Source organism: Pangasianodon hypophthalmus, chromosome 25 (genome assembly GCF_027358585.1).
Source record: "Pangasianodon hypophthalmus isolate fPanHyp1 chromosome 25, fPanHyp1.pri, whole genome shotgun sequence".
NCBI lineage: Eukaryota > Metazoa > Chordata > Actinopteri > Siluriformes > Pangasiidae > Pangasianodon > Pangasianodon hypophthalmus.
In genome coordinates, this window is record NC_069734.1 from 5,798,568 (window position 1) to 5,942,746 (window position 144,179).

At 39.9% G+C, this 144,179-nt stretch overlaps 5 protein-coding genes and 1 long non-coding RNA gene across 13 annotated transcripts in view; 1 reads left to right on the forward strand and 5 right to left on the reverse strand.

The window, feature by feature from the left end:
* Nucleotides 1-1,660: 1,660 nt before the first annotated feature.
* esrp2 (epithelial splicing regulatory protein 2) lies at nucleotides 1,661-25,488 on the reverse strand. 6 transcript variants are annotated; one of them, XM_034299590.2, is made up of 17 exons: nucleotides 25,343-25,488; nucleotides 25,002-25,154; nucleotides 24,388-24,516; nucleotides 14,836-14,949; nucleotides 14,183-14,297; nucleotides 14,009-14,104; nucleotides 12,892-12,946; nucleotides 12,548-12,658; nucleotides 12,276-12,408; nucleotides 10,993-11,035; nucleotides 9,816-10,117; nucleotides 9,493-9,726; nucleotides 8,423-8,621; nucleotides 6,716-6,920; nucleotides 6,268-6,436; nucleotides 3,567-3,668; nucleotides 2,679-2,816 (listed from the first exon to the last, which is right to left on the reverse strand). In XM_034299590.2, the coding sequence occupies exons 2-16, from the start codon at nucleotides 25,131-25,133 to the stop codon at nucleotides 3,582-3,584; spliced, it is 2,124 nt and encodes a 707-aa protein (XP_034155481.2). In that variant the 5' UTR covers nucleotides 25,134-25,154; nucleotides 25,343-25,488; the 3' UTR covers nucleotides 2,679-2,816; nucleotides 3,567-3,581. The 6 variants fall into 6 exon arrangements, 5 of the variants coding, with proteins under 5 accessions (XP_034155480.2, XP_053085573.1, XP_053085572.1 ...); XR_004577235.2 differs by having other exon boundaries at nucleotides 2,770-2,816; nucleotides 3,567-4,964; XM_034299591.2 differs by lacking the exon at nucleotides 2,679-2,816 and adding an exon at nucleotides 4,943-4,964.
* A 2,694-nt stretch (nucleotides 25,489-28,182) lies between these two features.
* si:dkey-148a17.6 (uncharacterized protein LOC108190685 homolog) lies at nucleotides 28,183-31,809 on the reverse strand. The gene has a single exon (XM_053229255.1). The coding sequence runs from the start codon at nucleotides 31,696-31,698 to the stop codon at nucleotides 30,610-30,612; it is 1,089 nt and encodes a 362-aa protein (XP_053085230.1). The 5' UTR covers nucleotides 31,699-31,809; the 3' UTR covers nucleotides 28,183-30,609.
* Nucleotides 31,810-32,215: 406 nt separating this feature from the next.
* On the reverse strand, nucleotides 32,216-34,271 carry si:dkey-148a17.5 (uncharacterized protein LOC100535037 homolog). Its single transcript, XM_026937486.3, has one exon. It carries the CDS (start codon nucleotides 34,093-34,095, stop codon nucleotides 33,070-33,072), a length of 1,026 nt encoding a protein of 341 aa, XP_026793287.1. The 5' UTR covers nucleotides 34,096-34,271; the 3' UTR covers nucleotides 32,216-33,069.
* Nucleotides 34,272-37,020: 2,749 nt separating this feature from the next.
* On the forward strand, nucleotides 37,021-49,177 carry LOC113540863 (BTB/POZ domain-containing protein KCTD19). 2 transcript variants are annotated; one of them, XM_026937484.3, is made up of 16 exons: nucleotides 37,021-37,654; nucleotides 37,826-37,904; nucleotides 39,316-39,438; nucleotides 39,597-39,795; nucleotides 40,614-40,756; nucleotides 40,944-41,062; nucleotides 41,286-41,428; nucleotides 41,679-41,762; nucleotides 41,910-41,997; nucleotides 43,982-44,660; nucleotides 44,744-44,902; nucleotides 45,946-45,987; nucleotides 46,439-46,581; nucleotides 46,742-46,849; nucleotides 47,441-47,573; nucleotides 48,586-49,177. In XM_026937484.3, exons 1-16 carry the CDS (start codon nucleotides 37,382-37,384, stop codon nucleotides 48,633-48,635), a joined length of 2,565 nt encoding a protein of 854 aa, XP_026793285.3. In that variant the 5' UTR covers nucleotides 37,021-37,381; the 3' UTR covers nucleotides 48,636-49,177. The 2 variants fall into 2 exon arrangements, with proteins under 2 accessions (XP_026793285.3, XP_053085369.1); XM_053229394.1 differs by having other exon boundaries at nucleotides 40,947-41,062.
* Nucleotides 48,255-116,193, reverse strand: plekhg4 (pleckstrin homology domain containing, family G (with RhoGef domain) member 4). Of its 2 annotated transcripts, none has more exons than XM_026937476.3 (24): nucleotides 115,370-116,193; nucleotides 99,629-99,826; nucleotides 94,150-96,406; nucleotides 90,079-90,282; nucleotides 88,714-88,837; nucleotides 87,995-88,088; nucleotides 83,368-83,454; nucleotides 82,305-82,421; nucleotides 82,051-82,149; nucleotides 79,899-80,047; nucleotides 75,135-75,273; nucleotides 73,715-73,837; nucleotides 73,224-73,415; nucleotides 58,313-59,175; nucleotides 56,783-57,032; nucleotides 55,969-56,058; nucleotides 54,749-54,973; nucleotides 54,401-54,571; nucleotides 53,839-54,019; nucleotides 53,284-53,400; nucleotides 52,874-53,122; nucleotides 51,038-51,219; nucleotides 49,490-49,555; nucleotides 48,255-49,342 (listed from the first exon to the last, which is right to left on the reverse strand). In XM_026937476.3, the coding sequence occupies exons 1-23, from the start codon at nucleotides 115,370-115,372 to the stop codon at nucleotides 49,517-49,519; spliced, it is 6,153 nt and encodes a 2,050-aa protein (XP_026793277.3). In that variant the 5' UTR covers nucleotides 115,373-116,193; the 3' UTR covers nucleotides 48,255-49,342; nucleotides 49,490-49,516. The 2 variants fall into 2 exon arrangements, with proteins under 2 accessions (XP_026793277.3, XP_026793278.3); XM_026937477.3 differs by having other exon boundaries at nucleotides 95,512-96,406; nucleotides 115,370-116,184.
* A 25,283-nt stretch (nucleotides 116,194-141,476) lies between these two features.
* Nucleotides 141,477-144,179, reverse strand: part of LOC113540865 (uncharacterized) — a 6,174-nt gene continuing 3,471 nt past the window's right edge. The window contains exon 3 of the long non-coding RNA XR_003404126.2: nucleotides 141,477-142,574. This is a non-coding gene — a long non-coding RNA (uncharacterized LOC113540865). The remainder of the gene's footprint in view (nucleotides 142,575-144,179) is intronic.

Consider the following 144,179-nt stretch of genomic DNA (forward strand, 5'->3'; position numbering starts at 1 on the left):
CTATTACTGGGATAAATTCATGTAGTTTAAATGAGTTACATGCTTTTTAGCTGATTTGTTAATATTGCCACAGCATCTTATTATTGACTTTTCTTAATTTCCCTGTTTTCCAGTTTTTCTTTTATATTTCAGCCTACTCATACACAACATGTACACAGCTGTAAATATACTTAACTTTATCTTACGAGCCTTTAGCTGATTTTTTTTCTTCACATTTTGCTTTTCGCAGGTGTTGTAATGACGCGGCTCGGCCACAAGATGGCATTAGAGCGCCATTTTCTTTTTTACTATATTTATATTGTAGTAAAAAGTAAATATTGCATAAAAGATTCTTTTCAGCCAAACAGTTTGTGCAGAAAATGTGTTTAATGCCTTCTGCACGTTACCTGCATAACAGCAAAAAAATAAATACATTTGAAATAGAAAGTGGATTTACTGTAATAATAATAATAATAATAATAATAATAATAATAATAATAATAAACTCTAGAGCCGCGCTACAGTTCATCAATCAGGTTTAACGTTTTTACTTTTTAAAGTTAGCGTTGTTTTGTTTTGTAACTTATTTTAGGAAGTTTTGTAGCCTCCACTAGGGGGCGCTGCAGTCTGGCTTAAGTGCTCCTTCACATTACACACTTGTACCTTTGTCCCAAACCAGGTGGATTAACTTCCACTATTTCACCCCCCTTTTCAGTCTTTCCAAGAAAAAAAAAAAATAGACAATTATATGCTTTCATATCACCATTGTACCTAACTGATACTGACTTCTCATTACATCAAAAGAATTTGGAAAATGGTTCAATGAAAGAATCAGTTGCCAGGTTCTAAGATTATTCACCCATGAGGGGTTTTTTTGAAACACGCTACAAAATTCAGAGTCTGATCTTCACCTCGTATCACTGTAACTACAATTGAAAATAGGCATTGTGGTCAGATGAGAACAGATTCCTGGCCAAGAACATCAGCATGTTTGAGGAAAAAATATATACTTATCAGCTGACACGCAGTAAAATACGGCGGCGGATGATTTGGAGACATTTATAAAAGCTGGTGGTTCAGGGGCTCTTTGAAAATTAAAAATCATTAAATTATGCAACGTACCTGTATATTTCAGCTCGAACCAGTTTGCTTCTGCAAGGAGCTTAAGACTTGGTCATAGAGTTTAAGATCATCTTAACACTGCTTATCCTACACAGGGTCACAGGGGAACCTGGAGCCTATCCCAGGGGACTTGTGGCACAAGGCAGGGGACACACAAACACACACACACTAACACACACACACACATGGACTACCTACAGCCTACAGTGCATGTCTTTGGACTGAGGGAGGAAACCGGAGTACCCAGAGGAAACCCCCGAAGCACAGGGAGAACATGCAAGCTCCACACACACAGAGCGGAGGTGGGATTCGCATCCCCAACCCCGGACGTGCGAGGCAGCATTGTTCTGCTGTGGTCAACTTAGTCTGTGTTTGAACCCTGTTGAGAACCTGTGTAGGATGTTACAAGATGTCTGTGCAGTGTCCATAAAAAAAATAGATGTACTTATAAACATTCCCTTGATTCTAACCTAAAAATGTCACATAATGCACATGCTACCTTCCTAAAGGGTGCCAATAATTATGGAACTCATTGTATAATAAGTAATCAGGTCTGAGATATTTCAGAATAATATTTTATTGTTTATATATAACTGTTACATAAATGTCATCTTCAGTTTCATACAAGTTTCAAACTTGGTTTAAAAAAAAAAAAATCCTAAATGCCCACTCAGGTGCCAGAGAAGCTTGCTGAGCTTTTTCACAGCTGGCATTGAACTCTGGCTCATGTAGTAATGGCACAAAAAGGAAGAGTAAAGGCACTATGATGACCGAAGGCCTCTCCAGTCACATTGGATAGATTAGGAAAGAAAATCATCTCTCGGTAATAAAGGCTGCAAAAGAAAGCATGCAGATCAGACAAAAGCACAACGGCTTGTTTCTCACATTAAATAAAACGGCTCTGTTCTGGATTCGATTAAACTAAGAATACACTCGAGTAGATAAAGGGACACGCCCAGTCGCGTTTGTTACACAATAATTAATATGATCTACAATGACAAAAAATCTTGCATGCAGCAGGTTGTCTACAGTCACTAGATTGAGGCATAGATTGGTGTTTTAGAAACTTGCTGTACATTCAGTAGTGGCATTAAACAGGCCTCAGTAGTCATTTTCATTCCTTTCTTGCATCACACTTGCAGGCTGTATGGCTTAGCCTTTGTATATTGCACTGCCTTTGAGTAAAAACACAGTGAATCCTCATTGTGGGATTTCTCCCACAGGAAGAGCTAAAGGGATTTTGGCCTTAACATTTAGGCTAGTGTGCATAAAGAACACAACTAAGAATATATATCATCAATTCTCCATATCCACACTGATTTATACACAAGGCATTTTAACGATAGGTGTATTTCATGTATAAATACATATATACATAGAGTTCATGTATTTCCACCATGCTAGCACCTCCACCAGCAGTAGCACGTTAGAAACTGAGGAAAGCCTCCCTGTGTGCCTGGTTAAGATCAGCGTTGGGAGGACAGAGAGGTTATCCAGGTCAAGTGCAGACCTTGCTCGTTCCTGGAGTCGGCTTCAAGTGGTGAGTGTTTAGCTCATTCGCAGCACATCAGACGGACAGGGTGGCCAGAAAGGGGAAGGTTGGAGCGCTCGGCCACAGCACGCCTTGCTGCCTCCTCGCTGGGGAAGGTGACGAGCGCCTCCCCACTTCGCTGGCCACTCAGATTATACAAGACGAGCACAGAATCCGCCTGAAGCTGGGAAAGAATTAAACGCACAAACACATCAGGTCACACTGGTCCTGTATTGTGTAGAATTAAGATTTAAACCACAAAAGCTTGATTTCTGTTCACAAACTGCAATCCTGTTCATAGAAAGAAGACGGGAAAAAAGAGCATAAAGGGACCCATAGGAAGAAATCAAGTTAGATTTGCTGTTGGCACATTCTCAATCAAAGCTGCCTGATTTATGATTATCCTATGGAGAATAAAACTCAGTTCGGGTTAGTGAGGACTGCAAAGATGTTAACAATCCCAGAACAGAAAAGAAATTTTGCAATGACAGAAGAAGGCTGACGTCACTGCTTCTAAAAGCATCCAAAGCCAATAGCAGAGCTGTCAATCAAATGTCAGAGTGCACAGAGGAATTAGTCTTACTCGGGGTTAGACATCATCACGAGAAAGACAGAAACGAAAGGAAAAGTATGAAGAGAGTTTAGACTGCTGGGAAACCTGTAAAATCCAGACCACAGAGGGAGTGAGACAGAAACAAACACTACGGTTTAGTCCAGGGGTTCTGAACTCCAGTCATCACTAGCTGCAGTGCACAGTGCGAAGCCTTCTCTGTTGTTCACACACTTCATCCCAATGATCAGCAAATTTTAAGCCCTTAATGAGTGTGTTGGGAGTAAGAAAATCTTCTAACTGTGCAGGGCAGGGGGTTCTGATGACTGGACTTCAGAAGCCCTGCTTTAGTCCATGCACATCTGGAGCTGTGGGAGGCCTTACCTGGAGGAGCGCCCCCTACAGGCAGAGCCACTCTTTGGGCTGGACCAGAGCACGGGCCTGATCGCTCATTCCCACCACACTGCTGTAATCCTCAGGAGCGTACTACAGCACAACAGCCCATAGTCAGTGGCACAGCCTCATCACACACACAAACACACACACTTATCACACACACACACACACTTATCACACACCACTGAATCATGGCCAATCAGTTAATACAATCGTGCGGGACTCTTAATCCTGCATCTGCCCACTCCTGCAGTTATTTCTGGTTGCATCCATCTACAGTATTTACTAATGAACTTAGTTTGACCAGCTCCCCAAAATATAAAATGAAACTTAAACACTGTTTAAAAAAGAGAGAGAGAGAAAAAAATCCCATTCACAAAAAGATTAATTGCAACATTTAGACTATGCATTTGTCTAGAAGAAACTTCAGATCCAATGCACATAAAATTTGCCTGGGGAAAACACAATTAATTTGAATAGGAACAGCGAGAGCTGATACAAGAGAGGCCGTTATTTTTCTCTATGGGAATTTTTTTTTTTTAAATAAGATGCTTATTATTATGGCTCTGCACATTCTTCCTGTTCCAGAAAAAATGCTTTGCACCCTCTACTTTTTTGTGCTGACCCTAGTCCCAAGGCACACCTATCATTCAAGATACCCAAAATCGTTTTAATACGTAAAGATTGTTTTAATACGTGTTCAAGTAGTTACAATGCCAGAATTGGTGGCCGCCTTGCAGACCAAAAAAAGCAGAAAAAAGTCACACTTCTTGAAATAAATCCTGAAAAAAAAAAGATGATCTCTAGTCAGAGATTTTCCACAGAAGCACAGCAAAACAACTAAATCTAGAAACACATGCACACCCAAACACAAAAACTCAACTTCCACTTCCAACTGCATCACACACACAAAGTATGGAGAGAAAAGTAAAAGTACAAAAATCCCACCCAGAGGAAACATTCTTCCCAAAGACACACACACCCACACAATCACAAAGTGTGAGCTCCATCCGAGCAGCTAAAAGCACACACTTGGAGGGTGAGTGGGCAGCGTTTCATTTCAGTGGTTCAGCCAGTTGTGAAAGCTGAATTCAATCGTGATCTCTGGCTCTCGGATAGCTGAGACCCAAGCAGAGAGCAGTTTGTTCCACAGTGTGCGCTAGCTCTAAACACACCCTCACCTTTTAGCTAAGGTCTGGGGAATGAAACTAATGTGGCACATCAGTTCCATTTATTTCACCCTGCTACATTACCAGGATGAAAATGCACACAAAACACCACAACCCCAATATAAAGCACCAGCCAGTTATTTCCCCCTCAATCAACCCCCTGTTCACCCCGCTCCTTAGGGCTGAAGTTCATACCATCAGTTGAAGACTCCGCCTACTTGGATGTCAGCCAATAAGAAGAAGGAAAGAAGCAAAAATGGACACGCCATATTATGCATACAAATTATGCTCACCTTGCTCGGTGCATCACATATCTGGCTAAAAATAAAGCTTAATTAATGTTATAAAGGTGAATATAGAAAATAATTAAGCTCCCTGGACAAAAATTACTTGCATCCTCCAACAGGTTAGTATAAAAGCAGAGCAGTTTGTTGGCCAGAGATAGAGATCGCCTTTTGTACTTCATGTCTGCGTAGAACAACAATTACGCCACTGTTCCACTGTAGGATTCATACCACAAGCCTCATGGAACACTTGTGCAATTTGACTGACCTGTAAAATCATCAAACCTCAATCCCATAGAAACCGTGGGATTATTTTCAACAGCAGGTGAAACACAGCCACAGGCCATAAACTCTAGCTGAGCGGAAGAGTTGACTAGAGTAGACTTGTATCTAAGAACTGCTTGTATCTTGTTGTAGCAGAGTAATGATTTATAATCTCACTATCCGGTGTCACCCACGAAGAGCAAAAAGGGTTCCCTTTTGAGGCTGGTTCCTCTCAAGGTTTCTTCCTAATGATGTCTCAGAAAATTTGTTCCTTTTCCTCTGGCTTGTTCATCAGGGATCTAAATTTACATCCAGATTTTTATAAAGCTGCTTTGTGGCAATGTCTATTGTTAAAACCGCTACACAAATAAATTTTAAATTCTAAAATTAACACAAACTCCCAGGACACTGGTGAAATTCTCACTTATGAGGATTAAGGCAAGGAGAAATGTGATCAAGTATTAGAGAAGAAATAACAAATGCAGCTAATCTTTTGTCCAGTGAGCTTAATCGTGAAGAGAAACATGGCCTAATATATACACTGCACTATACGCTGATGTTCCAGTTTACTACATACACCTACTTTGTAGTTTACTGCTATGCACAGTCTATCAGACCCCCTCTATTCTGTCCATAAGTGGAAAGGGACACCACAGGACCACCAATGACCCTACTGAGGAGTGTAGAAATCTGACACACGTGCACCAGACACACACACACATCCTGAGAATGGTCAGCAGTGGTTCTATGGTGTTACAAGGTAGGTGTACATAATAACCTGGAAACTCTAGAATTAATGCTTTCACTTAATAACTGAAGTATATTTACATATACATATGTGTGTACGACAACGATACCAGTCACAGAGGACAAACAGAAACAAGAACATAAGTATGAAAATTCTATGTGAGCGTGAACTTTAAAATCAGCAACTGCCCGCTTTGTACTCATGCTAAGCTAAAAGCCTCTTACCTGGTAACCCTGGAAGAAGCTGAGGATGTCTTTAACCCCGGCGTTATAAGGCAGTCCCTGCATGCGCACCAGAGCGCCGTGCTGAGGCAGAATAGCAGGAGTAGGCTGAGCTGCTATCGAGCCTGGAGGAGCTGCAAAATAACTCACTGTGGATGGCGACACTGGAGGACTAAGAGCGAAAGAACAAGGGTGTAAGAATATAAATATTTCTGAAAACAGATATATATAAATATATAAATAGTTTTAACTGAAATATCAGTATAGTAAAAGATTTATACATATGCAGGCTTATAAAGTACAATGTTAAACAAATCTGTTCCTAAATTAGTTGAATAATTTTGATAAATTATAGTGATCTCAACATTTAGCCACATAACTAATCTTTTTAGCCTGTATCGTGCAGCTATGTGCATTAAGAATAGGAAGAGATAGAGGTATGAGCTGATACCTGGGGTAATAGGCGGTGTAGTTCATGTTCATGTTCATATACAGCTGTGGTTGAGGGGAATAGTAAGCGAGGGCTGGGGCAGGGCTGTGTGTGGGTGGCTGTGGAGTTCTTGGAGTGGCCAGCAGGGGGGGCTGATACAGGGCTGCCTCAGTGGAAAGCATAGCAGCTGGAGCTGGAAATGCAGCGTAGGTTGGTGGTGAGAGGCCTGAGGCGACAGGGGGAGAAAACAGAGCCTTTGAGAATGATAGTAAAACTACCACAGAGCTCATTACTGCAATGCAGAGTGTAGCAAGTAAATGAAGCATGACACCAAAACCCAACCCACAAGGGAAAAACAAGCAGGTTGGTAAGTACGGCACCTGTGCTTCAGTTTAGAGCAAAGTGTGTCCTTCAGTAGGTCAAAAAATATTCAACACACATATTTATATGCAAACAGCCAACAGTGGCATGCAGGGAGGGCCTGTTCACCACCTATGGGGTGTGTACACACGCACACAGTGCATGTACGTGTAAGTGAAGGTCACACACAGTACACGTCCTTCTTCCAACCCAGGAATCAGCACCAGTCTCTCCTGTCATGCAGCTTGTGCACATAGAGACCCATTCTGTCTGTCTGACCTTGGTTGGGGATCAGGTCTCTGTGCAAAGCAGGGTGCTTTTAGTCTTGCTTGAAGCCCAGATTTTATAAATCATGCACCTTTCAGCAGGGCCATAGATGCTCACATTGCCCCCTACAAGATAAACTGAAATCTAATCTTTAAAGTCTGTGCTGATAGGTATTAGGGACAATCTACACTGAGACCTGCTGAACAGGCTGCGTGCGTTGCTCAGACAAAGCTCACATTGGGAGAGAGTGCTGCTATCAACTGCTCTAAACTTACTCTAAAAGTCATACAGGACATTCCATTCTTACACACCACAGCTTTCTACTGAGGCTTTGCAACACGACAGAATACGTGACAACCAATAATTGACAAACTGAAGCAAAGCACAATGTCAAATGCAACCTATTTTTTTCTTTAATCCCACCCAGCACCACCAGTATGTATATATATTTTTAGTAGTGAGTACATTTTCAGTACACATTGTCAGTAGCGGAAATTTAACTGAGTAATGGAAAGTACGAGTGGTGTGGATAAACACTACACTGTTTCACTGTTGCATGATTGGTTTGAAGTAAGTATTAATTATTTATTTGGACATTTTAATGGTTTTGAATTGCCATTAGATATTCTTTTATGATAATTTGGTATCAGTAACCAAACTTGTGCTGAATAAGCCGGTTACCAAGCTAAAAATCTAGACGATCAGATTTCCCAGAATCCTACAAACAGCTTTAAACCAATATGTCATATCAAGCATGCCATGTACATTTTAAGAATCTGAAACTGCCCATATTCAGATAATGATCAGGTTGTTATTGTACATGTAAACATGTTTATTTTCCCATTTTCTATCCACCACACAATCTGGAGGAAGGAGGGAATTACTACCATGTTTTCTCAAACCAAATATTACAGGACAAAGCTGGAACTAAAACCTGACCCGAGCACTTGGTTACTTCCCTAACAGCTTCACTAACTCGTGTTAATAATCATTCCAAAACCCAACAAATCTGCCTTAATCTGTGGTTTGAAAAAGAAAAAACGACAATTTAGGGTTAATTAATTGCATGTAAATCAGAAGTAACATGAACAGTGTACATACAGGGCAGCTTGCATGGCGGAGGAGACAAGCCACTACGGTTCAGAGTCCCTCCCATCAGCACAAAGCTCATCTCTTCAGTGGAGCACTGGAACACCTCCACATAACGATCCTTCATCATCTTCTTATGGCACTTCTGTGCTACCATAAAGGCACGATCGGCTGATTTCATCTGAATGAAAGCATCACCGGATGGACGACCCTTAGAGATGAACAGAAAGATGACAGGTCAGGCCAGTGTCATCTGCTACCAGACGAGTAAAATTAAATGATATGTTCCTGACTGGCCTTTGAGACTGAAGTTGGCACAATGATTAAGCTGTTTTATTTTGTTTGTTTGTTTGTTTTTTTAAATAATAAAATAAAAAAAATTAAAAAAAAGATTTCCTTCACCATCAGGAGTTAGAAGTAATGAATAAATCCACCAGGCTCAAATCAGCTTTAAAACCATCCAACGCACAGACTAGGTACCATATCTCCAAGGGACTATTTCTGTTTATATATTTGAAAAAGGGGTGGGGGGGGAGCTTTTACAGAAAGTTTACCGCTACATGTCAACTTCTACAAAAAACAAACAGACAGACAGAAAAAGAATTCCAAGAGATTAAAAAATGAACCATATGTGTATTGAGACAACAATCTAAAACCAAAAATTTTAAAGTTTGAAAAGAATCAAAAGTCAGGGGTTTTTTCAACGACTCATGAATCTGATGAGTCATGAATTTGATTTGAATGTGGCAGTGTACTACATCTATCAACAGCTACATCAGAAAGAATGTGGTTTTGATATGGTTAAGCTATACAAGTTATAAGAAAATATTCGGAAAGGGAAATAAACTTTTGAAACCATCTCTATCGTTATAAATGAAATTTCTTCTGCTTCATGATTTTGTCCTCGGTGTGTGCAAACTTGCACGTATCTGTATATAGAGCATAGTGCTGTAAAAAGCACCAGTTCAATTGAGATCAAGAGTGTTCATTAATATCATAATAAAATATGGAAATGTTTTTTTTTTTACCAGTGCTATATCTGATGCAAAATAATTTCAAGCCAATAACTTAATTCCTCTCACCTGCTGATTGAGCACCATATGAACGCCGTGGGGTTTAATGTCTATGGTGTGCTCTCCCATAAACTCCAGGATGTCCTCGATGGCAGCAGTGTATGGCAAACCACGCAGCCGCACACAGTCTCTGGTGCTGCCTGCGGTGATGAAGGGAGGAGCAGCCAGCACAGGAACAGGAACCATGGGAGGAGGAGGAGGAAGTGTGGATATCAGTGGAGTGGACATGTAGCGGTTCAGCACCTGAGAAACACCAAACATATGAAAACCTGCTTGCTTCTCAACAATCTGCTTTAAAAACAGAGCTCTAGTTAGACTCTTGCTGCACTGACCTGCTGGACCTCAGCTGCTGTACTGCGGAACAGCTCGATGTATCTCTTCCCCAGAATCTGTTTATGCTTTTTCAGAGCGTTCTGGGCGTATTCCTCACAGGCAAACAGCACAAAGGCATCCCCCGTGGGCCTTCCATCAGGATATTTAACAAAGAGCAGCCCCTCTGTGCCATCCGTCACAGGGCTCTCGGGGCCCAGGAAGCCCAGCACATCCTGATGTGTGGCAGTGAAGGGCAGGCCTCGCATGCGGATGATCACCTGATTCTCCTTAGACAGGAACTGTGCCACCTCGTTAGATGTGCCTGAGCAGGGAGAAAAAGAAGAAAACCAAGAACGAGTCACTGCTTGAAGATGCATTATACTGACAAACAAATCTGGGTGTATTGCAACAAGACAACAATCCAAAAACAGAAATCATGAAATTAAGAGGATAATAGTCAAAAAGATTTTTTATTTTTTTTAAATGGCATTTTGTCACGTCCCTCTTGGTCTCCAGCCCTGATTTGAAGAAGGCTGTGCATCACTTTTATCATTTGTTTACAACACAAACAGTATGATGTCAGGAATAATGTGGAAAAAAATTTACCAATCTATCTGAACAATATTACAAATCATATTACCTGGACAAAACACGTATAGATCCATTAGTAGTCTGCACAAAGTCTACTTTAAAAAAATAAAAAAAAAATTTAAAAATAGTAAAAAGTGTGCATGTGCATTTGCTAGGGACCTACGTTCACCCCTCTCTCACCACACACACACACACACACACACACACACACACACACACACACACACACACACACACACACACACACACACACACAGAGAGAGCAATATCTCGGCCTGCCGCTGGCTCTTTACACCCTGCGTGTGAGAGGGCAGAGTCTGTCTTTTCAGCGGCCGCTGCTCGTGCTCCGTCTCAGGGGAAGCCGCGCTCTCTAAGGCACAGGTGGGGGCGGTGGGGACACGAGAGTAGAGTTTCCTCCAAAAACAGCTCGACATGAGTCAGCACGGGCACATGGCTCACAAAAGAGTCTTTCATTCAACCCAAACAGGAGAGAGACTGCATCAGAGGGAAGTGCACTCTACAAATGTTAGTGTGTTTAGTGGTTTGGTGTGTGTGTGAGTCTCATCCGTAATTGAAGACTTCCAAAACACATTACCAGCCACTCACCTCCAGCAATCTTTAGGAACTCCTCTCCAGTTGCTTTATACACCTGAAACAGAAAAGGAAAAAAATCAACCTGGGGGCAAGCGTGTGTATAGAGTTGTTTGGGGGTGTGAATAACATAACCCTAACTACATCATTCTACCTGTTAGCCCATTAAAGGCTGTCTTGAATAAAGTGGTAAATTTTTTAAATTATTGTGAAATGTAATAAAAACATGATAAAAAAAATCAATCGAGACTTATTTTGATCATGTCCAAGTTGATGTGACTTGATGTGGTAAAGGTCACGTGCTGTTATCTCAGTATTAACTAGTCATTTTTCTTTTTTTTTTTTTTTCTTTTTTTTCTTTTTTTTTCTTAAGCTGTGTCTTTGGGGCGAAACACCTTGTAGGACATCATGCACTTTGCAACCATAAAAACTACCAAATAAATATTTACCAGTAAAGTGACTAGAGAAAGAGACATTACTAGAAGCCTGTGAGTTCAAAAATCAGCATGATGTATTTAAAATAGCAACTGTCTCCATGAAGGAAATGAAAAGAAAAGCATGCAACTCTAAGGCTTGGTCAATAAAATCTTTTAACTACTCAAGCTACTTGAAGAAAGAAAAAAAGAAAAAAAAAAAAAAAAAAAAAGGTAATAACACCACTTCCATCTCACTTGAAATTACTATTAAACAGCTTTGGTAATTGGCACAATGCTACCAACTACTGACTGAATAATGTACTTAAAGCAAGCACTGTAATATTAAAAAGGTTTGAATTTACTACAACTTCAAGTACAAGTACTACGATCTGAAGACTTTCACATTAACCTATAATGATGGTGAATTCCAACTCATAAAATGTGTTCAGGTCTCTTTTAAACTCGGTTGCTACTTTGAAACTCAACGATACATAATGGTATAACCAAACACTACCAAAAATCACCAGATTCCACAGTGGTAGCATTTAGGAGTACAACAATGGCGTTAAAACAAGATATAGCCTCTATAGAGCTCCATGATTATTAATAATGCTTATAGTCATGACCTCATAATAAACAGCATAGTGAAGTTTAGTTTTAAGATTACAGCATTTTGTTCCAAACAAACCAGTGAAAACTGAATTGAAGAACATCTTTTAGTAGCAGTCAGTACTGTAACTAACACAAAGTGTCACCATTGCTATTTGGCAGGTGAAATGTACACCACATACACGCGTGTTGAGTATCTTAGCATGGATGTGATTAATCTTGTTTTAGCGGGGGAGCTGATGAAGTGTGAGACTGGAGAGGGAAGCAGCTCACCTCAATGTATCTGCTGCCCATGTGGTGTTTGTGTCGTTCCAGTGCCATGTCTCTGTGTTCGGAGTTTACAAAGCGCACCAGAGCCTCTCCATTCCTGCGACCCTGAGCATTCAAACACAGTGCCACACCACCTCTGACACACACACACACACACACACGATTAGTCACAAGGGAACTGTATGCACTCCGAAACTGAAAGTGCTTGCTAATCAACATCCCACATGGCCTAACTGGGATTTGGGTAAACGCTACATTTTAAAACATGCTCTTACTTGGCAATGTTGAGGCCCTTGAAGAAGCGAGCGATGTCCTGGTCTGAAGATTGCCATGGCAACCCCCTGGCTCTGATCACCGTCTCACTGTCCACAGCTTCTGTCTTACTGCTGCAGGACCGACAAAGAGAAGACAGTTTTCAATCTGGCTTCAGACTGTTCCAGAAACATCACTGTTACGATGCTTTAACCCAGTCCTAGCACTGGAGTGTGTTTTCTCTTCTCTAGCAGGTCTCATCCCTACTCAACACCTCTAACTCTACTCATCGCTTCATAAACAAGCCCATAGTGAGTTAATCCTCCAGGGCCAGGATGGGGAAATGCTACTTTAGCAACATACTCACCAAGCTCCAGATTCAAACTTGTACTTCACTGTCTCGAACGAGGAAAATTTGTGACCTGGAAAAAATTCGAAGAATTGTTTAAGGAACAATGTGAGGTCACAACTGAGCTACATAGAAGTTTTAATGCTTAATAAATTCACAATCAAAACTCCATGTAACTGACACTCATCTTAAATAAAGACCATGGGCCACATTGCAAAAACCACAGCCATGTGTGTGTGAGACAGAAAACTATAACAGCCCTGCTTGATGACAATATCCTTTTACAGTAGAAACAAGAGGAGCCTAAAGAACAATGCTTCCCTTAAAGGTTATGGAAAATGTGACATAATGCAATACGTGTAAATTTTTTTGTAATTATGCATTTATTCTGCTGTGTATGCACAAAGGATAAGCATAGGCTAGGTTATTGCTAGCATCAGTAGCCAAAAAAAAAAAAAAAAGGCAAAATGTTCTTATTCAAAAACTAGGACTAAGGTCTGCTATCAATGCAGTTTATGCCGTTGACATGGTTTTGCTGTTTTTTTCTTGTTTTTTTAAATGCATTCATTGCTGCACTAAATGGTCCATGTCCTATGGTACTTTTAGGTTCAAATTTGTTAATTTTTTTGTAAGCAGAACAATTCTGTGAAACCTTTACTCCACATATACAGCTGACATAATTCCCGATACAATCTGCTCACGAGTTAGTTTTTTACTAGTTAGCAAAACCATAAAAAACGCACTAAAACTGTATGAAATCACTTGGCTTGCAATGTTCCTGTTGCCATGGACAAGAGCATTTCAAAAAGCAAAACTGGTTTCACCCTACATCCTCTTCTTATAATGCACATTTTAGCTGAGAGCAGATGTTGAGCAAAAGTGTGTTAATAACAATATTGAAACTGGGTTAGATATAATTAGCCCCCTCCCTGTGGTGTCTTCTATTATAGTGCACTTCCTTAAAGCCAAAGAAATATGATCTGAAACTGAATATTGACGTAATAAAAAGTATGCTAAAATGTTTGCCATGACTGCTGTCAACATCTAGCACCGACAACACTTTAGTAGATCCTGTAACAGTTCAGGGCATTGATTAAGTGTATAAGATTAGATTAATAGGAAAAAGTGGACTGACTGTATGGCTCAGCCAGGATGTGTTGGATGATCATCACCATGCTCTTCACCTCCCTCACTCCAGCTCTCTTCTCGCTTACTGCTGGGAGACACACATCTGAGGGCACGGGTTAAGGGACAAACACTATGTATCACACAGCAGAGATAATAATAAGCAAATTTCCAGTAAGGATACATTCGAGCATTGAGGGAAGGGTGAGGTCTTTCACTGGACCGGCGTTGGGACAGCATTTGTGAAACTCTCTTTTTAAATCCACAAATGAGTAAAAACACTCTGGCAGGACCAAATTCTAACAGAAAAACACAAAGACTCCCACGTTAGTCTCTCTGTGGCAGAACAGGATTAAATAACAATAAAACTTGTCTTCAATTTTCAAAAATGTATCAGTTTGCCATGCTACTGTTGAGAATGTTATATAACATAATTAGCAGGTTCGTTACATTAAGTCCAGATACGGCTTGACTTTACGGCTTTAAAAATTTAAAAAATAAGGACATTAAGCAAGCACACATGTTGTGCTAAGAATTTTCCATCTATACAGTTGAGTGCAAAAGTTTGCATACCCAGAGGATTAAGATATGATCACATACTGCCTGTTGTCTGAAGGTCAGGCCTTCTAAAACTATTTTTCTGTTGATTTGGTTCATGTATTGGGTTGTTGCCTTGTAAGATACATTTCAGAATACTTTACTTGTAGATAAACTGTAAAATAAAGCTACATTTTCCCTTTCGATGCAAACTTTTGCTCCTCTCTGTATATGGGCATATTTATTCTGTTAGCTTCCATTGCCCATTATGAATGAATGTCCTGAATATCTGTCACTAACCTTTTTGGAAGCCTCGGGGTGAAGGGCCTGTCTGATGAGGAGGGGTCCGTCCACACACAGCGTGTAGGAGCTTCTGCCCAGAGCTTTGAGTTCTGCTGATACAGCCTGCTGGAACTGCACACCAGTAAAGCAAAACAGCAGCAGAGAGGAAACAAAGCATTTATTTAAGGTTTATTCAATTATCTTATGACTATATGCAATATAGTTAGCACTCAAAGGTAAGTACAAGGTGATAATAAAGCTGGTAAAAAACATAAGATGCAAAAGCAAGTATGAAACAGTAGGCAAGGTACCTGACTCTAAACATATCACTGCATACAGAACAAAAAGAATCTAGCAAGTCTCAGTCAGATATTTTTTTACCTTTTATTTAAAAATAAACAAACAAACAAAAAAAAACACCATGCACGTTGGTTTTGATAGTCATATGGTCAGTAATATCATACGCTCACACCCTGGTGGCCTGTCCCATGCTATCATTTTCACTCAGAACTAATTTCCAGGTGCAGGGTGAAACACAGGCATAGATTTGGCTAGGGAATTTTTATGAGAGCTGAAATATCAATACCAACATTTGGGCTTTTTTCCTCATTTTTCTCATTTTCACTTTATATCTGCTATTCCAGTTAAAGGAACATGCACATGCACGCACACACACACACGCGATATGTCCCTCAACCTGATGGGCCGTGACCCATAGACACTTCTGCCTGGGAAAAAAGGTAAAAGAATAGCTGAACATTCTACCACCAAACACAACTGAGCACATGAAGTCATAATTCAGGGTTCAGTAGGGAGAGGTTGGGTGAAGCTTACTGACACATACTGAAGAAATAAAGCATTTTAATGATTATTGCTTCTGTCATTAATGACACCTCCATAGACATCCAATATGGTTATTAAAAATAATTATGGATAATGAATGGAACGAGAGTTAGTTCTACCTAACTATTGTTTGAGGAACAGAATTAACAAAAAACTCCTGCTACAGGAGGAACTGAAGATGATGGATTAGTGTGGGTAAACAAACACCTTTCATGTTTCAGATCCAAGTTATGATAACATGATGGAGCCTCCTCAAGATCCTTCGCTTTAAAAAAACAAAAAAAAAAAAAAGTAGTGACATTTCATATAATGCATAACTAGTGCTAATGTTTACTATGCCCATAGCAGTATAAAATACAAACACGTTTGTGTTTAGATGGGCCTCCTGTCAGTCATTTTGTAGACACTCTAAATCCTGGGGACGGAGCTTCGTGAACATGGGCAGTAACTGGTGGGCTCAAATAGTGTTAAAAAAAATGTAAAAAATTAATAAATAATTCTAATGTAGAGACCTATTCTTGGGAAAAAACATAACTTGACTAATCTTAGCTAATGCACCTAAGTGTATTCAAATACTAAAGATTTTAAGCAAGCAAAACGCAGGCATTTCTAATCTAGCCAGATTAGAAATGCCTTAATTTCCACAAAAAGTCATTATTTCTGTGAAGCATTGGTTTTGTTTTTTCAGAAACACTACCATGGTTACTACATGGTTACACATTATGATTCGCCCTACAAATGTTATGTGGTCACCTCTGAAAATAGTTCTCTCCTAGGGTGTTCTCTCATATGCAGTGTTTAGTCCATTTGAATCGAACCCTAATTTGTTTCCACCCTTGGTGTGGTTCGTTTAGGCAGAGAACACAGCAATGGGCAGGGACCAAAACTACCAGTCTGAGAGCATCTGCGTGAGGTAGTCTCAGTCTGATTCCATGGGAACTCTTGAGAAGTTCAACTGCTGTAATTTGGGGTGCGAGCAGCATTTTATTTTGTGGATGTGAGCTACTAAACCTGAGCCGTGGGGTGCAAATTGAGCCAAAGGACAGAGCTGTACCACTGCAGAAATGCAAGCTTGGACTGCTAAACTAAAAATGCTGAATGCGATGCACAAAATGATAAATAAATAAACTAATGTTAAACTAGCTACTTATATATAATTCTCATCATCACCACACTTCATGATTTTTTAAATTATTTCTAAACCCACTTGGTGTGGACAGTGTGTGTTTACCTTTTTCCAATCACCAATGTTCTGACCAATGAAAGAATATTATGAGTGTGTTTCCAGCCATACATGTGACTCAGCCAACGTATTTTTGTTTGGTTTTGTTTAATTGCATACAGTGTGAAACAAAAGCAAAGAGCAACAAATCAAAAGTATTAATTTTGCACTGATCTGCAGCCTGCAAACAGAGTAATAGGTGTGAAAGTCCCTCAAGACATGTTTGACCCTATATATACCTGTACTTATGAACGTATCACAAAATATGGATGTTAATACCAAGTCTTTTAACCATCAGCATTTGACACTATGGGTCGAACAGCAAAACAAGATGCTTTGGCTTCTTAGGCCCCACATAACACCTTGTACCCTCAATCATGGTACATGTTTTTCAGTAAGCATTAATGTTACAAGGCACCAAAAAAGGTTAAGAACAACTGCTTCAAGACACACAATCACACACACAATCCAGTTGCCTACATGACTAAGTGGATTGCGTGTACATCTGACAGAAAGCCAAAACAAAACAGGCCAAACCAGCTTAGCAGTGCTGACACAACTTCGTCTTCGTCTACAGGTTCCTTCATCATGTCGTCTCCACCTGTGTTTAGTAGAAAACATGACTTTAACTGTTTAGTGAACACACAGACCTCAGCTTACAACTGTCAATGATGTATGCTTGCAGTGAACCATGCATCTCCACGCACATCTACATGGACTATAAGACTTACATCACCAGTTCCATGTGTGTGTAAGAGCTATCTAATGATGCATCCCTATTTTTCTTAACCCTGGTAGTAAATCAACAGTTTATAACTGCAGCATACGTTACACGGCCAATAGCTACATTTAAGAGAAAATTAAAAGGATCTGTGTGAAAAACTGTACGAACACACATGTTGAAGCATGTCACAGGGACACAGACACACACATGATTAACTGCCAGAGGGCTGTAACTAACCAAATAAAACACAGGCATGTCCATAATTCATCAACGGATCAAACAAATCATTATTGAAAAGCAAACCATCATGTTAATTGAAGATTAAAAAAAATCATCTCGATTAAATATAATGACTGTAGGTCCTCTGGTCTTCTGGTCAAAATTAAGCTGCATAAACTTTGTGGCGTGTTTTTTTAATTATTATTTATTTATTTGACATCATTTTTAGCATGAAAAAATGTTTCAAAAAAAAAAAAAGAAAAAAAAAAGTTTTATCTCCAAAGTTATAGATCATCATGTTTTTCTAAGGTTCTATCTGCCAGCCAATCATCATCCAGGATAAGCCGAGTATTGATCGCAATACAGACGGCCCTGGCTAATCAATATCCACAATCTCTTGACACTCTGACAGAAAAGAACAGACCTGACACCTCAGTGTGGCATGCTGAAGGAAAAAGCAACTTTTAGCTGTAAAATGTTCTACATATGGTCCATGTGAGTAACATATAAACGTTTTTGGCACATCAGAAAGTCTTCAGTGCATCAGGAAGCCAACATTGTTGCCAAAACCAGATAACGTTAGCATTAAATATTACTGACATTAACTAGCCACGAGCAATGTTTTTAATAAAATCAACTTTCCACTGTAACAGGGACTGAAGGTCAGCAGACTTGTAAGACATGTTTTTGTGAGTGCAGAAACACGTATTGTATGTTCTCATTTATTTTAATACGAGCAAAAGCTTCACAATGAAATGTCAAGGTAAAATTTCTTGCTCAAGAATAACTTTGGGTTTTACAAAAGTAAAATATATAGTATTGTAGAGAACACTCAAGACTTATTGAATAGCATATTTGATTATAATGTGGTTCTTAACAGGCTCAAAATGTCTTTAAACCTTTTACTAGCTATCTAATCCGATTAAGAGATTACTTAATAACAAACAGATAGAAATAACCTTATAAAATCAAACAGTATTTGATGTTACAGAATAAAAAGGTCCTATCAGTATTTGGCTAGCATTCAGAAATTTACTTTCTAATCATCTCAGAATGTTGATCATATAAATCTGAAGTGACTTTAAAGTGTAGTCAGGCATGAACTGTAAATGCAGTTTGCAGACATCAGGGTTTTGCTAGATGAAATGTCAAAATTTTGATGTCTCATATCTCAAAACGGTCCTTCATCCAGACAGAACTTTATAATACTAAGGTCACAACTTGGGAAGCATTTTTTGTAATTCACTCCATAATGACATGCTAGCAACAGTGGCTTCACCTAATAGCTCCCCATTGATGCCCAGTGTTCTGCATAGGCGTTCCCGCCCCAATAACAAGCGCCATGTTTGAGGTCTGAACCACCCAATGGAACTATGAAGCCTTACTGGATTTCTGCTTTAATATACTTACAGCCACATTCAATATCTTACCTAAAAGCATTCTTACCAAATACCTGACCTGAACCTTTATTCAGCCCATTCTGACAAAACAGTAAAGAGTGCTGAGACGACAGTGCTGGACATGAGTCACACTCTAACACATTTAAGCTGATAACATCTGTTAAAAACATTACGATGAGTAATAAGTGTGCTCGCCCATAAGCACTTAAGCACCGACTCGTCATTCCGGAGCAGTTTAAAACCACGATTGAATTTAGTAACCTTGCATGTGCTGTTCCTGTTCCAGGTAATCGACATTTTACAGATTACATGGTGTGTCTAGGAGCTTGAAGACACGACGACATAGACAGGGTGGAGAGTTCCTTCAGGGGTGGAGCGCTAATCTGACAAACAGCGGCATTTCGCAACATGTCCATGCCTAAGGGTGTGCTCAGGCAGGAGGGTGAAACAATCAAATCTGATTTCTACGATTTTTAAAAGTATGATCGAATTGGCAAGTTCAGACAAGATACTGTACAAGCCGGTTTGGTTAATAAAACACATTAACATGATCCAAAACTGACATCTGGGTTCATGTTCCAAAGATATTCAATCTAAATCTTAGAAAATGATCAGAAAACAAAAACGTCTGTTTAACCACAGCCTGAGAGCATATCCATCCACTTAAAACTAGTTCTATTCTTCCGGATGACTGACAGCACTGCAATAGGAGACTACTCAGATGTCAGAGAGCTCTTAAGTAAAGGTCTTCCAGTACAGAACTTCCATCATAATGACAGAAAACAGCAGCTCGAGCCGACACTGCGTCTGTGTTTGCTTACAGCCACGGTCGCAGCTATCAGGCCCCACCTTGCACAAATCGGCACCCGGATTAACTCCTGCCCCGCAAAAAGGTATGAGAGAAATAAGTGCCACACCCTGGTCTTACCTCAGAGCCAAAACAACAAGCAAGAGACAGACAAAAACACAGCTGAAGCTGAGCAACAGAGGGCCAAACACGCATACAATCTATCTATTCCATTCAATTCTACACACATCAAAGTGTGGCACTCATTTCTGATAGGCCAACATTTTATCCCCCTTTTTATGGTGGTGAAAAGAATCTGGCCAACTAATGGACCTAGGATGGATAAGATGGTATTTTCACAATATCTGAAGCAGCCATGTCATCAGTGAGACTGAGGGACTTGAATTGATCTTTAGCCCTTCCCCTAAGGCCTTATTTAACATTTAGTGTGTGCACAGGAAAGATAAAGCAGTGGGAGGGTCTAATACAGATGAAGAGTTTAAAGCAATGGTAACACACACACACACACACACACACACACACACACAAATGCACCTTATCGCTATATTAAATTCTAATTCATCAAATATATTAAAGCCTACTTAACCTCTAAACTACTTAAGTGTTTATCAGTGACTCCTCCTTTCCCTGTAGAAAAGCCTACTAATCTAAAAGTAAATTAAGAAGAAGATATAATCCAACAGTCTAAATTAATTGGATTTGTTAGCAAAATCTATTTTGAAGCCAACTCACTTTTTAGAAACTTTAGAACTTTTTCTTTCATAAGAAAAAAAGGACAAAAATGTGATTTGGTGTTATATGTTCCAGAAGACATGATAATAAATTAGGGTGGCACTAATGAAGCCGTTCTCCTCCCAGCGACTCCCTGGGAGTGGTGCCCTGCCCTATTACAGGAGCAGACATGCTACTACCAGCCCAGACCAAAGCCCAACAGCTCACCTCTTCCTCACCCTCTATGTTCTCCTCGCTCCCTGAAAAACCTGTCTCTCTTTTTTTTTGCACTTGCACCAACACGTGCACGCACACAGCATCGGCTCAAACCAACAGAGGCAGTGTCAAAAGGCAGGTGCAGAGTCAGTCAGGCACAAAAGCACCCACGGGCATAACACACCATCTCCATATTGAATCCAAACCTGGAGCTGAATGAGAGCAGCGTACAGAAAAAAAAAACGTTCAGTCTGACCTACAGCAGCAGGTTACTAACACACACCTGGGTATTTAAGATGTTTGTAAAGTGAGCTGAGGGCAGCTGAAGGACATATGACTGGCTGAGGCTACGCTGTTTAATTACCGAAACATTATAGAAATGATTAAGCTGTTTTAGTGGAAAAAGACAGCTGTCTACTATGAACCAGCCCTTTTAAAAACATTTGAATCATAATCACCATTATCTTGATCAGTGTCTTTGTTATCATAGTGTTGTTATTGTCATTAAATAATTTTATAAATAATTTAACACTTATTTATTTTATTTAAACTGCTGCACCTCACATCACTCTCTGTCTTTAAACAAAGATTTTTTTCAGATTTTTTTTATTCTCCCAAAGTTTTTTGAATTTTTAGAAGTTTTAGAATTTAGGTAAGAATTTTAGGGGGGAAACCATATGACTGAAAAAAAAAAAAAAAACATTCTCAATAGATGACTACACTCAGAAGTCACTCACTCCTGAAATAAAGGTCCTATACAAATGAGGTGTGTAAAGCAGACAAGAGTGGTATACTGTTACTAAAAAGCTCTCAGATCAATAGAGTAAAGAGTAAGAGTAAAGCCTAAAGCCTGAAGACACCATGCGAAGGTTGATTATAAATCGTGAGACAGGACTAGAAGTCAATTTGGAGAGACATAACTGTAGCAGTGCATTAGTACGAGAAAGTATTTCCCTTCAGTGAGGTATGCAAGGAGAAATTGATTTTACTGGTTAATCTTTACAGGGCCTTCTGGTGACAAAACTGCATTTGAAGTCAGATATTAAAAGTCTGGCAGAACGAAAACTAATGCGTGTCACAAAATGCACAGAAAAGAGCATTTTAAAAATGCAATGCTAAGTCTGGTTATAAACATGGTTTTGAGTAAGTCAAGGGACGTGCTAAACACTTTGGAGATTGTGTGATTTTGTGTGTGTGTGTGTGTGTGTGTGTGTGTGTGTGTGTGTGTGTGTGTGTGTGTGTGTCTTATTCATATCTAAGACACCCTGCTGTTTCGTAACAGACGTGTGAAGCTAGACAAGATACTTGAGAAAATCAGCATCTGCAAAAGTGACAATGTTCAATAAACATGTTCTAAAACTTAAAGCAAACAAAACATGAAATTTTGTACTTAATTTGTTAAAGAGGCTCAAACAGGTGAATAGAGAAAACAGTTCAGTACGAGTAAAACTGGGAGATTTATCTTAATCATTGTATTGTATACCAACAGTCTTCCACTTCGCTTAGGAAAAACACCTATAATCCAGTCCAGATAGCTCTATATCTCTGTTTGCAGGACTAGTAATGACTGGTTTCAGTTATGAAATAGTAGGGGGTGGGAACAGATCAACTGACTGCAAACAAATTCTTCTGGCAGCCAGGTTGAGAAACACGTTTGGCAACATATGGCTTTTGTCAAAACATACCTGCGCACGCCACAACAAACTAGAAACTGTCCACAACCTGGTTTTTAAAACACGTACGCCCTGGACACAGCTAGGGACAACAATAACTCTACGTCTCACCCTTTCTCTGACCCGTTCATCCATCCCCCAATCTCCCCCCAATCTCCCCCCAAGCCAATGACATTTACAGCAGCCAGGGAGGAGCGTTCCCAAGTAAACATTCCGTCTTACAGGTGTCAGCGGAGCTCACTGGGATAAAACATGACCAGGCCTGCAGCTTTCCACTGCAGCCAAGAGCTTCCCTGCCCTGCTCCCAAAGTTTACCCACATACAAACGATTCAGATAAAACTGCAGACTATGTGAAGGCATCGACTTCACAACACAATACAGCCCATTTTGGACTGGAGACCCTGTGTGTACACAGCAAGTTCCTGTTACGCATCACGAAACCTGCCACGTGTTTGCGAGACACATTAATCTGTCCTAATCGGAAACAATTTCCAACCAAATAATCAAACTGGTGGCCAGATAGTTCACTTACAAAATACCAGAAGTTCCATCATGACTTCAAATGTAATGTAACTGTAACACATCTGTCTTCTATCTCATACTTCCAAATTAAATAAGATGTACTTAGTTTAACCATCAATGTCAGTATTGGTTAATGTATATGCAGAACAGGTTTAGAGCCAGGCAAGTCTCTGCATTTTGTTAAGTGATTATAGTGATAAATATGTGATAGTAATAAACACTGACAACATATTGTGCTGCACCTACACTACATTACGCATTGTGATATATTAAAACACAGTGATCATCTTAATGGTTAATACATGACATTGGTTTGGACTACCTTGACCAATTTTATTTACATAAGGCCCATTTAAATATTGCAACCCTATGCCATAGGCCAATATTAAAATAACAATTAATGGTCCTAGATATTAACTGACAAGTGTAACAAAGGTTATGTTATGGATTTTGTTATGGCCAGTTATGGAGTTTAGGTTTCTTTAAGAAAAACAGGGTCAAATAAAATTATACTAGGCTCTTCATCACACTGCATCATCCACAATGCAGAGGACAAATCCCAGAACTTCACACAGCAGACCCTTCTCTTTGGACAGCAACAGTGTTTCAGTGTCTTGCCATTTTTACAGCCTCAGATTTGTTTCTCAAGTGTACCTCTTAAAATGTCATCTGAAATCCCCTTCCTGGAATTAAGCAGACATTTTGGCCTGGTCCTGAAGCTGGTATTCTGATGATTTGTCTTACCTTATCAAACTGTCCTACTGTATTTATAGGTCTTTGGAAAGCAATACTGCAAGCATTTTGTGCTAGGTCGTCTACTTTGACCTTACCAGAAAATGCTACCAGCATAAAATGAAAACAGATAGCATTCTGTAACTTGTTTTGTCAGAAAAGTCCTCAAGCACGATAGTATATGAAGAAGCATGAATTTATAGGCGTGAAAAAGACAAGTGCGCATGCGCATACACTGCTACAACATCTTACTCGGTTGAAAAACATACAGTAGACGAGTCAGAAGACCAGATTTGTTTCGTAGGACTGCCTTTTAAAATGTCCTCTGAAATCCACTTTCTGGAATTAAGCAGATATTTTAGCGTTTGAAAAACGACTGGTCCCTGTTTTTACGGTGAGTGAGTGAAGGAGTGAGATTAATATCCCAACTGGAAATGATGTGCAATGCGCATGCGCGAAAAACACTACAGGTAATGAATTAGGGGGAAATGCAGTTCACCTGTTGGAGAACCGTGTCCAGAGGCTCTGCTTTACAAAGTTCTTCCACACTCAATCCTGTCTCCTGTTTACACTGATCTGTTAAATCCAAAGTGTCTGGTTTAACCAGGCGCTGCTGAAGTTTCCCCACCTGTTCAAAATAAGAAGAATAATAGGAATAAGAAACTAGATGTTAGTCTACCCCAGAGAGCATTAATGCGGCCATAAAGCTGGCCTACACCCTCCACACTGGCTGTATAAGGAGAAAGTAAGGAACAAGGCTTCAGTTAGAGACCAGTACGTGTGTATTAGAGCTGCAAAGCAGTCAGAGCCGCAGGGTGACTGACCTCATGGCGCTGACATGCTACCACACAGACACGCTTTCTCCCGCTTAGCTTTACCTGTTCATTCCTCTCTACAGCTCATACAGGCTCATTACAGCTAGAGGAACTCCATGTGCACATGTGAATAGATTCACGCCGATATACAGGAGATATAAAAGTAGAAAGCGTACCTCACTGATAAACGTCAGCTGTCAAGGTGGAATAGCTTTAAACTACAACAGTAAGCATGTACAGTACAGCCTGGTGGGTAGAGATAGGAAAAAGAAGCATACAACGAGTGAAAGCTCCATACCTTTTTCTCATGTAGATCCACAATTTGCCACACCAACAGAATTATTTCCCTCTCATCCGACCCCAGTTTACCCCCATTTGCACCAGCTGTTGCCCCAAAGAACACCACCAGAGTATCACTGTGCGAAGCCATCAGGGACCACAAGGGTAAAAACTACAATTAAGAGCAAAGATCCAATAAAAACAAAACAAAACAAAACCAAAAAGTAACACGAGAGTTCACCTTTCTCCGAGTGATAAAGAGAAGCAAACAAAAGAGCTGGAAATTCAATAATGGTACAGACGAAGTGGGGAAAGAAGATTAAGACTATGCTGAAGAGAAAGTGCGGCAGAAGACTCTACCTGCTCGACTGTGCTCTATCCAGAGTTACTGGTTTGACTGGTAAAGAAGGGTGGACAAAATTGTACTTTCTCTCACGCTAACCCCATAACAAGCCCTCCAGCCTTTTCTCACTATACCTTTTTTTTTTTTTTTTTTTTTTTTTTTTTAGTTACCTGCCTTTGGCTCGGCCTCCTAACTCGGAGTCAATCTCCCAGAAGAGATCGCTGATTGGCTGGTTCCGAAAGGTGAGGGCGGAGCCAAAAGGCATAACACCTTATGTAACCCAATATGATTGGTCTGTTATGAACAGAGGAAGTGGTCGCAGATAAGAAGCATTTTCCGGCGTCAGCTCACCTTTATAGTGGCCGAGTCCTGCATGTCTTTGTAGTCACTATGTCAGTGCGCTATGTGTGGGTGAATTATTGACTCCCTGCACACTATCTAGTGCACTACTTGTCAAACAGGGAGGATAATTGGGATTCAAGCAGTAAATGTTCCCTCTTCTCTCTCTCTCTCTCTCTCTCTCTCTTTCTCTCTCTTTATCTCTCTCTCCCTCGAGTGAAAAAATAAATATCGAAATGTATTTATCCTAATTTAGCTCAAAGAAATTTATATTCACGTTTATATAATAATGTAATTACGGTGGTTCCCTCTATATGAACAATATTTAACTCCCTTTGTGGCATGTTCACACACACACACACACACACACACACACACACACACACACATATATATATATATATATATATATATATATATATATATATATATATATATATATATATATATATATATATACACATACATACATACTAAACATGATTTAACACATTTATATACACTACATATATACTATAAATATATATATATATATACAGTATTGTATATACAGTGTGTGTGTGTGTGTCTTCTTCCTAAAGAAGGAAGAAATCTTGGGAGGACTTAGCAGGGCAAGCTCATCCTCCTTTAACCCTTAAATCATAAACATGTGTTTTTTTCCCCCAGTGTTCGAGAAATTCTAGTGTATAAGGAACATACCTTAATATGTGACATTACCTCTAAGCTAGTGACAAGCATATACAGTTGAGTGCAAAAGTTAGCATCCCCTTGGTTTCTGAGTAAAAACATGACAAATGTACCTTTACTTTAGAGTTTACCTACAAAAGAGAATTCCATATTCATTTAATTTTGGTTTGCTTGAGAAAACCTGTAACCACATGATCTAAATATTACAGCATTTGAGTCTTGACTAACAAGCTGAAAAGTTTGCATCCTCCAGTTCATTTATTTAAATGTATTAAATCATGTTTAAGTTTATTTAGATAGCGCGTTTCATATACAAAGACAATTCAAAGTGCTTTACATAACTAAACACAAAATGAAAGGACATAAGGAGGAAATAAAAGACATTAGATATGTAAATAATTTAAAAGAAGTGCAATGTAGGCAGAACATGCTTGAGTGCCAATGGTACAGGAAAAGTTACAGGAGAAGTGTTTCAAGATTGGATTTGAAAATGGCTAAAGATGTCTATGCTTTAAGGCAGATTCAAAATTCAAAGTTTAAATAGGCTTGATTATTTGTCAAAAAAAAAAAGGCAGGAGATTTGAAAAATTATGGTGAAATAAAAGCCCACATCTGTAACCTTTCTTTTTCTCTTCTGTAAATTTCATACTTATGTTGGGAAATAGTATAACTTTAACTGAATGTATAACTCCTAGGTGAAGGAAAAGGGCTGGTTCATAGTCAGCAATGGATGTTATTGAGCATCAGGATGGCAGGAGTCGGATGAGTACAGGAGCTGGAAGTCCTCAGGAAGTGAGCAGGAGGGGCCTCCAAATAGGCACTTCATAATGATTAGCATGAAAAGTAAGAAAAGAAAAGATAAAAGCATTTTGTATAGTGGAGTGACATATGCAAGACTGCAGCAGCCTGCGAATACACATACTATAGTCATGAGGGATATGTGAGTTCGATTATGATTATGTAGATTATTACTAAGACAAATAAATAGTAATCATGAAGACACATGCTGTTGCAATTTACACCTTGTACATCTCCTAAATGAAGATAATAGACAGTAGCATATTTAAAAAAAAAAAAAAAAAAAAAAGTAATACAATATTTTTTTGCCTAAAGAGTGTTTGTGGTGAATGAGGCCAGGAAATACCTGCTGTAACCCACCGCCCTGCACATATTATTGTTGTCACTGCTCTAACACAACTATGTCAAATCAGGAAGAGATGCTATGAGAACCTGTACCATAATCCTATGTTCACTTATTCATTCTCGCACGATAGAAGACAAATGCTACTGAGCAAATACTACATGCAAACAATAATTCAGTTTGTGTTTCATTTTTTTGCTCATTAGATGTAACTTGATAATTAGTGGTAGGTAATATAAGTGTAATTCTACTCATATTTCAGTATGAAATGTGACAATCTCCTTTTAAATCAAAGTGGCAGTTTTAACTACAACTTTCCTGCAGCCATCATGTATGAGCATGCTAATAATTTTATTAATCGTCCTTCTGACAATATTTAGGATCTATAATTAGTTTAAGATCTCTCTCTCTCTCTCTCTCTCTCTCTCTATATATATATATATATATATATATATATATATATATATATATATATATGTGTGTGTGTGTGTGTGTGTGTGTGTGTGTGTGTGTACATACTAGTTACACTTTAGTAATACAATCAGTTTTGTCTCTTTTAAGAAAAAGAAAAGTTGCAAGGATGAACATGCACTATAGTCATTAGATTATAATTTTTTTCCACAGAGAAAAGATAGAGGTCGAGAGAGCGAGTACATGGAGTACACGAGGGAGAGTGGGACAGGGAATAACAGACCCAGATGTAAACATCTCTTAGTCAACACCACTACTTCACCACTATTAGAATCTCTTCCATAATGTATCTACAGTTTCTTTTTGTGATTGTTTCAAACTCTACACTTTTTTCAAAATCAGTTGCCTTTACTTGTATATGTAAAGGCTCCTTCAGACTTTCACACGGATTGTTGATTCATTTCTGTAGTGCATTCTGCTGGATTTTCAGCAGTTTGCCTAATAAGCACTCTTGTTGCCTGGGAATAAAAAGTGTGTCATGACCCAGGAACGACCCTGCTTCTCAGCAATCAGATCACTGACTTGTTTAGGTTTTTATTTTTTATTTCTTTTTTAAAAATGAGTACAGTTATGACACAATGATGTTTAAATCAGTGAGGGAAATTTTCAAATTCAGCATCTGAGACAACAAATACAAAAAAAAAAGGGAACCATAAAAATGACAACATTAAAAAATATGATGACTATTACTTTTTTTCATGCTTTCTAAACAAATAAATGAGCATATAAAGCACAATACAATAGCTGTACATGAGCAGTAATAGTCAATCTTTCTGTTCTGAATGTTCACCCAACAACATGTTCTTATTCAGTGGCTTTTAAAGTGGGGTCTGTGAAGCAGCCAGGGACTCAGTGATTTTTTTTAATTTAGTTATAGTTGTGGAAATTGCAGCACACCATTATCAAAGTTATTATTTTTATTATACAGCTCTTGTAGCTATTAGCCTAAACTTGTATTGAGTGGATACAAATGAATTTATTTTACAGTTAAAGCGGTCCCTGGCTACAAAGGTTTTGAGAAGGGGACCATTATAATCTTCTTACTGGCTTTTAATATTGTAATGCTTTTAAATGAGAAATTCTTAAGCAATTAAAATGTATGAAAAAAAAAAACAAACTTTAAACTATATTTGACTAACCAGTTTTGTCTCACCAACACTGCTGTAAAGTAAGTCAAAATATTCACTATGTAACATCAACAAACATGAAGCGTTAAAATTCATCATCCTGAAAATGAAAAAAAAAAAAATCTGTGTATCTGTTGGCAAACTAAGAGTACATTAGAGGGGACTAGTGTGTAGCCTGACTGTGCTTTACCTCTTATTGCTTCTTTTCCTAATTATTGTGGCTTAGCGAGAAAGCAGGATGGTTAAACACATAATACAACTCACTATAAAGTCAGATTTGTCTTGACGCACTAAAATAACAGGTTTGTCTTGACGCAAAAAAAACCCTGTTTCCTCAGCAGCAGCAATACAAATGTGTAACAAATCAGTTTGCGTTTCCTCTTTTCTCATACAAGCACATATGTTGCAATACAAAAGAGAAGTTTTGCCATGTAGACATGGTACACAAGCTGTCTGACTTATAACTTGCTGGTGAAGCACTTCTTGATCATCTACTTTAACAGAAAATTATGCATCATAAATACAAAAAAAAAAAAAAAAAACTATTTTAAAACTTTATTAAATAATATTGCTTTTTTGGTCACAAAAAGCCATGAATCAATAGTCATTAAATTAAAAAAATTTTGATTTTTTTTAAACCTTCTGATTTGGACTTTGAATGAAATAATAGTCAGGATATCTTTCAGAAGAATTCAGTAACATCAATCCAGATTACAGAATAATATATTTTTTAAAAAGATTATATTTAACTAATATAAAATAGGCTATAACAAACCTGAACTGTACGCGCTAAAAATCATGACAAGTAAGAAAGATTCTTTTTTTAAATTCATACATAGGTACGTACATACAGAAATGTGAAGAAGCAATTATTTTAAACAAATGTTAATAATCTGAGGACACGTGATGTAAATATACAGTGGAGGCCAAAAGTCTGAGTGAAAAATTAGTGATTCTATTTTGCATACTTTTCTAATCGAAAACAAAATTATCAGCAACAACTTGAATGAAAATCCTAGAAATATTTACATGTACTTCAGCTTTGCTTACTGTTCAGTACATCCCCCTTTTGCTTTAATGACAGCATTCACTCAAGTCGGCATGGACTCCCCAAGTTTGTGTAAAGACCCAAGGAAAATCTTACCTTTGTGTACAAAGAGGTTAACATGATCAGTATCACAAATTTGCTTAAATTTAAATAGTGACATAAAAAATCTTGAATATTTGAATATTCAAGATATTAAACATTTCCTTTCTTTGTTCAAATTTTTCAAAAATTCTAAAACTTTCTGTTTATTTTGAAATTGTCTCAGGCATTGGACCCCACTGTATGTAAATAATGCTTATGGTACACAATTTTCCCAGCACTAAGTAAGTCCTGGACAAAATTTTCTTTTTTTTTCTCTCTTTTTAAAATCATCTTTACTTTATACTCCATAGTTTTTCCATAGTATCATTTTATATACATACGCAGAAATTGTCGTCTAATTTATCATCTAACATATCAAACTCTGTACCTTCACACATTCTCATCAGTGGCAGCATTGTTGCATATATCCACAAGTAGGTCTATTTGTGCTTTGGACTCCATGCAGCACTGAGAAGTGTTGGTCTGAGAGCTTTGCCTTTTGGACACAAATGACAGTTCTCTATTTCCTTCGCCCGTCGCTGTGCTGGACAGGTGGCGGAACAGCTTGTGGATACCTGTTTCCCTCAGTGAGGTGCGAAAGCTCCGTGCTGCGAAAACATACAGCACTGGATTCATGGTGCTGCTCACAAAGACCAGTGAGCTAGAGATCAAGTGCATGGCATTCACAACATCTTCAATTATTTTTCCCTCTTCGGAGTCCTCGAGGACAAGGTACACCAAGGACAGAAGGTTGGTGATGTGGTGTGGGATCCAGCAGAGAGCAAACACTACGACGACACTGGCAATCAGCACTGTAGATTTGCGCTTGGACCTGAAGCTCATCTGTGTGATTCGACTGTAGAGGCAGCCGTAACAGAGTACCAGGATGCAGAAGGGGATCACAAATCCCACAAGAGACTCCAAGAGCAGAAGCACAGCCTCCTGTGTATTGGATTTATACTCCCGGTACAGGCACTGCTTTTGTCCATTATTTTCACCCAAGACCTGAGTGATTATTACTGGGATGCTGAGAAGAAAGGACACCAACCATACGACCAGCAAGATCTTATTTAACATCTGCTTCTTTCTCCAGGTGGCCGAGGTGAAGGGGTACCTGACGGCCAGGAAGCGCTCCACACTCATGATGGTGATCAGGAAGATGCTAGCATACATGCAGGCGTAGATGACATACACCATGGCCTTGCACACAACCTCACTGAACACCCAGGACCAAGCCAGAGAGTAGATCCACAAAGGCAGGGTGAAGACTACCAGCAAGTCAGCAACAGCCAGGTGCATGATGAGCAACACGGTGTGAGAGCGCTGCTTCACGTGCTTCATGATGGTCCACACGACCAGCAGGTTCCCCGGAGTCCCCACTACAAAGCACACAGCCATGATCACACAGGCTCCCACAATACCTGGGTCCACCTCCATCTTCTCTTCCTGTTCGAGAACCTTTACACCAGTAACATTCATGTTTCCTGCGAACACTCCACTGTGCACGAAACACTCACACTTTTGAGCAGAGAGCACTGAGGACAGACTGCTTAAACTTCACACCACTTCCCCTTAAGAGAGCAAACCTTTTTTTTTTCGGGAAATGCAGAGAGAGAGAGAGAGAGAGAGAGAGAGAGAGAGAGAGAGAGAGAACACAAGTGGAAACACGCAGCTACATTTTAAACTCTAATACATACAAATGAAAAATGTTTGTATGTCAGTAAAGAAAGCAACATATTATATAAAATACCATTTTCAGACAAATGCAATGATTTTTAATCTTTTTTAGGGGTACCAAGAAATCTGTCCACACACACACACACACACACACCTTACAACTACTGCTGGCCCTTTATTGCCATTTCCAAAGGTTTAAGTGAAACGTACCTAAAAGATAAGAAAAGAAATATATTTTATATATTTTTGTATATGTAGGTACAACTAACTGCTTAATATAAACTATAAAAACATGACCTAATCGATTAAAGCAAATCATTCAAAATCTACTCGGTTTGTTTACATTTGCTAATAATGTTAATGTTAATAATTATTAATATTACATTTGGTAATATTGTTTACATTTACTAAGATTTTGCAATTTTGTCCTGAAAGACTTAATTCACTCATGTTATAAAAAAAAAAAAACATTACAACAAATTGAAACAAAATACTATGTCCTCTTTCACATTAATCTTTTGAGACTCCACTGTCCACATATGAAGACATCAGAATTTTCCCACGACAACTCATATGAGGACAGTTTGGTATTTCTCTACTTGCCCTTCTTCCTCTGTGAAGCAATTTATCAATTTGCATAGTTACCAGGTTCTAATAAACAGAAATAATGAGGAGAAATTACAAGACACACAACATTATAGTTCAGGGTCTCAAGAGGATGAAAAATATGTGATCTTTTTGAATGGGAAAATTACACAGAGTTGAATTGGGCTTAATATTTTTATTTATGTATTTCTTAGGAAGGGCTGAGAAGGTCCAGGTCGACCTACTGTAAAATCTCCCTAACCACAGTTTGAGTCTAGTCTGAACACATGATGTTTACTACTTCTCGTTCTCAAGAAGATTGAGAACTTCCTTTTGTCTTGGCTTAGGGTGCTGAGTCAGTGAAATGAAGAAGGATGACCATTTTCTATTCATTTGAAGTGTGAAAAAAAAAGTTAGTTTCATAAGGCAATTAAAAAGTACAACCTATTTAAAACTGTGAATTAATAAGAATTAACTAACATCGTTTCATGTATTGACTCCAATTATTAGAACAGCACTGCCATGACAGTTGTCAATATGTGGTGCAGTAAAAAAGCACAGTTCAAGTCAGAAGTCATCCAGCACACCTTAGACATCTGCTGCAGACTCTTTTTTGAGTGTGTCCTGGTCCAAACAGTCAGAGGTTTGGAGCTCTGCCCCTCTTAACTGGACAGTATATGAAGCAATTTCCTGGAACAGCTTGGCCATCGCTGACTTCCTCAGACTACCCTGGAAGTTTCTGGCAGCAAAAGCATAAAGCATTGGGTTCACTGAGCTGCTAATGAATGTCAGCGCTCCAGAGATGAACACTGCTGCTTCTGAGACTTCTGCCAGTTTTTCTGAGTGTGCTCCGAGCAGCTGTGCTACATTAATGACATTCATAACATGATGGGGCAGCCAGCACAGAGCGAAGGCCACCACCACGCCACTGACGAGGAAGGCGGATTTCTGTTTATTCTTTTTGTGCATCTGGCGAAGTTGAGCTGCCACCTGGACATAGCACACAGCCAGGGTGAGAAATGGGATAACAAAGCCAATCAGTGTCTCCAAACATGCACAAAAGACCTCCAGGGCCACTGAACCAAACTCTGAGAAGAAGCAGTGCTGAACACCATCCATGCTCTCATTAAGAGACTGGGTCAAAAATGCTGGCAGTCCTAGCAGGAGTGCCAGGGTCCACCCCCCAGCCAGAATTAGATTCATAGCATTGCTGTTTTTCCAGTGCAGCATCTTGAAAGGGTACCTCACAGACAAATAGCGCTCCACACTCATAATAGTGATCAGAAAAACACTGGCATACATGCAGGCATAGATGACATACACCATGGCCTTGCACGCAGCCTCACCAAAAACCCAGGACCAAGCCAGCGAGTAGATCCACAGAGGCAGGGTCACAACTACCAGCATGTCAGCAACAGCCAGGTGCATGATGAGCAGCAGAGTATGAGAGCGCTGCTTCACGTGCCTCATGATGGTCCACATGACCAGCAGGTTCCCTGGAGTCCCCACCACAAAGCACACAGACAGGATCACGCACGCCACAGCTCCCCCCGCAGTGGCCCATTCATCCCCCGAGACTGTGCTGTTATAGCTGGAGTAAGACGAGCTGTTCATGTTTGCGTCTGGCTCCCAGATAAATGTCAGTAACTCTAACCTACTACAGCTGAAGTTTTCTATTAATATGTATCAAGAAGCTTCCTACTCTTTACTTCTCCAAATTACAATCACATGAAGAGCATAACGAAACTGATAAGGAGAAGTCAGACTTGGAAGTCCAATGACAAGCCGTATGTAGTTACAAATTTTTGAATATAAGCAACCTTTCATAATTGTATTAAAAACAATGTTATTCAGCATCATAGACAATCACAGAGGGTGGCATGTTGGTGAAATGGTTGCAAAAACATGCTGGTAGGTGGACTGGCTGTGAATAGAATATCTAGTGTTCCTGGGATAGACTCTGGATTCACTGCCACCCCGACTTGGATAAAGAGCTTAGTGAAGATGAATGAATGCATGAATGAAGGAATGAAGGAATGATATTCACAGAAAAACAGTGCAGAGCTCAAATTCAACATGCAAACGCTTGCCATTAGGTGGCAATCAAACACAATTAATACAATATTGACATCTCATAAGGCATAGGTTCCCAACCCTGGTCCTGGAGTATCTACTGTCTTTCCCTGCTCTAACACACCCACGTCAAATCTGGTAGGGCTGTTAATTAGCTGATTATTTATTATTTATTATTATTCCTATTATTCCAAGTATTGGGAACCTGTGACATAAGGGGTGAGGTTATTTTAAATTATGAACTAACTCATTATTTTAGACATTAATTGTAATAATGATTAAACCTTACTTTCACAAACATAAATTAATATTAAGTCTACTTAACCATCTACTGCACACATTGTAGTGTTAGATTTTAATATATATATATATTTCTAATCATTTAAGACCACTTCCTTTTCCTCTCTAACAGTTTTTTTTTGTTTGTTTTTTGTTTTTTTTACTGAACGTTTTGAAACACTCACTAACCACTGATGCTCGGAATAGCCTATTAGCTATGATTTGCTGTGTCACTATAATACACACCATTGCAACATAGCAGCCACTTAGAGGTTATTAGACATAGGGAGCCATTTGAGACTGTAATAAAAGTAAATAATAAAAACATAAAATATCAGAACACTATTTTTAAAAACATGAAATAATAAAATATCTTATTTAAAATGAACGGTTTCTAATATTTTATTTTTATTAATTATTTTATTTTTATTTTATTAAAAATGAGCAACGCTGGTGCAGTCAATTTACTTTCAACACCTGTATATATAGATCTATATATGCTAGGTCAAAAATGATTATTTCTCCAAATTATATTTCTTTATATATATATATATATATAATAGATAAACGAATATGCACACACACACACACACACAAATATATATATATATATATATATATATATATATATATATATATATATATATATATACACACACTATATTACCAAAAGTATTCGGTCACCTGCCTTGACTCACATATGAACTTAAGTGCCATCCCATTCCTAACCCATAGGGTTCAAATATGATGTCGGTCCACCTTTTGCAGCTATTACAGCTTCAACTCTTCTGGGAAGGCTGTCCACAAGGTTGAGGAGTGTGTTTATAGGAATTTTTGACCATTCTTCCAAAAGCGCATTGGTGAGGTCACACACTGATGTTGGTCAGAAGGCCTGGCTCTCAGTCTCCGCTCTAATTCATTCCAAAGGTGTTCTATCAGGTTCAGGTCAGGACTCTGTGCAGGCCAGTCAAGTTCATCCACACCAGACTCTGTCATCCATGTCTTTATGGACCTTGCTTTGTGCACTGGTGCAAGTCATGTTGGAAGAGGAAGGGGCCCGCTCCAAACTGTTCCCACAAGGTTGGGAGCATGGAATTGTCCAAAATGTTTTGGTATCCTGAAGCATTCAAAGTTCCTTTCACTGGAACTAAGGGGCCAAGCCCAACTCCTGAAAAACAACCCCACACCATAATTCCTCCTCCACCAAATTTCACACTCGGCACAATGCAGTCCAAAATGTACCGTTCTCCTGGCAACCTCCAAACCCAGACTCGTCCATCAGATTGCCAGATGGAAAAGCGTGATTCATCACTCCAGAGAACGCGTCTCCACTGCTCTAGAGTCCAGTGGCGGCGTGCTTTACACCACTGCATCCGACGCTTTGCATTGCACTTGGTGATGTGTGGCTTGGATGCAGCTGCTCGGCCATGGAAACCCATTCCATGAAGCTGTCTGCGTACTGTACTTGGGCTAATCTGAAGGTCACATGAAGTTTGGAGCTCTGTAGCAATTGACTGTGAAGAAAGTCGACGACCTCTTTGCACTATGCGCTTCAGCATCCGCTGACCCCTCTCCGTCAGTTTACGTGGCCTACCACTTCGTGGCTGAGTTGCTGTTGTTCCCAAACTCTTCCATTTTGTTATGATAAAGCTGACAGTTGACTGTGGAATATTTAGGAGCGAGGAAATTTCACGACTGGATTTGTTGCACAGGTGGCATCCTATGACAGTTCCACGCTGGAATTCACTGAGCTCCTGAGAGCGGCCCATTCTTTCACAAATGTTTGTAAAAACAGTCTGCATGCCTAAGTGCTTAATTTTATACACCTGTGGCCAGGCCAAGTGATTAGGACACCTGATTCTGATCATTTGGATGGGTGACCGAATACTTTTGGTAATATAGTGTATATATAATATATATATATATATATATATATATATATATATATATATATATATGTGTGTGTGTGTGTGTGTGTGTGTGTGTGTGTATATGTATATGTATATATATATATATATATATATATATATATATATATATATATATATATATATATATATACACACACACACAGTACAGTATATTATATATATCTAAGTAATGCAGGGAGCTGTTTTGGACTTGTGATTGGTTAATTGGTTAATTACGTGTGCGCGTGCTGTATAGTAAACTACACGTTCAAAAAAAACAGCCGAAGCTCGCGCTCAGTTTGTTTGTATTCCTTTAAGCTTTGTTACAGGTACCAACGGTTATTTATTTATTTATTTATGACTGGATAATTTTAAAAATGATTCAGTTACAGTAACTATTCTTCGGGTGGCAAGAAGGAGGAAGCAAATAAGATTAATTTCGGACACACCGAGGTTTTACTTTGTTGCTACACGACATGGCGCAGCTGGCACCGGAACTTTAGCTAGCAGTGCTAACAGAAGCTCTTAATTTAGCACACGCGCGCGGTGGCATTTCACCGAGCTGTTCTTACATCTTTCTTCGCCCTGTTGTTGCAGGAGCATGTTGTCTAAATAATAAGCTGGTTTATGAGCTCATTATGGAAGAAAGAGAAGAAAGTTGCAGCTTCAATGTAGGAGGATGTGTTTTCTCCTTCCCTCTGAACAGACTGGCCTACTTCCAGGACTCCTTACTGCTCAAATCAGCCAGTGCACATGGAGACAATTCTACTCTGTTTATTGATCGAGATGGCTGTGCATTTAGACATGTTTATGACTACATAAGCACAGGAAAGTTGACTTCAGCGTGTGCATCGGAAATTAACATATTACATGAACTTGCAGCAGGTCTTCATCTAACGGCACTGCAGCAGGTGGGTTTGAAATATTGCTCTGTATGGATTATAGCTCGTTTATTCTCTTACTGTCCTCTTTACCTTTATTCTGCATTTCTTGTAATATGCTTTTTAAAACAGTATCTCCTCTATACGAGCTGTCCATCTTCGTAAAGAGCATGCATGTGTGTTGTGTTGTGTGTTTGCAAGGCTTTGGAAAATCTCCTGCAGGTGACAGACTGCTGCAAGATCCGTGCCTTTAACTCCAAACCAGAGCCTGAATCCTCTGGTGAGTCAATGCCCCCCTCTGCTGGCACAAAATCATAATACACACCGCTTACTTTCACCTTTTACTCATTTAGGGTTTACTTGTTAAAACGTGAGCTCCATTTTCCTGGGTTTCTCACTGCATTTTTCAAAAGGCTGCTCTGGCCGTTTGTGTCTCTGTTGCCAAGCAACGAAGGCACAGTAACTTTTTAGCATGCTGCAGGCTAATGTTACAGATCATAGCAAACCTTAAAATGATTTACAAGATTTCAGTGAGACTCCAAGCCATCTGTTTTTGAAATAATGTTAGTTTTTCTGATTAAACTTGTACTGAAGGCCCACCTGCTCCATTCATCTAATGGTTGAGTGACATCTAGTGCAGTGAGGCTTAGCTGCAGCCCAGCCCACACTTCACCCATGGGATACAGAGTGTTTAATATCTTTTATACACTTTTCTGGATAGATAAAGCCTTCGAATACATAAAGCCCCTGCCTGGGCACAAACCACTTAGAGGGCAGAACTGGCCACTGATTGGGCCAAGCCCCACAATGGGCAAAGCCCTTGTTGGGTTAAATTCCTTGGCTGGGCGACAAAAAAGAGTTACTCCTGAATGGGCAAAGCCCCATGTTGGTCAGAAGCCCATGGTCAGGTAGAGCCCCATGTTAGACAAAGCTTCAAGTTGAGCAGGTGACCCTGTTTGGGCAAAGCCCCATGTTGGACAATGCCACCCTCCAAAACCATGTTGGTAGATGGACTGATGTCCCATTTAGAGTGTTTTCCTGGCTTGCACCCAGTGTTCCCAGGATACACTCCAGATCCACTGTGACCCTGACCAGGATAAAGTGGTTACAGAATGTGAATAAATGAGTTACTTTAATATAGTAATGAATAGAAAGTTAATAAACTTATTTAATCAGATGACAGTTAAGCATAAGCTTGTAAAATGTGCTTTTTGAAAAGCGTGTATCAACTAAAATGGTTCCACCTTGAGAAGAGTAATTAATGTCTATTTTAACTATAATTCAACACTACATATAGTTATCTGCTGTATATTTCAGTTCATAAGGTCATGCCACAGGGGTTGGTGTCTACTCCTCTCGTGGCCAGTAAGGAGGAAGTGCTGTACTGTTTTGTTGTTCTGGAGCATGTGCGTCTGCATCCAGGCCTGATCACCCATGACAATCTGCTGTGGCTTTGTGAGGATGTGGCTATTATAGAGTGTAGCAGCCACCTCTTCAGGTTCATAGGCAAGCACTCTCTCTGGATAATCATCATTTAGATTTCACGTTGACTCATGCACGCACAAAGCTTCTAATTACTTTATGCATTTGGCGTTCTTACACGTTGAAGGTTTAAGACAACAATGTGTGTAGCAACAGCTGTTGAAAGATGATGATGAAAGATGACCTGCATTTGTTTTCCTTCATTAAAGCCAATTTCCTGCAGTCAGGGACAGTCCTACTGCCAGAGCTGTTCAGTGAATATGGAGAATTGTGTGATGAAGCCAGAATGGTGGGCATGACTGAGTTTATAGAGACGCTGCAGGAACTGAGTGGTATGTAGTAAAAGTAAGGCTCACTGTACAAACCTAAAGTGGGGGAAGAAATATCTGAATCACTGCAATGCTACAAAAAAGTTAATGTGCTTAATGCCAAAAGAAAAACATAGAAAAGAGAACATTTCACTGTTTTATGATGCTTTATTTCTCCTCAGATTGGAAAGATGGGAGCACTTCGAGTGACTCATGTTCAGAAGGTCAGATGTGCTGTGCAATGGAGCCGCTCTATGTTCTGAGCTTGAGTCTGTTGGTGAAGTATCCAGACTCCTCACTGGGTCAGCTGTGTGTGGACAGCAATCTGGAGGGCAGCAGACTCTACATCACAGGCACTGGAGTGCTCTTTGAACATGTGGAGTGAGTCAAGTGGGTTACTGGTGATGCAAGTTGGGGGCAATATTACTATATTACAATGGTGTGTTTGATTTATTGCTCTGGTGAGATTTTGGAAGTGTGGGGCATCATTGGGACTTTGGGTAATTGTAGGAATAGGTTATAGGTAATTGTGGGAATAGGATATTGGGAGTTTGGGTAATTGTGGTGGTGGGCATGTGCTGGAGATACGTTGGTAGGATGTTTGGAGTCTGAGACTTGACTATTAATTTGAGTAATTTCTGGGGTGGGATGTTGAGAGTTTGGAAGTGAGGGGGGTGTTTGGGACTTTGGGTTTAAGAAGGGATGTTGGGATTTTTGAATATTATGGGCTTATTATGGCAGTGGGATGTTGGGAGTTTAGAATGTTAGGACTTTGGGCGATTATTGAGCTGTGTTTGGAGTTTGGAACATTATTTTTGGAAGTTTGTGTTATTGTGGCAGTGCAGTGTCAGATGTTTTTGGCATTTTTAGAAATTTTCTCGGTTAGGAGGATGGGAGGTTGGGAATTATTAGGATTTTGGGCAATTATTAATAAGGGATCCTTGGGGTTTAGGGTATTATTTGAATTCTGGGTCATCTGGGGATGGAATGGGGACAATTCCGTGTATTATTTGGAGTATGGGTCATTGGAGCAGTGGGATGTTCTGAGTTAGGGATGTTGCCCAGGTCATAGTGTGGATGCGATGTTGAAATTTTGGGAATTCACTGGGAGTTGGAGTTATTGTTTGGGTAGGATATTATATTGTAAGGATGGGGGATTTGTGGTTAGTGGGATTGTTGAGATGTTTGTGATGTTGCAGGAACTGGCTGGGAACATCACGTTTACCTCTGACAAGGACTGCAGAAGAGCTGCCTTGCCTATGTGGTTACCTCGACAATCAGGACGGCGTTTACCTCGCCATCAGAGAGGCTATGCGAGAGCTCTTCCACAGGAGGGAAACCAGTGAGAATGAAAACAAGCACTTGGCACAGCATTGGCCAGCAGTCTTTGTTTCTAAAAAAGAGAACTTATCGTGACTTACTGTGAGCGTAGTGTTATAAGGTTATATGTGAATAAAGGTAGAAGGCCAGATACAACTTTAGGTCTAAGGTTATGTGTATTTTTCAGTATTTTGCTTATCTCTCTTTAGCAGGCCATATGAGTGCTATGTCTTGGTCTGCCTCAGTGTCAACATTCACCCTTTATAAGGTTGTAAAGGTTTATGCTGGAACTCAATGGTATGCTACATACTTCAAAACCCTTATAAAGGTATGTGAAATGTGCTGTCTTGGCTCCACATCTTGTCCTCTTTTTTTAATCAGCCAAAATAAATTTTGGTTGTACTGACATTCTAAGCCAAGATCAACCCAAATGCAATAGAGAACATAAAATACACATTTGAGTCACATTGAATCATAAAGATGTTGTTAAAGTAATCTCTAGCATTGTAGCTCTGTGGAGTATATAAAGAATCTGAAATCCTGTTCTCCAGCATCCCGAGCTCCTCTCCAATTCCACTAAGAGTAAATGGATTGTGTTTGGGGAGAGCCTACTGGTTAAGGGCGACGGCCAAATGTTCCGGCACATTCTTAACTTCCTGAGATGTGGTCGTCTGCTGCTGCCTGCAGACTTCAGGTGGGGGAAGGTTTTCTGGATGAAAATGAAATCTAGTTTATGGCTATAGAAGGAAGTTTTTGATGAAGAATAGCTGTAACACTGAAATTTAGTCTTATGTTTTGGTCTGTATTTGTGAAATCCACCTGAGTGTCAGAGTGGTTCACTGCTCTATCTTGTGTTGATACTATGTAGTTGTAACAGATAAGAAAAAGCTTTGGTATGGCAGACTAAAGTGCAGATTTTGCAAATGGCCACTGTGTGTTTGCAGGGAATGGCCTTTGCTGTGTCAGGAGATTGAGGCATTCCAGATCCCTGCTCTGTCCAGTGCACTGCAGAGCTGCTCAGACTACAGGTAAAAGAGCTAGCATTAATCAATTAGGCCACATAGCATAGACTGGATTGATTTTGTCTGAATAGATACAGTTCTTTACATCACATAGCCCTAAACATTTTCTGATTAATTCCTGTCTTCCTTGTTGTGATGTATGTATTCTGTCAGGGCCTGGTGTAAAGCTAGGGCCCAACCAAGGAATCTTTTCACATCATGCAAAGATGAAGACATCTTAGATTCTAGTCTCGACAGTGAGGTTTGTACTTGCATGCCTGGACAAAGTCTGTTAAACCAACCATATTTAACACCATTCCATCAGAATAATCTGCATTGATTATCAGCTGGGGAAGCACTAGCTGAGGCAGCATTATTTGATATGCTTGGAACAATATCAGAAACACCACATGGTAGATTGAGATTTTCGGGCTCTTCTGCAGGGGGGCATACTGTAGCAACAGGCTTCAGGAATTTAATTTGATGTTGTGGTTGAATCACCAACCTCTTTCACCCTGGATCCTGTGGGGTGTTTTAGTTGAGGGATCATATTCAGTAGCCTTAGGTTACATTAATGAAAGAAATTTCAGGGCGAACCATGCGCATGCCACAAGTCCAATAGTGGAACATATCCAGTGTGCTCATAAAATCCCACAATACACTGGTATAGCTTAGTGTCCAAATGATACACTAGAGCACAGGTTCTCAACCCTTGTAATGGAATTACCTGCTCTAACACACCCACTTCAACTTCGGGAAGGGCTGTTAATTAGTTAATTAGCTGATTATTTAGTGGAATCATGTTTGTTGGGAAGCAGGGAAAGTGCTAAAATGTCCAGGACAGGGTGTACTCCAGGATCAGGGTTGGGAACCTGTGCACTAGGGAATGGGAGAAAGGCACTATTTTGTGCAAAGAGTGAGAGTTATAGGAAAAACAATGGTTAAAACTCCAGTCTTATCCACAAAGAGACACCTGTTCCACCTGTTCAGTCATCTTGATCTTGGTCTTCAGTCGACTATCAGGTGTGGCTCCTGCTTGTTTGGAATGGAAACCCACAGCCATGGGATTTGACACCCGGCAATAAATGTTCTCCAGAATGGATATTCAACCACTTCAAGCATAAATGGATTAAAGACAAAAATTTAGTGTTTAATTCAAATATAACAATAGAAAAATTCTAAAGTCAAAGAACTCAACTTAATATGTGAAACCAAACTTGAATAGTATTTTAAATATAATTTAATCTCCTTATAAGAATGACTGACAGATAAACAGAGAAGAGACGGATGACAAATTAAAGGAAAAATCAACATAAAATGTGTTAGTAAGGCTTTGGGCCACCATGTGCTACCAGGACAGTTTCAATTCTAAAAGTCTCTGGAACTGTGTTTGAGGCATGATCACTATTCTTCCTAAAGATATTCCCTCAGTTTAGCATTTTGATGATGGTGGTGGAGAACCCTGCCTAACAGATTGCACCAAGATCTGCTGTAGGTGTTCCAGTGAGTGAAGATCTGGTGACTATGAAAGCCGTAGCCTATGATTTACATCATTTTCATCCTCATCAAATCATTCAGTGAGCCCTTTTGCCCTGTGGATGGGGATGGAGTCATTCTTGAAGAAACCACTCTCATTTTGTGATAGAAATGTTTTGGCATATGATAAAGGTGATCAAACTAAAGAACTCTATTGATTAGCGGTGACACTTCCTTTTAAGAGTACAGCTGGACACAAACCATGCCAACAAACTAAATTAATCTAACCCAACACATAACAGCCACCGGTTTTTCCATTAATTCATCACCTGTCTAAAGTTCAACAGCAAAATATAGGCCAAAATGAAAGTTTGAGTGAGATACTGGAACAGTGAGAGATTTTCTTGTTATCTGAGCAGAATTTCTGTTATTCCCATTTAATTTTCCAGTCATTTTATTATCAGTAAATTCATTCAGTAGTCAATCTGAATTATTTACGCAGGTGAAACTAACAGGGAGTGCATGTCTGGACCCACAGACAGGCCCTGGGAGTTTAAAGTTAATGTGTATTTTGACATTATTCTTGAATCAAACTAATAATGGTATAGGAAACACAAAAGCCATGAAACTCATGCTGGCTGAAAATCCCATTTTGTCTTTGAAACATATACAACTTGTAAGTTCTTTGCATTTATATAGTTTTGTTGAAGCAGCTCTAGAATATCATACTCTCATCCCATAATAAAGACAATATTTACAACTCTCAACAGGAGTCACTAGATGAATATGAGCCTCTATCATTTCAAAGGGAAAGCCCTGACAACACTCTTCTTTCCAGTGAAACATCAAGTACACACTCAGAGAATGAGACTGCGTGTGTTTCTGTTGGCGCATCAGCAATAACAGAAGTGAGACCTGCTGCTACAGAGAAAACAGAGAGAACAGAAGAAATCTCACTGACATCACTCATATGTCGCTCACCTCCAGCTACAGCCATTTCCAGCAGCTCCTGTGCTCATGAGGAGCTGATGATTAAGAAAAGCAGCAAGCTTCTACCTGCGAGCACAGCATGCAGTGGCAGCAAGGGTGTCTCAGAGGATTTCTGGAACAGAGAAATGGCCTCCATATTGCACATGCTGCGAGAGAGCAGGCAGAAGGAGGACAGTCCTCTGCTGGAGCGGCTGGCTTTATTAATGGAGACCTCAAGGCTTTCAAGAACCGAGCTCATGCAGATATTATCAGAACTGTCAGATACAGAAAAGTCTGCCCTCACAGTCACGCTGGTCACAGCCTTCTATAGTAACTGGCAGAGCTGCAGGGAGCAACAGCAATACAGTAGCACAGGCAGTGCACAGAGGGAACACACACACACCGAGGAGAGACTGGAACCCAACACACACATGCACAGAGAACTCAGTCAGAGTCCCAGCAGAGGTTTGAGACAAAATAGTGAGTTCTGTTAAGGTCATAATTAAATTACAATCACATTTACTGACTGGATATGTGTTTACATACATTGTGTGTTACTGCAGATCAGATGGCTATGCAGAGGGCATCTGTGAGAGGGAGTGTGTTTCCCATCACCAGCTTCACATCGCCTGTGGGTGGGTGTGTGTTAACGGTGGAACATCCGTCAGTGCTGGGAAGAGGAGAGGCAGGGGGCTACTTCACCCACAGTGTCATCTACACAGGTCAAGCATAGTGTATGCTTCAGTTTATTTCCTGAACAGAATTCTGAACTGAGCAGCAGATAAAAAAATCAAAAGCAAATTAATAATAACTGCATTAAGATACCGCAGTAGTCAAAATCCAGATTTTTAAATGGTTAGCTGATCCTCCTGGGTGGCTTAGAGATTTTAACTACAGTACAAGCCTGCATAAGTATTCACCCCAATTTAACTTTTCCTCATGTTGTAGAGTTACAACCTGGAACTGCAATACAATTAATTGGGATTATGTCACAAACCTGCAAAAATAGCCTATAATATTCAGATGGAGGGAAAAGTCAATATAATTTGAATAAAGGTTGTGATTGCATATGTATTCACCATTGCTGTGAAACCTCCAGATTAGTTCTTGTGCAACCAGTTGCCATTAGAAGTCAGATAATCAGTTGAATGGACTTGAACTGTGTGCAATTAAAGTGTCAGATGATCTCAGTATTACAGTGGTTCCTTTAAGAGTTTCTCAGAAAATATACCTAAACAAACAGCATCATGAAGAACAGGGAGCTATCAAAACATGTCCAGGACAAAATTCTGGTAAAGTCTCAGAGTTTGATTATAAAAGATATCCCAGCATCCGACAAAGCATCATTATATCCATTGTTAAAAAAAAATGGAGACAATATGGAACAACCAAGACTGGGCCTAGAGGAGTTTGTACATCAAATCTCAGTGACTAGGTAAGGAGAGCATTAGACAGAAAAGCAACCAAGAGGAAAATGCTCAGTGTGATGCTACCACCACCATGCTTCACCGTGGGCATGGTGTTCTCAGGGTGACGAGCATGTTGGGTTTCTGCCAAAGGTAGTGCTTTGTGCCAAGGCCAAAAAAGTTAAATTTTGGTCACAGCAAACTAGTGTTTTTTCTTTCCACATGGTTTATGAGTCTCCAACATGTCTTGGGTCAATTTGAATACACAGTACCACATTTGCATTACAACAATGACAGAAATATGTCATTGAGTTCTAAAGAGATTTGGTTGCATGACTGATTTAGCTTTCCTCCAACAGAACAGCCTCAGATGGTGCAGCTTGCCAGGAAAGAGGGCAATGGTAAGATCTTTACTTATCTTATTTAAAATCTTGGACTCGAGCATAATTCTGTTCAGGTTCATTTGTGTTTATCAGGTGTCATTCATCCATCACAGAGGGGTACTAGGGTTCTTTTTTAAAACCTCAAAATTCTGTTGTGTTCACATTTGCCTGTCATGTCATTAAGACTGATGAAGGCCAAACATTCCTAGTGAGAGGAATAACAAACTGTAGCAGCAGCGTGGAATCGTGCAGACATTTGTGTTTACAGTCTGGCTCCGAAGACTGTAACGCTCTGCTGTTTTCAGGCATAATTCGGTGAGCCAGTTAAAGCTTACTGCGGGTCTTATTTCTGTGATTATTTTTCCGCTCAAAGAAATGAAAAGAAAGGTCAAACCGGAATGGGCTTGCTCTGTTTCTTTGAATGCACATGGTAGTGGTTCACAAACTAATATAGCATCTTCTTCTCCAGATGTTGCATTTGCATACTTCAGTATGTCTTATGAAGAAATGGTATACGCTCGTGAGTGTCATGCCTTTCTCACTGGCACAATCTTAGACTCTAGGAGACTCGACCTGAAGGACTGCATAGTCAAACTGGTCCATCATCTCTGGGTAAAATCAAAAATAACTGTGGTACTTTGAATCAACAGTGTTGGTGCTACATGTACATTTTAAATTACCCTCAAGGCTAAAACACTATCCAAATGCTAACTAACAGTGCATTGAGCACTGCTGAACTCTGCCCCTCAGTGTCCTTGTGCCTCTGCTGCAGACAGGTCACATGGGAGTGGACAACTTTGTGCAGGAGCTTCTGACCGTGATTAGAGTCAGACCCAATAAACAGCTGGAAAAGCAAGAGAAGCTATTGCAGTGGGTCAAGGTAACTATGTGGGTTTGATAAGCATGTCTAAATGATAAAGATTTTCCAGCAGTGTGATAGGGTAATATCATTTCAGATCCTTTTTTACAGTAAATAGTGAAAAGGGATTTAGTATGCCATCTCATTTTTTATACTGGACTTCAAATCTTTCATCAGAAAATTTTCAGAAAAGAATGGTCAAAAATGGCTGAAAGTGGGGGGGGGGGGGGGGGGGGAGAAAATTTCACTGGCTGTATGGAACTATTTCACGATTTCTACAAGGGGTTTTAGACCCCAAGTACTTTGTTGAAAATGTAGCTTTTTGTTTTTTTTTTGTTTTTTTTAAACAGCATTTTTTTTTTTTTTTTTTTTACTTCCCATCCCCTTCCCAGGAATGCTCATTATTCCTCTTCAGGTTTGGCAGATCTGCAATTGGAATAAAAATAAAAAAAAAATACAGAAAGGAAAAAAAAAAATAAGAAATCCAGATTTTTGCTATTTTACATGTCAATTTCTCAAAAACCACACCAGTACAAACATATTTTAACAACACAACCAGAGTATAAACAAGCAGTAGATAATTCTACATAACTGTTCATTTCTCATGTCAAGTTCACTCTACCACTGGCAAAGAGATACACAGAGTGTATCAGAGAGTTACTGAGGAAGACTTCCCTCCACACAGTCAGCCTGTTTCCTCCAGACCTGCTGGAAGTCACCATACCAACACAAAAGAGGTGTGAATGTAAGTTGCAACTTTGTGACTTCACACTTCTAGAGAATGCAGATATTTCAAAATACTCTACATCAGTGGTTCTTAACTGGTGGGTTCCTGAAATGTTCTACCTATCAGTTTAGACTAAATTTTTTTTAAACTTGACTGCATACTTCTATTATTTTAAATAACAATTAGTAATTATTTTACATAATTATTCATCCCATTGTTATATTTTTAAGCCTGAACAGTATAACTATATTATTGGGTCTTCCAGTCAGAATTTGGTTTTACGGGAATTAGAGATTTAATTTGTTTGGCTTTTTATCCCTTATTACAGTTTCCTTAGATTTTATTACATAGAAATTACAGATAAATTCAAGTTCCTTGATAATTTGTTCCCTAGCATTGTTAAAATTCTCAGTGGACAAACCATAGCCCCTGGATATTTAACTAGAATATTACCCATAATGCACTGTAAATCCAGAGTACAAATTATGTACATTTGTTCAACACCAGGTACCACAATCCATACCCATTTAGTTTGAAATTTACTTCTCAGGATGGCCAACTTCACATATCAGTGTAAAAAAAAAAAAATCTTACCTAAAGACCACTAAAGAAAGCAAGTACTTAGTGGTATATTTAATACTAACATTCAGTATGATGGACTTTTAGGCTGAAACAGATCTGAAATGAAACTCACGTTCATTGTGGATACAAACCAAAAATTTATTAAATAGTGTGAACTGTTTGGAAAATTCCAGCTATACATGGAAATTCAACACCTACTCTCTTTTTACTTTTTTGAAGTGTGAATGTTTTCATAGTTGACAAGAATAGCACTTTAGTGATTCCCTGGTTGGCTGACTAATGCATACATGTACAAAAAGTTATCACAGTCATACCCTCCTACATGCTATTTACTTGACGCACCACAGGTGCTAATATTTACAGGCAATGTACAGTTTTATTTGTCTGGTTTTGCTGTTATATATAAAGCAGATACAAGACAAGTGAAATGAACTCCCTCCTCAAACAGGGTCAAGCAGTGACCAGCGCCCACTGAGCAGCACAGCAGGCTTAGACTGACCTAGGGTCAGTGAAAATCTCCCCAGAGGTCCTAGACATGCTGACTGCTCCACATGAACGCCGATCCTGGAACAGGTCTGACCGTCAAAAGCTGGAAAAGCTGGAAACCAGCTAGCCAGTAGCATCCAAATGACTGGCCAAAGGTCAGCATAGAGAATCCCAAAAAAGAGAAGTGAATAAAAACTGAAGAGTACACAGTCATCAGGTGTAAAAGAGAACACCACACTGCCTTTGATCTATCAGAGCATCATTGTACCCTTACGATCAGGTGTAGCTCTCCCTTCTGGTACTGAGTTATTTCAGAGCCAATTCTTTTGCAGTCTAAAGCAAAGTGGTCAACAGACAGATGAGGAAAATATTTAGAAACAGTTCACAACTGTGTTAAACTAAAACAATAAATATTTACAGTTACTTATAAGAGTACAGAAAACTACTGTACCAGGACCTAAAAAAGATAAATACAACATTTAAAACAACTTACTTTAAAAAAAAAAAAAAAGTTATACATAAGCTATATCAGTTCACAAGTGGCTTTTTTTTTTTTTTAAAAAAAAAAAAAAACAGTGCTATTTTCCAGCTCTATCAGAAGTCCGTATGATGAGATGAAATTTGCCAGAGCTTGAGTGGGACAATAAATACATGCCCGTGTCCTCTTCTGTGTGGGGGGGGACATTGTCATCTTCTTGAGGGGCAGCCAGACATTAAACCTGTGAGACAACATGGCAGGATTATACAGTGTGCACAAATGCAGGTCTGGTGTAACATGTTCCATATGGCTGTAGCTGATGAGGTGGTAGTTATGCGCATGTGTGTTGTGGTTGGAGGAGTCACATGAGAGCAGAAGCAGGACTTACAGTAGCAGCTGTGGTTACACAGAGCGTTCACACTATAGTGGAGGGGCCTAGAACCTGAGCACCTTTCTGTGGGGGGAAGGAGACATAGATGGGTTAATAGTACAGGGTTAGAAGCTAGTTTTAGTGTTCATTGGATAAAATAATGCTTATTAGGATTATCACTTCAGGTCATAAATATTAGTCAAAATGGTAATGGTAAATAGTCTGCATTGGATAGCGCCTTTTAGCCTTAGCAGTTCTACAAAGTATTTCAAACAGTGTTTCTCATTTACCCATTCAAACACACACACACACACACACACACACACAAGGTGCTAGCCTGCCATCAGGAGCAACTTGAAGTTCCCTTGCCCAAGGACACCTCGGGATGTGGGGGGGGGGGGGGGGGGGCTGTTGATCGAACCACCAACCCTGCGATTAGTAGACAACCTGCTCTACCACCTGAGCCACAGCCACCCCGAGTCAAAAGCAAATTTTCAGGCAAGAAACCATTCAGATGTAAAGCATTTTTTTCGAGAACACACAAAGTGGCTTTACAACTGATACTAAAACAGATGCTGCCTCACTGGCTCTGTAATCAGAAATTTAAATTTACACTCAGTCTAATTGTATTAACCAATCAAGAGGAAATGTATTTGCAAGGAGGTGTTGATTATTTTATGAGTGCACAGGCAGCGTGTTACAGTTGCTGGTTATAAACAAATAAGAAGCAAAATGTTTAATAGATTAAAGTTTAATCAGTTTAATAGATTAGGTGATGAGCCTGGGCTTATAATGCAAGTTAATGGTACACTGTATGGAAGCAACGACCATGAAACCAGAACTTGTGGACGAACGCCAGCCTCCACTATCACCAAGAACACCTTTGGATAGTGTTTCAGCTCTAAAAAGATCTCAGACTGAAAGGACTTGAAAACTTATGTGTGGTATTAATGCAGCTTGATTTTGTTCTGTAGTTCCTTTCTCTATTATCCTAGAAAAATATAGCATTAATGTACCAATCATACCTGGCTGTGCTGTAATGTTAGCTGTGTCTTTGTCTAACTGCATGCTAAGATTGCTTACAGGAACATCGAAGTTTTTTATTTATTCACAACGTATATACAAGTTTAAACAGTTGTCTGCAGTTAGAGAGACTGCCTGCTAGCAGACATGATTATTTAGCATTTTCTTCTTGATGTCTGTGTTTACTGGGGTGTTTTAAAAGGAGAGATACAGAGGTGCCACTTCAAACAAACCACCACTGCAGGGGCTTATTATGTGCAGAAAAACATTCATCCAGCAGAACAATGGGAACGTGTACTTCCACTGTGAAGCAGCATGGGAAAACTAGATTCAGGCACTACTTTGTTTGATATCAAAATGTTTTCTGTTTGAGGACATAGATCAACTTAACACATACACACACTTTAACAGTGTGTTCTGAGAAACAGTAGAAGTACATATTTATGGTATTTGTGGAGGGCCTGGAATGATGGGACTGCATGTCAAATCTTAAAAGGAGTATGTGATGAACACACACACACACACACACACACATGCACTGACCGCTGAAATGTACTGGCTGTTGAAGCTGGGTTTGTGCTCGGAGGTGAAGCAGGACGAGTCGCATGGCGAGCTGGGCTCCTCAGACAGAACCTCAGGGAGGTGACTGGACACACAGCCGCTGTCTGAACCACTCGAGCCGCTGCCTGACAGACAGTGTGAGGACGATCCCGAACTCTCTGTAGCTAGACACAAAGAAATGCATGTTGTTTTACAATTCAGGTTTATCTGTACAAAACGTTTAACAATAGACAGAGGTGATGACATGAGGATGAAACTCTGAGGGGTCTCAAAACAGAACCCATCCTCTTCTTGTAATGTATATGCAGAATATCTAGAGTGCTGCGTACGTTTCCATCAAAAAAGATGAAAAGGCTTAGAAGACATACGTATACTATTTCATATTACTGAGTATATTTGCAGTATATGTGAAGTGCAAGTCTAGACACTGAAGCTTGAGCAGCACCACAGGAACACAGCACTGCAATTACATAAATATCCTGATAAGTGTAATCATACGCATCTGCTTGCCTCGCTTCTCTTTGCTTGTTGCAGATGGACGTTTCTATGACTGTTATTGTTTGGTTATGGACATTGTTATGGAAATCAAGTAAACAATATCAAGTCTACCCTTGCCCTTTTAACTAAACACAATTTGTATTTCCATAAAGTTGAGCGCTGCTGAGAATTTGCCACTGCATAGTGAGACTGATTTTGCTGTACTAGCAGAATTTTCCACTGAAATAAACACATGCAGCATAGAGAACTTGTAAATGGACTCTGTTTTTGACCTTAAGATTATAATAAAGTATATACTGACAGAGTATTTATAATATGACAAAGCCAATTAAAGCCATGTTCTCAAAGTGCGGTCTGTGATAAACACTGTATGGCCAAAAGTTTGTGAACAGCTGACCATCACACCCATATGGGATGTACAACAAGCGCATTTCAGATTCAGTCCCCGTTTACTGTTATAATAACCTCCACTCTTTTTGGAAGGCTTTCCACTATATTTTGGAGCATGGCTGTGGGGATTTGTGCTCATTCAGCCACAAGAGCATTAGTGAGGTCAGGCACTGATGTTGGGTGAGGAGGTCTGGGGTGCAGTCAGTGTACCAGTTCATCACAAAGGTGTTCAGTGGGGTTGAGGTCATGGCTGTGTGAAGGACACCCAAGTTCTTCCACTCCAACTTTGGCAAACAGTGTTTTCATGGAGCTCGTTTTGTGCACAGGGGCACTGTCATGCTGGAAAAGGTTTGGGCCTCTTAGTTTCAGTGAAGGGAAATCTCAATGCTACAGCAAACAAAGACATTCTATACAATAGTGCGCTTTTAACTTTGTAGCAACAGTTTGAGGAAGGCCCACATATAGGTGTGATGGTCAAGTGTCCACTTTTGGCCATTTAGTGTTTATCCAGGGGGTCCCTGACTGTATTGTTTTTTAAAAATCACATTGTGGTCAGCTAGTATTAATGTTGTTATGGTCATTATTCTGTTATCATACTTGTAAGCTTAAATGCCTGGTCATTTGAATGGAAAAGGGCTCATCTATAACTCAATAACTAGAAAACAAGTATAAATAATGTTAATTTTAAACTAACTGTGATGTGATGTTAATATGTTATGCAGTGTTTCAAATCTACATCTGGGCAAGTGGAAAGTTCAGGAATATAAAGCTCTACTGGCTCAAATAAATGATTATGGTGGTACGAATTTGCCATGTTCTTAAAATTGGAAATAAATAAATAAATCAATAAATTTTATTGTAAGAAGGAAATTCTGTTACTTTGGAAAGGGGCTCCAAAATGATTGAGAACCCCTGGATTAAAGGACATACTCATAGAAGGCTGGCTGCTGGTTTCATGCTCAAGCTCGTCCTCCTCGATGCAGGGGCTGATTAGGGGTCTCTCCCCTGGTAGCAGAGTCTGGCTGCTGTACATGTGAAGGTTGAGGGGCCCCAGCAGTGTGGAAGAGGGGGGTCCACCTGGCCCTGGGGGCCCGTTAACTGGCGCACTCACAGCGGCTCTCTTAAATGGATTAGAGTGGTCAAATAGAGAGACAGCAATTGACGCCCTCGTCCTGGCTCCTGTAGCAGAAGAGCAAAGAGAGAGAGCGAGAGAGAAAGAGTGCATACACCATCAAATTTTGAGTTTTAGTGAACAAAACATAAAACTCACTGTTGGAGGCAAAACATTTTATGCTTATGCATCTAACACCACATCACAAGTTGCTGAGGTCTGGTCCTACCTCTGCCCTTCATGATGTAATCAATGGCCCGATCGTTGATAGCAGCATCACTGGGTTTAATATCCAAAAACGGCTTATTGCCCACTCCCATAGACACCATCTCCTGCATACGGATTTCTACACACACACACACATCAAATCAAATCTCTCTGCCACAATGATTCAAATACTTGGGCAGCAAATGTGATAAATACCAGTTCACCACACTGCCTTTCATAACTCAGTAATTTATGGTAAAAAAATATATTGAGCTATGCCAGAGTCTGAAAACCTGAGCTACTTTCAAAGGCCTGATTGATTTGCATTTTCTTCTCGCTCAGTGATGCCATGTCAAAGTTTCGTAAAACAATACAAGTCGGATTCAAATGAGTCTTTTGAAAAGCCTGTTTCTGTAGGCCTGGGGCGAGTACAGATACAAATACAGAATTTATTATTACCAAACTTGCTGAGGTGCTGGGAAAAGGAGACTTTAACACACCATCATCCAAGCTTTTCATTTGATGTCTTGACAAAACGTTCAGACACTACATGGAAGTGCAACACACACACACACACCTTTGTTGCGTGTGGCCTGTTGCCACAGTATGCGGGCGATGTCTGAGGTCCATGCTTGTTTAATGTCAGCAGTAGCAGCCTGGAGGATGTACGTCTGGTTCTTTGATGTTCTTCTGCGAAACCAGATCTCAAAGCGCAGCCCATTCTCACCCGACGTCTCGGTCATCCCCACATCAGCAGTCTATAAAATAATGAAGACTGAGATACTGAAACCCTACTGGTGTTTACCTGGGGACAAATAAGAGCTAGTTTCCTTGCAATTAGCTATCTAGCTAGCTATTTCAGATAGCAGAAGGATAAAGGGCCATATCCAAATAGCATATTTACAGATTGTTGCATTTTTTTATTTTTTTTAAATGAAGGAATAGAGATGTTCGTATACCATTTTAGTAACTTCTTTGGCATTTAGAAACAATGTATTGGTCTAGATACTTCTTGTTCTGGAGTACTTTGAGAGACTCTTAACACTGAAACTGTAAAAGGAATTATACTGGTGCTCATTATATGTTAAAATTATAGTGAGTTTAAGTTAAACACACCACTCTGTACAGACGTGATCTACCTTAAAGGAGTGTTTGTATATGTAGACATCCAGGCCTCCCTCAATGCGTTTGGGTTTGCTGAACAGCACCAGGTCCTCAAACAGGAACACATGTCTCTGGCACTTCTTCCTCCCATACCAGATGGTAAACTCATCCTGCCGAACCAGCTGGCCCTGCTCCTTCAGGTTCACCTGATACACAGAAAAGCAGGTATGCCTAAACCTCAGGATAACATGTTCACTTTGTAAAGCTCATAATAAAACTGCCATGCAAGATGATTTCATCATCACAATGTGTACTGTGTACAGACAAAATGAGTATTTTGGGAGTAGTGGCTTGGGTGTGTGTGATGTGTATGTGTGACTCACATCGCAGTCACGGATGGCATCCATGGCCAGCAGGTCGTTGCCGTGGCGCAGCTGGAACTTGACCATCTCAGCGGCGGCACGTAGATAGGAGAGCTCCTGCTCCTGAGCCTCACTCACCTCCTTAATCAGATCCTTGAGCAGCAGAGCATATTTACTCATTCGCTGGATAGGCTTCAGTAGGTATGAAGCCAAGTCCATCTTATCCTCCAGCTCTAGCTGTTTATGCTGGAAAAAGAAATAGATGAAACAAGGGTGAAACAAGGACACGAGGGGGGTGGGGGGGGGTGGAAACAGAGATCGCAAATGCACCATACATGAAAAGGAAGGAATAAGTGGCATCATCTTAGTATACTGGGATGTTGTGGGTCCTTGTAAAAGAATACACCGACATTTCCACTTAATCATGAATTGCAACAATAAAGGTCTTTGAGATCAACTTGAGTGAATACCTTACCAAAGCTGTTCTTATGTAGTTTTATTCCAAATTTCCAGCACTGAGGCGACACTTTTTTGTAGTATCCATGAGCAATTAGGTGTAAAGTTAAAAAAAAAATTTATAACATATAACTACAAATTCTTTTTTAAAATTTACCCCCCCATTTCCTCCCTAAATTGGTCACCTGTCAATTCCCACCCTCCAGCCAGCTCTCCCCCATCATAGGACAGCTACCAACTGGGGAGGGTGAAGGGTCACAGCTGGGTCATGCTGTGTTACAGCTGAGGAAAGCACTATCCGTCCTCTTCCACATACATGAGTTTATAGACTCCTGCAATTGGCCAGTGTGATTGACAGCGGGGAGAATACATCATCCCTCCCTCCCAGAGAGGGCAGCCAATTTTGCTTAGTTGGATCTGCAAATTTTGCAATCATCTGGAAATCGCAATCTCCTGATCTCCCGATGATGGGGCAAATCTGTTGCGCCACTCAGGAGCCCCCATAACTACAATAAAAATAGATCCTTTCTCTGAAATGATAAATTATAGAGATTACAAATACCTTTAACAAGTGCCTTTAACTAGAAATATGTAGCAAATGTGTTTTGCATAAATGTATACTGCCTGCCCCAACAACTGCCATTGGACATCCATTATCAGTGAGTTTTGCGTAAAGAGGTTTTTCATCCTTTTCTCAGTACAGTGAAGTGAGTGAAAGTTAACAGACTCCATCATGCTCAGTTACTGCGGGATGTTGATTCTTGTGCAGGAATTCAGTCACTCACCTTGAAGAAGCTGTTTCCATGGCTGGCCAGCAGTGAATCTGACTTGGGCTTATTCTTGCTGTACAGAGCGTACAGTCCAAACTGGTCTTGCTGCAAATTTAAACCGAAAGGGGGAAAAAAACGAATCAGTATTGCAGTTCACCATGTTGAGCAGATTGAAACAGGCATTTATATTCAGTTTTAACTGGAAGCACTTTTTAGTGATATTGGATAAATGGCCTAATATTTAGTTTTATGTTCTTTTTATAAATGCAGGGCACCGTCGGGTTCCCTGTGCCAGGAAATTTTAGACTCTGAGATGAAGGCTGTTCTCTGCTATAGGGTGAGCGTGCCTCCTTGTTCTGTTTCAATAAACACCAGCTATTCTCTGATTTCCACAGGTTAAAAAAAAAAAAAAAAAGATAGATAGATATTTTTACAGTTGTTGTGTGTTATGGAATGGTAAAAGTATCCATGCCACATCCTAAGACCAACCTGGATTCACAAATTAGATTGCGTAACCAAATATATACTATAATGCTGTTTGAATGGGTAAAGGCTAGTTTCTTCAGACAGCCTTGTTCAGTAGTGAGACTGATTTTTAGGTGAATCCTCACTAACAGCCTAATTTACTAAGAGTTTTGGCTTAATTGGTGTTTCATAGTTGTGGGATGTCTGATCTGTTCCAGAGGAAATTGAATTGAGCTTGATCTAGATCTGATCTGATCTGAGACTGATCTAATATTCATCTTTCAGACACAATTAAAGTGACAGCAGGAAACCATTGTGTTCAGACATGCTATTCGAAGTGGAGTGTGTGGGGAGATGTTCTTACATGGCGCAGGAAGCAGTGGCTGACACGGAGTGGATGGTTACAGCAGCTCTCCAGCTCTTTAAGGAAGTACTGGCTGTGGAAGTCCACCAACTTCTCCAGGTTGCCGAAGATGACGCTGCGCTTTCCCCGCAGGTCCTGGGGCAGGTCAGGACGCTCCATCTCGGGGAAGTAGTGATCAATGATGTAACTCAAGGAGCGCACATATTCACGCTCTGTTGTCACCATTTCATCAACAATGTGCCGCAGTTTACTGAGAGAGAGGGAGCAGAAGAGAGTGAGGGGGATGGAAACTCATTAATGATGCAGTATTAATTCATACATGCAAAACAAACAAAATATGCTTTTAACAGAATGTGTCAACATCAAAGCATGAGAAACTTTTCACTAAGGCCTTATTTTGAAGTTACACTGTGCCCTGACACTGGTGAGAATTTTAAAAATGCAGACAAAACAAAGTGAAAACCCACAAACAGCAATGATATCAGCAAAATACAAAGAAGTTTCAAGGTTAGTTTAATATAATGTGGGAAGAAGCTCCCTCTGATAGCCACACACACAGAGAACCTCATTCCTCTCCCTCCTCTGTGCTAATAAATGGCTGTGGTGTGTGAAGCAGCGGAAGACAAACGCACTTTACTGCACTTCAAAGTCCCCCTGCGCAGCTCTCATCTGGGAGAGTCATCAGGGGCTAGGGGCTTTTATCTCATGAGGATTAACGGGGAAGCAGGGGGCCCCAATGTGGAAAAGACATCTCTGACTAATGGAGGAGGTTTATGAGTCCGAGAAGCAAGTTTCACACAGCTACACACAGAGTCCCTTACACATGAGTAAAACACTTACACACATGACTACAGCCTGCAAACAGGGCCATGATATTAACTGTGTTTGTGCTGGGGGTCCCTATGCACGAGACTAAGACCAGCAAGATCACAGTACGACATGGGAGGTGGCATAAAATCTTGTAAATAATTAGAATTGAAGGAATTTTACAGGTCTAGCAAATTGTGTTTACTTTCCATCAGAAATGGCTGGTATGTGAATATTTTTCCAAATACATCTATACAAGGTTCAATGACATTTAGTTCACCGGAAAAAAAAAAGAATTGTGATGCATATAAGGCTGTGTTCACACCTAATTCATCTGTATCTTTTTAAAAATTTGTTTGTTTCATTCCAAATTGCAAATATTTCCTAGCACCAATCTGTTTGCACATCTGACACACAAGTGCATTTTCACATGAGACAGGATCGTTGCCAATATTACCCATAGTCTAAGGTCAATAACAATGATATTTCTACATGCTTGGACTGCTTGTACAGCTTTTTTCAGACCCATTTCTGTTGTTCACTGGGATGGTAAAGTATTCCTAAGCCATTTAACAGAAAACAACAGAAATAAATCTATTTTGATGATAGTCCTTTTCACATCATTTGGGTACAGACTACTGTAAAACTTAATTCTTACCAATAACAAGCTGAACTACAGTTCAGTTGATTTTCAGTCCCTACTATGAGTGTCTATGTTCCTACCTGCCCTTGGCACGTGGCTCTGGAACAGGGCTCCCTGTACGGTGTGTATCCTGTGATGCCCAGTTGTGTGCTGGTGCTAGCCGTGAGTTGTAGGGCCGATCAGTCCCCTCTGTGCTGCTCACCTCCAGGCCTTTTATAAACACGCCCATGTGGCCCCTGCGTGCTGGCTCACTTAGCGTCCGCTGGCACGTGCCATACCGTGTGCCCACCTCGCTTCCGGCAGCATCAAAGCTCTGAGTTTTCCTCAGAACCCTTCGCTTTGTGTCTCCTACAGAGGATAGCGCAGGGCTGGCAGAGCAAGAAGATGAGTATGCTGGGTAAGGAGACGCATCTGAAGATGTGCTGCGGGTGAGTCTGTGCGAGTTAAGGGGAATGCTGTGTGGAATCTGGTTCTCTGTGTGACAGGGACTTCCTATTGGAGTCCTCAGGGAATCACGGGCATCCGAACGAGTGCCTACTGGGCTGCAGGGGGTGGAGGAGAGTCTGTCACGAGCCCGGACACTGCTGAAGGCTTTCCTGCAGGAGAATGAAAGGCTGCTGCTCCGCTCCTGGGGCCCACGGGGGTTGCTGGCACCTGAACCAGAGTTGCGGGCACGCAGTACCGCCTCCAGCTTTTTCTCAAACATCTGTTTAGTTTCCTGGCACTTTGACCAGGCGAATTTCCACTGTTTGAGGCCCTGCTCGCTCTTTAACTCCACAGCGAGGTCCTTCATCTCCTGGAAGTGTGCATCTGGGATTGGCACATGCTGGCTGCGGTAGTTCTCCAGGCAAGCCATCACTCCCTGGCACTTCTCAGGCGCGCTACAGTCCTCCATACTCACACAAGCCAAGTGCCTCATGCCTTCCAGAGCCCATCCGTATGCCTGGCAGAGACACAGAGGAACATCAGCCATTATGGAATAAAAGCTCTATTTTCATGTAGACACAAGTGAAACACAGGCATAATGCTAATTTGGTTTGTCCTTAGTCAGTTTATTGTTCTGGTTTGTACTCAGTCGCTATTTTAATTGTCAGACGTGAAGGCGTCTATGGTGACGTGTGGAACGGTGCAACAGAGGGAGTGAACTTTGTACAATATAAAATAAGACTGCTGCATTGATCCACCAGTGTGGATGGATCAATGGAATCTGTTAGGAAGCCTACGAGCACAGAAGAGACCATCTGAATGACGACTCTTTCTAGCTGAAGGTGGATGTGAGTGAATGTGTGTGAAACAGAAGATGAGATGAAAAAGAAAATGGAGGAAAAAAAGATTCTCCACACCATTTTCATGTAAACTAAAGAGGTATTTATGGAGGAGCTGGGAGGTCTGGACAGTACAGCTTTAGCGCATCAGCAGGAGAGCTAATGGGTTTAGCACTGTGAAACAGCACTCTTGTATTTAAGACACAGCTTCCCTTAATTACTTTTCTAACGCCTGGCTCTTGCACACTCCCTCTTTCACTGTCAGTACTTTTTTAAACAGGCACAACACTCAGCTTGTGCTGAGATTTAAGGGAGGATTCACAACGATCAAACACTCGCTCATGGCCCTGACCCTTTGACATGGCAAAGCTCTGACAGATTCCTTAAGGAGGAAGGGAAAAAAAATCTTTCACCCTTTTTTAATCTCTCTATGCATGTACTCACAAAAACCTCTTTCCCCTGTGCTCTGGCTGCTAGGTGATGTCACATTAACTTTCTTGCTCCTTTTTTTATCCGTCTTTGGAATTGTTTTCCTCCACAGTCTCCCTTTTCAGTAGAAATTACTCCATCTGAGCTGACACAGGAAACCTCGGATATTCCTCCTTATTATTCTAGCTCAGTGCTGCTTTCTCTCTTCTACCTTACCTCGCACCCTTTGGACTGGGTGTCCACAGGCCAGGGTGAAGTTAATCTACTCATCAACTGCGCGCGCGTGCGTGCGTGCGTGTGTGTGTGTGTGTGTGTTGGGGGTGGGGGGCTATGGTGAAGTAACAGGCACATACCAATGTTTGGAGGTACTTGGAACCCAGATACTAAAGTCATCAGGCAGACCAGAGGTCAGTTCAAACTAACAATACTGACTGCTAAAGGCTGACACAAAGTCTGTGTGTGTGCGTGTGTGTGTATGTGTGTGTGTGTGTGAGAGAGAGAGACTGAGAAGGAGGGGGTGGGGGCTAATCGATCACTGCAATTCAAACACTAAATGGAATGAATTTATTTTAGCAAGGTGCATAACCTGCTGTTCCTTGTGACCTTCTGCTAATTTAATGATCATGATTAACACCCCGGGACACTGAATATCATAAACATAGACAGTTTTCTACCTAAAGTTTAATCTCTCTGGCACTGAGATGAACATTATGGTGTTTTGGACTGATTTGTAGAATGAATAAAGTATGAGAGAACTGTGTGTCTTGCTGTCATTGTTTTTGCATTTAAGTCTCTTGAAAACAGAAATGTTCAGCAGAGAGAACCGTGAGGAACTCCATTTACTCCCGCAATTTAAAAAAAAAAAAAAAAAAAAAAATCACCAACAGCTCACAGTGACAAAGCCACCAAAAGGCTCTATAGGAGCACAAAGAGGTCACAGCCTAGAGGCAAACTGTTTTTCACTGCTTCCCTGATCCAACACATAGAACTCAAATTAAACACTTTATATCAATGCAGCAATTCACTGGCTCTGATCGGGCCATTTTGATGCTTTAATGCCACAGACAGGCTGAAGATGACATCATGGTTGAGAGGGTTTAAGGTCCTTTGAAGTGTGAATAGTGTGTGTATGTGTGTGTGTGTGGTGGGAGTGTTTGATTGGTGAGAGCTGAATTAGAAAGCTTGAAGGAGGTACCTCTGAAAGAAGCACTATTCAACCTCGCACAAAAGAGAGAGAGAGAGACACAGACAGAGAGAGAGAGAGAGAGAGAGAGAGGAGAGGTGGAATAAGAACAGCTTATTCTAAGCCTTTGTATGCATGCATAAATGACACTCCTGCAGCGTAAGAAGGTCGAGGGGACATTTTAACACTTGAAAGAAATCTCCATTATTATTTCCTAAAAATAAAAGAAAAGACAAAAAAGAGGAAAGGCAGGGAAACGCTCTGATCTCAGGTTCAAGCCATGCCAAGAATGTGTTTTTCGCTGAAGTGTGTGTGTCTTTCAAACTGGACACTATATGCACAGCACTTGGAATTTCTACAGAAGCACCCTAACTTACTGTGCCTTGATTCCTTGATAACACCAGTCCAAAAACAAAACAAACAAACAAACAAAAAAAAAATCACAGCCTGACTCCATCAAAATGTAAATCACTAGCATAAGGCACTGAAGCATTCTGCAGCTCACTCACGGCAGTGCTGGCTCAGTGCTTACGGCTCTGGACTACTGATCGGAAGGTTGTGAGTTCAAATCTCTATACTGCTAAGCTGTACTGCTTTGGATACAAATGAGTAAGCATCTGCCAAAAGAGTACATGTACTCATGTTTGGCCTAATCATGCCTGGAGGAAGTGGCGAGTTGTATGAGTTGCAAGCCCCGTGTAATATTTCAACTTGCAATGATAATGTATTGGACTGACTTCAGAGATCTCTCTATAAATAGACTGTCCTAGGCCCATGTCCCCTTCTCACTAGTTTTAGGTATGTATGGACACAGCACACAACATGCCAAGCGTTCTCCAATTTAAGAACCAAACATGTCAGAACCCTATGATCCACCAGAGGGCGTTGTAATGCGTTATAAGCTACAACTGCTAAGTCAGTCAAACACAAATGAAAGTCACATTAACATGAAACCAGAATTCCCAGTGAGAGAAAGAGATGCATGGAGCTGTTTAAATTTAATAGCTCTGATATGCCTCTAATGAAGATTCTAGCACATTCTACATTCAGAAAAACCATGCAATAATAAAAACCATAAAATAATAAAAGGACACCACGCAATAATACTTAATAATAATTAATAATTACTGGAGTTGTGTTACAGGTTGTACCTCACAACTGTTTCCACCATTTGCTATTCTGGAAAAAACAAATCACAACAACCAATCTATAATATGACAGTGTCTGGATGCTTAAGCAGTGTCTCGCATATTTAAGTGCTTTAAACATTTATTGTTGAATTTTAATTCATGTTAAAGGACTAAATTATGAATTTTCATTCCTCCACATGTTAAGGGTGCACCATCTGTCATGCGACCGCCCTGACTAAAGGAATGCTAATGGGACTAATGCAGAACTGATGGTGCCAATAGATCTGCACCTGTATGATAAATAGCTTCTGCAGAATTTGATCTCCATCAGGCTGATTTTGGTGATTACAGATGCCTCCAATTTACATAACAGCATGTTTGACTGATGACCAGTCTGTCAGCTTTAGGTGAATATTTTGTGAGTGATGCTGGTGTAAATCAGTGTGGTTACTGACTGGTGTGCACATGTCTGTTATTTTCAGATGCTTCTGTGTCTTGATGATTATCAAAGCTGGCAATGAGGAATGTAAATAGCAAAGCTCAGCAGTGCCACACACGACCATCCCAAAACATTTATCTGTTTCAGAGTGTAATTATGTTGCTTATACAGAGATGTATGAACTGGAGGTCCAGCACAAACCACAGCTGTTCCAGTAAGAAAACCCAGAAAGGGCGAACCCTAAACAACCTCTAGGCACAGTCACACTCCACTGCTCTGCTCTCTGCACGCTCGGCTGAGGCTTTGGGATATAAGCATGCCTCTTGTATTTTATACATGTGTTGCTTCCAGATTTTTGAGAGAGGAAGAGAGGAGCAAACTGCATTGTTCATTTCCTGTGATCACATAGATAAGGTACAGATGCTAAGCATATAATGAGGTACAAAAAGTCTGTTCCTAATATAAGTAAGATGATGATAGCAGGGTGTGTTCTCATCACCATGTTAAGACTTCAGTTATGAGTGAACTGGACCTGAGCTGCCCTTTGACCTTTGTCACCGTCTAGCACAATGACGACAAACAGGAAATGAGGCAGGAGTTAAACTTTACAGAGTATCTTTCCGTCAACCAAGAAGAAAAATCTATATATTAAAAAAAATTCCACACATTCCATGTCCAATTATGCCAGTATACCACAGAACAAATTTCAGGCTCATAAAACTTCTACAGGTGGTAAGAGTTAATACATACAATCATCTTTTCACTGTTTATGGCTTCACATATGGAAGTTAGAAAAGACCTCATGAACAATTTATACAAAGTAAACTAGTGCCAATTACACCATACTTACCTAAACTATATAGTCTTGGAGATCACAAGGTGCATGTGTGTTTGTGTAAATAGACTGTACAATAATTGTGTGTGTGTGTGTGTGTGTGTGTGTGTGTGTGTGTGTGTAAGCCATTTTTAAAGTGTGTTATATGCCAGGGCAGTCTGTGTGACCCTCAGGCAGTGAGTCAGTGGGAGGGGTGTGTGTGTAAGTATAATTTGATTGGGTTGGGCCCAGGAGGGGGCTGGGAAGGTAAAGTAGGCCAATAAGGGTACATTAGAGACATCAGAAACTCAATCTCTCTCTCACACACACCCACACCCAAACAAAGACACACATATGTTATAGTGATTTATCCTTGGGGGAATAAATAATTACGATTGTGATGAATAAGACAGCATCCCCAGATCTGATGGAGCGATTTTCTTCTCTTTGTTTACTGCTCCAGGAAGCTTCACTGATACAAAACATCTTGGAAGATGCATAAAAAGGTAGCAAATCTCATTCTCTAAAATGCCACCTGCATTTCCTACCAGTGCAGACGAGATTTGTCTTGAGTTTCTGAGGGTTGTAAATCCCACACATGCTGGCTCATTAGCGAGAGGTGAAGCAAGTACGCTCCAGTGATCAGTCAACATGTCATTAACAAGCCGTGCAACAAAACCTGCCAACCTTTTCTCACTCACTCGCCCTCCCAGAGCGACATGGCTGAGGGCTCAGGATCTCCTCACTCACACATTTGTTTACCCTCCTCTGGGTCTTGTCATTTAATGGGCATTGAGGTCCGTGTTTTGTACCCACAGGTGTCCATCCCAGGCCCTGCTACTGCGCGCGCGCACACACACACACACACACACACACACACAAAATTGGGGACACCACAGTCAGTAACTACAATAGACTGGCAGGCCTAATTAAAAGCGCATGTGCTTGTTTTTGTGCTCTAGAGGCCAGTCTCCTGCTGGTGGTGTTTGGGGGGTGGAGCAAAGGTACACGGGGGATGTTGGAGTAGTGCTGGGTGGGTATTTGATGCAGTGACTTTGTTCTGGGGGGGTCTCTGCAATCAGACAGTGGCCCTGAAGGGGGTTGACATGCCTCAGGACCAGCGAAGCAATAAGACTAGAGGGCATGACCACTATGGAAGGTTTGAGGGAACCAGAAAAAGATCAGACATTTCTTAAGTCTCCTTACACAGCAGCAAGGACAAGCTAAGGCTAGCTGCCTCACACTGCACACAGAGAGCCAACAGATAGTAAGAGCGCTACCCAAGAGATTGGCCCGATCACTCTACCACCAACATCCATTTACAAACTCAACATCAACCCACATTTCCCATCACCTCATCACCCAAACAGCCTCAACACCAAAAGCATGTTCCTCATCACTTATCATCAGCAGCACACTGCTGGTTGCTTTCCAATATCTTCTTTGAGTTCAGTGAATGTAAAGAAATTTGCCAGAGATTTTAAACCGAATCTCTATCCACATCAGCACATCTGTAACATAAGGGGATTAAAAAAAAACAACATGAATTTAGATACATTTCCCAGCAATAGATAAAGACCAGAATGCCTAAATGGAAGCTAAGCACACTGTTGTATGCTCATAAACCTTTAAACTTTAGATTCCAAACTACAATCATTACACTTAACAAGCACTTTGTCTTGCCAAAGCTGTTTTTACGTAGTTTTATACAACATTCAGGAAGCATATAGTTAAAAAAAAAAAAAAAAAAAAAAAGAGAGAGAGAGAGAAATTCCAGTTATTTTGGCTTTCCTTAAAACAGACACTGCGTCACTTCCGTATCTACTCTGAGCTACACTGCCTAGAAATCCTTCAAATCTCTGAAAGAACAATTTTTTGAGCTTGATTTACAAATTTCTTTGAAGAATTCATGAAAGCGTTCTACACCTGTTTTGCCTAAATGTCATCACTTCCATTAGTTAAGTAAACAGCTTTTTAGTTCTTTTCAGAGTACAGGGAAACGTAAAAACACATCCTACTGATGCAGTACACTGAGATTATGTTAAAAGTTGTAAAACTTTAAAAACACGGTAAACTCTTGGCTAGTTTACAGTATTCTCCCGCTCAACACACCAAATATCTGCTCTACATCTGTAACTGACTTCAGGTTTCAAAGAAAACAAATGAGTGTCCTTGAAGAGAAACATGATAAAATGATGTCAGAGACATTACTCCTCATTTAAACAAAACACACAGAATCTCACATTATCCTCTCTTTTGACTCATATTCTCCCAGAGTGTAACTGGTGTAAAGTAAACCACATTCTGGATAGTGATCTGACCAATACTGTGAGGAGTTACAGTGGGATAATAGAACATGTAAAGCTACCCGAGTTGTCCTTTTTTATCCCCAAAGCTATGTAACGTGCTGGTGTAAAAAACAAACTGAGCAGCATTCGCAGGGGAAATGCAGCGGTGACTTTCTCATGGAAACAATACACACCTTTGAAATAACACTGCACTTTATATTGACACAAATCTTACTGCTTATACAAAAGGCTTCCAGCAACAGACATTTCTCAGCCAGAAAAGAGAGAAAGGCAAACAGAGAAAGAGAGGGAGGGAGGGTGAGAGATGATTAGCGGAAAGAGAGAGTTAGTCAACTATCCTTGGAAACCCACTGAGATCCATTCAGAACTGTTCCGCCAAGATTTCAATTAGCCACTGAGTCGTGTGACACGCAATCCCAGACACACATACACACACAAAATTAATGTGCACTTGCCATGTGCGAGGGTAACTAAGTAAAATAAGTTCAAACACTCATATGATCATGACACACTTCTAAACTTTTATTTTTTACATACCACTTCAAGTACTACTTTCCAGACTTGGCACATGTCCTACCTCTGCATGTGCATATCCATTCTCCTGCACAAATAAAATGCTGCTAGTTCCTTGTACGGAGCAGGGAGCAGCAGCAGTCATCCTTTTCTCCCTCCGTTTTCCTTTCTCTCTCTCTCTCTGAGTGACGGGCTTGCTGAGAGAGCGGGCCACTGGCGCCCACTCCCCTCCTCTCCCCACCTCCACACTATTCACAGGCAAATACTAGTCTAAATACCAGATGGGCCTGCCTCAGCAACAGAGAGAGAGAGAGAGAGAGAGAGAGAGAGAGAGAGAGGGGAGGGGAGGATAGGGGACAGAGGTTGTCACTACTACAAAGCCCCTCACGCCAGAAAGACTAAGAGGTAGGAATGGGAGAGAGAGAGAGAGAGAGAGAGAGAGAGAGAGAGAGAGAGAGAGAAGGGGAATGTAGGAGGAGAGTAAAACTTATCATGAAGGTGCTACCTGTACCCTGTGAACTGTGTTGTGGAAAGCAGCAAGGCAATATAACTAAACAAATATCTACACTAAGACATAAGTAGCCACATTTGTGCACAGTTCCATAATTGTATGGTTCAACTCAATCTAATCATCAACTCTCATTTCACATGCGAGAAGTGAGCTGAAAAAAATCATCATGGCCCACACACATCCAAGATACTAGAAGACACAATATCCAAACAAGCAAATGTATGTTCTTGCACTGATCTGCCAATTTATATTCCTGTGTCCTTCTACATTTAGTGAAGTCTGATTCCAGGTGAAAGTTAATGAGCAACTCCAACAGCCTTTTTCTTGCTCATCACGCCCCAGTGGTCAAACACCATCTGCGACACTGGCCGCTGAACACCTTGACGTCGGGGGCTTACTAAAGAATATTGAATACAGAGTGAAATGGATGTGATTGTGTACATGTGAGAGTGTCACGAGTAAATGTGTGTGTGTGCGTTCGTGTGTGTGTTGAATAGACAGTGTGAATGGCATGCTTGGCCACACTTTTAGCCTGCTTTTGGTAATGTTGATTTGCCAGTAGGGAGCCTGCTCAGGCTTTGAGATGCTAATCCAGTGTGATAGTGGGGAGGAGAGGAGGAAGTGGGCCAGAGAGCACAAGACAGAAGGCTGGTGGAGTGAGTGTTTACTCCTCAGAGACGCTCCGTATCAATAACCTGATCGATACTCCACCGCTCACGGACTGCTCCATACACAAATACACATGTGTGCCACTCGTATCACTATCAGCACTCAAACCTATCAGCAATCACCATATGGCACGAGCAGAAATGCACCACATGTGTCATAACCCCTCTAACGACTCTAGTTCTTTATTTTGTAGATGAGTGAATTGTAATTATGATTAAAGCAATATCCTCTGCACTGTTTTTGCCAGGATACAGCAGTATATGTACCCTTTGAAAAGCCAGTTACTAATAAACAGAAAGTAAACACAAGTGATTCAGTGAATGTGTCAAGTGTCAACCATTCATTATTTACGGGATTAGTAAATGGACAATAAAGAGGTGCTATTTCCTCAGTTTATCAGTGTGTGTGCATTTTTGCTCTATATAAATCCAGCAACTCTTTCTGACTCGCTAATAACAGCCGAAACCCTGCAGTGATTTGAAGATATACTAATACACTAACACTAATAGCAAATACACTAAATGATCTGTCTGATACTTTTCTAGTTCTCGCACAAAAGGCTTTAAAAATATAAAATTTGTGCCAAAAGGCATATTAAGTAAAAACCTGCAATGTCGGTGTGTTCATAAAATATCGTGACCAACACTGAGGCTCATTTAATGCCGATTTTCTTTGTACTAATGTGCGCATGTTGATAAATGATAATCACCTATCAAATGGAAAGTGTGTTCAATTGATTTGTGTTTAGTGACACCAACAAAATTCCAAAAAAGCGACAAAATGATGACTAAACGGTGAAAGAGCACCTCCTAGGTATGAAGAGCACTAAATCTTCCAGTAACGCAGCTCAGCCACTGCAGCCTGCTGGCTACCAATTCTTTTGTCCTAACTGAATGGCTAGTCTTATTTGTCTTAATTTCTGGATTTGTTCTGGACTGCTTTCTTGCAAATCATGAATATGAAATGACTGATTTTTCCCGAATACCTTGTGTGCAATTTTCCCGAATCCTTGTGTGCAATGCTCCTGGTTTACAAATAAATGCATTCATATCCGGTTTGATAAATGAGATCCATTGTGAGTATCACATTGATAAAGTATCCTAAGAGCTACTGTACATGTTTGAGTTCCTTTTACTTCTTTTCTTTGTTAGCACTGTTCCTCCTCTTACCTTTATATTTAGTTATATTTTAATTTTATATCTGCTCTCTCTCTTTGTCATATCTAAGTCTGGCCCACCTGTCACTCTTCCTTTGTTCTTCTATCAAACAGCCAAATTATCGTGGTGATACTCCTTGGCCTGTACCCGTTGCACCTACCATCTGGACCATCCCCACCCTTCAAGACACACACACACACACACACACACACACACACACACACACACACACACACACACACACACACACACCACTACCCCACTGCCTCCAGCTATATCAGACCACAGTGTCTTACCTAAATCTGAAAATCACAGAGGGGGCTTTTTGGGTAGCTGCCCCCTGGCCGTCACTTTCCCCTTTGATTTTCATGGTAAGATCTGCAGGACAGCCACAGAGGCATGTCAGTACTGTGTTTGTCACCTAATATGTGTCAGTGGGTTTCTGCATGGCCGACTGAGGCCACACTGAGCTGATTTATAGGACATGACAGCTTTTGTCCACTGCCTGGATTTCTTGGCATGTAGAAGCCGTGGGTCTTTATTATTACTCACATTAACTTGTGGCATTTTGCGATTTTAGCTACTGCACGCTTCACCATAAACTTTCACATCAAAGCTTACAATTTAAATAGCTCCATACTGAAATCTATTTACTATTTAGAAAAGTTAGTACCCCAGCAGTTACACTATTCTGAAATAAAACCGTAAGCATTTAGCTCAGCAGAAACGGCATGTGACCCAAAGTGTTAAACTGGAGCTGCTCAGCTGTCACCTCTCTCATTGTTTATAGTGACGATGATCCACATCACTGTTTCATCTGCTCAGTCTGGCCTGGTTGCTAGGAAGTCAATGCAAACAGCCGCATTCTGACACTGGGATGGGCCCACATGCGAAAGACAAATTAGGACCCGGGTTCGACTTAGTGACTCCACACACACTATACTGAGTCTCAGTGTCACATACAACTACATAGTCACAGATGCCAGTGCTGAGAGACACACACACATTCCAAAAGGTTTTTTATTTATACAGTCCTATGAGTGTGATTATGGTATTTGTGTTAGATGCTCTCTAAAATCAGTTGCTCAACAGTAAAACAGAGGGACACGTGCTGGGTAAATCCTTACAGAATTAGCTTTTTTAAGCTCTCTCCATTAACATGACATTCCTGCTGATTTCAGACCTGCAAAGGCTGCAGCCTTAAACATACATCTAGGTTAAAAGAGATCAGGTTAAAGCCAGTGAGACTTACAGTATAAAACAAGTGTTAAACAAGCATTTGCTGGCTTTTTGTATCGCACGTTAGGATTAAACAGAGGTGAGCATCTGCACCCATCGGGTCAATATTTCAACAGATAGCAGGATAGGGCTGGATAATCTCACCATATCAACAAGGAGAGGTGTCAGAATAAGACAGAGAAGAAAGGTTTTGGGAGTGGGATTTGAGGCTGGAGTGGGTTTATGCTAATGACAAAGTCTAACGTTGCGTTCGAGGTGAAGCTGCAACCTGTAATTCCCTGCCAACCACTGGTACAAGCCACTTGTCAACTTGGGGTATTCTCCTCAGCTACCAGTTCTTTCCGTGAACTGGACAAGTGACAAAGTCAACGTGGCCGCGCACACTGAACAGTGTAAAGTACCACTTCTCTACTTTTAAATGAGTTTATAGCATTATTGGCTTTAGATCAATTAATATAGACACAGTGCTTGATTACATCTGTAACACTGACAATTACTAATTACTAATTGCTGTTTTGAGAAGGTAATAATCAACATTTTATCACAAATATTTATCACAAATGTTAGCTGGCTAGCTTGTTGCTAATGCTACTTGCTGTTTTCGCTGTACTGCAATTTCAGTCTATAATGTTGCATGAATGTTTGAAGTTCATTATAGTAGAACAGAACCAATAGCCACTCAGGCCTATAACTGTAATAGTGAGGTTAAAATAGCTTTTTATGAGCTTTAGGTGCTCTGACACAACAAACAAGAGACATGCTTTCGTGGAGGCATCCATGTTTTTTTTTCCCACTTAGCACATTGAACATGCTGAGGTGGGAAATGATGTTATTACAACTTGCAAATTACCACTTACAAAGCACCACAAAAGCAGCATAACTCTAGTAGTTAGAACCCATGACGGCCCCTGCCAGACTCAGAGACAAAGGTGGAACATGGGATATATTCATTCATAACCATGGTGGGAATACATCGCAGTGGATGTATCGCAGGGAACCATGTACCCACTCATGCACACACTCGTTCACATTTTTAGGGCAATTTAGTGTAGCCAGTCCACCTAGTGGCATGTTTTTGGGAGTTGGGAGGAAACCGGACAACCTGGAGGAAACCCACACACAGAGAACATGTGAATCTCCACGCAGACAGTAACCCAAGCTTAGGATCAAACCAGGGACACCTGAGCTGAGAGGCCATTATAAAATGACTGGGAAGATATGTTTAATCAAAATTGGTAAACTGTTTGCTTAAGTTAGTTTGCTTTTAAAATAAACTCTATAACTAGCACTACAGTGAGGTGCTTTCATTGGGTGATGCTTTCTAAACATGAATACACAGCTAGTTAAATGGTTTCATACGGTATTACAGCTAAAACTGGTGATTAGCACCACATGCAGTTCACATGTCTACATGCTAATCTGAGCATAGCACCATGAGAGCACATATAGTACAACTCTCATTATTAGTTATGCATGTGATGTTAGAGATTTAGAGATTTTTGAAGGTTAAGCAGAGAAAGACTGCTTAAAAAAACAGAAAACTCCTTCTGTGTGCATGCTGACATCACTACCAGCTGGGGACTTCACCAGCGCGTGCCTTCTGCGAGCACTGTGAGCATTTCAAGGATTCCAGCATCTCATGTTGCAGTCTCACTGCGTCTCTTTTTTCACATTTCCATCACAACTACTCCACCAACACTTGTATACGGAATCTCTCATCAAATTTACAATCAGATCCAGATTTTTACTGCTGAAATTCAGACAATTATTTCACAGAGAATGGCTTTCTAATTCAAGACCACTCATTGTTACAGTATTCCAGATGACTGAAAGACAGACAGAGCTTACACAGCTTCTCTCTCTGATGCATCCATTCAGAGAGAGAGAGAGAGAGAGAGAGAGAGAGAGAGGGAAGGAGGGAGGGAAACCCTAACCAAAGCCACAAGCACCACCATTGTTTCCAATGAGGAAAGGCTATTAAACCACTCTTCCAAAAAAAAAAAAAAAAAAAAAAAAAACCTCCAGCACCTTGCAGACAGAAGGTATTTTGCTAAAGCTTAAATGCTTAAATGAAGGCTAAAGCATTACAACTGCAGTGAAGATTCTGAAACAACATCTGGATTTAACATAACGTACTGCAGGAAAAACTCACCATCCCTGAATAAAGGTTTATTACAGTGGAGCTCAGAGGTTAGTCTGACCATGCACAGATTTTGACCTTCTTTATCCTCAGAGGCTGATTTTTTCAAAGGGCTTTCCCTTTTAGCACGCTGTATGTACTTCCCTCCAGCTCATTCCATGCATATTACTACATCTTCACAGTTTTCAAGTTCAACTGCAGGCTTGTGTGGGAGAGGGTGTCATAATCACAGGGTTTTTTTTTTGTTTGTTTGTTTTTCTACACAGATGAGTTCCTTCTGAATTTTTCACATCTACTCTGGAAGGTAATTTGTTTCTATAAATATTTATATAAATTCTGCTTCTACACTTTTGCTTGACAGTGATCAATGGTTTGGGTAGGCCTTTGAGTCAACACTATGCATTATAAAAAATAATTCAGAATTTTTATGTGTTGTCTCTTGCATCTGAATGCCTTTGTTGCTCCATAAACCTAGAAGGCAATTGTTCTCCTTTGCAGACCACATTATCACTTTAACCTGTGTTGCACATGTTTTATGCTGCTGCTGCTACTATTATGTTTACATAATACAATACCATATGTTTACATTACTTCAGCTATTTATACCAAACTCTGTATTATTTGCACTATTGTCACTTGGACACTTTCAAACAGAACTGCGTACTGGTCGGCGTTGTAGTTATCATACTGTCTTGTTCTGTCTTGTGCGTCCGCACGTTTGCACTTGTGCACTTTATGTTTAATTTATGTAGTCCCCGTAGCTCTGTGTTGTCTTATGTAGCACCCTGGTCCTGGAGAAACGTTGTTTTGTTTCACTATGTACTTGTATATGGCTGAAATGACAATAAACTCCACTTGACTTGACTTGACTTGCTATTGTGAACCTTAAAACTGAATGAATCAAGAGCGGTTTAGCCATTCTTAGAGCAAATTACTTTCATACACGGTGCAATCCTCAACCTGTATTTGGTTGTAACTGCAGACCATTGTTTGTAGGTGGAGATTCAAAAACAGCTTTTATACTTGTCCAAATATACCAAACGTAGAGCAAATGTCCTTTGAGAGAACTTCCAAATCATGCATGTTCAGATTCATGTTACTATTCTCCGTGCATCCATCTGCATTTGGATGCGTCTTTCAATTCTGACAAGAACCAGAAAAACAGTAAAAATCAGTGAAAATCGACATCTCACCTTGTCGAAGAACTCGTAGAGGCGCACGGTTTTGTTGATTTTCTCCTTAGTGTCCTCTACTCTCTGGGAGAATTCGTGCAAGTGGACCCAGAAGGAGCGCACTTTAACCTCGTACACCTGCAGCTCAGCTGACGAGATATCCTCCCAACGCTCTAACCGCTTCAAAAGTGCTTCTCCACTCTTACAGTGATCCTGCAAAACACACACAAAGTAACGAGTAACTTCACATGCATTTACGCATGCACACACATACACAGATGACTGTTGTTGTTATAAAATGCCAATTTCCTGCATAATGTGAGTATGGCTATCCATCATAATCCAAGTAATCCAATCTCAATTGTACCATTTATTAATTTATATCATATCATTTGTATGTATACTATATTTAAATGTGCATGATTACAATGTAGAACATTTTTTGTGACCACAATATTTGAGAATTTATGTATAATATCTAGTGATCTTGCAGAGTAACAGTGTAGCCGTACATAAGCCGCTGAGTAGAAATCTCTGAAAAGCCTCTGCTTGCTGCGGAGCTGCTCCAGGGAATCTTCCAACTCGCCCAGTGTCTGCAGCCTACTCTCTCCTACCTCATCTATCCACTGACTGACCTAAGACAAGAAGAACACGCACACACACGCGCGCACACACACACACACACACACACACACACACACGCACACACACAGGTCAAACTGAATTCAGGAGTTAAGCAATTAAGCACCAGGTTAAAAACCAGCCCTGTATACATTCATCAGTCTTATCTTTCCTAAGAAAGCTGACTCAGATGACACAAGTGGGATAACCCCATCACACACCTGCTCCAGAATGTAGCACTATACAGATTATAAATCTGTTTGAGATATTCATCGCATTTTTGACAGCAGACATTCTGCCTCCCTCTCTAAAAATATTCTGCTGCAAAAGAGTTAAAGCTTTTAATGTTTCGCATTCTCTAGATTTGACACACACTACGTAGGACTGTTCATGACATTAAGCCATGTTTATACCAGAGCGCTGTTGAATGCTTGATTCTGATTGGTCAGAAGGTGATTCAGATTCTTTAACAGCAGCTCTAACTGCAAGCTCATTCTACTGCCTTAACACTTCAGCTGGATTTGTTTTATTAATTCAGAGTCAAAAAGAGAGGCTAGTAAGGGATAACTTATAATTGTTGGCAAATTTCTGTGGAATGAAAAATTTTATTGTTGTGCTGTTACTAATAAATAACCAACTTCAGCATGGTAACAGTAACTCCGCTTCATGTTGGGTCATAGCACACCACCCTGTCGTTGTTTATTTTCCTATAACAGGACACCCTCTTATGTTTTATTCCTTACCTGGCTCTTACAACTCTCTAAATTAAAAGTTAAACTACATTTAAACTCTAAAAAACCCATAACTTCCAGCACTGTTATGTAAGAACTCAGTTTGTTATGTACAAATTCATTTGAAAATGAACTTTAGCCACAGAAGCTGCATGCTAAGCGTGCTAGATGATTTACTTAACTAAAGCTAGTAATGGACATCATTGTGTGTGTTATGGTATTGTTAATCTGATCACTGCGAAAACAATAATGCAAATTGAGACTCTGATACTGAAATAGCACTTGTGACAAATGCAAGCTAGTTTATTAGCAGCTGACTAGGCATTGCTATTAGGGATGGCAGAAGGGCACTTTACAAATTGTGCATTCATGCATATTTAGAGATTTTGACATTTTTTGAGGGTAAAGATGTAGAGATGTTCATAAGCCTTATTAGTAGTTTACTGGTGATTAATGAAACAATCAGTTTATTTTAATGGTTTAAAATGTCACATTCTGGATCCTTTAAGAAAGGCAACCAAACTGTTGCTTGTACGTTTGAGGATGACAGAGGATCTGAGGCATAAAAACTGACTCTCACCTCCCTGAATCCCTCCTCCAGGCTCTTGAACTCCATAATAAACTCCAGCTCCTGAGTGCACTTGTTGGACAGCATCACCAGCTTATGAACCAGCTCATCCACCTGATTATACAGACTGCACGCGCCCTCGATGGCATCTCTATAGTGTAGCAAAACACACACAAGCATGGTATGGTATATGTTAGGAAGAACCAGGATGTTTGTTCATTTTTACCCCATAAAGCCTTACTGTTAAAGGTTGCCATGGTATTAAGCAGGAAGTGCCACAAATCGAGTCTGGAGCTCATGCATCGGTTTTCTAAGTTTGCTCTAAGTAAGGTGCTTATTGGTTGTGGGTTTGAGGATGTCCCACGGATTGGATGATGTTTTGTGACTGACATGGAGTTCACACAATCACTGTCCAGCGCCTCTGATGAGACCATGTAGGAGCCAGCTGTGCCAAACTCATCAGTGTAAAACCCAACATGCCCACTGTGTGTGTTTGTGCAACTGTGTGTGTATCCTTGGCCTTCTCCGAGCAGAGAAACATTAGTCCAAAGCTGTAATGCAGTGACTGAGCACATTGTTTGTTGTGGCAGAGCTTGATGACTAATGGATGATTTCATTTGTGCTGTAGCTCAGTTACACAATGGCGGATTGTACTTCAATTCAACATCCTCACAATGTTTTCCAGATCTTTTTCCGTTTTTCTGAATCCTAGTCATATACACAAACAGTTTAACAATGTCATATCTATTCAATCTACAGTCAATCATCAAAGCCACAACTAAAACACACACCCTGTGACACACTCGGCCATTCAGTGGGAATGTTAGTGAGGCACTACCCCAGACTCCAATGTAATGGAGTGTGAGCATGCTGCCTTCAAGCTTTCAGACTCTGGTGTTGGTTTATACTGGCGCACCTCAGACTGACCCTGTTCAAATACACTAGTGCCACAAATAAACTGACTGAAATGATCCTTGTAATGACCTTTATGTTGCTTGTTGATTAAATATAAAGTATTGTTAGAAATGAGATAACTCACAAACTGTGCATATTACATTATAGTGATTCAACTTTGGGGAGTAAAAAAAAACTAAAATAATTATTAAGATTATTTACCAATTGTCAATTATATTTAATAAAAAACTGTGATTAAGATTCAAATATGATTGAGCATTCCTAATACACCCTAAATTACAATGTCTTTGTATGTTAGTCAGTGTTGATTTGAGGAGTTTTGCCCCTTTACAGATGAGTTCAATGACACAAAATCTCTCCGGATACAGTGGCATCTTTGAATTCTTTATATAACAGGAAGCATGCACACACACTTTTGTGCCCAAGGGACCTGACAGCAGTGTTGAATAAATCACTGACTTGCTTTCTCGGTGATTATCATGGGGTCGGCTACATAAATGTGGCTGTTTAATGCGGAACGAAATTCTATGAATCTCCTGAAGGCTCTCTTAAACACTTAGTCAGAACTTGTTTACATACTAATTCAGAAAATTCCAAAAATATCCTGAACATAACATGATGCCGCTGTGCTGGTGTTTGAGATTAATTATCTAACTTCTCTGATCCTGATTATTGCTTGCTTAAGATATTAGTCTTCATAGGAATGTGAGATAAAAGTCACAACTTTTATCTAGTTTCAACCTTCGTGTTACTGATGAATTATTCACAATGTGCATACACACACCCATACCCCACACACCGGGTCAAGACAATTTTCTAAAAAGGCATCAGATATCAAAGACATTCCTGAGGAAAAAAAGAGACAGAAACGAAAGAGAGGATCTGCACGATACTCTGAGCAGACCGATAAGGAACTGATGCGCACACACGCGCACCTCACACACACACAGAAGGAGGAGCAGATTTTGTTTCCTCCAAAACAGGATGTTATTTATACCCAGACCCTGACTCCACATGCCTACATGCCCCATTTAAACATCTCCTTCAACATGGTCAAAGTTCACACCCAGGATCCATGATGAAGTGTTAACTTCAATACCACCTCTGTTCTAAAGGCTGTGACACACACACACAAACACACACACACACACACACACACAGTCTTCTCAGCCTTCCTTTCACTAAAGCACAGAGTTTGACCATAAGAATGAAAGACTCAATATAAACTGACAGCGAAGGCAAAAGAGACAAAAGGAAACAAAAAAAGTGCATAAAATGACAAGAATTATGGCACCTGACACAAGCTCTAAAGCAGTGACCCAAAAATCCTCCAGTTCTCAGACATGACCCTTGACCAAAACCACACACACAGCCCTGAGATATCATCAACAAGGAATCCCCTGCTAATACCTTGCAAATACAGTATATCTGCCAGCACTGACAATGCAGACTTCCATTTTAAACAAAAAAAAAAAAAAGTGTTTTTTTTTTCTTCCCAAAAACACAGGAACCTTTTCAGGAACCCAGGAACTTATAAGTGACTTGTGTGGCCATTTCTAGCCACATGCCCAAACAAGCACCAAAACAGACTAAAAGCATAGGCTTTGTCAAATCACAAGCTTGGGAGTCAGGATCAAGCTGATTTTGTTTCTGAAGTGTTACTTTTTTTATTTGTAGTTGCCCAGAAGACAAGCAGGTTCAACAACCAAAGAAATAAAACCTTACTTTCTACTGACTTTTGCAAAAGTTTCCATTTGATTTGTAGCTTTTAAAATGCAGTGAACTGTGGTGTGATGCACACTGATGCTGTAACGATAGAGTGCGCTTCTTGTTCTGAATCCCACCACCTACCGCACTATACACATCAGTCTATTCGTAAGCTACTTGATGGCAGAACAATTTTTACTAGGTGGATTAATCAGCGTGCATGGATGACGGGTCACTTTTCTGCTAGCACAACATGCAGTCATTTTAAACACACTGAGAGAAAATAGAAATGCTAGGGAGACTCAAATAATTAAATTTTTTTTTTTTTTACACGATGCAAGGAAAAAACACTGTTGCTCATAGCCAAAACAGCTTGCTTACTTTTTAATCGAGTGCAAATATGATGTGCTACATCAAGACCTTTATTAGGACAAAATAAGGACTATGGCTACACAGTGCCATCCCTCTCCAGGCATTCATATCTGTATTAATGTGTAACTAACTAGCTAGCTGGCCATATGCTATTATACTGCATTAGCTACCACTTTTTTACCTAGTCAGTTAGGTTTCCAGGCAATCAAAACCTCAGACTGGACAAGTACACTAAAGAAGTTAACATTTGTCCATTTCTGTGTGAAACTCTGCTTTGTGTGAGCACACTTGGTTTAAAAATTACATTAATATTAACATCATATTTGTGCAACAAAGTAAATTAATTCAGGAACACCACAACTTCAATGTCAACAATAGAGAGTTCTTTAGGGTGGTGTATTCAGACATGTCTATTTGTGTGATACAGAGAAAGATTGTATTTGAGTGCGAGATATAGTGATGCAGTGTTTCTAGAGTCTCTCAGGACGCATGTAGAAGCCTTACAGAGATAAAGTAATTTTCTTGGCTTGGGTGCAGGAAAAACCTCATACACCACTACAAACACACTGCTGCACATCAGAGATCTGGACATGCTCCCTCTCTCTCCTTCTCTCTCCCTCTCTCTAACAGCCATTGTATTGTCTCTCCATCTGTCTGTTTCTGAAAGCTGTTCTGGCAGGATGAGCTCTGCTGCTTTAAGCCCACCCTAACAGGCAGAATTTGTGTTTTGGTGTGCTTCAGGGGAATGCTATCGGTTGCTCCTGCATTTTGCTCATGATGAACCATTTAAAACAAACAAACAAACAAACAAACCTATCTGAAAGAGAAAGCACAATAACGGAAGAAGCCTACAAAGCATACTGAGCACATCACTATTTATTTTATAAGAGCCATTAACTGTTAGCTGAAACACTAACAGAATAAAACAAGCACAGAAACTATTTTATGTACTTTATAACATTCAGGATACACTCTCCCTTCTGAGAAACCTTGTGCAATAAAGTGGCTATAATGAAGGGAATACTGTATGACAAAGCCATGCATGGTGCAGTGAACTGTGCATACAGGAACTGCTTAGTAAACACTGCGCACTGAGACATGCATGCTTCATTTCCCCTCCCTCGCCAGGGTCTACACTGTTGATTTTTAAGACTTTGGGGTGAGGATAAGGGGGATGTCTTCATTCTTATGATTTGTCACTCTTAACCAACTACCTTTCTTTTTTTTTTTTTTTTTTTTTCTTTTAATGACCATGCTCACTGATATTGTGCTGCACGCTCAGGTCATCCATCCATCCTGTATTAAATATACTATTAAAATGCCATATAGTGCAAATACGTATTTGCTAGGAGGACATAACACTCCAAGTGTGTTTTTCCCCCTGATGTTTTTCACTTCCACACTTTGCACCACTGTCTTTATCAAACAGTACCAAATGCTCACCATCTCTGTAGTGCAACTTATAGTTTTTCTTATGTAAAATTGGACCTTCTCCCTTTAGCCAGTTACACCATTATTATTAGAATCTGCTGTGTAGTATCAGGTGCTATTTTAAAGGCTAGTTTGGGAAACCAGAAGTGCACAGCATATGGCTGAAATGCATGCGTGCATGCACACAGGTAGCTGTGATGTGCTGTTCAAAGTCCAATATAGAAAGGCATGCTTCTGAGGCAATTAAACTAATCATTAAGCTCTTAATGAGCCAAGCATCTAAAATACATATTTAGCAAGAGTTATGTGTGTGAGTGAGTGTGTGTTAACATGCAATATGCTCTCTGTCACCTGTAGTCCTCGGTGAGGCTGACGCAGGTGTCCTCTTTGCGGAGGCGGGACAGAGCGGCTCCTCCCTCCAGCTGCAGACGCACCAGCCGGCCGTCCTCCAGCACGCTCCTCATCAACTCTTTATACTTGTACAGAAGCACCTGTGCTTCCTGCAGCATACACACACACACACTCTCATTTGTATATTACATACTCAGAGCAGTATGGTACTAGAAAAACAGATTACAATAAGACGAGTCCTTCTGGATCGCAACATGACTCATCGCAGACTGTACTGCCTGTTCTTTCTCCTAGAGGCAACAACAAGGCTTTATTTTGTCATTACAAGCACTGACAGCTTTGTTTAATTTGATTTCTAAATTACCCCTCTCTGAATTCTGCCTTACTAAGGTGGAAGAGATGATTTGGGCAGATGGGAGGCGTATAATATTGCACAATTTGGGTACTAACTCCAACGGCCATTGGATTGAGATATGCATGTAATGTTCTTTCACACAGGTGTGACCGTGTTTTTTTGTATTAGAAGAGAAAGATTTTCTGGCAGTAATACTGTCATACTGTACAGCCCTGTAATTATGCTCTCCCACACCTACAAACTCCTCACTGTTACTATGTTTATCTGCATTTGCGATACAAGGACACGTCTTTTCATATTACGTTTGCCATGTTCCTTTCATTCTCTGGTCCTTTGTCGATGACAGATCTCCCTCAGAGCAACCTCAGAATGTTGTGGATGAATATTGTCTCTTGACATGGCTCACAACAATACAGTGGGAGGGAATAATAAAAAAAATATATATACACAGAACTGTACACCATGACAACGCAACACACAGTGTAACTGCTTCAACATTTTAAAGACGTGTACTGGAGCCATATTTGTGATGCCTGTTATTACTAATGTTTCTGTATGTGAGTGTGTGGCAGGGATGGAATGCTAATGATGAGCAGTGATCTCAGAGTGTTTCAGGCTTTAATTGCTTTATCACACGCATGTGTTCTGAATCAGCATTCTAGCTATGAATTATGGGCACAAAAAGATCAAAAGAGAGAAGACTGAGACACAATCCTGTCTAAATACCATTATCTGGAAAAAGTAGAAGCAGGAGAGATCCCTCTTTAAACATTTAGCATAACGCCAAGGAGAAATCCATACCCTCATCATCCAGGCACTTTCAATCCATATACCCCACTAAATAAAGCCTGTTTTAGTGATTTCAAAGATGACCCATGATACACAACTCTCCAGGGTTTTTTGCCTCTCCTCATTTCCATCTCCCTATGGACAAGGAGCATCCTTCACTGACCTAACCTGACAGCCAGGGGTCAACTGAGTTAAAGGCCTGTCACATTAACCCTGCTCTTCTAAACTGCATACGCACATAACATTAGCAGCTTCCTCTCAGTGTGCAGTGTGAAGGAGAAGAGCAATATCAATACCATGGCAGACTATGGCAGTGTTTACCCTAGAAACATTATTATTAATTATCAGCTTTATTTGTTGACTGTGGTGTTTTTTGTTTGTTTGTTTGTTTTTTGCTGATATGAGAGAGAGAACCAGGGTTTATAGTTGCTATGACACAAGTGATAACACAAACTAAACTGATTAAAAACCAAATGGTTAAAAAGCACAACATGTCATTCATTAAGAAATTGCAATCTTGGAATTTCAAATTGCTGTGGTATGAGAAGACAGCACTTTAGAAAGTCACACCACCTTGGTGTTCTTCCTGTATGCCTGTAACAGCAGGTCTCATTGTATTTTATTCCTTACATATACTTGCTCACTAAGAAACTAACCCTTGAATTGATACTTATATTTAGCTCAATATTTGGCACAATCTGTCTAATACTTCATCAGCTCAAAAAGCAGAGTGGTTTTTGGTGTAACAGCTATCTATCCATCTGCTAAAGCAAAAAACCTGGAAGCAACATTGATTGATGAAATATTTTTCCCTCCTCCAGGCCAGGAGGCTTGTAAGCTCAGCCAGACTAGCTGCCTAGCCTATTTAATGGCAGAGGAAACACTGTATAGAGCTGATCAAATGTGTGCTAATGGGTGTGTTAAACTGTCAATCTACCACCATGAAGAAAGCATTTGACGCAACCAAGCCTAGACAAGTAAAAGAGCATTGTGCAGTAAGTACGGTACCTCAGCAGTCGGAGGCAGAACTGTAGACTCCAGGCTGTTGATAGTGCTTTGCAGAAGATTTATTGCGTCCTCACAATGACTGGTCAACTGCTCCACCCTCTGAAAGAAAGAAAGAGGCACCACAATCATTACTGACTGACTGATTAAAACAAACGAGTGGTGCCGCTTTATTATTTTACTATCGCCCTTTTCTATGTTTTGGCAATACCATACACAATACACATAGTCACAGAGAATAAACAATTTGATCTTACAATTCTGAAACAGATCCAGCTGTTATGGGAGAAAGGAAAAGTGCCGTCAAACTCAGTGGGAAGCTGAGAAACCTCTATGTGCTTATGGAGAGACTTCAGAGAGGTTAGCAACTCCACCTGCAGAACACAAAAATTTGCTCAAAGCAGAGAATAAATACAACAAAAACTCTCTTTACTAAAGTGTGTTGCTGAACCTTATCACCTTTTATTTTTAATACATTAACACCAATCCAAATTTAAAAGTATCAGTTTGAATATCGCTTTAAGGTTGTCTAAGGTTTATCGCTTTAAGGTTGTCTCATAGCAGTGATGATATCGTAAGTATTTGTGAGCATGTCAGCTGACTGTGCCCTTGGCAGTCTGCTTTCTGTCCAACAGCAGAGGCACTTGTGTTTTCAACAGTCCACAAAACACTTAGAGCACGGACAAAGTACAGGAGAGTCAAGAACAAGGCTCCAGACTAATACAGTGTATTTTCAGATACAAGACAGATGATTACTTTTTATTTTGGATTGTGATACATTTTATGCATGCAGAGTGAAATGACCATCAGTCTTTGGTGTACATTTACATTTTTACATTTATGGCATTATCCAGAGCGACTTACATGTATCTATTTTTTTTTTTTAAACTGAGCAGTACAGGGTTAAGGGTCAAGGGCCCAGCAATGGCAGCTACTTCCAATCAGTAGTCCAATGTCTTAACCACTGAGCTACCACTGTGTAACTGCAATATATATATTTTTTAAGCATTTTATGGTTAGTTGTGTTCCGCCAGATTCAGGGACAAGCTTTAGCCAAAGCTTTAGTTTAGGTAATGAACAACACTAAAGGGACAAAAACTAAACTAGACTGAAGTGGCTTTTTAGAGACATGGCAATTTTTTTTTTTTTTTACTTGACTCATCAAATTTGATTTTGAGTCATAGTAAACCACTTATTTTTGCATATGATTCATTGTGTTTTCAAATTTTAGTCAATAGCTGATAACTCTTTTGATGTTAAAAAACAAACAAACAAACAAAAACATACAAAAAAAAAACATATCTTGAATGTGAGTCTTACCTGAACTGCAGCAGGCTTCTCCATGCGTAAGGCCAGATCTCTATCAGCCAATACGAGAACAGTGTGGATACATCCAGGCATGGCCTCCTGAGTACACAGAATAAAACCAAGCTAATGCAGAGGTACACACATCACAAACTAATGCTCAGCTCTTTTTAAATCAATTTAAAAATATTTTTCATATATATATATATATATCTAATATCTTCACCAAAAGAAACTCTTATGTCCTACTAGGATTTACATAAAGATTGCATAACAACCAAAAAGCCATAAAATTCTTCAGGAGTCTTAGAAACACACTGGTCACACACTGTAGAAGGAAAATAAACCAACACTTCATAAAATCAGGTGCTGAGTGGTTTATGTGTAGTAAAGCACTCCTCACTTGTTTTCTCCTTCTTTTCCATGCCGTGTAAGGCAAACACATGGGTGGTGCTGTATTTTACAAGAAATTATGAGAACACTGGACACAAATGGACTTAAGAAATTAAGACCAGCCATCAAAACAATTCATATAATAGTAAAAGTAAAAGTAAATACTGATGGAAAAAAGAAACTCTACATTTGAGAAAAAAATGTAATCTTCATTGTATGAAAGATAAATAGACATAAATCAAACAATAACAAGAAAACAGTACAATAGGAAATTAATAACAGCTTTGAATATTATCTTCAGTCAATGTGTGAGTGCAGCCAACAAGCCTCCAAGTGTGCACTTATGAGACATTATCACATTCCCCAGACAGAACTGATAATCTTGAGGATCTTTTTGTCTCATTTCAGAATATCTGAGGTGCTCCATAGGGATAAAGGTCACTCAAGATCTTAGATCTTCTGTCCTGCCATTATGCAGTCAGGATACAGTAGCGTTCTTACTCCATATTGTCTACCAACATTGGCACATGACACGCCTACTTGAAATGTGCCAATGCCCTTCTCATTTCCTCCTTGTGACATTCAGAAGCATGGAATGCATGGGAAACTGACTATAAAAAGCTGATAATCTTTTCTTTGCAGCAATGCAAGCTTTGAATTAAGGACTTTTTTCTTTTTTTTTTTTTTTTTAAAGTCACCTAATTATGCCACCTATGTTCCACCTGGACCTCATTATGTAAAAGTGCACTTGTGTTATTTTCAAGCCGAAAAGCCTCACGGCACAAACTGGGAATTTACTGTAAAGGTATACAACTATAGTGTTCGTTCCAAAAAAAAAAAAATGTCTGGAATGTTCCTGTATGTTCCTGGAGGCGCTGTTGATATGTTCCTAAAATATATGACCACCTACCTATTCACTGTGTGCCATTCATTAAATTCATGAATATTTCTCATTGTGTGTCAGATTTCCTGTTTTTCTATCATTGTGCATTTGCTTCCTTACATACCTTACATTCTGACAAATGGACAGAACGATAAATCTGGTGTTTGGTCAAGGCAAACAAAATGTCTGGAGAATGTTAGGATCCAGGTGAAACACTAACACACCTATGCAAACAAGAACCTGTTTAAGCAGTCAGCTAGTTCTGGCTTAAAGCAGTGATACATTAAACCCCTTTATGCTGTCAGCCAAGCCTGGTGTTGAACTTGATAGCAGGGTTCCTGGTTCCTGGTTCCTTTCGACTGGTTTGGGCTCAGCTTGAACAACAGTTCAATGATACCAGGGTTCCTGGTTCTTTTCCACCAGGCTGGGCTTAGTTTGAACAATAGTTCAATGATACCAGGGTTCCTGGTTTCTTTTCCACCAGGCTGGGCTTAGTTTGAACAATAGTTCAATGATACCAGGGTTCCTGGTTCTTTTCCACCAGGCTGGGCTTAGTTTGAACAATAGTTCAATGATACCAGGGTTCCTGGTTCTTTTCCACCAGGCTGGGCTTAGTTTGAACAATAGTTCAATGATACCAGGGTTCCTGGTTCTTTTCCACCAGGCTGGGCTTGGTTTGAACAATAGTTCAATGATACCAGGGCTCCTGTTTCCTTTCCACTGGGTTGGGCTCAGCTTGAACAACAGTTCAGTGATACCCAGGGTTCCTTGCTCCTTTTCAGTAGGCTTGACTCAGCTTGAACAACAGTTCAAACAGGAAATTGAGCAATAAAATAAGCCGTGTCCTACAACCAGGGCCAAAATTCTCAGCCCTTGTGTTTTCACATCACAACAAATGGTTACTATGGCAACAAAAGTATAATTAGTTTGCACTTAACAATATAAAAACACATATAATCTTTGTTCACTACTAAAGCTACATATTTGACAGTTTTGGACTAAATCCGAGGAAAAAGCTAGATATGTGCGTTGATGCAGATCTTCACTTTGAAGATGTCTTTAAATGGCAGGTATCACATATCACACTTCTACTGAACCACACCATTGCCACCAATTAACAAGTCTGAATCAATATTAACACACAAGCACGCACATACAAGCACGCACACACAAGCACAGACACTCTTTGCCAACCACACAAAGGTATGGCGACATAGATGTACCTGACATTTCTAGCCAAGACTTGTCTGATCTGGTCAAGTCATTTAGGAAGAAAGTATTACTAATTCCTACACTATCCACAGCTGCTATTTACTCAACAACTCTTGGATCACACTTGTGAATTTGATCCACTAAACCCTTTCAATAAGCTTCACAAGCTCCATGAATAAACTTACAGTAGATTTACCTAGGCCTGAACTATAGCCTGACTGATATATCCCATTAATATCTCTTTTTCACACCTGCGTATATCGCAGGCTTTACAGATGGAAATCTTTAACACATTCTGCAAGCAATTACAACAGTTTTGACATATGAAACTCTAGCGAGAATCATGAGAAGCTCGCAACAAACAATCTAAAGTCTCTATATACTTATTCCTAAATGCCTCTCATTTGTCCAAGCATTCCCACGTTATCAAACACGATGATGGCAAGAGCATTGGCCTGTATATACAAGACAACGAGCCTCCACCAACCGTAATCAAACTGACTGACACAGAAGTTCCACTGCTCACCTGGCCACAGTTCAAACTCAGTAGAACAAACACTGGCAAAGTTGAATCAAAGTGACTTTAAAAGAGGATCGTGTATAAAGCAGATATTGTGAAGGCTCAGGGTTTCCCCACTGCACCAGTCAGTGGTTTGCTGCTGCAGCATTTCATTTGAATGAGATGCACATGCTACCTGCGATACAGCTGTTTTTCAGACAGAGTATGAGTACATGTTTTTTTTGGTACTTGCAGAAAGTACTTAAGTATTAAGCAATCAGGGGTGTCACGGAACATTTTATTTAGCGTGAGTGTCTCAGTGCTCAGTGCTTGCAGAACTGAAGTTCTCTCACTTGCAACAGGTTCGGTGTACGCTTGCTTCACTGCTCCACGCTTGTGAATAGCTTTGTATGAGCACAATTCACAGCATCTTGAGCTTATTTTTAATGGCCACACTCCCTGACATTGTGTCCAAGTCAGCTGTCCTGGCACTCGGTATTAAAGATACTGTTTAATCTCCCCAAGACATTTTATGTAGTACCTCTTGCTGTCATTTCATGTAACCTGTTTATCAGAGCAACAATGTATAGCTTATGACACATAGAATAACATGGTGTAAGATGTTGGTATTAGAGCTTTTTTTACGAGTATGAATAAATATGTACATTATCAGACTGACACCCGACACCAATATCAAAGAATTCGTAGTTAGAACTGACTTGGAGGTGGGCAAATGACAGCTTAATACACAGGTAGAGCTTTAACACTAATGCTCAGGCTCACTCCAAGAGAAAACATGAGTCATATTTTCCAGATCTTTTCACATTTAATATAGCTGCCCTTGCTTACAGATCTACCATTTAAGATATATAAGCAACAACAATAATATCATGAAACCAAGAGTACCTTAACCTCAACAAAAAATCACGTGGTTCATGTTGTGTAACGTAGAGTAACAGTCAGTGGTAGGTCATAAAGTGTGCCACACTTGCAGAATTGTTACCACCATAAACATTATGGTTTAGATACCATCAATAGTGCTAAAGTCCAGAAGAATTCACAAATGAATTCACTTTAACAAGACATATCAAAGTTCTCCAAAAATAAAAGTACTTTTTATGCCATTGTTGCCTACATTAAGTTATTCAGAGTTAACTATTCTCGTGTTTGCATGTTTTAAACCTTATTGATTATTTCTCTTGATGCCACTTTGATAATTCCTCCAGATGTGTTCGTTAATGTTGCTAATAATGTAACATATTGTTATTCAAGCGGGGCTAATAATTTAGCAAATTTTGTAATTCATAATTAGGGCCCTGAATACATGGTCATGGGCTCTCATTCTGTAGATGAAACATCTCATAGCACATAAATTAAGATTTATGACTTTCTTCTACATATGGCTGGCACTAATTCTTCCTTAGTCTTTAGTTTTAAATGCTAAGCAAAGAGCTTAAATAGAATAAATGCTGGTGTTTATTTCATAACATCAATATTTCAGTGTTTTACAGCAGAAGCCCAAATAGCAAAGTTTTATGTAAGGATTTATGAACCAAGGGCATTCAGACCTAATATACTTTTGGCGATATCAATAGGAAAGAACAGCCTCACAAGGCATTTCATCCTGGAGGATAGTTACAGGGCTGCATTCTCACCTGTAGAATGGTGAAGGCTTTAAAGAGAGCAGGGACAGGTGAGCACCTGCGGGCGTCCACTAGAACAGTCAAACCTAATGCCTGCACTTCCTTCCTAAAACACACACACATGGAATCGAGGGTTATATCATTTTAAGCAGGCATACATCATTCCACATATTGGGAAAACATGTACAGGGATTAAACAGGCATGAAGAAGTATTGAAGCATTGTTGCTAAAGCAACAAAAAGAAATTACTATACAGGTACACCAACTGCTCTCCTATTGGCTGTACAGAAATTTGCTTGTAAAGTGGTGCACAAAAGCTGAAAACATGTAAACTCCAGATGTCCATGTGTACTGACTGTTCTGTTTCTGAGCTTCACCCATTACTGAGCTGAGAGCTACGAATATTTGCTTCTGTGTCATATTTAATGTAATGTGTTTAAATGTACAGCATTACTATGAAACCACCACAAGCTTCTAAAAATGATTTTTTGTAAATAGACATCATAAATGATTTCTCTAAGATCAATATGAAAAGAAATTTTAATCCTTACATGCATAATTACTTCCATACAACAGTAGATTAAGAGTTATAACCAGAGTAAGTATAGATTTCTTGCCGATACTAATAACCAGCAATACTCCAATATACTGCATTCAGGAATTCAACTTTGACATGGTGCAGTGGTCAGATGTACGTACAGAACACACACAGCTCTGTCAGAAGTAATACCTGAGAATGGTGTAGAAGTAGACCATTATGCGCACAAGCTCACTACTGTTGCAGTTTGGGTTCAGCCAAGCTGTGTTTCTTGTTGTCACTGTTACAACTGCATGGCCTGACTTGTCTCGTGTCCCTGGAGACAAAACAGCAGCATTTATTAACTTTATAAATAAGACAAAAAGATCTCAGATCCCCAAATATTAATACTAAGCATAAGACAGAATATCGTTGTCTTGAATATCATGATACAAAATAGTGGCGATACGAATTTTGCTTTTCGTAGGTGTATCGCAATATTTCCATTTAATATTCATTATGAGTTCTACACAGATAGTGGCAGAACCAGAGGTAGTAGTATACAGAGCATGAAGTTCACGAGTGGGAACCTGACTGCCTCGAAGCATGCTTACTTAATAGTTCAAAAAGTTAAGCTGATTAGAAGGAAGCATTATGGCATGCACTTGGGTTTCTATTACAGCTGGCTTGACCACAGTCTGAAATGCAGGTTAAAATCAACACCTGTATGCTGCATTTGATGATGGACAGCACACAGCCGTAGGAGCAGCAATGACACTAATTTTTTATTTAGCCTAATCATTTAAGGAACAATCTACAATTCAGATCAAATCAAACAATCTTTCCATATTAAAACCGTTGCCATGAAATACACTTATATCACTGATATACATTAATAAACGGGGAAAATGTTACCTTATTTTATAAAACCTGATATACTTTTATTGCAATACAATGTATTGCAGTGGTTCAGTTTGTTTTCATTACAAAATACATGTATTAAAATGTAAATTTTATTTTTGTCAGTATAGTCTCGTGAAGCCTGCATCCGGATGTCTTGTATCGCGGCTTTAGTGTATCGTCTCATGCCTAATTAATACCCACAGTGCCATGGCTTCTAGCACTAAATCACTAAGTCATGTAGTAATCAATGCTAATAAATGTTAGTTTTTGGAGAAGCCTTATCAAAACTGTAACTTCATATAGATGCTGTGCTAGGATTTAACATGAGCAGCTCATACGCAACAGCAGTTCTGTGGTGCGTTGGCTAAAATCCCTCCATAGTGATGTGAAAATTGCTATCAGATTATAATTGTAACTACTTCTTCGCAATGATCATAAGGTTGTTGAATAAATGTTGTGTTAATGAATGGAAATATGTGAAAAAGTGTTATGTTTTTACTGAAGTTCTCTAATATTACACTTTGTCTATATATTGGTCTATGAATAACACATACAAGTGTAAGAACATCCCATCAGTATATGGATTTGCTATTGTGAGTAAATATCTCTGAAATATAACAGTATTGCTTGAGTTATGCTAGACGCACGTGCTTATTTCACACATATGCACAGTACCAGGTAGGCAGAGCACTCCAGAGTGCAGGATGTCAGAGTTGATGTTATGAACTTCAGTGAGAAGAGGCCGATTCCTAACAGCCTGACTGGGAGACGCAGGAGGAGGATCCAGCGGCGTCACTGTAGAGTCCTCTGTGTGAATTTTACCCAGAGGAGTCGTCACTGAAACAGGACACAGTGATGGGTCCTCTGCACGCAGGGAGTCTGCAAGATGGAATCTAGGTCAATAGTGTTATACGAGAGCCATAGAAAAAGCATACAAAGACACACCCTCACATGCATAAACACACCTAAAAACACCTAACTACTGTATGTTTTATAGGTGTGGCTAATAAACATGCATTCCAGCATCACCACACAACCAAAGCAGGAAACCAATCAGCACTATGAGTCGAGAAAAAACCTTAAAAAGTCTCACCTCTCACTAGGTTCCTATTGTAAATTGTGCTTCTGCAATCACATGGTCAGCAGTTTTCTATACTCTACTGGTTGAGTGATTTAACAACATACCTTTTAGCTCCAATAGCGTGAAATCTTTTTAACATTTTTAACTCAATATCCCATAATCCTGGAATTAAGACATGCAAAGACTGAAACTCTAACCTTCTGACCAAACAGCTAGAAAATGTCTAACTGATCTACACTGCATAGTCAAATTACCAACCAACAACATGCACCGTCACATGCACTGTATTTGTGTTTACTTATTGGATCCAAGATCTCTAAAAAGATTGGAGTTTCTGAGAACTGTAAAACAAAACAATGCACTGCCAGAACAAAAAACAGCAGATATGGCCAGGATGCGTCCAAAAGCAGCCTCAGGCTCATAAACCACAAGGACAGGGAAAACAAGCATAAATCGGTTTGAGATGTAATCTGGCAGGGATTGCTGTATTTCAAAGCGGATTAAAGGTGATACGGCAAAGGTGAAATTCTGAGGACCGGATTCCACATCGTAATGGAATGTTAAAGATAAGACAGCAGTGAATTAAACAAGTCTTTTGCCCGTTCTCTCCTTGGCTCATTCTTTTCACTGTTGAAATAAATCAAACCAACAGCTCCCAGAATTGGCTGGGACCTCAGAGAAGTTAAGTGCTGCAGAGTGGAACAGGATGAAGTTTCACATTTCTGCCCCCTCTGTCTGGAGGGCAAGTTTGGCAAAGCCCATGGGCCATTGCCCCAGTCTACTTTTTTCCCCCCTCTCTCTTTTTCTCCATCTCTTACTTTTTTCTTTCTTGCCTTCATTTATTCTCAGACATAGCTTCCGACTCCAGGTTGGGTCTTTGGGGTCCCTTATTTAAACAGCTGCCTGATGAATTTGTTTAAAGGTCTGAGAAGTGTGCATATGTTTGTTTATGTCTGTTATATGCCTCACACAGACAGATTGATCATATACTTTCTCACTGTTCAAGCCTGTCCATCCATGTGCATGTGTGTTTAACCCTGTACTCACAATCCCATCTGCTTAACTCATCAGCTTTCCTTCACAGGTTGTATAGTCATCTTGGTTTCTTAACACAGAGAGGAAGATAATTTAGACTTTTAAACTACTTTCCAGAGGTAATATGTCTAAATGCTAATTCAAAGCCCCTGGTCTGAGATTTTCTTTGTTCTGCTTATTCTTGTTTCTAGACAGAAATGCCCTTAAGACTGTATTTGATATAAAAAGAAATCAGCTTTTCCTAGAAATTACCTAGCTGGTCTAAGTATAGACTACCATTCAGCGTTAAGCCAGTTTTAGCGCTCTTTTTGTATCATTTCAGTGGTCTTTTAAGATTATTACTTGTCACACTGTACAAGATGATCCCAATAAAATCCCAATGAAATTTTATGTTAAAACATGTGTCCTGCATATCAGATTATACGATAGAGGTCCTCTAAAGATAGACTCGTGCTTAAACAAAATTACGACGTTCTGTTTACATCATCAACTGGTGTGATCCAGGCTTGTGCGCAAACAAAAAAAAAAGAAAAAAAATGGGTTGCACAAACAGATACAGATATTTATTTCTGTCCATTAGTACGTTTAGTTTACATTTCTCCATTACCACTACCATATTTGTAGCTGTCTGGTGAGGATTAGGCAAAACTAAGTTGTCCTATTGTTAGTTTTTAGGCTGCATTGGACTAAAACTCGTAATTCGGAATTCCCAAATTCCTGCTTGGAAACTCAGGATGGTTTCCTCAACCCTGACTTCAGCAAGTGATGTCAAATCAACTTAGCTGCTCACAGCATCATCAGTAAACAAAGTAGCACTTCTTGTAAATGCGTTATGCTAATATACTAGTACTTGCTTTAGATCAACATACAGGCATATTAGATTGTTAAATCTATAACTTTGACTATACAGTTCACTGTTTTGAGGAGGTACATATACACTCATCATAGTTAACTGGCTAACAAAAGACGACCGCGAGGCATCCAGTGTTTTTTCCACTTTGTAGCTCGAATGCACAGAAGTTGAAAATGACGTAACCACTTCCGAGCTAAGTTAAATGCAGTATAAGATGAGGTTCATAGCGGTGGCCACTCTGAGATTTTAATAAAAATTTCAGACACTACCTGAAATTTATCTGTTTCTATCCTTAAATAAAATCAGGTGCTGGTGAGCCGGTAAGTGAGTACAGTTAGACAAGGTAACTGACAGTGATGGATGAGTAAAATATGATTTAAAAAAAAAAAAAAAGAGCTGCGTAATAGGTGTGAGTATGGATGTAATTACAGCACTGAACCTACCTGAAGTAGAGAAACCCAAACACTGTCAAATGTGTAAACCACCCACCTGGGTGACATCCATCACAGTTACCAGTTAACTCACAACAAACAAAGACACTGTCATTGTGGCTCTCAAAACAGTGCAACACACACACACACACGCACACACACACACACACACACACAACATCCCCCCACCGCCCACAGCCCACCCACCTGCACGTTACTGTTCACACCTGAACAACATTAGGGGCAGGAGACAAGCTCACCATGCCCCATACACAAGTGATACTGCATTTATATTTAATGGATACACTGTACACTGTTATAAAGAGGCAAAAATGTTTATATTGCCTATGGATAATGCAACGTAAACTATAGCTCCATTGTTTACAGATGTTTTCAAAAGACTGTTTTTAGTTATCTTGAGTCTTGACAGTTATTTTACAGTCTGCAGAAACACAGTCAACAACTACCCTAAAGCAGACACACTACCACTGTCCAGTCAAAACACGGTCACTAAATCTACCGTCAACATCAGCCTGGGGCAATAACTCTCCACAAATACAATTCAATCCAAAAGGAAAGATATTAAATTACCAAAAACACAGAGACTAGAGACAGTGCGAGTGCTGCCCATGACCCTGTCTTTCCTCCAGCACTCTCCTTTTCCATCAGGACTCTAAAGCCTTGGCTACTGTTCAACAGAGTCACCACTCAAGGCAAAATCTGAAAACAAACTGTCTAGAGACCGGAATATGACCTGTGATGAAGTCTGTCCTCGTAAACTACCCAGCATAAGCAGAAACAGCCTCTGTCACTCCTTTCTTTCAGCCTTTTTCACTAGTAGCGACTGAAGAGAAAGGCTTTCAGGCTTCAGCACGGGCCATTTGAGAGCCATTTGTAGGCTGTCAGTAGGCTGCCGCTTGAGGCTCCCCGGCAGCGACAGCACCAGTGCAGGGGAACTGTCACTTTATGCTCATGTTTCTAAAGTAAACAGAACTAAACTCAGTGTTGGGGGAAAGGGTAAAATATTACACCCAAGACAATAAAGCGGAAAAGTACCTGAAAAGTACACCAAATTTGCAGAGTAGCAAGTAAAAAAAATAATTAAAACATGTAAAGAATAAAGAAACACAATAATCACCAGCATAAAATTGAGTTTGGGATAAACATGAGCTGAGGGGAGGATAGAAGCAGGAAGTGATTGTCAACTGGAAGAAGTATGGAGGAGGTGCAGAGGAAGTGGAGACATAAGCTGGAAAAAAAAATTAAGTGCAGGAGGGTGAAAAAAAAGGCAACCTGACAAGATAAAGAGGGACAGGTGAGGTTTGGGATGAGAAAATGGAGTCTACCTTTCTCCTGCTCCCGCTGCTGCTGCTGATGATGAGACTCCTCGCCTGCTTCCAGCTGCATACTATTAACAGAAGATACAGGCTCATCCTGCAGCCTCTGCTCCTCTATCCCTTCTTCCTGTCTGTAGTTCATCTCCTCCTCCTCCTCCACTTCAACCACAGGAGGGATGTTCACTCCCTCTGCCAGTGCATCCAGAGTGTGTATATTCATGTGCTCTGAGGGTGTGCTGTCATTTGCAACTGGCACATCTAACATAACCCCAGGGTTTTGAAAGACTGCAGACTCTGTTTTAATCCCCACGGTTACCTCATTCTCAATCACAGGACATCCCATAATTCCAACATCCTCAGCTCCCTTGGACTCAATCTGCATACTTTCACCCTCCTCCATCTCCTCTACCTCTTTCTTTTGTCTCTCTTGTGTTTCTTTTCTATCCTCTATATCTAAAGAGCTGCCGGTCTCTTGAACTGGAGGTGTGCTTACATTTGTGCCAGATTTGGGTGTGGAATTAACCAAACCTGTTTTTGGAGTTGTTGCTACTTCTACCATATCAACTGCCACTCCCTCTGTGTTCGCCTCGTTCTCGGTCCCTCTCCCAGATTCCTTCCCTTCTGTACCTGCTTCACTCTCATCCACATATTGCATCTCAGTTTCTTGTTCTCCCTCAGCCTCATCCTGTGGTAGCTCCATCTCTGCATCTACGTATCCCTTATTCCTGTTCTCACTCTCTTTCTTCTCACATGGCTCTGTCCTCTCGTGACCTGGAAGAATGGCTGTAACGTGACCCTCCGCAAGCTGTGCGGAGACAATGGCCCAGTCTACCTGCTGCCCCTGGGGGCTTGCTGACCCTGGCCTGCCCTCCTTAGTGTCACAGGAACTGAGGCTGCTTTCACTACGACACTGACTACCACAGGCCCTATTCTCAGAATCTGCAGGCCGGCTAGCTGGCTGGTCTGTAGGATCTTCCTGTTTAGGTTCAGTCTGTGCTTTCTTGCTAGCCTCTACCTCTATCTGTGCCTCTTTTTGAGTCTCGACAGAGGCAGAAGCTGCTACAAGCTCTGCGTTTGGTTTGCTAGTGTCCTGTTGAGTAGCATAGTCATTCACGTTACTGTCTGTTTCAACCCTATTTACAATTCTTTGCTTATCCATGGCACTTGCTTCTAAGTTAGTGGTATAGCTACAAAGTGTAGGCTGGTCAGAATCTGGTTCTGAGGCAAGACAATGATTTAAAGATTCAGGGTCTATATGCATTACGCTGTTCGTTTTCAAGTCGCAAAGTGCTGTGCTGATGCAGTCCAAGTGTTCAGGCACACACTCTGTCACAGGCTCATGCTCAAGCATACAGTCAGATGGGGCTGTACCTTTAGAAGAGGTCAGTCCGCGCTCGTTCACCTCCTGCCGCTGGCTGTGCAGACCTGCTGGCATCTGATGCAGAAATGGCTCTGTGAGGTTCTTCTCAATCAGCATGGCACATACCATGCTCTGGGGACACCTGCCACTTTTCAAGGAGCTCTCCAAGGCATTGGCGCTGGGCTGTTCAGGCCCTGTAGTCCGTGGTTTGTGTAAGTTTCTGTAGTTCATGCTTATAGACTGAGTCAGAGAGCCTTTCTGTGGGGAAAAGCGAGGCAGAGTGACATCTGCAAGTTCTACATATTCACCTTCTGAATCATCAGCAGCACTGCTCCTCCCACTACTGTCCTGTTCCACAGCAGGGAGAAGTTTAACTGTCTTACATGGGTCCCCACTCTCTGCTGACTCCGCCATGGATGTGTCAATCAAAATTCCATGCCCAGATTCAGAAGCATGTTCTTCCTGCCCCTCATTTACCTCAGTATCCTCAACCCTTCCATTCTCCAATACCAACTGGCTCACTTTTGGGGGTCTGGTAATGAACTCGGGATGCACCACATCTTCCCAAGGCACCCTGAAAATGTCATTATCAGCAGACAAAAGGCAGTGCTCCAGGGTGACTCGGCCATTTCCACTCCTCTCCTGGTTGATGGAGTCCAGCCAGGCCATGCTGAAAAGTGAGGTGTAGGCTAACTCAGGGACCTCCAGCTCCTCCACATGCTGCCCGCTCGCTGACAGGCACTTGAGGGTGATGCGTGGTGGGCTTTTGGATGATGCTGCCACCTGCAGATAGAAGTCACCAGGCTGCAGGACACGTCTGTCCAAAGAGGACAACTGGACTATAATCTTCTCGTGGACACACAGTGGCCAGCCCTCGTGGCGGAACAGGAAACCGCAATATGGAAACTGCAGAGAGAAACAGAGGTAGTGTGTTATATATCACAAGTCTTTCAGTTATCAGTATGTACAAACTACAGGGTATTTCTTGGGTGCATAAACCTGCACTTACAGAGGATGTTGTTTTTCCAAATAGTGAGGGGGTAGAATGTTGTTTTTCAAAAAAAAAAATCCATGAGAAACATATCTGTTGAGAATGTGCGTGCTGCTGTTAAATTAAGGTGATATAGCATGTTATTTCCTCTTTACCAACTAGGCTAATGTGTTTACACAACACACATCCTCATACAACTACACACAGACAAAGGAACTGACCAGACACAATGCTGCCTGATGGTTCGCGTTCCATCAGAGCACAGTAAATGATAAGAAACATGCTACCATGTAGGAATAATCAAATGGGAATGCTAAATGCCTCTTCTGGAATTTAATTTCTGTAAATATTTTACAAGAATTTAACACAAATTGAAAATCCGAGGTTTATGAAGAACCTGACTGATGAGTTTTTTCATCTTGATAAGAATCACAGAATAATATAGAGAAAAAATGGACTAAGAAATCATTTCTCTCTGTCTGGTTCCATTTATATGAATGAACCACTGTCCAGGAATGGTATGAGACCTGAAGCATGTCTCAGATATTCCTCCCAGCAGACTGTAACAGTGTCACTGTAATGCAATGCAGAGGACCATAGATACGACACTGATGAAATAAATATCCTGCTGGAATATAATTCTTGGGCAGCCAAAAATGACCGGCAGTTTCCTTTCAAAGCAAAGGGTGGAGGAGTCTTCAGAGGATGCAGGCTAATGTATCACCAAGTGGTGGATGACGGGGGTTGATAAGGGTGAAAGAGCTTTTTATGTGCAGAGCAGTCAGCATGTTCAGGCTGCTAGTTCCCATTATGATATCCTTATTCACCTAAATATGGGCCCCTAAACGGTGACTTGGTAGGAAGGACAGACCGGTAGACATTCCTCTGACCACAGGTGCAGCAAGAAAGATTTTCCCACAGAGTATCCAGGGGAGAGGATACACACTTCCAGAAAATGAAAATATAAAATCAATCACACAGAAACAAACACAAACAGATTAATGACCTTTACTCACACAAATCCCTTTACTAATAAATAAAGGATAAAAAACATTTACCTTGCCTGGGAACAAACGATACATGACGGTAGCAGATGCTTGTACGCACAAACACACACATAAAGAGGAATTCCCACACTTAAAAAGACTATAAACAAACCAGTGTTAAGCCATTTCCGTTTAAAGGTCATCTTGCCACACACAAAGCCATTGGTGTGTTCCCACTCTTCCTTCACAGGTGTGTGTGTGTGTGTGTGTGTGTGTGTGTGTGTGTGTGTGTGTAGCAGTAGAGAAGAGAAACACTGCCATGGTGTCTGCACTATCAGAGCAGACAGAAGTCAAAGGGTCATTCCTTCTCCGCTTCACAGGCCAAAGCAACTGAGAGGCACTAATGACGTCTAGAATTTATTTTCAAAGTTTTCCTGCTCTTATTATTGACCTTTTTGTGGTTGAAAGCAAAGGTGATCCTTTGGCAGCACCTTTAAACTGAGCTGCTTTATGAACAGGACACTGGTTGAAGAGGTCTCAGGAAAACAACACTCCTGTGTGTCTCTTTTGTCTTTGCCCAAAGAAATGGACTGTGTCCTTCAGGTGGTGTTTGTCAAATGTATGCAGACACAGTTACCTATGAGCATGCAGCTGCTCAGAAGCTTTGCGATGTAATGTTTTTATCTTTCAGACTGGTTGATCAAATACATCTTACTGTTGAGAAAAAAAGCAACTATATGCTTTCTTTTTAAATATTTAGGGGTGATAATGTATTCAGAGCTCTCATTTAAACACATGTAAAGAAAGTTGTGAATATGTGAAAATTTAGTAGAGATAATTTGAATAAAGATGCAGCAAAATCTGCCATATCTACATCTGACGTTAATAAATGTGTACTGTCCCTGTTAACCTATGGCACAAAGGTTTGATTTTACGGATTGACAACTTTATATAGGTCTTTTGTACACCCAGTGTTATTTCTGTCAACAGACTATTTTAATCAAAATCATTTATGATCTTACCTCATTATTAATTAAATTTAAAATATTCATCATTGAGCCTTTTGTCTGTAATTGTAGTAGCTAACATAATCTAGTTAACCAAATGGCTAATCAGAATATTATGTATATTAATCCAAGCACTTCTTCCATGATGAATTTAGTAATGGGGTTTCTGCATGTCTTAATGATGATGTCACTTTCATGTTTATCACTGTGAGAATTCTAGTCATCATTCAGTATGATGGGAAAGTAACTAGACCTAAAACCTCAGAATCTTCTGTAATATTTCTGTGGAAAATTACTTTGTGTGCTCACAATATGTTGCTCAACTGATCGAGCGTTGCAGGTTTTGCCGCATGTTTTTGCCTGTGTGAATGTGAAATTTAAGAACTCATGACTGCAGCACCAAAGGTGCAAAGAAAGACTTTGTCCTTCCTTTAAGTCTCTATCCTTTATGGAGAACTAAAAGTGTGATGCTCCTAACCAGGGCATTTTTTTTTTCTTCTCGTCAAGGTGCAAACAACCAGACACACAGAAAACAACAAAAACTCACACAAGTTTCAGTACATACAGCCTTCAGAGATACACTCCCAAGGACACTCCTGTGTTCAAAACAAGTGTTAACTAATACCTCTAGGTCAAGTGTGTGGTATATATAGTGCACCGTTGCCAACCCCGGGTAGCAACATTAAATGAAAAAAAGCCTGAAGCTTGTGTGTGCTTGTGTGAGAAAGTGAGAATGGGCAAATGGGAAAAACCCCTCAGATCTGAAGTGTTGATGGGACTTTTGTGGGCTGGTTCTCAAATTACCAAAACAAAAAGCCGCTACCAAAAAAATGTGAGCCTGGTGGATTCTCCAGCCTTTTGTCTGAGGTGTGCGATTGTGTGTTCTGACTGCGCCCACATTATGACTAATTGTGAGTAGAGGGAAAGTAGCTCACCTAACCAAACACGACACGCTACAATGCTATCACAGGCATGACGCTACACGACTGAAGAGACAGACTGAGAGTGAGACAAATTGACTGGACTACAAATGAGAAAGCAATACAAAGAATACACGGCAAAAGAAAAAAAGGACACTGAGTAACTACAAAGGAATTCACAGGACCCTAAAAAAAGAAGTAATCAAAGGCAGTGCATCACTCACACATGCGTCCTGCTGGATGCTCTGGAGAATGTGCTTGGCGGGGACCAGGAAGTCGATGAGGTAGCGCAGGCCGTCTCCGCGGTATGATGACTCAACCACATCTAGCACCTGGCACAGGATAGTGCCACCAGTGGCCTCAAACGGCGGGTAGAGCGCCGCGAGTGTGCTCTGGATGCAGCTGTCCAGAGATTCAGAGTCCTGGGAACACACACACACACACACACACAATAACCACACCTGTTAGACATGTACAAGCAATTCTGTGCATCAGCAAGCAGTATCAGTAAAGGAAAAAAAATCAGAACAGTCCCGGTGACAACCAAAACACCTCAGTGAAGAGCCTTGCAAAAGGGCACATCTGTACAAACATGTACACCCTCCAGAAATACAGATATGCTTGTACAACACACACACACACACACACACACTTTTAAAGAAGAGACCCACAGTTCAGTAGTGTAAATGAAGATGGAGTGGTGTACAGAACTTCCCATTGCAGCTGAAGCTATCCGAATCAAAACTATCAGTGAAAGCAAAATCATCAATAGTCCCCTTCCACACACGAACTGCCCGTGCTGGTTCTGGAAAAATCTAAAGCATCAGTTTGGTTCTGGCACCAAAATTCTTGGTTTGTCTCAAACCACCAAAAGGGGTTTGTCCTTTTACCTGCCATAAAATCAATGCAACCAAGTGACATTAATGTCTTCCATTAAAAAAAAAACAAACAGTTTAAGGAGGCATTAATAAGATTAAAATTATTGTTTAAAATAACTACAACAGAATACTGCAACAGTGAATCGATGGTCTGTGGAGGAAACAGACATGTCTGTTGACATGTAATTTTCAATCAATAAAATATGTTCTTAAAGCCAGAGATAAAAAAGTAATATTTTAATACTATGCATCAGGAAACTCTTGTCCTACTTAATTTCTTTATACAACCATTTCCCCCCATTGTATTGTTTATGAAGGTGGCCCAGATTAGTGTGGCAGCCTGAGAAAAGCCTTTACATGGTGAAATTTTGACATTTTCTATTACATACAGTTCTGGAAACTACATATTTTCCTTTTTAAGCATGTATCTCAACCGCAAGTAAAGGTATAACCTCAAAAATGAAAAGGGAGACAATTGCATTTAAATTTGAGTATCACAGACATTTTGACAGCCAGTATCTGATTACAAATTGTGATTAGGCTCATATCTGTGGCCATCCAACAACCTGGTCAAAATGTGACATTCACTGTGTGAGGAAATCACACTTAGCTAACAAGGTTTTAGACACCTTTATGACTGTTCATAACACCAGTGTGAAAGCATGTTATAGGCAGAAACCCATTTTTTTTTCTTTTTCTAAAATGGTTTGCCAGTTTTCCAGAATTCAGCCACAGAGTTTTTTTTCCCCAGACTGTCAGACATGCATTATACACCTTCACGTAGCTTGTCAGCCTCTTAGTAAAGATTACCTTATGCATCTTACACCTGACGTGAAAGATTGCTTCCAACACGTGGAATAAAATTCAGAAAACCTTGACAGTGGACTCCAATTACACTGTACCATTTCAATATTTAATTCCTGTTTCCCGGGATAGGTTCTGGATCCACTGTGACCCTGCCCAGGATAAAGTGCTAACTGAAACTGATGAGTGAGAATCTTAAGCCTACGGCGTTTGACTACAAATCTTTAACCTGTTATTTTGCTGTATATCATTCTATCTAAAGACAGCACTATTGAAAATGAGGGCTTGCCCTCAGCGGGTCTTGAGAGATATAAATAAACACAATGAAATTAAATGACCTACGACAGACATTGTTATGCAGAAAAGCCATGACACAAATCACTGATCAGACCTGCGACAGAATTTCACTGATCATGAATGTCTAACTCGTTCACTACAGGACATCTCCCTATACTATTTCTTGCTCAATCTTAAACCTCAACCCCCATTCTTTTATTCTCTCTCTCTTTATTTCAAGCCATCTGCCAGACAGAAGAGAGACTGTATATTAGGATTAGTCCTTGTGGTATAGGGCTCCCATGGGTTTGTCTAGAAGGGCCAATAACAGCCTGAGCACTCAGAGAACACCTCTCTCTCTCGCTCTCTCTCTCTTTTTCTGTGTCAAAATACAGGAATTATATGTAGGCAGCACCTATATCCTTGCAAAATACTGTTTTAAAACTGCTCTTCAGTCATTCTTACACTACTACCTCATAACCCAGGCATCTGTAGGCTAATTACCCCAAATGATCTGTTCTACTCTGACTGCCCACTAGCAATGTTCTGACTGTTTATTCTTAGAGCATTTGCTCACTTTCTTTCCTAAATGACTGAGCGGTTAGTCATGTAGGCTGGAGAAGGATAAGACAACACTGCGCTCAGAGGTTGGCTCAGGTGGTAGCAGAACATCTGATCTTCAGGATTATACTGAACTGATACAAGGTCTGTCAGGCATATTTCCACTGCACGCACTACTCCAGGAACTTTACACGAGTTTCCACTGGAGAAACCAGAGCTGAATGTAGTTCCATGGCTGTAGCTGTAGGAACCTTTTAACACCTGATCAAGAGTTTAGAAATTATTAGGGTGACTTACTGAGAACATTCAGAGAATAACTACCTCACTTACCTGGCTTTTTTGTTTTCTTTAAACTGTTTAGCTACCGAGTAACTACTAAAGCTTGTTTTACAGAATACAGGACATGGGGGTCAACATTATCGGCTGGAGAGAAGAATATTTTTCAAAGGTGCATTGTAGGGACATACGAGATTGTACAATACAGAGGGGCCTCTTCCAAACTGTAATACATTTTAAAATAAGCACAGTACTAGGGAGGACATGTCTCTACAGGTGTCTACAGTACAGGGCGATGAAGAAAGACAGACAAACACAGACACAACACTAGGAAATCACACACACACACACACACACACACACACAGCACCGCAAGTATGCATTCTGTGGAAATGTATATAGTTCCATCAATACAGCCCATTTTGTACAAGACACACTGACACCACCAGTTCATACTCTACGATAAATCTCAAACATCAGGTACTCATTGACAAAAGCACGTTATCAATTAACACCGGCTGATACAGCTGACACGTTAATGGTTGATGGGTTAAGAAAAACATGAGGTCATTTTTGAGAGGCTTGCTCTAGCTAGATTAATGGGAGGAAGTCATTTAAAAGCTTGGCCAGTCCTGGTTTCCAAATTAATTGCCCTAGTGTCTGTTTGCATGTGTGTGTATGTGTGTTTTATTATTTCAGATGGTTAAGCTTTGTACAGTTGGTCATAAAACAACACTCAAACATACTGTTAAGATAATACATCATACTCAACTGCTGTCGATGGTTACACACACACTCACTTACATGTAATTACACAGAATTACAATTACATACTTACCTATACTTATCTACCAACACACTGCACACAAACAATTATATACAAAGCTAAACACTCTAGATACACACAAAGAAACGCTATACAGGCTTCTTCCTTCCAAATGAAAGGCCTCTCTCTCTCTGCATTTCAGCAAACTTTCATTAGCTTTAGAGCTCTGTCTACATTACTGTGCACATCCCTTTCCCATACACTTCACTGATCCCTATCTCAGACTATCACTAAGACACTTTCATTCAGGCCATCAACTCTCTCTCTTTCTCTTTCCCCCCGTCTCTCTTTCCCTGTCTCCTTCCCCGTCTCTAACATCCCCATATGGTGTGACAGTGATGAATTAAAGACATTTGAAACTTGGAGGATGCGGACCTATTCCATCTGATGCCTTCACAATCTACAAAGCTAAATAATAATAGCATTCAGCTTTGATGTGAGTAATGGACATTGCTGTAACACTAGCTGTACCTCTTCACTTAAGATATCCAGTCAACATTTCTTTAAAAAAAAAAAAAAAAGAAGGATAAGAAAAAGGTACACATTAGTTGTAAACAATATGGAGGAAAACATTGCATTCATTGCCTAAAAGATTTATAAAACAATCCTTCACCCATTAGTAAATAATAAAACACCAAAATATTCAGTGATGGGGGTGATGTGATGCAGCCCGACATGAAGCGGAGTTACTTTCAAAACCCCCAAGTTGATTATTACCTACTAAACGCATGTAACAAAGACTTATATTACAGAAATTTACCAAAGCTAACAATGTTTATTTACTAAATAATGACACACCATATTTTTTTTTTATCCATTTACAGATACATTTAATGGTTCAGAATGTCCACAATGTATAGCAGTTATCAACAGTTCCCTTACTTACTCTTGAAGTTAATAAGACAAAAAGCACGGCTTGTCACGTTACTGGGAAACTGCAAAATGCAACATCATCTGTCCTGAAATTTCCTGTGGTGGAAAACTGTTACAAAGCTCTGACACTGGAGACTCCTTCCAAAAATGTTAAATCAACATTGTCTTAAGGAAAGCTTCACCACATCAGTGACTATAAACTGTTAAATACCAGCGCTTTTTAATCCTTATATTGACAGAAGTAGAATACATGGGGAGTCCACCATACAAGTCCCTGTATAAGGTGTTAATATAGAAACCAAAACATATTACAACAAGCACATTAATATAAACATGTCATTTGAATTACAACCAAACAGTAACAATCAGATCTAATTCAACAGCATTGTGGTATATGTATTAAAAATAACTCTTGGATCTCAGACACATTAGCCTTTCAGCTCATGCTATAACACACACATGCAGATGAACACGCGTTTCACCGCTGACAATCGAGTTAACCTTATAAGCTAAATGTTTAAAGTTGTCACCCTACTTCAAACATTCTCGTGGCGATGCTAAAACAAAGTTGATGAATCATGCTCATTAGACTGCAGTCTGTGAACTAATTATCCAGGAAGGAAATGCTTTAACACAGCTCTCCCTCTGTGTGAAAGCATTTTCAGGAGAAAGCCAAATATACAACATTCCTCCTGATTGTAATTGAAAGTTACCAGCTTTCACTCTTTCATGTTCTCTTTCTCTCTTATTATGATGGGTAGATTGAAAATAACAGCAAGCTAATCCCTGCTCTCAATAAAAGAGTCCAGTCACAGACAAGAGTCGAATGAAGAGCAATTTAGAGCTGGCTTACAGTGAATACAGAATATTCTGATTTGAATTGTCTCACACAGTTTTTCCTCCATCATTATTCCTCTGGGTCCTTTCTTTAATCTCAGAGGCATTGGCATGTCAGACTGGAGATGTTTGGGTCTACAATAGCATCATTCTATGAAGTTCTGTAGCTATGCCGACCGAGTAAACACACTACATCATAAGCAAATGAGACAAGTAGACTCTTTATATGTGTGTGTCTTTGCTGTCAGTGCGTCTCTGGTGCGAATGCTTCTCTGAGGATTTGTGGTTCCATTTGGTCTACATTTCACAGAATGTTCATGCACCATAAGACTGAGATCACTAACCTCAGCATGAAAGTAAACCCAACTGTTCCACAATAAACACATGCGCGAGTGCTGGTCTTGGCTTTTGATGCTGGGAGTTAAAAGCCGATTGTTTTTTTCCTGAGCTGTACGTGGCACCGGACCATTTCAGTAATGATCCTCAGGCCAGCCGAGTTCATGGCATGTAATCAAGCATCTGGCCTCTAATGGACCGACAGACTGGCCTACTACAGCACCATATTAGATTACTTAACTAATCCTGTCTCCATAGGCCACGCTCAGGCCAATGAATAATCAATCACATCATCTGCTCCCAAGGGTGCAGTGATTCTCCTTACTATCGGTGTTAACCCCCAAAACGCTTCACACAGGAGAGACATACAAATACTTTTTTGCTTTAAAGCCCAAGAAAAATGACTAACGGCTTGATTACAGGCGGAAAGGGAAATAAAGGGATATAAATCACAAAGGTGGAATTGCTAGGACAAAATAATGAATAAAATATTACTATTTTTAAATCTGTTGCAAGACTAAATGAGATTAAGAGTGTTTTCACACCTATTAGTCCTTGCTTCCAAATCCAAGCTTAAATCTGGTTTGTCTGCTATTTGGTTTTGGTATTAGTTTGACACTGCACATAAATAGATTACAAAACAACAAAATTAAATATTGGCTGAGGGTCATGTAGGACTCAAAACATTCTTATAACACTCTTTCAATCATTGGCCAGCAATAGATATAGCAATGGATAAAGATGAGCAAACCTTTACCAAGCATGCATAGAAATCACAAACATAACTTGGGTACAGAGAACACAGAGACAGTGCTCAATAAATTATTACATACATGTGTAAATAACTAGTTTAAAACATTTTTTGGATCATATCCTCCATTTATTTTCTCTTTTTGTTCATCTGTTCAAATATCAAGAGCACCTCTCAGCGCGACAGCTCTGTCTTTTGGCTCAGTTTGAGCCTCGCAGCTCAAAAACCCAAAACACCTTTAAAATGTCACGTGAAACCCAAAACACATGGAATTCTGGGTTGATTCATGGCAGAATTGCTTTCTTACAGCCACCGAATCGTGCTAGAGTTTGACTGAAAGCAGACGTAGGTGTGATTGCTGTGTTCTCACCTAACCGCATCAAGCAGAAAAGTGCACCAGGGTTCTGTTCAAATGGACTAAACGGTGCATATGTGAAAACACCCTAATATGCAAATCATGTGTGAACTGTGCTGCAAAACTGGCAGGAATCTATCGCTAAATTTTCAGAAGCATTCAAATAACCTCGAACGGGTGGAGATATGCTTATCCTTGGCAGTTGTGAAGTAACAAACTCGCAAACTGTTCTGCCTGACAGGCGCATGAGCACACACAAGGACAAACACACATGCAGCAACAGACATAATGTGGGGGGGAGATCACAAGGATCACAACCTTTCACCCCAACCCAAGTGACAGAATGAACCAGCTGTCTGTCAGAGAGAGAGACGGAGAGAAAAAGAGAGAGAAGTATTTTATTCATTAGGATATTTCCAGCATTTGTGTGAAACCTTGTGTTCTTGTGCTGGTAGAGAGAAACACAAATCAAATAGTGGGCTGGTAGAACATGGACACAACCTCTGGTCCACAACTCAACAGTTCCTAATAAGTGGAAAGGTCATACACTGTCAGCCATGTTGGATCTGCTCTACTTCCTGTAAGGTTGAAACAGACACTTTCCTCCCTGAAACACTCATCGAAACATCAAACAGCTAACTTACTTCTTACTTCCTACCCTCACTCACACACACTTGCCCTTCCTGCTGCCACAGGCACCACTCCAGCTCACAAATAGTATCTAGTCCAGGAAAAAAAACAGCACTTTCAAGAAATACGTATCCAAAAATGGATTATTGAGTAAAACATGTCCTTGTTTTGAGGCATTTAAGTACATTAAGTCCCAAGGACAGTTAGAGTAAAGTTAAAGAGTTTTTTTCTTTTTTTTTTTAAGCATAATTCACTGACTAGAAAGGAACCAAAACCTTGCAGTTTTGAAAAATGAAGCTATACCCTGTCCTTGACTTTTTTTAATGTAATGCTGATAAAGCTAAATTGGTGGTAAAATGAATTTGAGACCAGTCAGGTCTTGGTCATTTCAATTAAACACAGACTTTCAGTTTCAGCTGGTACAAGGAGACATGTGCTACACTGAAACCACAAACTTCTAGCCACCTTTCGCTTTTCTGCTTCTCCACTGGTTGTCTGAGTTTCTCTCTCCCTTCCGTTCATCTATCTGCCATTCTTCAGGCTTGAACTGATACATCTCTGGGATGTTTAGGAAATGATCAATCTTTTCATGTCATTGTATCTGTTTTTTTTGCACTAAGTGCACATACAGAAAATATGCTATACAAAAATGTCTTAGGCTAAAACCTTACTTCATATAATGGGGGGCCACAATAGCTAAGTGGTTAGCACATTTGCCTCACACCTCCAGGGTTGGGTGCTCGATTCCTGCCTCCGCCCTGTGTGCATGGAGTTTGCATGGAGTGTGCATGTTCTCCCTGTGCTTCAAGGGTTTCCTCCGGGTACTCCAGTGTCCTCCCCAAGTCCAAAGACATGGGTTGTAGGCTGATTGGTATCTCTAAATTGTCCGTAGTGAGTAAATGGGTGTGTGACTGTGTGTGCGATTGTGCCCTGTGGACAGACGGACTCCTGTACTTTGACTAATGCAGATATTTTGGTCTGTTTTTCAGGTGGTTGATGCGACATATCCTCTGATGCACACTCTCTGTCTGCTGGTGGGAGCACACTGCTCACCTGTTTGCGCAGAAGTGTCTGTGTGCGTGCACGCGCGCGCATCGGGGCGGAACTCCGCCACGCGCGATACAGAGCAGAGGAGAATTGGGGGAGGGGGGGCGGGGCGCCCCCTAATATAATGGCAGGGGAAACACTGGAATGTGTTTAGTTCCGAATGAGTGTATTATACAGAAATTTCCAAAATCTATAGACTTCCAGATGGTAGATGTCTATACTTCTTTACTTCTTTTTACTCCTATCTAGCCCTCTTTACTAATCTGCTGTACAGAAATGATGAAACTACATTTAAGCAAAACTCTACAGTATTACTAAATATTAAACTGTGCCAACTGCCTTTACTAACCCAGTATGTCATTACAAAGAAACCGTGCTATATGCAGCAAACTATATTCCGTAAACCAGGAAACCACTTTAGAACCTGTAGTGCGCGTTCATACAGATGATGTTACGTAAACCAGAGACAACACCTCAACTTTAAAAATGAGCTTGTCTTTTTCTACCAGAGGAAATGCTGAAGTCATGAAACTGTGAATCAGGTGTAAAAAGAACACTAGAAAAAAATAAGATTGCTGAGAAGACTTAAATACGTGGCGAAACCTCAGAAGACGATTTATTGACTTCTCAAAAGCTCCCGTGAGTTTAAACCATCCTCAGCAGTTATTGATTAGCCAGAGGGGGTAGAAAGAGCGGTTTGATGACTCAGTTCTTGAGTAGCTAGCTTTAGGTACGTTGGCTGAAGATGTCAGCTGGAGCACATCGCTGTGAGCATGTGACCTTGCTGATATTCTTTAACAGTTGATCAGAAGCACATGGAACTCAGTAAAGCTTTAATCACTCCAGACTGAGTGTGTCCAACATTATTTAACATGTTTCACTGAACCAGAGATGTTTGGCAATCATCTCTGATCTAGTGATTTTTTTTTTGTTGTTGTTGACCTCACCTTCTACTATACAACACTGAAAGACTGCCTAATCGCCAGTGTTGTACTTTTAAAAAGTCAAGCCATGGTGTTGTGTCTGATAAACTTTGGGCATCTTGCAAACACTATATTAAATTAATTCAATCTCTATATGCACTAAAAGCCACACAGACTCCTCTCATACACAAACACACTTCTTTCAGTTGTCAACACGAGCTCTGCTTGTTACTTCACGAATTAACTAATTAACTCATGGATCACCCGTTCTCATATTTATTCTTTAGTCATGATATTGCACATAGGTAAACAAGACATTTTTACACCTTGGGGAAATAACTATTTAGGGAAATGGCTTTCTAATATGCTTATGTCTAAGACGTAAATACGAAACACTTGGATGTTGGACTTTAAAATAGTGTATATGTTTGAAAGGGAAATATTTTTATTTTGTCAGTGCATATTTATTTAATACAAATTACATACATTAAAGCATAAATGCATTTGTCTTCAAAACGTTAAACACTCCCCAAAATGTTATCACTAGTGTGAACTCTTGAGTGTATACCTTTGGTTATACACTGTGTACAAGTTCATTAGAGCTGTAAATGTAAGAGCTGTATGTGTGAGACGAAATGCCCAAACACTGAAGGCGTTTAGTTTTTTAAGATTGATGAAAAGCACATGAAACGTGTTCAGCTGAGCAAAAGCTGCACAAAATGCTGCACAGTCTCCTACTGACGATACGTAACACTTTCTTCCTGAATACCTAATGGTCAGGAAATGCTGTCTAATGGCTAATTATTCACTGACAAACTCATCTGAGTTTGTTTGAATGTTGGGGCTGTTTTGAAGCAACATTGTGTTGCTTTTGGAAGATCTGGCATCCTTCTCTAGTCATGAAATGCGATCACAAGTGGTCAGTGAAGACGCACTCGAGACACACGCAAGAGCTGGGTGTGAACAGATATCTGTCTTGTGATACGATCCCTCGAGGTTTCCATAATTATATAAATAAATCATATGAAAAAGAAAAAATGAAGATGGCATTTAGAAATGACCTGGCTCGGCACATACCAGACTCACAGACACTACTACAGTCTCCACTGCTTCAAATGCCTCCTCAAAATAATCTCAGCTAAATTTACTCAGTCTCTCTCTGAAACTCAAACCTGTAGTCTAAATTAACCAGGAGGATAATAAACCTTATATGCAAATCAGAATGCTTGCTCTTTAGGGCAAATCCTCAAAACACTACAGAACATCACAACTAGCCTATTAAGATTAAAGCCTATTCAGGCAGCAAGAGGAAGTGACACGAAAAATCTTGGCTTTTGGCTGGGTGCCGGAGATGGATAAAGTCCGGCTCTGCTGTTCTAAAGAGTGTCTCTGTTGGCAGAAAGCTGGCCTGTGTGTTTTGGCGTGTCTGGGGCTAAACTCAGCACGATGGCACAACATAATGATAAGCATTAGGAGCTCGAGCTAGGTCTGGGTTTACACGAGTTGTGATCACGTAAATATAAACAGGACCAAAGACATCCTATTGTTATTAAATAGGACCAAAGATGTCCTGTTGGTGTTATTTATTATGACAATCCATCAGGTATGTTAGAATAACTTTCCTGCTTTTAGTTAATCTACATGTATATTTGCAGAAAGTTTCATCCAATGTGACTTACAAGTAGGAGCAAGTACAGTCCAGTCCAAGCACAGGAGCAAAGGTTAAGGGTCCTGCCCAAAGGAACAAGAGTGACTCTTTATGGATTTGAACTCACAACCATCCAAGCACTATAAACACTACTTCAACATTGCTTGAAGGTAATAAGACAAAAACAATGTGGCTTGTTACTGAGAAATGACAAAGAAAAAAAGCCCTCTGAAGACTTTCCCATGGCGAAAAACCTAAAGGACTAGTTTCTCACTGACTGTTAAAAAACACAGACACTGGAGACTCCTTCTAAACATGGTAAGTAAATATCTACACGTTTTCTTTGTTAAATAAAAGCATGTTATTTAAATCCATTTATTATTTGCCTTGTATTATGTTGAGAGCCCAGCATACAAGAAAGATCTGCATTAGATGTTACTATAGAAACAACAACGTATTTGAACGAGCACATTAACCCTTGTGTTATGTTTGGGATCCCTGAGACCCCAGATTCATAGTTAATCATACTTAAGTCATACATACAGAAGCATACTTAACTTTTTTTAATCAGCTTGATACTTTGTGTGTGTTCCAGTTACCCCCTACAGAAATTTACACACAGCTTCTCTTTGGGGTCTCAGAGCCTCCAGCTGTAAAACGTTCACTAAAATGAAAACCAGAATGGTGACTATAGTTTTTGCCCTTTTTGTATTTGCGCTTGTGTCCTCCTGTCACTGACAGTGGGGTCTTGATCACTGTATATGCGATGGCTATCACAAAGTGACTACGTATTACTGAACAAGCAACAAGTGCAACCAAGCCCAGGAGGCACTCAAGACGTCCACAATGTACCGTACCAGTTTGAGCTATCTTCACTCCAAGCTCTTGCTTTATTTTTCCTACATCCCTGTTACAGACCTCATAAACTTTTATCTGTTCTTTAAAACTCCAGGCCAAGAGGGTCAAAGTTCTGCAAAGATTTTCGTTTTTCCCTCTTTGAAGAACCCAAATAAGGGCCTTGGCGATTTGCCAAGGAGTTAAATCAAGTGATGTACAACACTAAATTCAGATCCACCATGCAATCTGACACCATCTGAAGCGACAAACAAATTTGCCTTTGAAAAAAAAAAACAACACAAATCTTTGCATGGTAGGGGGAAGATTCCTAAACAAAGCATGGTGAATCTAACAAATTAGTGTTCCAACCAGGATTAATGCAATTCATAATATTCATGGATGTATTGGCATGTGATAAAACAGTATGAATTAATGTAGCTTTAAAGAGAAAGCAGCAGAAATTATGCAATTATGCCGATCTTTTCCTGTATAATATACCTGCGTCTGCATGTGTTAGATATCAGTGTTAGAGAGTTTAATAAATCATTTATCACAGAGTCTTGGATGCCAAACAAAACAAGCCATGCACACACTCATCATCCTTTCCCCACTTAGTCCTTGTCATGTCATTGCAGTAACAGTGAAGGTGTGCAGGGTCACAGTCTGCTCTGATTTGCTGCTTTTTAGTCAGAAATTAATGCTGCATTTGACTTACTTCTGAAGTGGGAAGTCGGAACTCGGAATTACGTCATTTTCAACCTCCGTGCGTTCAAGCTGCAAAGTGGGGAGTAAAACACACGGATGCCTCCATGTTTGTCTTTTGTTAGCAAAAATCTAGCCAGCTATCTGTGATGAGTGATTTATATATTAACACAACAAAAACATACAGCATAACTCTTTTAAAGATAAGCGGTGCTGCTTTGTTTACTGTTCATGCTGTGAGCAGCCATTTTGATTTTTCAGTCACTTGCTGAACTCGGGGTTGAGAAGGCCATCCCGAGTTGATGAGTAGGAATTGTGAGTTGATAGGGCGCTTCCTCCTAACGGTTGCTGCGTGATGCTGTTTCACCTGGCATGTACTTCATGCTCCAAGATTACACACAGATTAGCGTTGCAGGATATACATACTGTGTCTGTGGTATGCTGTGTTTTAATATAGTAAAATGTTAACGGTCATTTGTATTGTAGTGGTATAGGTCATCGTATCACTGTATGCTCACCTTAGCAAGTAACATGTCACATGCGTCCCTTGTAGTTTGTCTTTTGTGAGAGTATACCATAACCATGTGTACCATAACCAAAATGTATAGCCTACACTCCACTATACAATGCATACAAACCACTTCATGTATTTAAGTTTGATTTACATGTTATGTTCTAGGCTTCATATTACCACCGTTGGTAGAGTAGCAAAGCAAGGTAGTTAACTATATTAGCTAAGAACACTCTCTGTTGCAGGACTAGTCTGAGGAATTGTCACTTTACCAAAATCAAATTTGAATTAAAATGTTGCTTGTTGTTGAAATCATGGCTCTGTGTCACACACACACACACACAGAGAAAATGAATGGTTGCTAGTGTAAATGTATCTAGTCCCTCCTTCCTCTCAGGTCCACTATGAACGGTAGATGTATGAGAGGAACCTGAGAGGGAAAAGAGAGAAACATAATCACACTTTACACGCTGCACTGAGCAGTTCTGATCAAGAACATTCCTCTAGCACAGCAAAATAAACAGCAGCCCATCACATGACTGTGCTGCTACACACATACACACACACACACACTCTTAAATTCCAAAACTCACGAAACCTGCTCCGTTAGGTTTCTGGTATACTCCCACACACATAAACAGACATACACATAGATACACAAACACACACTAAACACTTAATCACTCAGGTCTGCACTGACAAACACACGTGCTCTAAACAGTACTGATACGGTGCTTGCCATCACAGAAAGCATGAGCCATTTTTTTCCTTGTGATTGAGTCCTCATTCATTCACAACTAGCAATTTCTTCATCAGTGAATTAAAAATATTCCCAATCACAGCCTTTTCTCTGATGAGTTAACCAGTAACACTGAACACACGACCTCCACCTTGAGATCAGAGTCAGACCTCTTATCTCTCTCCTCTGAGCAAACACACACACACACAATGGCCAAAACACTAACTCTTCAAACAGTCACTCGATAGCGCATTGGCCCCTGGATCACCTCAACCAAAAGCAAAGTGAACTGAGCTACGAATCGGAGACTGTGCTAAAATCACGTACAAAATCCGGCTAAAAAAAGGCCACAAATCAAAAGCAGCGCTGAACAAAAGGAGCCTATTTAAAGGCAGTGACATCATGAGAAACAGCTCGGGCCTGAATGAAACTCAGACGTGACTTTATAGAAGCATTTGTTTCTATTTAATTCCTCTTCCTCCAACAAGATGAGCGTTACAGAGAGCCAAGACTGCAGTGTTTCCTCAGGCTCTCTGCAGGCTTACAAGTCTATTAAACTGAGCTACACTGATTAATGCACTCATCATTGTATTAATACCACCATGAGTACACGCAGGCAGTGCATAGTCTCTGTATTTTTCTCTCTTTTTTCCCTTTCCAGGCTCTAGTTCAATGTCAACTAACATCGTTCTAGAAAACAGAGGAGACTAAATTAGATCCACATGCTTTCTTCTCCAACAGAAACTGATAGAGAGAAAAACAGTGTTGTGGTACTCGCATCACTTTTCCACTGGACAGTGTGTTAGGGCAAAGTACGGGTACTAATCCGAATCCAGAAGCATCCATACCCTAGCTCAGTTGGTAGAGCACACTTTTACATTGTATGTTTGAGCCCCACACTGGGCGCAAGTGTATGTTTCACATCACAAAAAAAAAAAAAAACCCTTGGAAGTAGGAGGAGCTTGTGGAGGTTGTAAGGTTGTATCATCATTTCCCATCACTTGTGTTCACAGTACACACTAACAGTAGTAACAGTATTTGTGTTAAGGGATATAAATTGATTACATTATATTACTTTTCCCCCAAAAGCACATAGACTCAAGCCACAAATCATCTTGCGTTTGACCAGTCAGTGTTCTGCACTACTGCTCCACCCACACGTCCGTGTTTGGCGCTGGTCAACCAAATTTAGCACTGAATTACTAAATCACTAATGCAACTTAGCTACTACAGCTACTAGGTTACTGTTTGGGTCACTCAGTGATGGAAATTAAGACAAAATATTTGGTATTGTACCATGTAGTACTGCACTGTCAGGTGAGAAAGCGCTCTTCTCTGTCTTTTCTTCACACTTGTCCTGAACAGACCTAGGAACTCATTAGAGGGAAAGTCAAGAGCCAGAGAGGAAAAGCTGAAATTATCATTGTACCATGGTACATTACACACACACACACACACGTCCCTCTGCAGGACTGACTCCTCCGCTGACATGCACCAGTGTCTAGAGAAAAGAGAAAGGCACACCAGAAAGGCAGAGAACAGCTGCAGTAACTAACACACACGCACACACACGCGCACACACACACACTTCTCTTCTCTTTGCTGAGTCTCCAGTTTAGCCACATGGGACTTTGCTGTTACCTGCACCAAGGACATAGAAGCCAGCCGAAAATGTGAACACATGGCCTGCACGCTGATTCAGTGCTGTCACACACACACACACACACACACACACACACACACTCCATGCAGGCACATGCTTTAATAAGCAGGCATACATAAAGCTTATGCACATACAGTTATAACTGATACAATACCAGCTCTTACTTAAAGACTCTCTCTCTCTCTCTCACACACGGATACACACACATGGATACATACACAGTGTTAATCAACTATATCTCAGCAGGTACACTTGGCCTCATTCATAATGAATAACACAAGCTCACTGAAAGTCAACTTTTCAGTTTTTGAGTACCAGCACACACACACACACACACACACACACACACACACACACACACACACACACACACACACACCTCCCCCTTAACCCCTTTACCCATAAGGTAAAGTCATTAGCAGCTCAGCATAGCTCAGCTCAACCCCCCAAATCAAAGCTCCAAATCACAGCAGTGTTAAACCCCCGACTCACCATGCTGTAAGTAATGTGTCCTTCCTAAACTTCGGCTCTCTTGCTTCATTGTCCTGGTAGTGCTGTAGTCCCAATACTTTTCTGGATATGTGTGTGTATGTGTGTGTTTGTGTGTGTGTGTGTGCGCGCACACACACCAGCTCTCTACACGGCAGGTCTCCGACACACTGACACACTCCACACACTGCAGCAACTCTCACGAGGTAGAGACCGCCCACTCTTAAACCCGACCCTCCCACTGTGTCTGTCTGTCAGTCATTCACTACGGACCGCCCACGAGGGGGAAAAACTGCATGTGTAGTGCTTCTTCACTGGGAAAACCGAGAGGGGCAAATTAAAACTAGAAACTACTGTAAATGAGAAGGGAGGTGTTTAAATAAAGGGTTATGAATACAGCCTTCAGATATAAAATGATAGGACTTCAGAAGAATAAACAAAAACTTAAATAGGCCCCGAATGAAGAAAAAAAGAACATCTGCTTCTTTTACCTCTAAAAGAGCAGTTTTCTTTCTATTCCTTTCTTAACCAAGCCCAAACTGGGTTTCTGCCTATGGAGGTAGCAATCGATAACAGGTTATCATGCAGCAAAATCTGTTAAAGGGGACAATTTTCTTGGTTGGCTAATTCCAGTTACATAGTTTGGTGTTTGGGCTGAATTTGATATCACAGAGCTAAAGACACAAAGTTTCTCAGTACTTCTGTACTAATTTACACTAATTTGGAAACGGTTTGTATGAGCTTGGTGGCAGTGACATCACAAAATAACCACCACAGCTTTGGACCAATCACATCGGTGACTAGAGGATGACACGGTACAGTCACTTAACATAGATGAACACTTTTTAGCAAAATGTCTTCCAAAATTTTTTCATACTTCGTTTATATTATATATTTTTTTCCTGATAGCCTTTAAGAATGCCTTTGACAAAAGAAGAATATATTGAAATCATTCTCATAGCTGGATCAGGAAGCTGTCGCAAGGTTGCAGTGGACTTTAACAGGAAACATGGCAAGCACATCACACACGACACTGTTACTATACTCATTAACAAATTCAAAAAGACTGGAGGTGTGACATCCGAGAAGTGGATGTCAATGAACATTCACTGACGAAGGCACAACCGACATGGTGCTGGCGTACATAGTCCCTCCCTGTGTATGGAGACTTTTGGGACACCCTGTAGTTTTGATTGTATGGTATATTTTATAGTATGTCTACAAATAAAACTGCGTTTGTATGAGACACAAGGGTGTGATTTCAGCGATAGCAGCAAGCGACAAACGACAGAATTGATTTTTTCAACTTTATGCAAATTAGGTATGACTCGAAAAAAAAAAAGAACACCATGTCTGGCTCGAATGATTACTCGGACCAACTGAATGCCACATGCCGTACAACATTTCTCGCTCATTGATGTGCATGGTAAGTGAAGGCTAGCCTGTCTGGTCCGATCCCACTGAAGAGCTAATGTAGCACAAACTGCTGAAAAAGTTAATGCTGGCTATGATAGAAAAGTGTTAGAACACACAGTGCATTGCAGCTTGCTGCACATGGGGCTGTGTAGCTGCAGAGCAGTCAGAGTGCCCATGCTGGCCTCCTGTTCACTGCCCAAAGTGCCTAAAATGGGCAGGTGAGCATCAGAACTGGACCGTGGAAGCATTTCTTTTTTACATAATGTGCATGGCCAGGTGGGTGTGCGTCGCTTACCTGGGGAAGAGATGGCACCAGGATGCACTATGAGAAGAAGTCTATTGAAGAAGGCAAGCTGGTGGAGGCAGTGTGATGCTCTGGGCCATGTTCTGCTGGGAAACCTTGGGTCCTGGCATTCATGGGGATGATACTTTGGCATGTACCACCTACCTAAACATTGCTGCAGACCAAGTACACCCTTCATTTCAACGGTATTCCCTAATGGCAGTGGCCTCTTTCAGCAGGAGGATGTGAACTGCCACACACCAAAAACTGTTCAGGAATGGTTTGAGGAACACGACAAAGAGTTCATGGTGTTTGCCTTGGCCTCCAAATTCCCAAGATCTCAATCCGATCGAACATCTGTGGGATGTGCTGGACAAACAAGTCAGATCCATGGAGGCACCACCTCACAACTTACAGGACTTAAAGGATCTGCTGCCAACATCTTGGTGCCAGATACCACAGCACACCTTCAGAGTCCATGCCCCGACGGGTCAAAGCTGTTTGGGTGGCACAAGGGGGACGTACACAATATTAGGCAGGGGGTTTTAATGTCATGGATAATTGGTGTATATTCATTCAACATTTATAATAGGTAAAATGTAGAGATGTTCCAGTGTCTTTTTGGGTAGTTTCTTGGGGATTAAAACATATTAAATTAATTTATTATTCTACATTTTTTAACCTTATAGTTAATGGTTTAAATTACATGTTTATATAATTACAAGAGCATTAGATCTTCCTGTCCTCTTTACAATTTTATGATTTTAAAATCCATAAAAATCACTATGCACCTGACAGCGAACAGCTGACTTTCTCACACTTTAATAAAGATCTCTTAACTTCTGACAATTATAATAGTGGAGTACATATAGACTACATCATACATTATGTTTCTAAACATTAATTTTCCAGAAAAAAGAATAAAAAGTTTTCTTGTGTAGAAATGTTTGTATGTAGAAAGTTACATTAAGTAATAGAGCACTTTTCCATTAAAAACATAATGGGGGTTGTCTGGTTTCACCTAGAAACAGAAACAGAAGCGGGAGTCCAAAAGAATAAAACTTGCCACTGATGCTGTTTTAAAGGCAAAGGGTGGTCACGCCAAATACTGTTTCGGTTTAGTTAAACAATTACACTACACTGGTAATTATTACATTACCCCAACTACTCATGTAAAAGTAATCCCTTTCAAACATGGCTACAGAAACCACCTCAAAGACCATCAACGAAGCACTTTCCCAAATTACTCAGGAGCAAAACAATTGAACTGCAGGACAAAAGTGACAAAAATAGTTACACATCAGGGAAAATTATTTAACTGAAGTAACCCAAAAGCATGGCTTCAATGAGAGGTGAAACTTAACGTAATGTAATAAATGAAGAAACAATAAATGAACCCATAAATTGTTGGGTGTTGGGTGAGTTTATGGATTATGGTTTAGGTGATGACAGTAGAGTAGGAACTCCACTTAAAGAACAATACTGCAGCAAAACAGTCAAAATCGTGTGCATTAATCTGAGTGACTGCAGTAGCAGCAAGGAGCAACCATCCTGAACAAAAGTGTGCTGATGTTCTTCCTGTCTCTTCTTTTCTTTCCTTCACCTGCTTCCTCAGTCATGCTTTATCCTTCACTTCTACACTGCTGTTCTGCAAAAGAGTCCAACTGTGACAAAAGCAATGCATCCGATATGACCCGAATTAACAGTGAAGCATGATGGGTAAACTCAAGCAGGAGCCCATTTTCTGAGTGCAACGTGGCTGAGAGCCTCATGACAGAGCCAGATCATTTACCAACTGTTTAGAGCTGGAGGGTGAATAAAGAAACACTGTAATCTCACAATGACAAAGCAGATTGAAACAAACAAGGCTGCAAACCCAACTAGAACGCTTTTATATTTTTGTCAGCTCTGGAATCACAACCAAGGCTACATTCACACAACACACAATTCCTAGATCCCTATCCGTCCTATATGATATGAAAATCGGACTTTTTTTTAAAGGCTTATAAAGTATTCTGTACATGGGACTCAAGCTCGACTCAATCTCTGCCGTCCTTTTTGACGTCAGAACACACACAAAAAAAAAATTCAATAAAAGCTGGTGAGCTTAGATGTAGTCTCAGCCTCATGGTATATACACTTTTCTGGCCACAAGCTTCTGGATCTGGAATCTGATTGGCTCACTACACCTCCATACACCAGGAAAAAATATATATATTTTGAGCTTTTCAGAGCAAGATATAATCACTGGACTGTCTTTAAGGAATTCTGTCTTTAAAAGTTATTAAAGAGTTCTGTCTGAGACAGTGAGTGGTGAGTGAAGGAGATAATGAATTCCAGCACTCCAAAAATGAAAAATGAATTAGTTTCAAATGTCTGAGTCTCACAGAAAAGTTGTATTTAAAAAGAATGAAGGAAATGCAGCTTTGCAATGATATTCGGATATTTTGAATGCATTCATTATTGCAGTCGAAGCCTTTTTAAAACAGGTTTAGCCATGGTGCAGCATTTTTTGCAGGTTTGGTCTGCGTAAATGAGATGCTGTTTTGTGTTTGTCACTGGGCTACAGGCAAATGACTGTTGGACGTCTGCTGTCAGTCACATTTCCGTTTTCTGAGAGAGTAGGCAGTTCTGGGTGATGTTTATTGGCAAAACATACCAGACTTTCTAGTAAATGCTAGAAGTCTGGTTTATCAGAGCAGGGCAGATGAGTAACCTGGGCCTGGAGCAATTCCAAGATGGCCTGTCTGCTTTCTGTTGCAAAAACTTGTTTGGACACACTCCTGTCAGAGTTGTCTGCTCCCAATACACTCCATAACAATCACTGCATATAGCCCTTATGTTAAACATAATCAATGGCAAAATATCCATGTTGGTAGCTAGCTAACTCTAACTAATTTAGACTGAGCACCACTAGCTGCAATAATAAACTCTGTGGAGACGTTTGGAGAATCAGTGTTGACCCCTGGACCTTCACAGGCATTCTAGACTTTTTGAGAGACCCATATATAGTAACAGAAGTGCCAAAGAATGATTGACACCTTGACATTCAAGATTAAGACAAAAGCGGAGTACAAAAAAAAAAAATCCATTTATGTCATAAGTGTTTCTTCATTTTTTGACTCATTCCCTCAGCCTGCTCCTGTCAGTCTGTAAACTGTAACCTTATCTGGCACCTGCTAGCTGTGAACCGTAATTTATGCTAAAAGCTACAGAGCTCTTCCCTCTGTAAACGCACATTGTTGCAGGGAAAACAGCCATGACCGGGGCAGGAAACACAGTGAATTCATATGCATCTCCAGCTATTGTGACAGAAAAGTGGAAAGATTTGCCATGAGGCAACCCGCGGCCCTGCCATTGTTCTCTGGCTCAATAGATGACATGTTATATTATCCAGCATTTCGGTTTAACTGCCAACAGGAGGAAAGAAGAGGTCCTGAGCGTGTTTGCGTGTGTGTACACACTGTCAACGCTCGTCTGCAGGGCTATACAGGCCAATATCAAAGAGACTGAGGAAAAGGAACAGCTGAGTTATTCATGCCAGATCTTTCTCAGGCTGGAAAGGCATTGTTAAAGACAGCATGTAGGACTGCACAAAAAAAATCATATTAAATTCGCAATCTTGATTCGTTTCTGAAGGTGGGGCTGTGGATTAGCATGGGTCAGCACTGTGAGGGAGGTGTTTGGGGACAAGCTCGAGAAATAACGACTACAGTGACACACCTGAGCCCTGTTTGCTTTTCTCTGTTTCTCTCTCTCTGAGCAGGGGGCTGAGCGTGTGTGTGTATGAGAAAACTAAAACAAACCCAAACAGAAAGTGCAGTATGAGCTGCAACATTATTTAAAAAAAAAAAAAAAAAAAAAAAAAAAAGACATTGCATTACGGACTGACTACCATGTTAAGGCACTGGGCCAAAACAAAAAAGTTTACATGCACTCTTACCCTGGATCCGCTGTGCTCTAGAAGCAGAATACTGCTGAGTTACATACTTGATATATCTTATAGGTTCTCAGTGCAATCTGATTCAAGAACAGCGTTCATTCTGTATCATTTGCACTTACCGCAGTAAACAGAGCAATGACCACACGCTGTACCACATGACCTCACAACTCACCTGAAGTGTGGCAAATCAGCAAGGCTACTGAAGAAAAAGAGGCGAAACAACATAAACAACAGAATCACTGAGTGTGAATTTTAAAATGACTTAAACATCCACTTTCATTGAGAAGAAAAAAAAAAGTCCTAAACAAACATTATGCACTGAATATTAAATTCCCTATTACTGAACAATGTATGAAATAATTGAATGTGGTAAGTGAGTCATGGCTGCGTTTCGCTCAAAACATGCCAGTGACACATTATTTATCAAAACCGATTTTTACCCACAAGTGGTTTATTAGAGGATACCGGCAAAAGATCAGAAACAACAGCTAATTATTTTCCTAGCTGTTAACGTTGCTGGTTTCTTTTAAATATTGGGAAAATACACTGCGCCTGTGGCAATTCAATTCCATTTTATTTGCATAGCACTTTTAACCATGTGTCAGAAAGCAGCTTTACAGAAATATATGAATCCCAGATATCAATCTTAAATGTATAAATTTGTCCCTAATGAGCAAGCGACGGTGGCAATGAAAAACTCCTTGAGACTCAAAAGGGAACTCCTCAAACTCAAAAGTGCAGTAAATCAGTAATTCGAAATGCAGACGAGCAGTCATTCACAAACATCTGTAGGAAACATGGCTAATACAGATACAGTAAGTAAGAACTTAATAAATATACACATTGTTTTGTGAGTGAGAATCATGAACTCGATTAAAAATGATGCTTCCCATTTCATCAGAGAATCGTGCCACACTAACAGCATGTGAGTTAGTGTCAAAGTAGTTTCAGGAAGAGTATGGTGTGACAAAGCGTCCCTCCTAACTGTCACATAATGGATATAAAGAGGTTAGATTACCATCTAAAGAACACAATGTACTAGGCAAAAAGCAAGAGATTCCAGACGTAGGCCTATTTTTTTGCGTTCAGAAGCCAAAGGGACAGAAGAAGAAGACCATGGAGCACATACTCAGACAGAGATCACAATCTGTGCGTGTGTGTTTATAAATAGTACGGTAGCAGGTCCAGGCTTCAGGCACTGACCTCTGGCTGGGCTCAGACATGTGAACAGTAAGATAGGGAGCACAAAGACACACTTATTTCTGAACCCTGAGGCACTGTGGCAAACTGTTCTCCTCTCTCTCTCCCTCTCGCTCTCTCTCAGATGCTGTTTTATGAACCCAAAACACACTGAGGCATATTATTGCTTTAAACTGTGATCACGTGGATGGAGGAAGGCGATCCCGCAGCGCACTCTATAGTCTACAGGAAGAGTACGCTGCTTCTGGTCAGCGCAGTTCCCAGAATGAGCATCTTAACATCATCAACTGTTGTAGCAGCCAACAGACAAAAAGTGTTGTTTAATTTTATTATTAAATGAAAGAGAAAATGTTGGAGTTGGATAGTTCAGAGATATCAAGAGTCAATTTGAAAATTTGATAGGCAATAGCTGAAAATCTCTTTGCATTCAAAAATAGCTTTTCTTTCTCTGGCCAATCACAAGAAGCTTCTTATAGCCTATGGTAGTGTTACTCACTTATAAGGGCAAAAAAACACACACACTTTATATGCAGAATATGGAATTAACCAGCATACAAATCCTACAGACCTTTGTATCAGCAGCAATCATATGTTGAGAAAGGTTTTCAATACTTTTGTTTCATTTCATATTTTTAATCACAATTATTACCAGAATATTGAATATTTGCTAAAACATCTGTTGCCATTTTTAACATATAATAAAACACTGAAAGGTGCCGTCAGAGCACCACACACACTATGTTCTTTACAGTCTAAGGTATACAATAAATACTTGTTGTAAAATGTAAATGTTTCTTTGCTTGACGTTTCCTGGGAGTCTTATTTTTTCAACCCACATATTCCTTCTGCTGCAGTGGAAGGTCCCAAATAGACATCCTAAACATGTTCACTTCTCAAAACCAGTTTATGCCAAAATCTCATCCTTCAGTGGATAATCTTACTTACTGCTGCTGTAATCACAAAAACTGTCCTTTGCTCATCCCAGGACTCTTACTCATGTTTTGCTCATACTGAACATCCTGTAAACACACTCAATAATGTTTGACTTTATCGTATACTGTAGTCATAGTGTACGGTTTATACTACAGCGTCTCTTCTTTACTCCAGCACCTCTTCAACCGCTTGGACCCTACATGTGAATAGAACATGATCATATGATCATGTGACGTAAATATCCTGGTTTGTAGAAAATACAACCTGCTAGAAACTCACTCCTCCTGTGGTCATTTTATTGCCATCCAGGATGCAAGACTTTTACCACTAAAGAGACGTGTAAAAAAAAAACTGATTAATGACATCCCCCAATAAACTAATCCCATACGAATACGGCTAATGTCTTTTGTTAAAAGCGGTAAGCAAAATAAGGGACAAAATAAGGGAGAATAGTGGTGGTGTTAGAGCACTGTGCGTGGCTTGTGTGTGTGTGTGTGTGTGTGTGTGTGTGTGTGTGTGTGTGTAGGTAAATGTAAAGCCACAGCTCTACATCAGAGAGCCTGAATTGGGGTCAAAATCAAATCTTGTTACACAAGCTGCTTAAAAGGGTCATGAGGGGGCACAGCTAATCAAAAGCAAGACAGGCCTGTCTGTTAATGTAATATATAGAGAGAAAAGGTCCAAAACAAACAGGCCTGACCTCTGTTCAGACACAAAGAGAGAGTGGTTTAACCAGGCATGCTGTAGTGTAAATACTGCCATATGCTCCTGTAATAATTATGCTTATTCATGTCTGTGTCTGATGCACACAGCTGTCACTAGCAACCTCAGGCTGCATTTAACCCAGCACATGGCAATGTTATCTGTAATTCATTTAGACGCTAACATGTATAGACCTGGGATATCAAGGTATTCAGTAAATATACACACACACACACACACGCACACACATGCACACACACAGAGAGAGAGAGAGAGAGAGAGAAATGTGATAGAAAAGCTATTTTATGATGTAATTACAAATTAAACATGTCAATGGTTATGTAATAGGTTAGCTGCTCAAATGATGTAAGCCTTAAAATACGCCCTGGTCCACACACACCTGAGACCCGCACCAACATGATAAGGGAATGATGAGAATGCCCCCCCCCCCAAGTGCTTGATGATGAAGATCTGTCACTGTTTCATTCCTACACAAATCCCTTTCTTACACACAATGATGGAGATGCCCGGGCTTTGTGACGGACAGCATCTCATATCTGATGCAGAAATTCCTGACATTCAGACGAAAACACAGGACGAGACAGAACTACAATTACAACTACAGACTGAAGGACAAAGAGGGAAAATTGGCCACATGCTCAAACATGTACAGAAAATCAGCAGTGACAGGATGTGATTTACAAAACAAATTTACAACACAGGACATGTTAAGCCTAAAACCTGAAAGTCATACAGCTGCTATATAATATAGCTATTATGCCATGAAATTCCACATAGGTTATTATGCAAATGAAACCTGGTCTTTGTTCTTGGATATAAAAGACATTTTTAAGGCAGTGCTTCTTGTGAGACTGGTGATGTGTACTGTAGGCTGCTTGTTACATGGAACAATTCTGTGTTTCAGAAAGTTTGTGATTTGGCAAAACTGCATGGACCGGATCTCAAATCAACTTATTATCAGGCACAGGGTTAGTTTTACAACCCAAAGGAAGAAGATCAAACAGTGGGTGGGAAGGATCGTTTAGGATATTTAATCTAATCTTCTGCATATAAGCAAAACAACTTTCTCAATTACAATGCTTTTAAAAGTGGTATTAACTACTTAAATTCCGGCTCATCCTCATAGAAATTGGCAAATATTTGATATTTCCAACAGCTATATAAAGCCCCGTGGCTGGATGGAAGCTCACAGATCCTATTGTACTGGAGGAATTCCCACTGATAAAATCGTTAGTGCTGTAGGGCAGTTAGTCAAAGCAGCCCGCACTATTGACTTTAGCTCAACCAACCACTAATGATGTCTGCCAACCCACCCTGATCTCCACAAAGCGCAGATTAAAAAAAGTGCTGTCAGTGTCGTATTCTGCAGTCACATGAGGAGTGAGCTACTGCAATAGTGTCACAGAGGTACTAGATTATTAATGACAATTAAACTGCCCTGTACAGCATCACATGTGAGACACTACAATTAAAACAGCAGGATGAAAAAGCTGCTCAAATGTTTAATGTTTCTGTAAGGAAAACAAAGAATGCACATTCTTCAAAAAGGAAAAAAAAGTTATATCTTGAACTTGAACGGGTGTCTCTCTGGGGAATTCCTTAAAGAATCGGAGTGTTTGAGCGATCAGAAAGGGTTCTGGGTTCCTTTCACAGAACCTTAGAAGACACGTCCAGTGAAGAACCCAGCAAGGACGAGTGAAAAAGGAAATATTAAACTTCAAATATATTTCTGTTGTTGAATATAAAGGGAATGTGAGATGACAATTCCTATAACTTCTGTAATGTTTTTAGAGGAGTTATTTTATTTCTGTTCTATTCTCCTGAGAAATCCATTCCTTTAAAACATTAATTGTCTGCTCCTCAGTGTGTTCATGGGTTTCCAAGTTCAGAATAATATTTCATATAGTATAGATAAATAAATAGATAGATATATGTTATTGAGCCCACGAGGGAAACTGTTATGGTACAGCAGCATTTAGAGTAACAATAAAATTAAAAGCAGCATTGCAAATCCATAAAAAACACACTGAATATTAAATAAAGATATGTACGTCAAAAAGAGTAGTAGTAATAAATAGAAGAAAAAAGGAGCAATTAAAAACAGGTGTGCAAAAATGGCAGTGAATAATATATACAACATATGTATGACAAACAGTATGTACAGATGGTTGTGCAGTAGTGTGTTCGTTCATCTATCACACAGAGATGAGCTGTATATACTTAGTATACTGTACTAAGTTTGGGGTGACACAGGTACGCAGCGGGAAGCATGGCCACCTCACAGCTCCAGGGTCCCTGGTTCAAATCTAAGCTGGGGTTACTGTCTGTGTGGAGTTTGGAATGTTGTCCCTGTGCGTACATGGGTTTCCTCCGGGTCCTCTGGTTTCCTCCACCTCCTAAAATCCTGTCAGGAGGTGAACTGTGTGTGCATAGTGCCCTGCAGTGGCCTTGCGACCCATACAGGGTGTATTCCCACCTCAGGCTCAGCGCTTACTGAAGATAAATGAATGAAATGTACTAAGTCTGATGTTGCAAACAAATGGGAGGTGAAAACAGCCCCACTGTGACTTGTTTAATTAATACATGTGGCAGTCTGGAAACCCAACAGATGTCACTGTGGCTGAATTCTGGCAACCAGCCAAAATGACAACCAAGAAAAGAAAACCTGGTTTCGGCCAAAGTTGGGTTTTACTGCCACTCACATTATATGATTCCTTTATTTTAAGAAACCATAAACAAAGTTCACCACAATGACCTGGAAATATTGGAAATATTTTTTATTTCCTTTTTAATCTTGTCTAGACTATCTTTCTGTAAAGATCACTTTGGAGAAGGAGCCAGTTTGAACACGCTAGTAAAAATAAGTGTGATTTCCTCATCCACTCAATGTCATTCTTTGAGCAGCGCTGTCGAATAGCTACGTGCCATACCAAAATGGCACATAGCTGAAAATGCAATTAATATTTTCCAGTCAGGGCAGTTGACAGCAAAAACATTACTCCTATAAATATGCAATAAGATATGCACGTAAATATGCAATAACCTTGCAATATCCTTTAAAAAGCATAACTGGATAATTTTAAAAAATATGACAAGCTGTGTATGACAAATTTCAAAGCAGGAAAAAACTAAACACTTTCATGAGATGTCACTGTGTATACACACCTGTAATCTGAATACTCTTGACACAGTCAAATAAAACACTTCAAATAAAGTTCTCAAGAATAGTCAGTAGTCCAGCAGATGTGAGTTATTAAAAAGGTAAATGGACCGAGTAAATACACTCACTTGCTTGTGGTTTGTCTATAAATCATACACACTAGAGTAAATATAGTGTTTTCTGTTTCGTGAATAAATGCAGATGTTCTTCAGCACATGCTCTTTTATTAGACGGAGCCACGTGAGGAGAGATTTTTTGCAGAGCATGACTGAAAACATTCAAATGGATGGACCATTTCACTACTGATTAATCATCTGCATCTTAAATTTTGTCTTTAAGTAGTGCTGCATGATTTTTTGATGTAATAGAAGTCATGTTTTTTTTCTGGCTTAGAATTGAGATAATTATTCTTATGCACGATTCTTTAACCAATTTTGTAGGGAGCAATATGTAGTTTATATTTATTAAATTCTTACATTACAGTAGCAGACCATAGTAGCTACATTTTCCTAGCGGATGTTTGTAAATGACAGTCTGCATTTTGAATTACTGATTTACAGCCTGTTAGTACTGAAAATGCTGAAATCTTGAACAAACATATCCGCTATGTAGTATAAGACTAATCACATTCGGGTGCCACAGGCACAGTGCATCTTCCTGAAATTCTCAAAGTAAACCACTAAAATTAACAGCTGGTGAAATAATTATGGGTTGTTTCTGTCCATATGTCTATAGCAACATCTAAAATCAAACTTGATAAACACACTTACAGTTTTAAGTGATATGGCTCATATGGCCATGATTCACTCATTCATCTATGTAGTTTGTGTGGTTTTTTTTTTTTTTTAAACGTTTCTCTCCTTTCTCTCTCCTGTAGACTCATTGGGCCTCAGGTGCGACTATGAGATCATTTTGTATGTCTACACTCATTGCTCGCGGTGAATGAGCAGGAACAGTGGCACTTTGTTTTCTGTGATGGCTGCCCGAGTCCAAATGCTACAGAATTAATGATGTTCTTGAATTGAATTGTGTAGAGAAATGAATTGAGATTTTAATTTTTTTTTTGCTTTCAGCAATCAAATAAGGTATATAACGTGTCAAAGTAAAATCTGCGTCAGTGATAACAATATAACGAATGTTGATTATCGCAATTATCAGATTATCAGTTTAATAAACCATTGATCCTATCTGTGATATTTGAACTTTAACGTGTAAGGCTACATAAATATCACAGCAAATGCAACAAGGTATAAAAATAAAAACTGGAATAACTGCAAAACTGCAAAAGGTTCATAAATGTCTTCACTACACAGTGAGTTACATTATGATGTTACAACGCTGCCTGAAACACAAACTCGCTCCCATGGATATTCACTCCCACAAAACTACAAGGTCAGCTACCAATGACAAGAGGTTTTTTTTTGTTAGATATTGTTAGGATCAGCTTCATTTGATTACAGGAACACACTGCATGTAGTACAGCAGAAAACATCAGGTTGCTAATGCTCCTAACACATACACTGCATGAGGCTTTTTTCCTCCACATACAGGACAGACGAGATAATAGCTTAAGAAAGAAAGGAAGAAAAATAAATAAATAAATAAATAAATAAAAATAAAGACACAATCTTTAACCTCTGACCTCTATTTCCAAACTGACAGGCATTTGAGAAATGATTCTTAGGCTTTACAAAGAACCTCACGCTCTGTCTTTCATAACTATCTAATGAAAAAAGCTCAATCACCAGCAGACACGAGTGTGTGTATACATGTCTCATGGTTTTAGTGGGATTGTAATGGAAGCCTAATCATAAGACCTTATAAAAAGTAAAACCATAAAACCACACAGAAATCACTCAGGCTTTTGAGGCATTTGATGGCATCAGCTGAACAAGTCAGACTGATCACAAAGCTCCATTATACTGCCAAATCTGATACTAAACAATAGATCTTATAGATTTATTGATAAAGTGTAAGAACTGTGAACTCCTGTCAGAGGTCATGTTTAGGAAAGATGAGCTAGAGATATAAATAGAGCCAGATGTACCTAGACTATTTTCTGAGTTGCATCAGAGGGAAGATTAAGAGATCACAGTGTGTATTCAGGCTCGAGGGAATGCTGCTTGGCAAGGGCGTTGTTACTGCCTCTGTTTTTCATGGGGGCTACACGGGACTGCCAATCATTCTGAACACGCTGACTGCAAGTGAACACTATTACTGTTTATAACGCCAGAGATACTGTAGTTTTTTTCTTTACAGCATACTTTAAATGAAATGTACAGCTATATAAAACCCGTGCCCAAACCTGTGTTGTTATTGTTAGTGACTTTGTCGCTAGATTTGACATTTTAGACCTCTTTCGTTAGTTTATTTAAAAAAAAAAGCCTAGCAACAAATATAGCAACTTTCTGAGCAGACCTTAGTGATTGTCTTGCACTCAATACAGCTCTCCAGGTCACACCACAGCACTGGTTATAGTGCTGGTTATAGTTGAGAGAGCAGGTTCTCCTGACCCACCACCAGTGTGTAAATCCTGACACCACTGTACCTAAAGACCAATCACTGATCACCACTGTTCTAAAAGACCAATCGCTGATCATAATTTTTTCCACTGACCAATCACTGATCATTGTTACACGACAACCAATAGCTGATCACCACCGTTCCCAATGACCAATCACTGATCACCACTGTTCCCACTGACCAATCACTGATCACCACTGTTCCAAAAGACCATGTCTTTGTGATGCCATGACCAAAGACAATGTCTTTCTATAAGAAATGTTATAATCCATATTTTTTTAAATTCTGATAACACTTATTCTATTTGAAGTCTTGTCAGAAAATCTTCCTTCTGCATCTAACACACTTTGATATGTAAATAATCATGATCAAGATGCAAATTAGTCTATGGCGTCATCTGGCAATTTCTAGCGATTTTCTGAGCTTGCATTTGCTCAAAGAGAAAAGAGTTGGCAACACTGGCCCAAAATGTGACCTCGTGCGGTCAAGTTAACATCTGAATAAAACTCTTCAGTTGTGGTAATTTGTTCCATTCGTAAATATTTTGGTTTCATTGTGTAGCTAGGCTCTGAAAAGCAAGGCAAAATAGAAGTGCATATAATCTATTCAAATATATACTGATAAATCACAAAACAAATCGAAAGAGAGTCAAGGATACTGTTAACACTTTGCATCTATTTTATTTCTATCAATATGATCTGAGTGAATGCTAATGCTAAAATGACTACCTGACTCACGCAAGGAAAACTTAAACCACACTTGTGATCTTGCTATGGTCCATCGCACACATAAAACATACATCAGAGCAGCAGAGAATAAAAAGTAAAGAGAAAGAGATGTGGCAAGAGACAAGCTACAGGAAGAAAAGAGAGACCGTGACGGTCTAAGAAATCAAGGAAGAAGAGAGATAAAGAAAGAAAGAGTCAGTGTTGCAAAGTCAGTGGAGAAGAACAAATTCACCCTCAACAGAGTGTTAAATACTGTCAGAAACAGACACACAGAATCTTCTCTTTCACTCTTTTACTCCTTCAACTTCTATGTCTGCTTGCTGTTTACTTACAACAACAGTGACACAGTAATTAAATCCAGGCATTCCTTGTAAACTAAAAAAAAAAAAACATGTAAACAGATATTATAATGTCTTACACACTACATTTAAGGATGTAATTTGTTCCAGAGCAATATGCAAATAAGCCTGTTTCGGGTTTAATGCTCTATATATGTTGCTCATTGAAAAATCATGCTTTCTAAGTGGAGTAAAAACATGTATGGATTCTGCAAATCTTTGCTTTCAGGAAATAACCAGGTGTATTAGCTGTGACAGAAGAAAACCTCAGATTTTGCCCTGTAGCCCACATCTGATTTCCATGTCCATTCAGAAGGAGAAAAGCACGGATGGCCTGCTGTTATTGATTGAGCAACTGACTGTGAAAGCATCAAGCACACTGAATAACACATTAAACAGGAACAGCTGAAACACAAAACATGCACTTTAAATGGACATAAGAATGAAGTGCGATGAATCATTCTGTGATATTAAAGTGGACATAAATTCAAAGCTGAATGAGAAAAATGGACACACTATATGGCCAAAAGTATGCGGACGCCTGACCATCACACAAATATCCAGGTCTTCCCCAAACTGTTTCCACAAAGTTGGAAGCACACAACTGTATAGAATGTCTTTGTAGGCTGTAGGCTAAGAGGCCCAAACCTGTTACAGCATGATAATGTCCCTGTGCACAAAGTGAGCTCCATGAAGACATGGTTTGCCAAGGTTGGAGTGGAAGAATTTGTGTGTCCTACACAGAGCCCTGACCTCAACCCCACTGAACACCTTTGTGATGAACTGGAACACTGACTGCACCCCAGGCCTCCTCACCCAACATCAGTGCCTGACCTCACTAATGCTCTTGTGGCTGAATGAGCACAAATCCCCACAGCCATACTCCAAAATCTAGTGGAAAGCCTTCCCAGAAGAGTGGAGGTTATTATAACAGCAAAGGGGGAATAAATCTGGAATGGTATGTTCAACAAGCACATACAGGTGTGACGGTCAGGTGTCACAAAATTTTAGCCATATAGTGTATCTGTAGCAGAAGTGGTTTGAGCCTGACATGACCTTTCATCTGTATTATTACAAATTTAACCTGGACTCTATTTATTCTATTTATCTATTTATTTAAATGTGTTTTCTCACTCAAGGCTTTCCCAATTGTTGAAGAAATCCAGCTTTCTTTCATATCATATCAAAATTGTGACACATTTCTGCAATATCGCAATTATCATTCTATATATATTCTATACATTTAAATTGCAATTATGCACAGATTAGAAGCAGCTGAGTTGATGCTCAATTTTGTGAATAAGTTTTGTGAAAAGTGAATTTTTTTATTAGAATTTATTAAAATGATTAGAATTTATTTTTAAACCATTGTTTTTTAAATGCAACACTAATGTTTTGCTGGCAGCTGGTTAGCAAACTTATATATTGTGATGCATATCATGCATCATAGAAATGTCTTGAAGTATTGTGATATGATATTTTTGTTATAACGCCCACCCCCTTCTAATTGTTTTCTATATTAAATAATGGCATTACATTTGGAAAATATGGTCTGAAAAACAGCCTACTCCTTATTGACTTTCTCAAGATAAACATTTTCATTTGGTAAGTAACCGTTGTTAAAGTAAACACGCTTCACTTTGCTGTGACGCACCTTGATGTTAACTATAGTGCATGCTTTAGAATCCTGAAACCAGTCCTGACGGTTGGATTAATTATTGTGTGGGATGACAGGTGTTTTTCAAAGTCACATACAGGTACGTGAGAACGCTAATGAAACAGAGCAAAATAATGTCCAGAGCATTCACCAACAGTGAATGTTGCTAAAGATGCTAGCCAGACTTTAATAATACCTTTTATGTGCAATGCGAGCACAGAACACCATGTCTCATAGTTGAAATGTTAGCCAAACTAGCACTTTTTGGCCTAGTCAGTTTCCAGGGAAACCAAAACATAGGACTGGGCAGCACACTGAAGCTTTTCCTTTGCCTGGTGGAGCAGCTAATTAACTTATGATTTTATCCACCCCTTAGCAGGTCCATAATGGACCCAGGAGTGGCGTGTTACTGATCTTGTTACTGATATTGGATCTGAATCTGGCTGCTGAATGATCTGACCTGGTTTGGGTTCAGTGCTGACAAGAAGGAGTTTTCCACAGCCTGTTACATATGCTTATTAGATTAGATCAAAATGTGAAAACACGGCACTGTTTGAATTCAACATCTCCAAGCATACAGAGTGAGCGATTAAACAAAAAAAGACACATTCCATGTGACTGTGCTGAAAAATGAGGGATTTAACCTAGAGTTAGAATATTTTCCCCATGAGGCAACATCTGCTTGAGAACGGTGGCGTCAACACTGGAATGTTTCCCACAACATCAAGTAAAGGTGCAGCTGAGGAAGAGGAGCAGGAGGAGCACGAGAAAGGAACGGGCAGGAGTTCCTGCAGGGGAAGTAAACGTCAGCAAACAGCACTGAAACTCCATCACTCCATCATTCTATATGGATGAGCAGTAATATCCTGTGCCCCAGTCTCTCCCTCCTTCCTCTCTCTTTCTCTCGCTCTGCAGCGGGCCTAGGCTCTTATCCCATTCCTCTCCTTTCTCAAGAGAAAAACACAGAGACAGACAGAGAGAGAGAGAGACAGAGAGTGAAAGTGAAGAGTGCAATGTTAACATTCCCACACTCACAGCACCTCGTGTGGTCTGGATCAGAGGCCGTATCTTCAAATCCAGCTGTAGTCCTTGATAAATTACCTGGACCAAAACCTCTATCTTACATCTCCCCACACACACAAAAACAAAGATACGGAGGCTCTACACTTATGAAGGACACATTAAAGCGCCAGACAACTTTCCTCATAACTATTTCCTTTTTTTTCCAAAACCAAAAAAATCCACATTATTACGTAAGACATCGTGTTCTACTTTTAGTCATTCGTCCAGGACTCATAAACTTTCCGACTAAATGACCCTCATCACTTGAGGCAGGAAATGGAGGCTGAATAAATTCATGATTTATTTTTGCATCTTTTAAAAATCATGTATAATATGTATCATAATTTGGTTTATAATTATATTTGATAAAGCAAGGGACAATGCATGTAGTTCATTTCCAGCAGGCACTTATTGAATGTCAAAAGGTGTTCTCTTTTTTTCATGTGTAGTGCACTTTGTAGTTTGTACTGTATGATGCCATTACATTATACCCTACGCATGCATACTGAATAGGAGGGATGGGACAGATTGAGAAGTCTTTCCCCTTCATAAAGACCTAGCTAAGGGTAGAAAGCTAGCTGACTCCATCGGCTCTGTTCATCGCCGTTTTGAAAATAGCACTGCGAGATCACAATAAACCACAAACAACCAAGAGTAGTGTACTAACAGGTTAACATTAGTGCGCTAGCCAAAATACAAGCTCTTGTTGAGAGGGTCTGCTCTTGCTCACACTGACGTGCACAAAGTTTTTTTTTTTCCCCTTGTAACACTTGATAACAATGGCAGCAAATAATTATATCCTCCGAGTCTGAAATAGAACGCTGTTTGGGACACAGCCCTAAATTCTCTACCTCTTGCACTGTCGGTTTAATTAAGTAATTTAAAAAGGGTGCAGCACAACCGACGTTGCAAAATGTTCTACTGCAAGTAGCTTGCAATGACATCTTTCTACCGAAGAGGGCAACCTTACATCCAGCAGCAAATCTGAATGCAATATCAAATTGTAAAACAGAATTTTTAAATGCTGTTGTGTTTGAGTTTTTCACCCTGCCCTTAAATAGCACTTAACACTGTCAAACAGTGGGAATGGACAGTCCAGAAAAGATCTAAATCAGACAGACAGACAGACAGGGGAGGAGACAGAGAGAAACAAAGACTAAATAACGGAGAGGGAGGTGTGAAATTGAGGGTGGCAGTCTGCTGAAAGCAAGGACATGAGATTTATTTTATTCCACTGTCAAAGACAAAAGCTTAGTAGGCATTCATTTCAGCCCATTATTTTTAACAACCAAATCACTTTGCTATTCTCCTCTGTCTGACTTCTTCTCACTGGCCTCTGACTGTTGGCTTGTTTGAAACATGTTGATATTTTAGCGACTATAGCATGGTAGAGAATATAACACTGTTACCTGTCTTGAAAACATCAGCTAGGTATATTTATTCTCCTTACAAAATTCATCTACAAAACATTTCAACATAAAAACACCATAAGTACATGAAAAGCACTTTAAGAGCTTCATACAATAACAGTGTGGCATTGAAACATAATTATGAGGGGAAAAAATGACAGGGATTTATGCTAACTTCATTAATCGTGAGCCAAAGGCATAAACAGGGAAAAGAATAATTGAACATACACTGCCAGCAAGTCTCACATTACCTCAAACCTGGTGTATACAGAGAGAGAGAGAGAGAGAGAGAGAGAGAGAGAGAGAGAGAGAGAGAGAGAGTGTCACACTACTGACTGCTGACAGAGTGTTTTGCTCAGGCATGGAGAGATATGATTAGGGGCTGTAAGAGGACAGAGTGAATTCCACAAACAGGTGGAGAGAGAGAGAGAGAGAGAGAGAGAGAACAAGAGAGAGAGAGACTTACCCTCAGCAGATCCCACTGCAGCCACAAAACTCTGCAACTTTCAATAACTTTCAATAAACTCTTCACTCCTAAACCATAAACAAATCCCCGTACCAGAGCAGCACTCGCAGTAAATGTACACACTTTCCCCCACAGTCAGGAACACAGTGTGTGAGAGGCTGTACTGAGTACACTGAGCAGATCTACACACACACACTCCTAACTTCACACTGGGAATGTCAGGGAGTTTGTTAGATCATCCTGAACAAGCTCCTCCCCCTTCTCTCTAACCAAGTACCCTGCCAAATCTCTCTCGCTCTCCTTCTATGAGGGGCAAAATCGCCCATGCTCTCCTCCCACTTGCCTGCTGGAGCATGTGAGCGCCACACTCAGATCAGACCCTCTCTTTCATACACACAATCAGATACACACTTCTGCCCCATCAGAAAAGACACTGGGATCAACCATTGTATTTGAGCCAAGGAATTGTTCAGAATCATGTTATGGCGGCCGACTCGTAGGTGGTAGACATGCATTAATAAATATTCAGCTGCAGAGTGAAAGCTGATAAGTAATGATGTGCATTCTGCTGAATATTTACAGCTATTAAACAAAAAATGATTAAACAGGTTCTTCCTGGTGGTTATGTGGTTCCAAGTTAAACTTTGAAATCATTCGGACAATAAAAATACATGAATATTTCTTGTGGAAGTGTTCATTCAGTGACTGCTGCTGCCTCACAAGCTAAAAAATATAAATATCACACATTGTAAAAGAATTCTTTGGTCCTGAGTTGAGATCGGCAGAATGCGTAATGTCCCGTGTTCAGCAGCAGCTGATTTAGTGCCACTGTGACCAAAGACAGTTGACGACACAATCCTGGCAGTGTCATAAATTTCTGATTAAAATGACCATCGTATGAGCGCTCATACTAAAAGCCACCAATAGGAGGACGGCATAGGATAACGCAAAACTCCTGGGATGGTTACAAATATGATAGTAGCAATGGTGAAATGTAAACTAAAAATATATTTATTACCAAGCTCAGGTCTACTGTTAAAGGATCTTTATCATATAATCTGACATGGAGAACAAGTTTTCCCACAGTCTATTTTCCTGCTTGGTCAAGATTTCACTGGGATCATCTCATACAGTGTGACAGCTAATAATCTTAAAAACCAGCTCAAGACTTACAGTAGCTAAAAATTTACATTACTATGAATTACACTGAACGTCACGTCTATAGCATGTCGTGAAAGAACAAAAGAAAGAGAAAAACAAGGAAGAGTTTCCTTACTCCACTACACTAGTTCTGTTGTTTTGATATTGACCTCTGCTTCCATCTCACCAGTGAAAGAGATGGCACAGTAGGTCATGTTGCCACCTCACAGCTCCAGAATTCCCAGTTTTATCCTGATATTCCTAACTTCCTATGTTCATGTGGGTTTTTCTCTGGATTTAACAGGTTCCTATCACCTCTCTGGTGTGGGCATTGACAACTCTTTGATTAATTGCCCCTAGGTGTGAATGACTGAAGATGGGTATTTGTGAGCCCTGGACTGGTGTCCCAGGCTCCAGATCCACCACATCCTTGAATATGATGAAGAGGCTGCTGATGGTGAATGAATGATGCGTTTGAAATTCTTCCTGACTTAAAGTAATAGATATATTATTCCATTTCATTTTAATAAGGATTTAATACAAGAATTATGGTAGTAAAGTAATTCTTTTTAACTGTGGCATCACACAAATCCTGTTGCAACAGTCCTCCTACATCTATTCAATCAAGAGCGTGTGTTAAGTCAACACACTAAATATATCCTGTCGGCTCCTCCTGTTTAATCCTCTGAAAAGCGTGTATGTTCGAGGTACTTGGCAGCTGCAGGGCTGCAGTGTTGACAGTTGGCCTGTATGAATGAATACGGGGGGTCTGACACAGCACGCCTGAGGCCTGCTTTTCTCCTTATATTAGCACTGACAATAATTACTCATTCAGTACGCTGCTATTCTCATTAGGAGAAATGTGAAGATTTAGAGCTGACAGAGTAAGGCTTCCTGTCTCGGTCTCTATAGACTCTCAGGAGCAGAGCAAACACTCCATACAGTATTAGTTACAAGTCGAGGGGTTCTTTCAGCCTCCATTAAAACTGTCACTGCATCTGCACTTCAAATATATCATGTCTGAACATTGTGTATATATATATTGACTGAGATTATAATAATTACAATCTAGCCCAGAATCAAATATTAGTTGGTAAGTGAAAAAGGATGACTATATTATTTGTATAATGAGATATAACCGGTAAATACTGCAATTTTATTATTATTAATTTTTATTATTTTTTTTTTTTAAAAAACAAAACAAAACAAAATTAATTTGACCGATTATCATTATGGGATGCCAGAACACACCTCCCCACCCACGTGACTGGCTTATTGGGACAGCATTTCTCTCTCTGGCTTAAGCTGAGGGTGTGAAGGGGTAACAGCCTTGCCTTCTGTGCTGTAAACATCCTTAAATGGAACCTGTTGTTATTAAAAGCAGGCGTTTTTTGTTTATACACCACTATTTCAATGGATCATCTTTTTCATCAATAGTTGGCTCCTGTTACATGTTTATTTCAGCAGTAGCACACTGCTCTTCGCTGGCACAGACTTGCATTGGTGTCTGTCCAGTGCTATTTTCCGTTAGTGAAGGCTCTTCTGTTTCCTGTTTCCTCAGAGCCACACGCCTCTGGAAGCATGATGATTGGTCTCTCAACTGTCTACAGATGTACCAGAGCTTCTGTTACTCTACTGCTAACAGACAAACTACAAATCTATATTATAGTCATTGAAGTGTTGTTCAAAGTAAGTTATATGTATGCAGTGAATTAGCTGGTAATCTGGAAATGAGGTTATGGCAATATTCTGCATATGAAGTTATGGTAATACTCTGTATATGAGGTTATGGCAATATTCATGTTTATTATTAAACGTTTATTAGCAAGCGCATCTTTCTTATTACCTAATAGTGCGAATCATCCATAGATAAGAATAAATATAGTTAATGGTTAAATATAGTTGAATTAAGGCATTTATTGTACAAAATATAGACATGACAGATTAATTTTTTTTTTTTTAAAACAACTGACATAGTCTAGTTAATACTAGCAATGTAGCTAAAAAAATTAAATAAAGAATTTCAAATATTGGTGCCAAAGCTGGAACAGTTAATATTTCTGTTTAAAATTAAATACCTTTTTTTTTTTTTTTAAAAGAGATTTTTAATTAACTATTCTTGCCTGGTGTCATTTTCCTGTCTTTAATTTCATTTGAGCACCATACTGAGCATCTTCTGATTATATTATTACTGAAAATATACCTTCCTACAATATGGACAAAAACATAATCATTAAAGAAATGTCTAACGGGAATTATGCTGAGTACTCAGTTCAGAGGCATTTCAGTACAAATACAGAACCTCAAATATTAGCAGAGTCATGAGATCTGTACCCCAAAAATCAAAGTTTTAACAATAAAACAACTTTGTGACTATTTCCCACACACATTTAACCATGTGTAAGGTCAGATTACTTATAACCATAAGTAAAAATCAATATTCCCAACACAGATAAGATTAATCATTACTATGAGTCTTTATATCCAGGATTATCCACAGCAGTAAAACCATAGCATGAATCTAACCGCGTTCTGTGTTCATCATCTTGAATGTTACATATAATAATTGAAAATGTGGATTATAATAGCCATCTATACACTGATCAGGACATGCCTCAACCGTACTGTCAATCAAATGCAAGTTTGTCCCAAAATGTCACTCATCATATCAAAATATGCGTCCAACTAACACCTGTCGTTCATCAAACCTAGGCCAATTAACACACAGACGCCAACACAGACCTGACTTCTGTTACAGTCAGAACCAGTCAGCCCCTGGAGCGTGAAGACCCTTTAACCTCAAACACTAGCCTTGACAACATACACAATGAGGTGTCTCCTTGGGGAGAGCCAATCAGTGACAGGCAGAGGAAAAAACCCTCCTGCATCAGTAAAGTAGATGAATATTAATCTTTTTTTTTTTTTTAAACAGAGTGTTCGTTATTCAGTGCTGAATAAAAAAATGAATTAGGTCTTTTGTCCAGACTAAATGATTCCTTGTCAGGTACACTGTACAGTCTTCACGCAGCTTGGTATTGCAGTGCTGTGTCTAGTTTGTGCAGTACACACAGTCTAGCTGTTCATGGTGTTCGATTTCAAGTTTACTCACCTAATATGTGAAGCAGCTTGTCAGTGAATCCTCCCAATCAGTTTCTTCACTCAATCTGAGAAACAATACAAGCAAAGGACAAACACAGTATAAACACCTAGAAGACAGACTGTAATAACAATTTTAATGAAAAACAACCTGTATGAAACATCTATGTAGATACTACAGCAAAGATGGAAAAGAAAACAAATACTCTGACAATAAAATTAGTTTTGGCAACCTGTTTTTCCTCACGGAACAACTACGCTGCCATTAAATCCCTTCACTGTTATTTTGAATTTAGTATTAAATGATTAATGAACTTGGTTCAATGTAAGATTCACAAAAAAAGAGGTGCAACTGGTATATTATTCCAAATTCAACACAAACTGACTGATGGGGGTAAAAACAGCCTGCCCTTTTAAGACACATCTTATTCCAAGATTATCAAGAATATTCATCACCATCACAGACATAGCCAAGTTTGCATGATGTGCACTGACGGTTTTGTAAATGGTTTGTAAAAGCTGGCAGGGGAACATAACCACAGGCACGATAACCGTGAGGGAGTTCAACTAACTGTCCAAAATGTGGAAATTTAAATTCTTTAAAAAGTCTTTTCTCTGGCTTGGAAGTGCACATCAGTCAAGACTGCATTTAAAAGATCCAGTCTACCAAACCCCACCACCAAATGAGAGCACTTGAACAGCGAGCACCTAAAAAGCTGTTTTAATGAAAAGATAAGACCCCCAGCATCGGCATGGTAACCCCTTTCATATAACTAATAAATGCACATTAATATAAGGAAGCATAGTCCCTTGTGTGTGTGTGTGTGTGTGTGCGTGTGTTCGTGTGTTTCAAAGAACTGAATTAATAACTTCTTGACTATCCATAGCTCTCCTATGATGCATTTGACCATAGGTTATTAACCTTGGGGACAATTCAGATGGGTTACAAGAGATTTTTTTTATTTTTACCCAACTCTTAATGTATACTATCTGGCCAAAAGTATGTGGACACCTGACCATCATACCCATATTCATTCCCTCTTTGCTGTTATAATAATCACTCTTCTGGGAAGGCTTTACACTAGATTTTGGAACATGGCTGTGTGGATTTGTGCTCATTCGTCCAGGAGAGCGTTAGGGAGGTCAGGCACTGATGTCGGGCGAGGAGGCCTGGGCTGCAGTCAGTGTTCCAGTTCATCTCAATAGTGTTCAGTGGGGTTGAGGTCAGGGCTCTGTGCAGGCTACACCAACCTTGGCAAACCATGTCTTCCTAGACCTCATTTTGTGCACAGGGGCACTGTCCTGCTGGAATGCGTTTGGACTAGGCCTCCTGTGAAGGGAATTTGAAATGCTACAGCTACAAAGACATTCTATACAATTGTGTGCTTCCAACTTTGTGGCAACAGTTTGACCTATATTTGGGTGCGATGGTCAGATGTCCACAAACTTTTGGCCATATAGTGTATCTTATAGTTCTATGCATGTAAATTTTATTTATAAGATATTTAAAAATAATTAAAACTGATTTATTCTAATTAAAATAATAATAATTAAAACTGATTTATTCTAATTAAAATAATAATTAAAACTGATATTATTTTAATTATTTTAATTAATAATAATTAAAATTTATATCATTAAAAATGATAGCGTGTTATCATTAAAATTTCATTAGCCTTCATTCATTTTAGAACTCCCCTTCAGCCCATTGTATACCAGACTGTGTCCAAAACGTTCGACACTGGAGGAAACATTTGCCTTTATTTGCAACACATCCAACATGCTCTCATGTTAAACGAAATGGCCTTTTAGACCAGATGTGCAACAACAACAACATTTCCTTACTGAAATCATCTGTAGTGAAACGCACAAGCCTAGCTCTCTCATTAGACGATATGAGTATAGTACCTACTGTGGTGATAGATAACAGTAAACGTGTTTTATGTGTAAACAACAGCAATGAATTTTATTTAAGGTCAATTTTATTCTCAAAAGAAAAATCCTAACAAGACAATACAGTTCCAGTGCCTGTGGTGCTTGAACCCCTAATTAGAAAGATATCTTACATTCTGTGGACTGTGCACTTCTTTACAATTTTCGAAATACTAGGCTGTGTTGAGTAATAGCGAGTAACGTCTTCCCTCCCGCGTGCAGACACACGCACATACAAACATGGTTCCCAGGTGAAAATCTGAACTGGTAATTATCTAAACAGAGGAGGCTAGAACACAGGGCAGTGTTTTTATAACCCACACGGTACTGACAAGTGTAATAACAGGGTGCTTTCCTTTGCAAATATTTTTATTTCCCACACTGATCAAAACAATGTTCTCACTAAATCATGACTGACACCACCCATGCTAATCCACTGAGACATGAAGTCTCAACTCAATTAGAGGTGAGCGCAAACAGAAGGGATTAAAATAAGAAATGTTTCACAGTTCACCGGCAAAGAAATGAAAGGTACTCTTTCAAATAAAAAAATAAAAATAAAAAGTGTGCACTTATAATCATTATTTACAGTCTAAACCAGGGACATTCAACTTGTTCCAGCTACATAAATAGTCCTTGCTTATGGTTATTATAGTTACCTTATAACACTTAATCATTAGTGATTAGTTCATGGCTATAAATCAGACATGTCAGATTTAAGTGGTTATGTTTTTTTCACACTGGTGCTTCAAATCACCACTTCTGACTAACGCCACTGACTCTAAACAGCTGAGACAAATTAATGATTGAGAATAAATGCCTACTTCTCTGTCCAATCATCTTTAAATGTTCTGTTTCAGTCATTGACTTTATTTTTGAACAATCCATGTTATCACTTCATTAATCAGACAAGTGAGGGAAAATGGAAAAAAAAAATCTGTGGGCAGCACGGTGGCTGTGTCACAGCTTCAGTGCTCCATAGTTTGATCCCAAGGTTTCCAAGTTCTCCGTGTGCGTGTTGGTTTCCTCCAGTTGCCACTAAACCCTCCAAAAACATGCCAGTAAGTGGCCTGGCAACTTTAAATCAGTTCTCGATTTGAATGACTGGTGTCCCATTCAGGATGTATTCCCGCCTCATGTTCAGTGTTCCTGGGATAGGCTCTGGATCCACAGCAACTCTGACCAGGATAAAACACTTTCTGAATGAATGAACAAATGAAATCTGTGAAAACTCTCCCATTCTGAGCTGCCTTCAGCTAAATAATTTACATAAATGTGAATGTGATTGACAGCAACAATCCGTAACTAATGATCTCATACAGAAGCTGTGAAAGTTTGAGTTTAAAAAAAAAACCTGGAATCGCTCCACTATGACTAGTTTTTTTCACACATTGCTCAGTTCTGCTACAGTGTTTTTCAAGTGCATGGGTCATTCTGTTGAAATACTTCTGGATCCGCATCCAGACCAGGGTCCGCCAGATGAAGCTCTCCATGACAAAACCATGACAAATTACTTGGTTGCAATAATAAGCTTCATTATAATACCATTACTGCCACACTAATACAAATGAAGTCACTAAAGGTGTGAAGGTGTGAAATGGAAACATTCCTGTTTGTGAGTCTGCAGCAGAACAGGCATAAATCTCCCAACTCACTGCGCACTGACAATACAAACTATCCAGTAAGAATGTGAACAGGTTTTCCACACGGAGTAGCAATTTCCTCCAAGCCGATATGGAAGGGGAGTACGTGAACAGGAGGGTAAGTCTACAATTATACCCTAAAGAATAGGCTTATTCACGGTGAATATCAGGGATGACAGGCTCTGACTGGTCATATTTTGCAGGCTGATATACACTAAATGGCCAAAATTTTGTGACACCTGACCATCACACCGATATGTGCTTGTTGAACATACCATTCCAGATTTAGTTTCCCTTTGCTGTTATAATAAGCTCCACGCTTCTGGGAAGGCTTTCCACTAGATTTTGGAGTATGGCTGTGGGGATTTGTGCTCATTCAGCCATAAGAGCATTAGTGAGGTCAGGCACTGATGTTGGGTGAGGAGGCCTGGGGTGCAGTCAGTGTTCCAGTTCATCACAAAGGTGTTCAGTGGGGTTGAGGTCAGGGCTCTGTGCAGGACACTGAAGTTCTTCCACTCCAACCTTGGCAAACCATGTCCTCATGGACCTTGCTTTATGCATTGTCATGGTGAGACAGGTTTGGGTCTCTTAGTTCCAGTGAAGGGAAATTGTAATGCTATGGCACACAAGAACATCCTATAAAACTGTGTGATTCCAACTTTGTGGCAACAGTTTGAGGAAGACCCATATATGGGTGTGATGGTCAGCTGTCCACAAACTATTGGCCAAATAGTGTGCATAACTATCTGAAGTATGCTGACTTTAGCAAGAGTCTGAAATCCTGCCTAAGATTAAATTAGATTCATTGCAGTGTGGACAGTGAGATGAGGATATACTAAACTATAAACTACAGGCCAGTAAATCCATCAGCCCATCAAGCTAAAGGTCAATCAATGCACTGATGTACGCAATACAAGTGAGAGAAAGCGTCCTTCTTTTAGTAAATATTTAACTTAAAGAAAAACTCATTCCTTCATAAATATACATTTTAAAAAGTAGAGTAGATGGATGCCAGTGATGGAACCTGGAGTGCAATGACAGTCGTAGTGATGGATGTCAAAATATACAGGATTTATTAAAAAATCAAGTCAAAAATCAGTCCATAAAAAAAGAAGTTATTTTAACATTGAAGTATCAATCATCACCATGGTTGGAATCTGT

Excerpts from the sequence above, each read along its gene's own strand:
- plekhg4 (XM_026937476.3), bottom strand. Across the intron at positions 73,838-75,134 it reads TGGAGGAGGGATTCAGGGAG|GTCAGTCAGTGGATAGATGA; the intron begins GTGAGAGTCAGT and ends TTCTTGTCTTAG. Across the intron at positions 53,401-53,838 it reads ACAGGCCACACGCAACAAAG|AAATCCGTATGCAGGAGATG; the intron begins GTGTGTGTGTGT and ends GTGTGTGTGTAG.
- si:dkey-148a17.6 (XM_053229255.1), bottom strand. The coding sequence starts at position 31,698 with ATGAATGTTACTGGTGTAAAGGTTCTCGAACAGGAAGAGAAGATGGAG.
- esrp2 (XM_034299589.2), bottom strand. The coding sequence starts at position 25,133 with ATGGCTTCGCACAGTGATACTCTGGTGGTGTTCTTTGGGGCAACAGCT. Across the intron at positions 24,517-25,001 it reads TGGATCTACATGAGAAAAAG|GTGGGGAAACTTCAGCAGCG; the intron begins GTATGGAGCTTT and ends TATTTTGAACAG. Across the intron at positions 11,036-12,275 it reads TGGGCAGCAGATACATTGAG|GTGTATAAAGCAACTGGAGA; the intron begins GTGAGCTGCTTC and ends TTTCTGTTTCAG.
- LOC113540863 (XM_026937484.3), top strand. The coding sequence starts at position 37,382 with ATGGAAGAAAGAGAAGAAAGTTGCAGCTTCAATGTAGGAGGATGTGTT. Across the intron at positions 39,796-40,613 it reads GTGCTCTTTGAACATGTGGA|GAACTGGCTGGGAACATCAC; the intron begins GTGAGTCAAGTG and ends GTGATGTTGCAG. Across the intron at positions 46,850-47,440 it reads AGCTATTGCAGTGGGTCAAG|TTCACTCTACCACTGGCAAA; the intron begins GTAACTATGTGG and ends TCTCATGTCAAG.
- si:dkey-148a17.5 (XM_026937486.3), bottom strand. The coding sequence starts at position 34,095 with ATGAACAGCTCGTCTTACTCCAGCTATAACAGCACAGTCTCGGGGGAT.